This window comes from Hirundo rustica, chromosome 1, assembly GCF_015227805.2.
Source record: "Hirundo rustica isolate bHirRus1 chromosome 1, bHirRus1.pri.v3, whole genome shotgun sequence".
Taxonomy (NCBI): Eukaryota; Metazoa; Chordata; class Aves; order Passeriformes; family Hirundinidae; genus Hirundo; species Hirundo rustica.
The window spans coordinates 93,863,499-94,007,677 of NC_053450.1; positions in this window are offsets into that span (position 1 = coordinate 93,863,499).

The following is a 144,179-nucleotide window of genomic DNA, read 5'->3' on the forward strand; positions in this document are numbered from 1 at the left end:
AGCCGGCGGCACCTCCCGCACTGCCGGCAGCCCCGGGCCCGCTGCCCCGACGTGGGGGTCGCGCTCCGGGCGCACCGCCGCGCTTCCCCTTCCACAGCGCGCGGCCGGCTCTCTGGGATGCTCGGTGGGCACCAAAAAGTTAGGGACAACGGGGGCGGGCGGGGCCGCTCCCCCCCGCTTTTGTTTAGCGCCGGGGAGGGGACCCTAGTCGGGGCTGAGCCGAATGATCGCGCCCCGGTCCCCGGCGTGAGCCTGTCCCACGGCCCCGCCGTCGCTACAGGCCCGGGGGCTGGGAGGGAGGAGGAGGAGGACTGAGGCGGAAGGTGTCCCTTCAGCTTCACTCTCCCTCCAAGGTGAGGTGCAGCGCTGCTCCGCGCTCCTTTTGTCTCGGTGCGAGGCCGCGGCGCGCCCCGGCCCCTCCCCGCCAAACTTTCGGCGGGGACCGGGACGCCCCGACGGCCGCACGCCGGGCCGGGGCCGCGCAGGGCGCGGGGGGCGCGCGGCCCGCGGGGACGCGCCGGGGCTGCCGGCGGCGCCCGTGTCGGGTGTCGCCGTGGGGGCTGCCGGAGGGCAGGTGGAGGGGCAGTGGGGTGCGGGCGGTCCCCTCCTTCCCTTTTGGTTTCTTTGGGACGGATGCGGTCGGCCCCATCTTTGCGCTTTACGCAACAGGTAGGGATGCCAAGAGCTGGCGGCGGCGGCACGGAGCCGCGGCCAGGAGATTTCGGGGGGCTTTTTTTTGTTACGTTCTCTGGAAAAGTGCGAAGGGGAGGGGGAGGAGAACCAACAGTTTTCCGAAATTCCCCTTCAGTTGTTTATTTATGTACTTCCCGTGTCCATGAAAAACGGGTTCGTTTCGCAACTCCGGAGTTTTATATGGTTTTCTATTTACTCCCCCCCCCCCACCCTTCTCTTTCTTTTAAAGTTATTTTTCTTTATGTCCTGCGTCTGCCCGTCTCATTCCGGCAGATCAAACTGTCCGAAGGCAGATCCCCAGAGGCTTGTCCTCACTGACAGTCGGGGAATCCAAACAAAGAGGTGCATCTACCGGAAATAATGATTTGAGAGATGGTTCTCTCCCTTTCCACCCCCCCACTCCACCGCCTTGAATTAAATTGTTTTCTTTTTCTGGGAGGTTCAGTTCGAGGGAAGTTTTGCGCCGGAGCCGGGGTCGGGGCTGAGGAGGGATGGAGCAGACGGAAAGTTGCGGTGGTGGGAGGAGGCGGGGGGCGAGGGCAGTACGGGACCCCGGCGGCGCCCGGACCGCGGGGGGAGCAGGGGCGCGGGGGACCTGCCGCCGCTGCCGGCTCTTTGTCTGCTCGGGCAACTTGAACAAAAGGAGAAACTCGGATGAACTCTCCATCTCTCCCGCGCCTCTCCCGGGTTAACTCATCTTCGGCAACTTTATCCGAAGAGATTTACTCAACTTTCTTCGAGCTCTCCCGCCGCTTAAAAGCAAAGAGCCCCGCCGTAAGCTCCTAAAGAAATCTGGTTTCACAGTTTAGAGAAAGGAGAAGGTACGTTTGGACTTGGGGTTTATTGTTCTTTCCCGGCTCCCTCGTCGCTCCCCCCCTCCGCCCTGCCATCCGCGCCCGGGTCTGGGAGCGCAGCGGAGGCGGCTGCGGGCCAGCCCAGCCTTTCCTTTGTACTTTTGGGAGCACATGCAGGTATTTTTGGGGAGGGTAAGGCAGTCATTTCTCCAACCCCCGTAATACGGGCTGGGGGGCACTACTCGGGGGGGGTGGTGTGGTGGGTGGGTCTTGCCTCCTTCTTGTGCCTGCTTTGTTTTATTTTAGAGGTTTAACTTTTTTTTTTTTTTTTTTTTTTTTTTTTTTTTTTTTTTTTTTTTTTTTTTTTTGTGGTGGGGAGGGAAGTGCCTCGGAGGGTTTTCTGGATAGGGCTGCGTTTCTAAGAGTTGGGACAGAGAAAAGCTGAAGACGGGGAAAAGTTGCTGGGATTGTAGGGAGTCCTGGCGGTCCTGGCCGGGGAGTGGGGGGCTGGTGAAGGCCGTGGGGCTGGGCAGGGCAGCGCGCAGCAGGGGCAAGGTGGAAGCTCCGCTGTATGCCAGCTTTGGTCGCGGGGCCCGAGACACCACAGGGGGAAACGCCTTGTTCCTGTGGAACCATCCCAGGGAAACAAGGTGCGCAGAAGTGCCGAGGGACAATTTTCGGGGAAGAGGGACGGACCAGAGGTAGTATTTTGTTCTTCCGAACGCATTGACCGTAGCGAAGGGGAGAGTGGGAAGGGTCAGTCCAGGCTGGCCCTTCCTCGGCTCGGCTTCAGTGCAATTCCCTTCGTCCCTTTGGAAACGTAATAGTTGCCTTGGGTTTTGTTCCATTCCTTTTGGGTCATGCTTTCTAGAACAAGCATCACAACTCCAGAAAACTTACTTGTGCGCACTTTGTACTTTTCTTAATTATCTTGATCAATTCAGTATCTTATTATTTCCCCATCCTCTTTTTCTGTGCTATGTAATAGCCATCCATTTTTCTCTTTTCATCCTAGACCTCTACTTTCTTGTGTTTTCTTGTCCCAATTTCCTAATTTTCTCCCTCTCTCCTTAGATCTATCCATTTCAGAATTTCTGAAGTCTGCTTTTTATTGTTATACATTCTCCTTCTCCTTAATCTCTTCCCACCTATTCTTCTTCCTTTATGCTTGCTTGCATTTCTCATGAAAAACTCCTTTTGCCAGGATCTTTCCTTTCCTCCATGTGTAGAAATGCTAATTTCTCCTGATGTGAAACAAACATAATGCTTCCTCTTGTTCTCTCCTAAACCTGTTCTTCTGTGGACTGCCCTACATCCATGTTACTCAGACAGAGCTACTAGCAAAAATTCTTTTTCACCAATGTTCACTTTCTCCTTTCTTCTCATCTTTGTTCCCAGGTACATGCATCTTCCAGTCTTTAAAATCTTCTTCTAGTTCCTCTCCATTGTCCTTAGTGTGGAAGTTTGTTCTTTTCCCTTTCCTCCACCCCGTCTTGGCAGACCCGACGCTGTTCTTCATGTCATTGTTCCCTCCTGTGCAGAATACTCAGGCTTTTCTGTCCATTCCTCATAGCCCCCTTCCCAAACTAAGTCAAATTTTCTTTTTGCACCTTTGAAGGAATTGCACAGAGGGACTATCAGAGTAGGCTGATATGGATTTGGCTGCTTTGGCTTTTTCCTGGGCCAAATACCATCAGTGGTGCTCATAATTTAGGTCCCAACTGAAGTGGCACATCTGCTTTGGAGGTGCTGTGGGAAGACACTGCAACAGGGCTAAGGAGGCAGAGAAGATCACATATGTTTCCCTCAAAAGGGTTGATGCATTTTGGTTTTGCTGCTTGGGAGTTTTTTTATTGACTTACTGTTTTCACTAGTTTTAAAATACCAGCCAGGGTAGTTGAAGAGCCTTTATATTATCTTTTTTTCCTGACACTTCAGTGCTTTCTGGAAGGTAAGACTGTGCAATCTGTAGAGATATACGAAAGCCTTTTCCTTAAACCTTCTTCTGCTACACTCCAGCCCTGTAATGTTTTTAAAGCAAAATGCCATCACCAGGCTTTGAGTTTAGGATGTGTCTAAATCTGTGAAGAAATTTGTGTTTGAAATTATTCAGAAGAATGTAACTTTATATTTGTATTTTAGTCCTTGAGTGGTGTGGCAGAGTTACTGTGCTGAACTAACACTTCTTCCTCGTATTTGAACAGGTCACAACATGATTGTTGGGAAAACGGGATGGTTGCCAGAACATCAATCTGTGATGGGTGCCATATTGAATTACTCTTCAAATGGTGGAATACAGCTTGGGATTCCTCAGGGCTGCTCATCATGGTTCAAATTGGACCATACAGCTGCTTAACATCTTTGCTGTTTGGATTCATAGTAATGGTTAATGGTCTCCTGGGGGAAGTGGAAGAGCCCTATCCTGAAACCTGTGGATATTGTGAAACATGCTGCTGAGACCCATTTGGATTGTATCACCATCTGACACCAAGGTTCTGCAGCTGATGAAAGGTATGCTTCTCCCCTTGTGCAAAAATACAGTCTCATACATCAAACTATTAAGCACATTGTCTTTGTTTTAAACAAACTTGCTTTGTAGCCTTTTTTCTTTTTCTTTTTCTTTTTTTTTTTTTGTTTTGTTTTGCCTTGCTGCTGATACCTTCCAAGAGTTTTGAGTGGTGTTAATCAGACAGAAATGTTGTACTAATGGTTTAACAATGTTTATATCTTAAATGGAAAAGGAAAACCCAAATATGAAAGATTTTTTTCCATAATTATATTTTGACAGTAATGTCTTCATAGAGTCTATAAGTGCTTATCAGCTCTAGAAAATGAGACTACCTAACTTTTAAGAAAAATAAGTTTAAAACAATTTAAGCAAAGCACTTTCTGCAGTTCCAATCTTTCAGATGGCCCAGTTTGTTTGAAGACGTATTTTCTATTTTGAACTCAAGATACCAACCTTCTATTATTTAACCTCTCTTCCTCCAAATAGCAACAAAAATCTTAAGGATGGCTTGTGTGGAGGGGAAAGAGCAAACAAAAGTATTTCAATTAAAAATTCAAGGAATTCTTTTGTTTTGTATGTTTTTGAAGTTTGGATATAAGGCTTCTTACAGAGCATATTTGCATCTCGAATATCCTAGTAATGTGGACGTCTGCTGGATGCAGTTCAGCACTCAGTTTTCTTACTAAATGAGGTAATCAATGTACAAAAATGAACTCACAGAGAAAACAAGTGGTTAGAGAGTTATTAATGAATAACAAATTATTCTTGAATATAGATTAAGTGTTAATCCAATAGTGAGGAAATCAGTGAGCTCCTTAGTGAACTGTGCTAATGGCAAAGCAAGTTTTAAAAGTATTTAAATTTTTTTATACCTGTTCTATGCTCTTCTTCATTATAGCTGAAAATGAATGACATGAAAATAGTCGGGTTTGCTGCATGTTTCAGCTCAACTCATTGGTTTCAGCCTAAACCATATGTAGGGCAGACAAGTATTCATAATCTTAAAAGTGCTGAGCTGGCTGGCCTACTTTAGAGCAAAACAGAAATCTGAACGAATAATCACTTGTGATCCTTTCCTATTGTAAACAGACATACAAGAAGCAATACAGTTCTAATTTCCTGGTTCTGACTGTGTTTTAATAAAGACTTACTCTTAATTTTCTCAATTATTGCGGGTAAGCTTTTTGTTGCATACTGGATGCAATTAATGTACATTTAGATTTATGGTCTTAATATTGTTTTGCATTTATACTATTTTTGAACTTTGCATGACTGAAGCTCATCATATGAAAGTCTTTAATTTGAAGTCTCAGAAATGGAAAGTCTTGGGTTCTTTGTGGAAAGAGAAAACAAAGAGTAATAAATGGATTTTGTGGATGAAAACGTTTAGAGCTACTCTCTAGTGTCATCTTGGAAAAGAAGCCCAGTTATTATTTTTCTCTGTTTAAAGAAAAACAAAACTGCAATCCTTTTTTGTTTCTGTGAAGACTTTGTTCTAGTTGAGTTTCTTCTCAGGCACTTGCCACTCTTTAGGAAAACTAAATTGAACATAAATGTACACTTCATTTATCTGCATGAAAGCTACTGATTTTCATCAGTACTGAAAATGGAGGGGAATTTTTCCTTATAATTAAGATATAGAAACTACTCCTTAGCTTAATCTGAGAGTTTGTGTAGATTGAATTTCATCATTGCCATAAGATTCTGGATATAGTACGCAAATTATTAGATGTATTTGCCTTTTTTTGTACTTCTAACATTTCAAACATTAATAACTTGGTAAGAAACTGTTAAGATTTACAATTTATCCATCTCCAAATTTCTTTGGACTATTTCCAGCAAAATGCAAAGGATCATTCTCCTATTTGGAGATGAGATCTTCAGAGAGAGGAAAAGCAGGGTCAGATAGAAAGTGTTTAGAGTGGTAGCTCCCAACTGGGATATGTGCTGTGCTGCTAGGAGATGAGACTCTTTGGGGGCTTCAGAGAGATGGGGGAAAAGCTTTCTGGGGGCCCTGGTTGGAGTGTTCCTGTACCTTTCTCCTGGGAATAGTCCCAGCAAAAGGGCCTAGTGCAGCAGGGGTTGGGTGGAGGCTGAGAACTGTGGGGAAGGAGCAGCACCTGGGCCCTGGGTGGCGTGATGGGGGCCACCTGCCTTACTTGGGGTGGGAAGGAGCCTTGATGCTCTCAGAGGGGGTCGGTTGGGAGGAGCTGCTGCTTGAGAGAAGGTTTTTGGGTATGGGAACCTGAAGTATGGGAAGGAGATTGTTTGTTTCTGTGATTTGTCTTTGGATGCAATCTGGCAGTTGCTTGCTTTGCTTGTGACAGTCCTGGAAGGTGATTGAAATCCGTGCGGTGTCCCGAGGCAGTGTGTTTTTTGTGGGGGAGGGCGGAGTTCTGAGCTCCACCTCACAATCCTACCCTGGGATTGTAATCTGGTAGCAGAATTTGCACCTAAAACAAATTAAACCAAATCCAGACACTTTGAACTGTGATTCCTCTTTTGAACTGTGCTTTCAGTTACGGAGGTGTTTGATGTATATGTTGTTTGAGAAAGTGTTTTGCTCTGTATAATTTAGGTGAAAGTAAGCATGAGGGTCTTTCAGGCCAACCCAGCCTGAGTGTGGAAGAGATTTAACAGGCTGCAAGAAGTGCAAATTTTACAGTGTAGTGTGTGTGGGCAGGTGAGTTGCATTGTTGGAGTTGTGCATTTTGAAGAATGGGCAGAGGAAAACAGGGTAGGTTTTGTTACTGCCAGATTTTTAGGTGGAAGAGGAGATGGCATGTGGAGTAACTTCCAATCCATTAACATCTAGGAAGGTAGAAAGGAAAATATGATAAGGACTTTATTTCTTTGACTGTTCCTTCCCTTTGGCTGAAGTGTTTTTCTGGATGCATGAACCCCATAATTCCCAAGTGAGGTAGAAATTTCTGTAGACCCACGTGTGCCCACCTGGGGGGTGGTTCCTGATACAAAATGGAGATAGGGACACCCCTCCTGTGGGAGACCCCAGTCCTGGCAGTGAAGGACAAAGAAGCCTTATTTGGAGGCTTCACCAGAGTGTCCTCAGGATTTAGAGATACAGTTTGATTCTGGAGTAAAATTTGGAGGGGCAGCTTTTGGACATAGGATTGTTAGTCCCTGAAAGGGCTCCTGAGCAGTCCAAAGTCTGGGGAGGCCAGCATGGTAAACAGTCACTTCATGATCTTCACTGAGAAACAAAGATGGAAGCAGTAGGTCAGGGCATGTTACCAGAATGGAGTTGTCTTTGTATCTTTGATTCCATAGAAAATTATATTGATAATTGTGTCTATTTTTTGTTTGTTTGGTTGGTTGGTTGGTTTTTTTTCCTCTTTATTTTGCTCAAGGCTGGTTGAATGTCATGTGTGAAATCATATAGCTTACTATAGCAGAAATCATAATTGCAAATATGATGTTATCTTTATTTTTCTCTTTTCGCTGGTTTGTCACCTTATTATGCAACTTGAAGTTTAGTATTCTTACAGAAGGAATATAACCATTGGAGTACAGTTTGTTTCTTTTCTAGTCAGAGCAAATTTTTATGAGAGGTACAAGAAAGTCAACCAAGCCTGGAAAAAGAGCTTCCACTCGAAATCTGGGTGCGGGTTTACACAAATCACAATCCCTCACACCTTATATTACAGTTATGATTGAGAAATAATTGCATGAAGACTTATAATGAAAACAAAGCTTCCAACATGCGACCTGCTTTTTCTGTGAAGTGCTTTCAGTAATGTCAGGACAGAGGCATATGGTGTCTGGAATAGTTTTCTGTTTCTTGATTGGATTTATTTTATGTAGCAAGAAGCTTCCTAAGTCACTAATGGATTCTTTTTTTTCCCTTGCATTGTCATAACATGAATTTTATCCCAAACTATTTGTGAAGCTTGAGGTAGGGTCATATCGTGCTTGATATCTTGACCTTTCTTTGATTGAAATGCATAGATGTGTTTGGGTTTGGTAGGGGGAAATGGATAATCTAGGGGGACTTAGAATATTTTAACACAAAATTAGTTCTGGCCTTTGAGGACAGGGACAGTACTTCCCCTGAAAGGTTATGAGACTACTACAAGTATGGCTTCTATATTTAAATCCATGAATGTTGGAGATTAGTGAGAAGAAATTGTGTTTGACTCTGTAGAAGAAAGAAGAGAAAAAGCTGCTACCTAGTCCAGATGTGTCTATTACTGCTAAAAATTGAAAAGTGATTTAATTTGTTTATACTTGTAAACAAAAGCTACAATTCTTCTATTTAAGAACAATGTTGCAACTCTATGAAATAAACTGCATTTTGATACATCTTAAAGGTTTCAAAGGTTCCAGTATAAATTTTTCTGTCACTTTTCTGTGGTTTTGTTTGTTTGTTTGTAAATTGGTTTTGAAGCCTTAAGTCCCACACGGGGCAATGCTCTGGGTCACAGCATTTCTTACCTGTCAAGAGATAAGAGAGAGCGCCGAAGTAGAATCATAAATGTTTTCATGGAATTTCTTGCAGGCATGGGAGCCAGCTGGGTATGAAAGGAGGAGGCATGTGATTGTCATAAAATTAGTAAGTGAGTGGGTATTCTGGGCTGATAAGGATAGAGTCTGGCTTGGTTGTGAGCCAGTGATGATTGGTGAGGAAAGGAAGTGGTGAGATATTTTGAAAACAAGGGCTAGTTGCTAGTGATGGATGGGATTGAGAAGAGAGACATGGATTTTGTGGGAATGGATGAGAAGCTGTTATAATTTACGTGTCAGGACATCTGTGCCATCAGAGCATTTCTAATTGGAAAATGGAGTGAAATCTTTAAATGGCTGTGGCATAAGTTATAAATTTCTCAAGACATCAGTAGTACTGGCTTCTTTTTGGTATGTGCTGAAATTGTGCTGTTTAATGCTGTGGAAGGAAACAAAGTTAACTTTAGCTTTGCACATTTTGCATTAAATTGCTCCCCGAATCAGGGCAACCTTCAATTGAGGATGCAACATACTATCTTTTGTTTCTCTTTGCAACAGTGTTCAAGGCAACAATTAATTTAGGTTAGTGATTCCGGAGTTGCACATGTTATTTGCAGCATATCTCAGAAGTGAAACTTTGCGAGGCTGCTCATTTAGTTATCTTTCAGAATTTAAAAATAGGTTTTTGGTTGGTACCAGTATTGATCCGTGCCTACCCTCTGAAAATAATGAAGCTTGTGGTGGCTCCAGTGTACATAAGGAGGTACCCTAGACAATGCAGCAAACACTGAGGTGTTTTTAAGCAACTTGATGCTTTTGGTGCAGGGTCGCATGCTGCCATGTCAGCTATTAAATTAGGCCTGTAAGCTACTTTGTGTAATTGTGCTACTGTACTTCATCTGTCAATTGTTGCTTCTCTGCTGGGCTTGGGTATGATGTGGTTTCAGCCTTTTCACACAGTTGCCTGTCAGCTTCAGGATTTGTATACATTATTTTTATAGCCTTAAATCTATGCATTGTGTGGCTTTACAGCTTTCCTTTTGCATGCAGTTAAAATCTGTGTCTGAGATCATGGCAGGGTTCAATATATATCCCCTGCAGGAATTCCAGTGCTTGGGCAGTGCAGGAAGGGATATATAGCCTGGTGTGTGTTCCTGACAGCAGTTCACCTAGTAAATGGACTGAAAAGGAAGTTTTAAAGGCAGCAATAAGAGAAGTTGCTCCCTCTTCCCAAAGAAACAAATGAACAATTTGCTTAATGTCCGCTGAGATTGGACGACACTATGCATCTAGATTAATTTGATACTAGTTTATTTTAAATGCCTTATTTAATAAAAGTCATAAGTTAACACCTTCCTTGTATTCATTGTTGTGTGTAGTACCTCAAAATTAATACCTGAAATATTTTAATCAGCCAATTTGGGTTATCCAGAGCACATTTTTTTTCTGTTTAGTCTAAATCCAGTCACCCAGGTCAATTTTTCATAGAGCCAAATAATAGTTCCTGTTGACTTCAGTGGTGATACCGAGGGCTGGAGTTTTTGGAAAAGCAAATCAGACACCAGAGTACCTATGTGTGTATACACATACATTATGTGTTTATATTTTAGTTATAAACATATATAAGTGCATACCATGGAGTCAAAAAACAAGGATGTGCCTGCGGCAGCTTCATGAAGGAGAAAAGTGATTTTTTTCCTCTCTGTTTGGAGCAGTCTTGTTCTTTCCCAGAACTTGCTTCTCCTTGTCTTTTGTTGGTGGTCTTCAATGCTGTCTTCCTTCTTTGGTTTGAATTTTTGGGTACTCAAAATGAAATGTGTCCTATTCCAATTAACAGTTTGTTTCTTAAAATACATCCATGCTGCATAGTCTGATGAGTTAAAAAAGATATAATGGAAAAGTGTCAGTAGAAAGAATTCACTGTAATCAGATGTAAAACACTTTTAGGCATACTGCTCACTCCTCCCAGTCACCCTTCCAAAAGGCACCACTGAAGAGCAACAAGGCATAGCTGAAATGTACCTTTGACAAGCACTTATAAAAATTAATTTCTTCAACTGGTAATCAATACGGCTTAATTTTTTATGTATGTATAACATTTATATAGTTATGTTCCCACTATATATGTTGGGTTTGTGGAATTAATTGCTTTAAATTATGTGCAGTGTAATACTTGAAATGGTTAGCAGTGATTATTTTTATTTATATATATATTTTTAATATCTTCAGTAATAAATGTTTTGAGTGCTATCAAAATTATATGTGAAATGCACCTTGTGGACTTCATGCAGGGTAGATGTATAAGTGAATCTCTGTTTGAGACAAGTGAAAGGATGTTTGCGAAGGAAGACCAGAACCATTCCCAGATTGATTTCTTTGCATTTGCAAACGTAAAGAAATCAATCAACTGCTTTGACCTTGGATTCCGTGTTGCAATTGAAATAGGTTTTTTCCCCTGAACTCTGTTGCAAAAGACAGTATGTTAAGATATGATAGATCAGAGAGCATAAGACAGTAAAGAGACAGAATAAGAATCCATTCTTTTGTTGAGATTGCTGCTCAGGGTTATACATCTTGAGTATTTTCTTACGGTGTTGGTGCAGTCCTGTGAAGCATAGCTGGGTTGACCGATGACTTTGTAGGAGAGCATATTGTAGGTGTTGAAAAATGTCATTATTAAAAATAAGGATTTGCACACATGCTGTAGTCTGGTAGATTGTTTCTGCAGATGAAGTGGAGGGGAGCTCTCTGGTTTGTTGCTTTGCTGTATCAGAAATGATGCATCTGAGTGATGGTTGCTGGATTAAAGCAGTGTATATTTTAGGCCTCTGGTTGCTTAGTGTGAACAGTGCTCTGCAAACACCCCAGGAGCTGCCAGGAGCCATTTCGCATCTAACACATTCCCGTGTGGTTTTCTACCCTGTGCAGTGGTTTATGTCCATGATTTGTGTAAGAGGAAGAGGGTGTCTTTATTCTTAATTTTTTTCTGAATGCTCCCATGCTGAAGAGAGATACAAAGACGACCTGGTTATTTCAGGTCAGTGCCTGGATTAACTTCTTGGCAAAAACTTGTTATGGATCATATACTGCTGTCACTGCAAAACACAGTCAGACAGGGTATCTCTAGTTCTGTTTAGGTAAGACCAATTTCCTCTATGAGAAACAAAAAGAGAATCTCTGTGGAGAGGTGGGGGTTGAATGTAATGTAATAACCACTTGTCAGAGAGATAGTTGGTAGTAGTTAGCTTCTGAGGGAGTTACAGCCACTTAATGTGTCTCTAAAGAGAACCAGGGTGCACTCATTGGAAGAATGTTGGTGTATCTGTTGGACAATATATATATATTTGGTGAATTTTTTGCTTAATATACCTATTGTAAAAATAGGTGTTAAAATATGAGTGACTCTAAAGGATATTGCCATAAACAGTTGATGCCTGCATTTGGGTGTAGGGCCATACTTGCTGTATAGCAGAGCTAGCGAAATCTATAGACATTACTGGCTGAAGGGGAACAAACAATTCATTAGACATAATAGAGTATTTATTGTCTCTTACAGGTTTTGTAAGGTTCTTGTTCTATCTTGGCTCTTCAATTCTTGGATTTAGAATTGCTGCGCTAGCTGCACATGCCTTTTTATTTTATGTTGAAATAAGTACAAATTGTATTAAAAAAATAACAACATAATAATTTTGAACCAGTTAATTTTGAAAGGAAATCTCATACTTCAAGGATCAGCGTCTTTTGTTTGGGGAAAATTATCAGTGTAGAAGCTCTCTGTATCTTCAAGTAAAATGGTTTCTAATTTATGCTTGATTCTTCTGCTAGGTTAATGTTAATTAGTTTAACATATCACTCATAAAAGATGTCATAGTTGAGTCATTGTGTAGGTAACAAATCTTGCACTGGCTAGCAATGAAGAAATATTACCTCTATTAAAACCCACACTTAAACCGTGGAGTCAGTAAGGGCTTGTGACATTTTGCAGTTATCCAGCTTAATGCATTTTAATGCCTTCAGTGGTGTGAGGTTTTTCCTTGGGCGGCTGTGTGGGGGATAAGCAAGTGAGGCACAGCCTTCAAATTATGCAGTCAGTATAAAGTGTAGCCTGTGCCAAGTGAGAAACCCAGCAGAAATGCTGGCTGGGGTTGGGGCCCGGATACTTTTATACCAGTTTAACCTTAAATAAAAACCCCAGAACTGTCCAGTGTCAGGTTACCCAAAGAAAGCATACATAAACAGTGGTAAAAAAGCTCAAATCTGTTTATATTTACAGCCCAAGTAATTAGATATTAACAACACAGCTAAGTATGCACGCTTGTAATTAGCTAAGTAGTTTCATCCGTTTCTGCCCTGAGAGAAGCATTAGAACTATTGGGCCTGTAGTGGAAAGCAAATTTCAGTTGTGATTGTGGAGTGGTTAGTGTGACTCTGTAATACTTTATTTTAAAATAATCCCCCAGCTTCTCAGAGGAGGTGATGCTGTGGTGCTGCCAACACAGCAGGGAGCCTGCGCTGAGTCCTATCATCCTGCTCAGCTGGTACAGGTGTTCCAGGGTATGGGATGGGCAAAGCAAATTAATCTGATCTAACCTCTAGTCGAAAGCTGCTGCCCACATTTCTTTCTTTGTTTAAACCATCAGCATCTGAATGGCAACCAGAAACTGACTAAGTGTTTGAGGATGCTGTAGCTTCCTCTGCCTGAGGAAGCCTTGGTGAGGAGAAAGTGTTGGATCTTGAAGGTTGGTAGAATTTCACTTGAACAGTGCAGGCAGGCATGGTCAAGAGCTCTGCATCCGAAATACTGATGTAAAAAAGTCTAAACCTTCTCCCGTTGCTAAAGGTTGTAAGCACTTCCACGGTGCAGGAGCAAGGCCAGTCACTCCAGTGTGAGGCAGGGAATGCCTTAAACTTTACAGGGCAGCTCCAAATTAGTGAACCAGGTGTCTTTTCTTGCAACCTGCATTTGTTTCCCTGTGCAGCAGATTGCTGTAGCTTTGTGGCCGTGTAGACGGGGACGTTGGTCAGAGAAAAGAGGGTTAATGCTACTTAGGGAAGTAAACAGCCAGCATGTTCTAGCATCTCACAGTCTGAACATCAAAATAAATTAGGTTTTCTCTCTAAGATTCTTAAGTATCCTGCTAGATTCGGTGTTTCAGATCTGAGAAATGGCAGCTTTGCAGCAGGTGGAGCTGGCAGGAGAACAGGAGTGTTCTTCTGCCTCCTCTCAAATTATGTGTTTGAGCTCCTTCGGATTACTTGTACTTTTGTACCCCAGTAGAAGGCCAATCTGGCAATTATTCGTAGTGTGAGGATTCAATGAAATTTTGTTAATAAAAATATAGAGTTCTCTGACATCCTGCTTTACAGCTCATAACACTGGTGTATTTGGTGAGTGTCTCAGCATAGTTAGGTGAAGATATAGGACAAGAGACTACAGTCACCCTGACCTAATGAGTCCATCACTGTTGTGCATGCAGCTGTGAACATTGGGGTTTCTTTTGCTAAGGGAGACGTCTTTCTATGAACAGGTTGTTCTTAAGGTGATGTTTTCCTGAGACAATTTTCTTTTAGCTTCCTTAGCCATTTGTTTGCAATTATAAATTCTGGTTACCATGAGACTTGAAAAATTGCAGCAAACAAGTGAATTCTTTCTGAATTTGCTTCCCACCTTGGACTTGCATTAAGGTTTCAGACTTCCCTTAATTTTAACCACGAAAATGGAATATATTACAGTAATTTTATTAACATCAAAAGGCTTCAAATTGTTCGCATGTAGCTCTTAAAATTTATAAAGCAGCAGTTTAAGACTTTGAAATTCTTAACAGATGCTCAGCTATGTTCTCAGTATTTGAGCTTAAAGCAGAAAGAATTTAACTCAATTATAATAATGTAAACCTTTCCACTTTGCTTTGCATAATTAAATACTTTCATTTACATAGCACAGGAGTTTAACATTCTAAACAGGGTAGATAAGCAGAAAAAAAAGGCAGACAAAGATGCATCTTTAATGCATGCAGAGTAGTAATGCACATGCTGGTAATCTTACTGTGCTTATTAATAATAACTTTAACTAGAAATCCATATGCAAATTCCTGTGAATATGGATTGTATTTAATTTGTGGTGTTTTTTTAATTGTGTGCATCTTTGGAAGTATGCAGTAAAGTATATTAAAGCTGGAGCAGGAATATAGTATCTTTGATATCTTCTACTTCTTGTTTTAAAATATTAATTTGTGGAACAGCTCTGAGGAAAATTAAAGTATCTTTGGCCAATTTTTGTGGATGAAGGAAATGGCTGGACTGTGCCTCTGTGGAAGTCTGTCATCATACTGGTTTAGCAAAAACTACACTAGAGGTGGTAATTACTCCCACTTTGGATAATGGTACGTCTCAGATTCACCAGCCTTCTGTCAGAGAAGCTTCTCTGTGGTATAATAGGAAGCATCACGTGTTTTGGGGGCTATAAAATAGACCCAAGATGTGCAAATAAACACTTGCACTTTCCTAAATTACTGCTGTCTGTCAGATCCAGGTCAGCAAGATGTATCAGGCTGAAAGGAATCTTTGTTGGTTTTGAAGCAATTTAGTGCAACTTCTGTTGGCTAGTTTAATGTCATGCTTGAATCTTCTTGAATGTGGGAGGATCAGTGATGTTCCCCTATAATAAAATAAAATAGTTTTGATTCTTATGTTCCTGAATTCTCAGACTGTATAATATGTGACAGGTTATGTCATGCAACATGTGGGAAAATATAGGTGTGTTAAATAAGAGGAAAAAAAAAAAAAAGCTTAATTTTTTAATTTTTTTTTTTTTTTTGCTTACCCTTAAACTTCACCAGGTGATTGGCTTGTTCTGGTTGGATGTCTTATATTGAAGGAGTTTGGTGGATTGCTTTTGTTTTATGTTTATTACATGCTTCAAGTCTCAAAATTTAGGTGCCAATATATGGGACACATACAATAATTCTGTACATTACAATTAAGAGAAGATGGATTTTTAGAAAAACTTGGATTACATTAAACACTATTTCCCATGCGTTCATTTTAGGGCATATATCAAGACTAAAAGAAAGTGGAAATTCAAGCAAAAGGGAAAAATGTCTATGTTTGTGCATGCATGCATTGCAGTGTAGAGAGTGGGGCAGGGGAACTTAAAAGAAGTTTGTGTGTTTACCTTTGTTATTTTATTTACATTTTCTCTAGGGTTCTTTAGGTAGTGAGCTTTGGAAAATGTTTCAGTGGCACTTACATTTCAGGGGATTTCTGTCAATTGCCTAGGTGTCTTCCATTTGCACATAGCTTTTCTAGTGCACTATAAAACCTTTTGTCATATTTTTTGCTTTGTTTGATGGGAAAGGAGATAAGAGAGAACAATGTAAGGGAAAATGAGAATTTGATTTCCAGTGAAGCAAATTTCATGTCCTATAGCTGCTTCTGACAGCCACTCTTCTAGTATAATGAGTGGCTGTTTGCTAACTGCAAATCCAATGTTGTAGGTTACTTGCTTAGAGAACAAATGAAGCTACAAGAATCATTAGCTTTGATTTCCATGTTATCCCAAAAACATGTAGCAATGTATGTGCTCTTGTTTTCTCTTGCCTCTGAACATTGGGGAGTGCTTAGATGTACTAAAAATTCTTTGGCACCTCTGAGCACCCTAAAAATAATTTTATTGGTAGGATTTTATTGGTAGAAAGGCAACTGGAGGCTGAGTATGGACTTCTTAGTTTTTTGTTATTGCTCATTTGGCTTTAGCTATTGAGTATTTTGTCAGTTTTCTGTTCCACTCTTGCTTCATTAGACTTGTGCTGCATTTCTGAAGGGTTATGAGAAGTTCTCATTATGAAGGAGCTGCTTAGCTCAGGAGATCTCTATTTCTATAGAGATTTCTATCTCTATTAGTATTCTATAGATTTTTGAGTTGTTTTGTTGTCTAGGAGAAAAATGGGATTGTTTTGGTTTATATTGAATACATGTAGAAAATGTATTGGAGGGGTGTCAGTATTGTAGTCAGATTAGTTAAGTTGTTTTTGTATATGAGGAGAACACATGGTTCTGTGTTTTTGGTTTCTCAACTGTATGTCTTAGATGTGTTGTCTTCCAGCTGGCTTTCTGATATCATATTACCTCTAGCTCTGTTTCTGCTCGTTTGCACCTGGATTTCACCGCACTGGGGAATCTCCTGGAAGATACAGAAATATTTCAGTATGTGACATCAGGCACTTACCTAACTTTCTGTGTGTATGAGGTAGGATTTGGATTCTTTTGGTAAAGAATCCTGTGCAGAGAGCTCTGTGTAGAAGGTAGGAAAATATCTTTCTGGTCACTGGTTTTTGTCCACAATTAGCTTATGCTATGTGGCTTAATTACCACAGAAGTAGCATGTTTCTGCTTTACTAAGCCTTTCTCTTAAAGTAATTGTGTGCCCATTTAAAAGGTAGACAAAAAAACCTGTCATTCCAAAAATAATAGTAGAATATTAGGCCTGGGGTTCTCTGGGGTGTAACCATTTATTTGTGTGGTAGGTGCAATTTTCTTGTTTTTATCCAATGGTTTAGGGAGTGTCTGTGCCCTTTGCGCTTCCCAAGTCATTAGTGATTTGTGGCTGATTTAGTCCAAGTTTAACTATTGCCTGTAATCTCTGAAGATTAGAATTCCTAGATGTTTTAGTACCTGTAACTGTCATTAGAAACTGCAGTGAATAAGCAAGTCCTGATTTATGAGCACTCAATTAATCTTAATGCCTGGGATTTGTTCCAGTAAATTCACACATCTGGGTGAGTGCCCAAGGTTTTCAAAGAATTCTTAAAATTTGCATATTGACCTTTGAGGACTGGAGAGTAGGATCAGGGTATCATCCACATAAAATAGCTCTTCTGTGGGACCTATTTTAGTATTTTTTAGGTTTATTGCTCTGTTCTTGATTTTGAGAAGTATGAGGTGGGTGGTGGTGTTTTTTTTTTTTTTTTTTGAATGCAGTTTGAAGAACAGACCCCTCCACAGCACTTTAATCCAATTGAGAGTTGGTCAGTGTATCTCATTTTCCTAAGAACTCTGATGGGATAATCCCAGGTAACCCCATCATAAGCTCTTCTCAGCATCTGGCAATAGCCCTAATGAGTGCTGTGATACTGCAGGTTGCTTGATTAGTTGCTTGAGGTTATCTGGTCCAGGTCTGGATGCATTAAATCTAACCCAATGTGTTTTAATATTTTGGAGTGCAAACTTATTCATCTTAGAAAGTGGATGGTGGTGGGGGAAGCTTTGGCCTGGAGTCTCTCTGTGGTGGGACTTAGGCTGCCTGCTGGAGGAGTGAAGTACAACCACAGCAGAGGTAGGCCATGTTAGGAAATGGTTAAAAGACATACAACTCCAGGGGATCATGATCCTTGTGATGAAGTTGTGATTCATTTGAAACATACTCAGTTGATAGCACCTATCCCTGGCTGGATTCCAATGGTATTTTTTTTCTTCATGGTTGTGAGAAACAGGCATCCTCTCCCTGGGTGTGTTGTGGGAGAGATAAAAACATTTGCTTTGCTTTCAGCATTGCCTAGGACTTTCCTGTATTGCTTCTCTAGTTGGATCCTTTTTCTCCCTGGACCAAGTGATGCTTCTGAAATGCAGGGCACTGAAGTCCCACAAAGGATCCTCCTTCCCCCTGCAGCAGTTGTACCAATTGGAATGCGAATATCATGTGAGGGTCTGACTGTAGAGTATCTGAGTTGAGAATTTTACATCCCTGAGATTTTTCTTTCTTGCCTGTGTGGTGGGAATTTGATTTTTTTTTCCCCCATCAGTTCTGATAATTTTGCTGTAAGAGGTAATCCGCAGGGGAGGACTGTCTATTATTTTTATGTGGAAGCTGTTCAATCATTATACCAGGAGTTATAGTTTCAGTTTGGGTACTCTACTAAGTTTCAACTTGTGTGCTCTATGATTAGGATTTCTAAATGTTGTGTGTGCTATGTTTTTTTGTTTTGGGTTTAGTTGGGGTGTGTGTGTTTGTTTGTTTGTTTGGGCTTTTTTTTTTTCCTGTCGTCACCCTCCACGCCACCCCCCTCCCTCCCCTTCCCATTCCTTTACTTTTGTAATATCACTGTTGAAACTGGAATCTCTTGTTTGGTTTGCTATGAATGAAATCCACAAATTTAGTACTTGGCAGAAGCAAGCTATCAATTTCTTACTACCTTTCCCTGTCCTTTGTATGGGGGAGTTTCAGTGAACATGTGCATTGGCTTGGCATTGCATTGTCTATTTCACAATAATTTTTACCTTGGTATTTTTATCTATGGCTAGTCTGAAGGTGTGAATATGAAAATTATATTTTGCCCACCTATAAAAGGAAAGATTTTACAGTGTTGGTAAGGAGGGGGAAGAAGTCAGGGGCAGGAATAATGATGCTTAGTCAAAGTTTTTTCTCTTGGATGGAAAAAATTACAATAAGTGCATTAGAACTTTTTTTTGTGGTACTTTCAAATGCAAGAGTATGCACAAAATTAAAAAAGGACTATGTAATTGGTAGCTCAGAGGCTTCACTGTAGTGAGTGTAAGTGTTTTGATTCAAGGCTGTTGTGCTTGAGATCCTCACCGAGCTGTTGTGGGCACTTCAGGAGGAGTGTGGGAACAGGAAGAGTTTGTTTTGTGCTTTCACAGTTTCCAGTGATTTATGGCTTGTGAGTCTTGAGCTTTCCTGAGTGAAAGTGTCTTTGTTGTTATTCATCATGTGAGGATTTTTATTCCCATCACTTTTGGAACCAGTCAGGACTGGTAGTATTCACTGCACCCAGTGGTGCTGAATTCCATAATGGACTTCATGTGAAGAAATTTAATTTTGTTTGATTTGAACCTGCTATGAGTTGATTCTTCCAATGTCCCTCTGCTATTGTAATAGCAAAGGTAATTGTTTCCTTCTTGCCCTACCCTGCTGGCAAGGCTCTTGTAGAAGAAGGTTTTATGTAGGGATACAGCTTAAATACTGTAGTTGTTATCATATTCCATATTCATTCCATAATAATATTAATTAATAACATTCTGTGTTTCCTTTTGAACTGCTACAGAGAATTAAAGTATCTATTAAAATAATCTGTTGTTGCCACAAAACTTTGTTCCTTACTGGTAGGACTCATGGCTATCTATGTAAAGGGAATACTAGGTGTGTGCCGTGTGCCTCTTGCTCCACATTTGTGTTTTGTTGTTTTTCACTCAATGCCACCTATAATTAAATGTTGTCGTCCCTGAAGATGCTGATAACATTTTTCAGAGGTTAAAGAAACACTCATCAGAATAAAGCTGAAAAGCCTTAGCCCTTCCAGAACTGTGTCAGCTGACAGTGTGGACCAAAGAGGAGCTGGAAGGGCTCATTCCCCTGGGAGTCAGATAGCGAGTACAAGAACCTGCAGAGTAAAGGTAGTCTGTCCTTATTGTCGGCTAAAAATACAGAAACTGTTTTTTATTTTTGTGTCTGGTATAACTAAATTAAAAAAGGAACATTTTTTGCTACTTAGAGGCATTTGTGGAACAAAGGATTTTAAACAGATCATCTTATTGTTGAGTCATTACTATTTTGACAAGTATTTGTTGCAGAAAATTGGTGTCTGGTTTTTTGCATTTTTTCTGCTACATTTTTATTTTAAAAAAAGTTATTTATCTGACAGCCATATATTTTTGGCTCCTGAGAGTTTCACAGAAAAAAATGTAAAATAATTCTCCTCATGAAATCCACCAATACAAATTTTTCATATAGATAAAACATCCTGAGGATGGAGAAGAAAAGTAACTAGATGCTTCAAGTGCATTTGGAAAGAGCTAGTGGTGCTGTCCTAACACTATGCCAAAGTCAATGAAAATACCTTATTTCTTTGTTAGCTGAGCAAGATGCATAGCTACAGCATACTAAGATGGAGGCTGCTGTCATCATGCCTGGATACAAACTCGACTGACAGGGAAGAGTTCAGGGATTAATGGGAACTGTGATGCAGCAGCTGAGGGGAAAGGCACTAGGAACAGGGAGCATTCCCATGCATATTACAGATATTGGAACTATTTTGTGTCAGCTTTCCGTGTATGGTTTGTAAATTGCATACAGACCCAGGTGATATCTGATAGTTGCAGATGTTTTCTCTATTGATTCCTGGAGGGGGCGGGGTGGGGGCTGAAATGTAAAAGTCAGTCAGATTGTTCTACTCTGTTTAAAATGAAAACTAAAAATTACACTTTTGATTTGGTTATATGCGGACTTCAACCACTAGAGCCGCTTTGGAAAGGTATAAGGCAGACAGTCAGACAGTGTACTCTATCCTTTATTACCAATTTAACTATCTCCACTCCGGACAGTATTTTGATTAAAGACATTTGTATTGATGTTAAACTTTTTGAAGAGGTAGTATGAAAGTCACTTGGGATCAAAAAGGTAACAGGAAGATCAGAGCTCTTCTGAACTGGTTTCAGAGGAATGGTGTGGCTAAAGAAGTCGTTAGTTCTTTTTGCATGACCCAGAACTAAACCACAAACCTTACCAAAGAACCCATTTTGGTTGTATAGGGAAAAACTGAGCCCTGTGAGCAAAGCAGGCATGAGTTAGTTAAATCGTTGTTGCTAGAAGTGTTTTTCCCCTGTAGAGATGGTACAGCGGATTACAATGTGTGCAAATTGTCTTGTAAGTTCAGTGAACTCTTGAGCTTCAGTCACTGTGGATTTAAATTTATAATGTTTAGACTTCAGTAGCTATGTCTAACAGGTTGGTGCATCTATGTAAAAATTAAGAAGTACACTTTAAAAAGAATGTGGAATTAGATTGATCTTGTGTTAGCCATGTTAAATTATTGAACAGCATTGACAGGGCATGGGCCATCACCTGCTGACACTCTGTTCAAGAAATGGCAGAAGAAACTCTGTCTGCACTGATATAAACTGATCTCAGTCACCAGAGGCTTGTAGATGCGTAAAGAGAAATGTAAGGCAAAACTGAAATCCTGTTCTTGTGTATCTCCACTGCATTATGAAAATTATACTTTGCTTGGCTATAAATGGAAAATGTGGTTTCCAAGATGCAGCACAGGGGATCTTTTAAGACTCTTGTTAATTGTGTGTGTCAGTTTAGAAAAATAGGCATCATCTCTCCAAACCCTAAACAGCAGGAAAGAAGGAGCAATCAGTTATTTTGCTCATGGAGGCCTCGGAGAATAGCTGTAACAAATTAGGAAAGAAAAAGAGAGTGCTGGTGGATTTCTGTTGCGCAGTACCAGTGATGGTGATTTCCTGTAGGAGATGCAGGGATCTGTTTATTGCACACTGCACCCCAAAACCAAACATGGATTATGTGGTTATAAGAGTTGGAAGTTTTCTGTCAGTGATGATGGTTGAGTAGTGTGTGTTTGCCTTGAGAAGACTGATGCAGGGAACTATACTGTCTTTGTCACGAACTCCTCAGCATTTGTTATATTTTGCAATGTTGAGATTAGCATGCCTGATATTTACTTTCTGTCAAGCTTGTTTTTGAATGGTAAGCCCTTTGTGCTCTGTAGGGCAGCCTTTATTTTGAGTGAGTTTACAGTGCCCCCACAGACATCAACCCCCGGCACACCTGCTTTGCTAATTCCATGAGCCCAGTTTACTCCGTGTGAGCTACAAAACTCTGCTCATTTGTAAATAAATGTGTTAATGTGTTGAGTTCGGAAATCATTTGCACAGTTATTTAGTGCCCTGTTTATTTTGCTACCTTTTTTTTCCGCCCCCCCCCCCCGATGATTCCGAAATGGAAGAGCAAGTCCCAGGCATGTTGCCCTTTTCCCATAGTGCTTGGCTGCAAGGGTAAATGGTATTCTCCAGGCTGTGTTGAGGGGCCTGCCCAAGAGAAGTGGCTTTTTTCAAAAATTCTTGTTAGGGAAAAGCGATGGATGGCTTTGTTGCAAACTGCCCTCTCCCATTCAGGGTGAGCCTGGGAAGGACAGGGCTTCTGAGAAGTTGTCAGCGCTTGATAGCTGTGTGCTGGATCACTGGAGCAATGCTGAAATGGATGAAATGGGAATAATCCAGAGACCTGCCTGTTCAAACAGTACCTGCTAAGTGTGCTGAAATGAAGGTAGAACCAAGCATGTCCAATGAATCATGTCTTGTCCATGGTATCAAATGGGAGTTGCATATTGCATAGCTATCAGATTTATTAAGAGCTCTTTTCTTGTTCAATGAATATTAAAGAATGATACCTCTTGTGTTGAATAAAGGATAATCTGTTGATAACAGTCTTTTTGAATCCAAAGATATCAGGACTGCATTTTGAAAGGTGGTACTTCCTAAGAAATAGATCAGTTGAAAGAATTTTTTTCTAGTTTCTCTTCAATGAAGAAATGCAGAGATATAGTTGAACGTTTTTTAAAAAGTTATGTTTTTTGAGAGAATTATAATTCATTTCTTCATCCAGTTAAAAATATCCAGTGAATCTTTGTGCGAACATTTAAAAATAATAATAATAAAAAAACACTTTTAAAGGAGTCCAAATCTGAAGTTTATTTTTGATAGTCATACGATAGTGCGTGACTGGTGTGTTTAACACATGCATCAATGTCCTATCCCCATAAATGGTCATACTTTCATCGCCAACCCTGTCTTTTTGTATTCACACGCTACTTTATTTCTCAACTTTACAGTAAATGCTTAAATAATCTAGTGAGGTATTTCTACTTGTCATTCCTTTCCCTTGTCTAAGAAGAACAATATGCTTTGCAAGCAAACCCATTTAAACTGAAATGAAATCTGTCCTCTGTTTCCAGCATTAGTCTGTATCTAGGTGGAACCTTTACATGTTGACATGTGTCTGAGATTAGAAATTGTGACATGGTGTAATTAAGTTTACATCTCCGCAGCTGCATCTGGCACTTAAAACTGAGATCTTTCTTTGATATGTACGAAGGATAAAATAGATCCTCTGGTATATCACGCAGGCAAAAAAAAAATTGTATTTAGAGAATTTAGAAATGTATTAATTTACTTGAGGTAAAAATATGTAATTTTAACTAGAGGTTGTTAGACCTGTTTAGAAGATAGGTCAGACTTCTGGTTCCAAGTTACGTCTAACAGACTTACCTAGCCCAAGCTAAGAAACAGCTTCTAAATGCAAAGGTCTTAATTTATTGTTGCAGTGGAAAAGATCTTGTGTTCTTGTGCAATGGAAAAAAATCCCTCTCTAGAAGGTGACAAAATGTTTTAGCTTGGCATTTAAAGGAGGGATTAATTATTTTCTGAAAAATATCTCTCCTTTTGTATGTTTTCCGCATGCCACAGTAATCATGCTGTCACCTCCTTTTCTGCCATAAAAGGAGGAGGCTTTTTTATTTTTAGAAGGATGGTGTGATGGTTTGAGTCTTGGTACAACTGGAGGATATGCAACCTGCTTTTTAAGCAGTTTAGATTGGCGCTGATGAAGGAGAGGAGGTGCCCAGCTGCTGGGGAGGCTCTGGGGTGCACTTGAGGGCTGTCACCCTGCAGCTCACAGGAGCCCTTAAAGCTGCTGCTGCCCTCCAGGCTGGCCAGCGCCAGGCTCTGCTCTGGGAGTGGGGCTGGCAGGAGTTGTCAGTTTTTGTCTGGTGTCTGCGCTGTCCTTGACAGCTGTTCTGTGTCCAGTGCACGTGAGGAGCTTAGCAAGGGGCTCATCTGGGGGAGATTAAAGATGGGCTACTGCCTGTGTGGACTGGAGAAGAGCAGATCCCAGCTCCACATCCTGTTTCCTTGCTGAAACGTGAGCTGTAGGACCTAGGAAACAAATGTACTTCTCGTTTTGTTGATCTGGTGATTTTCATTTGTGCAGACCTTGAAATGCAAATCCTGCAGAGAGCACATGAAACCTTCCCCCATTCCCTTCCAGCCTGCTAGCCACAGGCCTTTGGGATTTGTTCTGTGATGGAGTTACTGGGAGCCTGGCTTTGCCATGTCTGCAGACAAATAAGGACACTTGCAGACCATATAATTGTCTGTAGGGCAAATGGGCTCAGTGTAGGATTGAGGAGCTGTGAGTGAAGTCAAGATATTAAATGTGTTTGTGCAGTCATGGAGATATGGGTGGTGTGGCTAATCTATTCTGGCTTCACCTTGGGTAGCATGTAAATGCAGCTACTGTGTGTTTTTGTTTCTTACGCTAGCTTTGTGTTTGACTGGGTTTGGTTTGTCAGTACAGACCCAGAGAAATGGCAGTGTTGTTTCAATTTCTGCCACTTTAGGAAAATACTTCCACGTTTGAAAATCAAAATGTCTAAATTGTTATGAGGGTAGGAATAAATGATAAACAGAGAAAGAGGATGAAGAATTGTTGGTTCCAAGATTTGGGTGATTTTTGTACAAAATACTTGGATAGGCTGCATTTCTTCCTGTTTCTTTTAAATACCCAAATGCACTAATAAAATCACAACAGTTGATTGTGCCAACGATAAATGCTGTAAAATCAATACTTACACTTTTATTTAGATATAAAAGCAAAATTTAATATTTGCAAGGGCCTCTTTCTGAAAGACTTGGGTTGAAAATATTTTTATTTTGAATAAGCATGTAACAGTTCAGTATTTTCTTGAAATAACATAGAGCTTAAAACTGACTGGAGAGTGAGGCATGAATTTATTTAGGCTTGAGGAAATTACTGTAAGTTAAAAAATAAATTCAGATTTTCTCTTGAACTTGGAGAGAAAAATCAGCTCTGTGAGTGTGGGAGGCTGCTAGATTTATGCCTGAGGTGTGAGCATTTGACAAAGTCAGCCTGTTCATATAGAGGAAATATTTTCTTTCCATTTACTTCAGTAGAGTAGCTTTCCATTCAAAATTAAGAGAAAATTGGAAGAGAAGGCAGGAGGGCTTGTTTTCCATCTTCTGGCATAAGACAGCCGCGGGTGTAGTATGTGAAGATGTACTAATTCTAAACGTTGCTGTGTATGGTCACCAACAGTCAATCACAGTGATTAAATATAAATAGAATTTATGACAAAGTGCTGGTGCTAATGTAAGGATAATAGTTAATTTCAAATGAAAAGTTCTTGAAGATTACTAACACAGGATTTTTTTTTTTTCCTAAGGAAAATAACTAAACGTAAATAAAAAGCAAGCTTGAATTTATTTAATTTTTTTACATTGATGCAAATGGTGATTTTAACTGTTGTCTTTAAGTTCCTTCATTTAAATAATGTGATGAAGGTAAGAGTCTGTGAAGGGTATTTACTTTTTATTTATTTTTATTAGTAATAGGAAAAAAAAATACATTAGGCCATAGATAAGCACTATTTCTTCCATTGTCTTCAGATTCATTTTATCATCTTCCCCTTGAACTTAGAGACCTGTTTCAGTGGGTCCAGGGATGAACATAGTATATGTGTTTTGAAATTTTTTGTGCAAGCTTGTGAAATTAGTGGCATTAATAATAGGGTAGGAGTAAAGGATCTGTACAAATATTTGATGTTATAAACCTAATTTTTTTTCTCTCTGGCATCCAAGTTTTCATCTGTGGCGTGAATGCTTTCTGTGGGTGTGTTTTTCCCTCAGTTCCACTTTGTCAATCAAAAGCTTTCTTTTTGCTTAGCAGTGTTTTATCTATGATTTTCAAGTAATGATACATTTTCCTTTGAGTGGCTCTTTAATTTTCCATAGCTCAAAAAAGAAACGGTATGCAGAAGGCAACAGTCCATAAGAAAACTTTTAGATTATTTTTGAACAGAGCATTTAAAAACTGGTTTCTCCCAGCAAAACCTTTAGATAGTATTTTTTTTTCTTTCTGCTTTGCTCTCTTTTTCTTTCCTTCAAAATGCAAAAGGTGAAACAAAATCACACACACAGACACACTCTTCCCTTTTCTGATTCCAAACAAAAAGAGAACATATACAGCTTTATTTTGGAATCTGTTGCCTTGGTGCATGCTGGTAAACCTGTCCGTGAAGTTGAGATAACTGTCAAGAACCTACTTCTAACAAAATATTTAAATGTGTGGTTACATTTAGTCCTACTAAGGCAGATACTGAGGTCTAAATTTTGTTCTGAATAGAAAGTACTTTACAAAGTTGTAGTATGGGATGTAAAGTGTCTGGCATTTGTCACGGATGATAGATGCATGTGCACTCTGTCTAGAAGTTGTATTTCTGATGCTCTACTAATTGCAAATGTGATTCTCAGAGTTTGATGTATATTTAGCTATTCTGCACCCTCCAAAGAAGAAAATAGTAGTAACTCAAAAGAGAATGTACTGAAAATAGTATTGTTTTGAATGGACAAGGCAGTAAGTGTGAAGACTTGTAAACATAACTCTTTTAGTAACCAGTCATATTCTTATGTGTGAGTCTAGACATGGTTAAAAAGTTTCAATAATGTAATGATAAAAAATAATTGTTGATGGCAAGTCAAAACAAAAACTTCAAGTTGCTTTTTAGGTATCAAACTGTTCCTCGGTATATATTTTTTCTTTATCACAAAGAAAAAATGAGAAACAGATTAGGTTTAATGAAGCACACGATAATCTACTGAGCAACCCTACTTCTTGCATCTCTATCATATGGGTATGGCCTGTGCTCAGTATGGATTCAAAAGGCAGCGCAGAGCTGTACCCAGAGCCTGTGCTTTCTGTGTGGGAAGAGTTTCCCTCTCTATATTAGCCAGGAAGATGACTATATTTCATAGTTACCAGTTGCTGCTTTGGGCTCTTGGCAAAGTATCAGGGGAGCTTCTGCTGGTATAATGTTTGGAAGTGTCTCTCTTGCAAGAAAATATTTTGGCACCTTATTATGTGTAGTTTGGTCCAGCAGAAGAGTGTGTGGGATGTGTAGTCTTCAAATGGAAGTGCTGTAGGAGTATTTATTTTAATCAATTTTTAAACATGCATCATGGCATGGCTAAAAATACCTGCCTACTTCAGTAGAGTGAAGAACAGCACTGTAAATATAAACGTAGGTGGTGTGAATGGCTGAGAACTGGGTAACGTTTACTGTAGATTCCTTGGGGCTATTTTTTGAGAAAGAATGAAACTCACATGTGAACAGCAGGCCATAGAATTCATTATTTATTTATAAGTTTATAAATAGCTGGATTTGGCATATAAAAAGATAGTGAACCAACAGTGTGTTTTATTTGTTATGTTGGATAAGGTCAGGAGCATGAACTGTTGAGACCTGACTCATTCTGTTTGGCTGTGCTGAATATGAGGAAACTACAAAGGCAGTTTTAAAACATGTGGCTACAAATAGCTTGTCAGTGTTTGGTGATGCAGAGTCCCCATAAATCTCTACATCTGGAATGTGTGAACCCACAAGTATCTCCTGTTAATTATCCTGTTTGACATTTCCAAAGCTAGAGAAGAATGATTGTTGGTTATGAATCATATCTTGCCATGCTGAAATGCCAAGCTTCATTTTATTGCGATAGAGATTAAAGCCAACAGAGTCGTAACCAGTCTCAGCATCACAGTTTTTGCTACTGTCAAACTGCTGATGCAGCATTTGCTTAATATAAATGAACCTTTGCACCTCTAAAAGTGCTTTAAACCTGGGAAAAATTTATGCCTTATCAAAAGGTTAATCCTGACAAATTATTGTAAATTATTTCCTGTCTGTCCGCTGCAAGTACAGTGAAAATAATCTGTGCTGTGCAGGCTGGTGCCTGTTCCAGTGGCTTGGAGAGCATTGCTGTAGGTGCCAGCAGCACTGGGGTTCATTTCACAGCACTCTTGATGCATCAAGTCTTGGAGTTCCGGTTCTGCATGGGCTAACAAGCTTCATTTCTGCTGCTCAGCATTTTGGATGGATTGTGTACCAGTCTTGTTTCAGCGAAGTGTGGAAAAAAAATGCTTAAATAATATCAGAATTCAGTGGTGTGTGCTTCAGTGAATCAGGGAGGGCCCCAGGTTGAATGTGGGTTTTTTGTTTGGTTGGTTGGTTTTCTTTTCTTGTAGGATAGCATCCAATTTCTCTGTGGACTACTGAATCCTTAGTCCCACTATTCATACAGTGTGGGGAAAAAAGTAGCCTCTGAAGTAGTGAATGCTGGATAGTCTTTCATCATTACAAAACCAATCCAGATTCAGGCATTTGAGCACTGTGTGCTTAGCCAACCTCATAGCTCAGATTTAAGGAAGTTCATGAGCTCTAATACCTGTCACTTCCTTTTGTTTCTGTTTTGACTGAGAAGTATCAAGAAGTCTAACTGAAAACTATTTTAATCACGTTTTAAAGTCATGTGAAGGTGCAGGCTTGTGCCTGTAAAAATTGCATCTGCATTAACATTTTGTAATTTCTATTACAACAGGTAGAATAAAGTATTGGTGTAAGTATGTGATGGGATACACTGCATTGGGATAAACTGCTGAAAATGGGAGGGGGATGTGTGTGTGTGTGTGTTTATGGCAGTTGCCTTGTAGCTGAAGGGGTATGCAGTCCTTCAGAGCAGGATGCTGTGCTTGCTCCAAGTCGTGTAAGCAGCTGCCAGACTCTTGGGCAACACAATGGGTTAACAAGTGAAGTAACTTCCACCTCACCACTGTCCTGTGTCTTATACTGATAAGCATTAAATAACCCTGACACAAGGATACCCTCTCAAAAATGATACAACACAGGATTTTTTGGTGATGTTTGTTAATAACACCTTTGGCAAGTGTGAGACCTGCTTGTTATATAGCTTGGAAATGCAGGTATTCATTCGCTGTCTCAAAACGATCTTTTCTTTTTTTCCTTCTTTTCTGAGGCAAGAAAGATACATGTAAGAGGTGTGATATGTTTTGACAAAAGCTTTGTTTTAATGTCATGCAGCCAATAGGACCCAGAGTGTGCCCAGCAGATGTCTTCAAATCTGAACCACATAAACAGAGCTGTGGCCTCAGTTTTCCTCTGAAATAGGTCCTTTTGAAGCAAATGCTGGGTTCACTGCTCTATCACTGCAGAAGCAGTCAAGTCCTCATCCCACCTTCCTGGAGAATGCCTCATCCACCCACTCCCATGGTCTGTTTTTATGGGGGTGTCATTTTCCTGAGAGAGTTTCAGTCTGCAGAAGGGAGAGGGAAAGGGAGGCCCTACCATGGTACAGGCCTGCATTACCAGGGCCAGCTCTTTCTCTCCAGCAATCCCCTCTTTCTCCTGCTCTCTCTATATATCTATGTATATTTCTTTCTTATTGAACAACTGTTTCAGCATTTTAGTCCCTGCTGGTGTGGCTGGTGATGTCTCCCTTCTCTTTTGCAGCTCCTTATGTTCCCCCCTTTCCTTCTGATTGAAGTTCTCTCTTTAACCTCTTATTGTATCTATCCAATTCCATAAATTCTTTTTCTGAATTCCTATTCCTTCCCCACAAAAAGCCCCTTATTGTCAGAGGGGAATGCATTTTTGCCTGACCTCTGGACAGCTGTTCTATTCAAAACCTCTCCCCCGGAGTAAGAGGCATCCCACAATTCATCGCTTTTTTTCTTTGCCATGGTAAAAGCTAAAAGAATGTTTAACAAAAGCCTACAATTGGTGATGGGGGTGGGAAATGGGAGTGTAACTTAATAGTTTCAGAAAACTGATGAATAATATAAGCCTTTAAAGAATCTTTTTGAAAGCATTATCCCTGTTCATAAGCAGCTGGTAAAACAAGAAACTGGCAGGATTTGATACGAATATCTTATTTGGATCCCAGTGGCAAGTCATATATTTTAATTATTTAATATTTCAAAGATTTTTTTTTTTTTTAATGCAGGGTGGCATAACATTAAAGCACATATTGCATATTCCAGGTTGATAATGGCTAGGCAAATGATGGATTATATCGCGTTTTGGAGATTTTGGAGCCAGAAATGTCATGCAAATGCAAATTGAGGGCAACACATTTATAAAAAGGTTGTGTTTTTTTTTTTTTTTTTCTTTCATTGCATTGATCCCCTAAAGCCATTATGTTTTCTTTTAAGGATTTGTAGATGTTTGATTAACACTGTTTCGGTCACATAGGAAGCATTTGTGGTATGTATTTGGATCCTAGTCTGAACATATTTTTTACAGAGCACTGTGCTGAAATTGGTGTTTTAAAGGAATGCAATTAAGTTATAATTTCAATTTTGTGTCGGTTTAAATGTTAAAAACCATTTTGACTTCCTGGCACTTGCAGTGTAGTGTTATCTACAAGGCAGGATGAGGAATAAAATGCTCTGTTCCAAGTCTTTTGCTAGTTGAACGGGCACCTTTGACAGCCTTTCCTGCATGGTGTGTCCTGCTGTGTTCTCACAGGGGTCACTTGCTTTTTTTGTCTGAGGCCTTTTTGTGGGGGTGAGAGCCTGGTGACAAATGCTTCTGGTTTTGGATGCATTTAATTTGAAGTGCCACCTTGCGCTGCTGCCGCTTTGCGTGCCAGGCCGTGCGGGGGATGAGACTGCCATTTTGAAATGCTGTGCTTCTCATCTCGCAGTGGCCGCATCTCCATCCCTGCGCGGTGCCACGGGCACGTACAAACACGCTTTGGTTCTCCTGAGGCTCTTGGAACGTTGCAGCCACCTCACCCCTTGCTCCCTGCCACATGGATCTGAAACCCTTTCTCCCCGTTTTATGAGTTATTTCTCAGCCTTGCACATGCACCCAGCGTGTCTGGGTCTTGCACGGGCGCCTGGCCCAAGCCTTATGGCTGTGTTTTAATGCCACTGATTGCCCCTCCAAGGGAGTCACTGCGCTGCCTTGCTGCAGCCCTTCGCTTCCCAAAGGGTGGGCACTGGTGGAGAAAGGATCCCCTCAGCCAGCCCGGGGATTGCCTGGACCCGGGCATATGCATATGAATGGGGCTGTACATCTGCATTTGCTCCAACCGTTACTCCATTGTCGCCGATTCCTGTAATGAAGAGTCCCTGGGTATTCATTAAAGTGCGTGGCTTCGTAAACATCTCTGATGCAGAGTTCTTAGCCGCAGCTATTTCTGTGGTTTCACCGATACAAGAAGGATAATTTTAATATTTTATTTAATATTAGTTATTATTAAACAATTTGATTTCACAATAAATTTAATTTTAATTATTATTTATTTAATAACTAGGTAACATATAGAAAAGCTGTGAGCCAGAGTGGAGAGAGTCACGCGAAATATTCTTTGTGAAGTGGCGTGTTCTCGGAACGGTCCTCTGGCGGTGTGGCCGTGATGATTTTTTCACCAATGGTGAAGCAAGCATTTCAATGAAAGCCAGGCTTTTCTGGCCACGACTCCTGTTTGTGGCGCTGATCTCTGCTGTATTTGCAGGTACATGGCTCACATCACTTAATTTCCTTGAGAAAGCTTGTTCAGCAATTCTGCAAATCCAGTCCAAGGTGTCTTTTGTGTTTTCCTGTTGCAAGGTAGCTTGAGGAAGCCTATTTATGCCGCTGAGGTTTGAAGCATGTTAGAGTTCCACTCTGCGATGGTTACGTGGAGCCTGCATTGTGTCCCACACCAGCAGCCCCTGCCTGGGGACTGACAAAGAGCTTTGTGAAAGATGACAGTAGGCTCCCAGATGCATTCAAAGCCAGGGCTGCCGAGCATTACCCCATCTGCTTTGAGAAGAGCAGCAGGCGTTTTTAATGCCCACATATTCATTATATAGAGGGAGTGGCTACATGTTTAATACAGATCCTCATTAATTTTGTGTGGCCCACTAGAGTTCTCTAGTGTAAGTATGAAGAAATAAAAGTCATAATGATCTCTTCTGTTCCTTCAGCTTGCATCTGCTCCACAGGACCCTCACCAGGGTTTTCTGTCACTTTTTTTTTTTTTCTTCCTCTTTTAAGCTGTAATAGGAAGCTTTTAGGAACCCTATGAATGTCACCCTACCTATGCAACAATGCTGCCTCTAGTCCGCTGCCTGACACGCAGCAGACTAGAGGCAGCAGGCAATTTGGTGAAATTACACTCTTTCTGTGCTGCTTGAGAGTGCCTGACCAGCTGGTGCCAGGTGGCCTGCTGCTGGAGTAGCAGGGGATGTGAAAAATAAGGCCTGCCTTTCAATGGCAAGTATCTATCCTCCTGGCTTGCAGTCTCGGCAGGGCAGCTGTCTCCTCTCCAGTGAGTGCCAGATTTGCATGGTTTGAGTTCTGAGTAGTCTTAAAGGGATTTGGAAAAATGTGTGACCATCCCCCAGAGACGTGATAGCAGCCTCTGACATTCAAATCTCACCTTCTCATTTTCTGATTAGTGCCAAAGTCTTTCAGGTCCCAGCATGTAGGTACTGGTTGTGCTGTAGTGTGGCATTCACGTGCCTATGGTGTTAGTCACTTCCAGAGTCACTGTAGTGAAACAGCCACAGAGCTGATGCAAGAAGAGATGTTAATTTTCCCTAACATTACAAATAGTAGTAAGATATTGAAACCTAGCAAGAGACACTTTTCCATCTTCCCCGTGTCTTTCAAAGTTGGGTTTTTTATTTTTTTTTTTTTTTTTTTTTTCCCCTGTGATTCAGAATTTCTGGATGTATCTCAAATATTAATTTAAATTCCTAAATAATTTGTGTGATAGCTGGAGATCTTATAGCTCTTTATCACAGATTTCTTTTCATCTGTGCTCACTGCCTGTTGAGATTGTTGTCACTGAGGCAGTAAAATTACCTCTGCCGTGAGAGAGCTGGAGTTTTAAAGCCTTTGGGTAGGACACTAGAACCAGGTTGTGAATTCCTTGTTTAATCTTCAATCCTGCCCTCTAATAGCAGCTGAGGAGGAGGAGGGGTGTGCCAGCTCCCAGGTCCAAGACCCATTCAGTGCTTCCCTGTGGATGCTCATCTGCTCTCAATGCTTGGGTGTATGACAGAGATGCCAGTGTTGTCAACCCCAGGTGTTAGAGTTCTTGACTTCTTTTTATCTCCCGCTTTGGAGAGTAGTACCTGCAGAATGAGAACTATTTTTTTAGCAGGATGCCCGACTGCCATGTATTCATGAGCGTAGATTGTAGGGCAAAAAATTTAGATTGCCAGCTTTTAAAATGTGATATTGAATAAACAAAGTTGGATTCATGTTCTGTTACTTTAAAAATGCTGTGAATTTCCTGTAAGGTGAATAAATATAAAATCCAAGCAGTTATCTTCTGCCCTATCTCATAGTGTTACGGTTTAAATGAATACATTGAGGGAGAACACTGGTGAGGGTGGCAAGGGCATTTGTTCTCTTCTGCTGTCTCAGCTATACAGATGGCAGTCCTTGGGCAGGAATGGGATGGGAGAGGACGGTGTCCTACCCCCTGGCAGAAAACTCCTGCAGCTTCCTTGTCAAAGCCCACATTTATTGCTATAAACCTCTTCCTCTCCCCTCATTTATAGGGAGAGACAAGCTTTCAGGCTTTGTCTGCTGAATGATCCAACTGATTTTCTTAGTAAGACAACTTAAGTGAGTAGTGCTGCTTGTCTGCAGATGGCACAAAATATATGATGAAAGTTAGAGAGAAAAACCCCGAGAAAAAGCACGAATTGAAGTCTGTTTGCACATAAGTAGTGTGTAAAGGTACTAAAGAAAATTGCACTGAAGCAAGTTTAAATTGCTAGGCGGATGATGAAGGCTGTGATCTTTATCAGCCTTTATCAGGGACTAACTTAAAAATTAGGCATGGTATAAGCTTGCCCTAAGGTAAGCATTTTGATTTCTCTGCATATTATGGAACGGGTATTTACATTTTGTTGTTCCCTTGTTATTCCTTATTTACATTTATGTTCCCTTATTTTGTGAATATAGGTCACAACTATAGACTATTTTACACTGCTTTTAATCATGAAAAATTCATGACAAACCTTGAGAAGACTGTCTCCCTGTATAACTAAGGGTTACTGGTAATAAGTAAAAAAATATGTACTTGAATGCCTTTTGTCCCTTTATATTGGGGGGTGTGGGGGGGATAGAACATTAGATGAATTTTATAAGATCTTTATTGTGTCTGATGTCTGTAAATCTATGATGCTGGTTGGCTGGAGTGCAAGTCAGTCCATTAAAGAAATGTCAAGTGTAATTTTGGAAGAGATATGTTTTAAGACAATACATGCATAAAAAATAGCATAAGGAATTTGCCTCTGGGTTGCTGTGAGAGTGACACATTAATTGTCACAGATGAAGAGGTAGACCTCCCTTGGAGCTCATGATTTTGCTGTTCATGATTTATGAGTCTTGCCACTCATTAGAGGGGGACACGTACTGTTCTCATAGCATTCAAAAGATGGTCTGTCTTACCTTAATCTGTTAACAACAAACTTGTAACTTTCTAAGATCTATCAGTGCCTTAATATTACTTTTCCCAAACTGTGCTTTCATTTAGTTTTTAATCGAGCAGCAAGTGCAGCTGGGTTTTTAGTTCTCTTTTTTTTTCTTCTCCTTGTAAGGACCGTTGCTTTTAAAATAAATATTGATTTTTTTTTTCCCCTTTCTGTCAGGATGTACTGAAATGCAAACAGTTAAACCAGTGGTTCTTGCATAATACATAATAAATTATATCTTGTCTATTTTTTTTTCCCCTTTATACTTCCTGTTCAGTTTGTTCAATTCAGCTCAGTGGTGAGATCAGCTAGATGATGCTGTTGTAGCAGAAGCAAGACAGTGATGCTGTGGCAAGTACTCCCCCTCCCCCCTCAGGTAGTTTCTCTGCCAATATTCATCTTGGTCTGCAATTCTTTCAATTTTTTTTTTTTTTTTTTTTTTTTTTTTTTTTTTTTTTTTTTTTTTGGTGTGTGTGTGTGTGTGTGTGTGTGGTGGTGTTTTTGTTTGTTTGGTTGTCCCTGCCAAGCATGCTTTGCTTATTAGCTGATAAATGCTGCTCTTGTCCTGCAGGTGATGGGGGCCCTCACCTGTGAGTTTAACTACAGGAAGAACAAGAAATGATGTACAAGGAAGATAAATTAAAGCCTTGCACATGGCCCTTCTCTCCAAGCCTTGACAAAGACTGCCTGCAGATGTTTCCCTTGCCTCCTGCAGGCATTTCTGTTCGAATTCTACCCTTATGGCAGAATGCATTGAATTTTAGATCTATAGGGCATGAAGATAAAAAACATAATCATGAGAATATAGTGCCCAGGCATGTCTTTGTTTAGTGTGCTGCCTCCAAAACAAAACTTGAAGTTTTTTTTGTTGCTGTAAGATGTTATTGTTTAGTAATGTGCTGAATAGAGTGTCATGTGGTTTTTCACTCATAATGTCAGCTGTGATTGAAATGCTTTTTTATTGATTCTTTACGCATTTTTTCCCCCTACATAGTCAGACTAGAAGTCAAGATTGTAATAGTTTTTCAGAAATTACCAATCACTAAAAGATATCTCATACTAACTTTGTTTCTTCTGAAGGCGCTGAAGTGCATTGGAAGTATCCTTCTGTATCATGAATTGATTTTTGTATATGATGAAAGACAATCAAAATCATCTGCTTCAAAAGTAGAATCTAAATGGTAAAATCTTTAATCCAAAAATAATCCCATGGATTCTACATACCATCATGTGGTTTTTCTAGTGGTCTCATGTCACTACCAAAGTGAGAGCATCTCAGTGCTTGTATGGGTGTGCATATGGGAATTACCTCATGAACATTCTGTCCAATTGAATTGCCCCCTGGAAGGGAGAGGGTGAGGTGCCACAAGTTGAATATTCATCTTGGGGCTCAAACTTACCACAGAAAACTCTGTATTTTGCTGTTTGCTAGTGATTTATTCCATCCCTTCAGTAGCCTTAGTGTTGATGAGTTTGTAGGAGTTGGTGTATATTTATTTAATGTCTCACTTCTCACCTCTTTGCAAGAGTCAGAAAGGTGTGGTGCAACTTCTCATAAGTAATGCCTTCAAATAGTCAACATAAAAGACACAAGACTTCAAGAATATTGCATGACTTTGAGACAGTACCTGGGGATTCAAACTTGCATAGTCTTTGTGTTATTTCCAGGAGAGATTTATTTTTAATTTACATGTCAGTCATCTGAAACAGAATGCCCATAACAATGTTTTTTTGCCTGTATGTGTGGAGAGGAGAAAAAGTTGTAATTATGCATTTTTCTGATGCTGCAGGTTCCTGAAAAGGTGGTGAGTCCAATATGGGCAAATTGCTTGTGACTGACTGATCAGTGATCTTTTGTACCCCTTCACTAATTTTCAAGGATTTTAAAGCATGAGTTTGGGTTTAATTTATTTTTCCCCCTCCAGTTGATTATCATAATTCATATAATGTTATTTTAGTCACTCCTATGTTACTGCAGTGTATTTCTAGAAATTCTGCTGTCCTTCTGGTTTTTTTCAGATACATAAGGTAGCTTTATTTACCCCATGTCTGTAATGTGTTTTCACTTTATTTCTGCTCTTGTGTGGCATCTGGTGGGTGTTTTTTTTTTTTTTTTTTTTAAATTATATATAAATAAAATTCTGATAAAATATAAACCAGTCTGGTTTATAAAACTTGATTTTTGAAATGCTGATGTATGCCAGGAATTTTCAAAACATGCTGTAAGCTGATACTACTACTCTTCATTTCTAAAGCTGAAACTTCTTCCTTTTTTCAGTCAGTGGAATGACTGGTAGACTTGATGGCATGCGTGTCTTGCTATTTGGACTGTAGTTTCCTTTCTGTTGTCTAAGAATTTTTTATATTTTTGTTTTTCTTTTTCAGAATACTTTGAACACTGTTACTGTATTTCTTTCTGTAAATGAATCAGAAATGATTCAGTGTCACAAACACTGTCATAGCATAAGAATAGAAAAACAACTCCAGAAAACACCAAAACCCACTTTAGACGCAGTGAATATGACTGGTTAGCATTCACTTAATGGCTGTAAAATAATTTGTTTTTCCTAAAACTGTTCTAAAATTCACACTAATAATTGGTTGTTGTGTTTTAGGAATGGCATTCCCCAATTTAATGTTTCCACTAAAACCATGCGCTGTTTGCTCCTCCCTCCCCTTCCCCCATCCTCTATGGTAGGTTGGAGAGGAGAACTGGAGGCACAAAAGGTAAAGATCATTGGCTGAAATAAGAACAATTTAGTGGAAACAGCAATGACATAAGGAAAGGAAGAGTAACAGCAACAATATTAATAACAAAAGTGTATGGAAGAGGGAGAGCGATTCGCAGGCAAAATGTTCCCCAAGCCAAACTTGATCCAACAGCAGCCATGCCACCCTGACTGCTCCCTCTGGCTTGGAAGGGCCATCCACATCTCCTTCTGCCAAGGTTACTCCACCAGAAGGAGTCCCTCCTTTCTGGAAGAGACTCCCACCCCCTCTCCCTCCCACCCTTGCACTGATGTGCGGTGGTATAGAATGACATCCAGGTCCTAGACATCTTCCCTCCTGACTACTGCGAACATTTGTTCTGGCTGGAACCAGCCCACCTGTTAAACCAGACTTAATCATGTGGACAATTTGGAGAAGACTTTTTCATTTGGTCTCTCAAAAAAAGCAGAAATATGCTTAAGACTATGAAGAAGGTGCCCTCAGTGTACAGAAAATTGAGATGTGCTTGCCAAATAACCTAAAAACCTCAAACTGAATAAAAACATGAAATAAAATCGAGGCAATTTCAGAAAAAGATTTAATGGCCAGAAAAGCCAAGCTGTTTTCAGAAGTGTATGAAATACAATATGTAAATTACTCTACATCTATCTAATGCTCTTATCACAATTGCATATTGGGATGATACTGATCACTTCAGTTTCCCTTGATTTCTAATACAACATCACAAAATATGGCACCTCATGATATGGAAGTGCTTACACTGTTAATAAGTCTTGCTTAAATTGTCCATTACCAGTTAAATGGACTAAAACTGATTTTCTGTCACAAAGCATTTTCCAGTCTAAATAAAACTCTTTAGCTGATGTCACATGTAGCATAAGCTGTTTCCTGAACTGAATTCTTAAAACACGTCCAAAGTACTTGTTTGTACATGGAGAGTATGTGTAGAGAAGATGTGTTAGTATTATTGCACTCTCCTTTTGACCTTGGTTTAATCACAAGGTAGAGTTTCCAGTATAAGTGAAACTATAGTTTTCACTCTAAAGTGGCAAGAGGTGGTGATCCACAACAATGCAAGAGACTGACCTGAGTTCCAGGTTTTTTTCCCTGTTTTATGCTACCTTAAGGCTGTGATGACTGAACTATTCTGGCCAAGTCAAGCTGGGCCCTGATCTTAATTTATATGCTTAATTTTAGCACTGCATGTATTCAGGTTTACTTCTATGGAAGTGAAGTTACATTTTTTAACTTACATTTCTTAAATTGGTTCAGAAAAACTTTTTTGTGGCCTTGTGTGTTGTTGTTTTTAGTCATTGGGAGTCTTTGCCATGGGCAGAGATGCAGTTTTGCTAGAACTTTGCAAACTTAAGGGTAATTCTTGTCCCACAGAGTTTATAGTGTTGTTGCTGCATTTGTAACTGCTTTGCAGCTTGCCAGAAAGGGGCTACTTTGTGTTTGTGCAGAGGGGCTTCTTGCGGAGTCCAGTCTCTTGCAAATTCTATACTCCGCACTTCTGTGATTCTCTTGTCCCTCTGCACACACCCCCCACCCCCGCAAAAAAACCCCAACAGAACAAAAACAACCAGCACACAATGAATAATGCAAAAACCTAATCAAAATTAGCACTTATTTTAACTTTCTGTTATATGTTTTTTTGCTTGTTCTAGTCTCTTTCTGCTTGTCACAAAGCCCAGGAAATAACTTATCATGAAGCACTGCACTCAAAAATCTGCAACCAAGCATAAAGCTTTGCCACTTCCTAAGCTGTGGGTGCCACAGTTTTCCAGTTCCCAGGGTGGTTGTACTGCCAAGCCAGCTGTATCTGCTGTACATATCAGGATGGATGGACAAGACTTATTTCTTAACCATTCACTTTCTCTGACTTGGAGCAGTCCCCCGTCCTTTTAAGTTTCCAGTACTATGCTCTTTTTCTGCAGTTTCAAGGAGGAGAGTGTCTCAGTTTCAGGAAGTTTGCAGGGTAGCAGCAGCAGCACAGTTTTTATGTCTTACTCACATTCCTGCTGTAAGGCACGTGTGATGGGTATTTATGACACTGTTAAACTTCTGTCTTAAGCTAGAATCAGAGACCAAAATACTAGTTTTCTGTCTAGAAGATGTATCTATTCTGCGCTTGACCATCTGAGTGGATTACTCAGTACAGTACTCAGTCCATTTACAAAACTCTCATTTGGAAATACTATCAGATCATATTTGTTACTGATGGTGATATTCATATGCTATATAACTTCAAAAGGATTTGTGAACTATGTTCTTAAGGAGGTGGGAGAAGTCTTTGTGTCACAGGAACTCAACAGTAGTTCCAGTTCATCACCAGCAGTGATGCTCCTCATAGTGTTAGGGGGTAACAGATAATAGTGTTCTGTTCTTTTGTGATTTTATCTTTAAAAATAGAGTAAGAGAATTTTAGGGGTGGTGGTGGGAAAACAGAGCCCTGTATAAACACAACATAAAGACATTAAGCTTTTAGGGAGTGTCCAGAGGAGGGCCATGAGGGTGGTGAAGGGCCTTGAGGGGAAGCTGCATGAGGAGGGGCCGAGGTCACTTGGTCTGTTCAGCCTGGAGATGAGGAGACTGAGGGGGGATCTCACCTCAGTCTGCGACTTCCTTGTGAGGGGAAGAGCAGGGGCAGGCACTGCTCTGATGACCAGAGGTAGGACTTGGAGGAAAGAAAGAGAATGAAGCTGAGTCAGGGGAGGTTTGGGTTGGTTATCAGGAGAAGGTTCTTCACCCAGAGGGTAGTTGGGCACTGGAACAGGCTCCCCAGGGAAGTGTTCAGACCACCAAACCAAACAGAGCCCAAGAAGCTTTGGGACCATGCTCTAAGGCACGTGTTGTAATTCTTGGGGCGTCCTGTGCAGGGCCAGGAGTGGAACTCAATGACCATGATGAGTCCCTTCCATCTCAGGATATTATATGATTCTATAAGGTAAAATAGACTATACTATTCCAAGAATTAGTATTTGCTTCAGGACACTTGTTACTCAATGTGTATTCTAATTATATGTTGAGAAAGGCCTGCAGAATGAGAAACTGCACAATGGAGATGTTTTAAGCCATGGCTGTTGGTTCAACTGAAAATTCCCTTTCACAAATGTAGGGAATGTATTTTTTTTCATGTGATACAACTAGACCTTTAAACTGATCATCAGCATTAGTAGGTAAATAAAGCTGCAGCACATGGAGAAGAACAAATAACATACAGAATAATGTTAGGTTGATTGTGCCATTACTTTGCTTGCTGCTACTCAGCTTGTTTCTTGATCCATTTTTAAAAGACTCAGCTGCTTGAATGGTTGCTATAAAATGAGAACTTTGTCTTTTTGTTCTAGAAGTATGATAACAAAATTTTCATGTAACATAAAACACTTTTTACCTTCTGTGTATTTATTAGAGACCATGAGCTAAAATGTCAAAGTAATGGGGCAGGAGGATAGGCTATGTGAGCAAGGAGGAGGCAAGATGAGGTGTCAATTTAAGGTGCTGAGTTTCTGAACTAAGAAACCCTTCAGCTTCATGTGAGGGTGTGGATACCTTTGTATAATATAGGTCATAAGTAGGGACACTAAGTCGTCAGTTCTGTTTCATTTCTTTTTCACTTACAACGAGTTCATTAAGACTTCTATCATTTAGGATCATAGATTTTTTTTTTTTTTTTTAATGGACACTAGGCACGTCTTGAAAGAGTTCTAGTGCAGATGCAAAGGTTAGAGCTGAGTTATGAGCAGAGATGAGTCTGCCTGAACATGTTATGTTCCCATAGAGGTTTTGTATCTCTTGCTGCAGATTTGGATCTGAATTTTACTTGGTGGGCAGGACTTGTATGAGTGGCATTTGTTTTATGCTTTGAGACTTGACTGTGCTTTATTCAGCTTGTTTCCTAGTCTTGATTTCTGGACTTAGCACATCACCAGTGTTAGTGAGTCTAAATTCTTACATTTTCCATTTCTCATTATAATTTCTACATTTAAAATCCATTTGCTACCCTTTCAAATTCAATCACTGCAAAACTATATTTATTGAAAAAATAACAGTTATGCTCAACAGATAATGTAGACTCTCATTCCTGTGGTAGATTGGACCTGTGGTAGAAAGGCCTCCACAGTTGACCTTAGGGTTTTTTTTTTCTTCCCCAAACGTGCTTTTGTTTTTCTGTTCTCTTTTGCCAAACTGTTGGCACTCAGTTTGCCAAACTGTTGGTTTCACTGTAGGGTAAGATAGATCTTTGATTTCCAAATATTTTATGGTGTTTCCATATCTTAACTGTGGTGTTTTGTAGCCTTTCATGTTGACAGCTCACTGTTTTATATAAATTAGCAGGGGAAACCTACATACTTTGGCAAGTCAGAGAAAGGTAAATTGTGTTTTGACAGTTGTACAGACTTTGAAAGATGGTTTGGAACATGGTGAATTTTAATGACTGAGATGGTTAAGGCAGCTCATAGCTCAGCTGATTGCTTCAGATTTTATACCTGCAGCCCTGCAAGTGCAACTTTATTAGCATGTTGTTTTAAAGTTGCCTCTGGAACTCTGAGTGCAGTGTGCAAATTGGGATTTTCAGCCTCGGGAAGTAGAAGTAGGGTGATTCCAAATTTGCTTATGTGACACTAAAGTTGAATGAGTAACTTTGACTTCTTATATGATTTTGTGGTCTTTCTGATTGTGAGTCTGAATGCATATTGTCTGTGCATATTGAGTCTGAATGCAGGCACCAGAGTTAGACTCTTCTTTCTCTTCAGGTACACTATTTCTGCGGCAATTTTTTTATTACTGATATATTAAAATAAGTTGCATTCAGGGAAATATAGTTGACTATGGGTGTTATGTATCTCATGAGAACTTAGTGCATGGCTATTCTACTGGTAACACTGTCTGCCACTTCTGTATTTCCCATATCATACTGCTAGAAAAAAGCCCACCTAATTTATTACTATTTTTTTTTTTTCTCACTTCCATAAAGAAACATTTCCATTTTTGGTCTAGTTAATGAAGGAAACAGATTCTTTCCCACTGATATCAGGTCAGTATGCTTAGTTGACTGTGACAATGAGAGTCAGCTTGACAATCCTGTTTGAAAATTTGAGTTTGAGCATTGGCAATCATCTTTGCGGAGGTCTTAAAAGAAGCTGCTCAATTTTTGTTTGCTAAATTTTCCTGTAGTCATGTTGCACAATGAGGGGTGCTAATGCTTGTAAAAATGAAGATATAAGCCCTTAATATGTGATTTGTAATTAATAAAAAAAAAAAATAGTCATATATTCTTCTCAGCCCCAAAGTAAAAAGTATTGCATAGGCTGTAACTCCTAAATGAGGAAAATGCAGCCAGAGTGAAAATTAGACCAACTCCCAATAGTTTGCTCATGCTTTTACCAACTTTTTTTTAGCATCTCTAAATTCTAAGTGTGAACATATTTTATTTAAGAACGTGTGACAGAAGGCATAGGCTTTTCTTTCCGTTTTCTAGCAACCCACACTTTTCATATGGTTGTGGATATTAGTATGAAGTGTAGTTTCCATAGTAGGAAAGTAATTCCCAGGACTGTTTGAGGGAAGGAGTGGAGAAAGGATCTGGATTTATGTATTCCATTTCAGTTGAGTTACTGAGTTTTCCTTCTTTGGCTAAAATAGGTGTCATTTTTCCAGTTCATCAAAGTAGCTTTCATTCATCCCATAATGATCCGAAGGGTGCAATGCTGTGCTGTTGAAGTTACAAGTTGCAGCCATTCATTGCCATGTTAACAATTTGGTTTGGTTCAGGAGCTCAGTTTTGGAGTGAAGTCAGGGCACTGAGAGTTGGCCAGTGTTGTGGGGAAAGCCTGAGAGCCCAACTGGAATTAATTTCAGATAACGCCAGGTCAGAAGACTTGCATCCACAGTACTTTCAGCACTTCACCTCCCAGTCCCTGCTCCATCAAGGGGACATAGCGGAGCTGATCTGAAATAAAACTCCTGAAACATGCTGTGTACCAAATGTTGAGCCCTTAAAATCAACCATGTTGCTCATCCCCTTCCAGTGGGCAGCCTGATGAGATAATGTAGGAGTCGCCTAGAAACAGAGTGAGAGGAGATTTCTTCTCTAGCTTGGATGAATTCTCTGGAAAAGCTTGTTTTTTCTGGACTTTATGGAGATTTTTTTTTGTCAAGTTGTAACACTGCCTCACTTGGAATACTCTTTTGGCTTTGAGTAACAGCATTTAAATTAAACAAGTTGGTGTTGTTTTTTGGTTTTTTTTTAATTACTAGATTGTGAGGTTTCTGGAGGCTCTCAGTGAATTTTGGCAGTTGCCAGCTGGCTTATTTTCTGCGATGGTGGATATAATGTGTTTTACTTCTGACTTTTTAAAGTTCATTACTGAATTGAGTAGTTTAAAATTTAACACCATCACTGCTACAGTAATGCAGATAAAACACCAAATATTAATTTTTAATAACTACTTAAGCATAGTTAGCATTTCTCTTGCTTTGATATTAGGTAGGACTGTCACGCAAAGCCTGCCTTCAATGCATTCTTACATCAGCTGTTTCAAATCCTTCTGGTTATGAGCTTTGCTTTTTGTTGGTTTTGTGAGTCCAGATACCATTGTAAACAAGTGTACTTCTGTTGGGCTCATGACCCCAGTCATAACTGCTGTGACCCTGCTTGGGGGTCATGACCCCTCATCTGGGATTAGCTGCATTTGAGCAATCTCAAAGAGTTGTCCTATGCTAATGCATTGGGGGGAAAATGCAAGTAACTGTCAAGAAAGCAGTGAAACATATTAATCATGCAGAGGGCTGAAAAATAGCAGTAGCTTCTGCCTGTTCAGTGTTTTAGAAATAAATTTTCTTCCACTCCCATGGATTATATGCCTTTTGTTTAAGAATAAAATATGAAGAACCCACATGTTGTAAACACATTTATGAAAGTACATAAAAATCAACCAGCTCTAATTTCGTGCATTTTTTTTTCCTCTTTGGAAAATAAAATGGAGGTTTTAAAATTAACATAATGTACACAAGCCATTTCCTCTCACTCTTGCCCAAAATTCATCAGCCTTTCAAAGATAAGAATTCTGTCTCATGTTGAGAACTTGTATCAAAGTTCAACCTGAAAAGACTTGCTCTATAATCCTTAGGCTAGTGATTTGGGACGAAGATAATGATGGCACTGCCTTTTTAATGTCATGAGTGTAATTTTTCTCTTTTTGAAGGAACAAACTTGGGTCTATTGTTCCAGCATCTAATTTCTACCATCATTTCCATACTACAGTAACGATTCAGTAAGTACATCTTTCTTGATATGTGACTGTAGTTTAGCCCTGTTCTGGATTAATGTATGCCATGCACGATAAGCCTTTTTTAAGTTAATGAAGCTTTGTTACTTGAGAGAGGTGACTGTGTCAGTGTCAGGAAAAACTGGTCTTCTGAAACAGAAGAATTAACTCTGATCCAGGTTGGTGATGCTGCTTGAATTATTTCATATGCCTGTCTGTGTTAGTGGCAGTCCTGGGCAGAGTTTGCCTTGGCTCTTAGAGATGTGGATGAAGGCTTATGCTGCCTTTTCCAGAGGTGCAGGAAGCTCTGTTCAGTCACCCTGCTCTCCACTGTACCATGGGGCTGACAAAGTATTTTGGAGCTAAGGGCAAGGTGTGCACCTCTATCCAGGGCACTCTGCCCTGGCCATCAGCAGCGCTGCTCAACACTGTTGAGAGAAGCTAAGTAACCCATGAAACCCATCCCGTGAAAGCTGAAATGGCTTTGTAAGAGGCAGTTCAGGAGAGTGCTGGGAGACTGTTTTCAAAGACTTTTGGGGCTACTGGCAGGTGAGAGACTGGATATGACCCAGCAATGTGCACTTGCATCAAAATAAGTGTGACCAGCAGGGTGAAGAAGGGGATTCTGCCTTTCTGCTCTGGTGAAACTCCACCTGCAGTGCTGCATTCAGCTCTGGGATCCCCAGCACAGGAAGGACACTGACCTGTCGGAGTTAGTCCAGAGGCATTCACTAAGATGATCAGAGGGATGAAACACTTCTTGTACAAGGAAAGGCTGAGAGGACGGGGATTGTTCAGCCTGGAGAGTAGAAGACTTTGGGATGACCTAATTGCAGCTTTCCAGTACCTGAAGGGAGTCTACAAAAGAGTTGGAAAGGGACTTTACAAGAGTAGGTAGCAACAGGACAAGGAGGAATGGATTCAGACTGTAAGAGAGTAGGTTTAAATGAGATATTAGGAAAAAATTCTATAATGTGAACATGATGAGACACTGAAATATGTTGCCCAGAGAAGCTGCGGATATTCCATTTCTGGAAGTGCTCAAGGCCAGGTTGGGTGAGACTGAGTAACCTGGTCTAATTAAAGGTGCCCCTGCCCATGGTAGCAGTGTTGGAATCAGATGATCTTTAAGATCCCTTCCAAGCCAAACTATTTTATGATTCTCTGGTCTCTGACTGTATGCAGGGATAAGATGGATGCAGGTATCCTAGTATCTTTTAACCCTTTTGAAGATTACTCCTGTCAGTACTATGTTGCATTGCTGTAGTTTCTGTTCAGCTTCTCAAAAGAATCAATGATACTGGCATTCACTGAGGGTTTCCTTTGTGCTTGTCAAAGATACCATGATCAGTTGAGACATCTTGTTTATGCTTTGTAACTTGTTAGTCTTTTCCAAGCCAACTGCCATAGTGTGCATGCCCTTTTGTGTCTGTAGTCTCATCACAGAGATCCACTGACTGGCACTTGAGAATTGAGAGATTTTAACAGGTCCAAAACCATCATGTTTGTCGGACTCTGGAGTAGTTAAAATGTCTCCTTGGAAAAATATTAGCACTTCAGGGCTTCCAGTCTTGAGCATTTGCTAAGTGTCTGTTGTGCAGTGCGTGGGGCTTAGGATGCTATTTACTGAATGTCTTCCTGGGTACTGAATGCTTTGTCTTGTTGCTTGCTTGTTCTATAACTGTCTGATTTCTTAGCATGTTCTAATTTAGATTTGAATTTGTTTGCTAGACTGCCTTTGCAAACCTCTAATCATTTTCAGTGTTACCTGTTAAAATTAGAGGACAGTTATAGCTGGGGGGGGGGGTGTGGGTAAAAAATAGCCTGTGTTACTATGATGTCTATGTTCTGATGTAATCCTGCTAATATAATTACTCTAGTGATACTACAGTAAATACTTTGGCTGACAAATGCAGCTGATCACAGTTAAAGGAGAGGGAACAAGCCTGCTGAGATGCAGCAGTGGCCTTACTGGCTTTGCCTTGAATTTATGAGAAATGTTATACTTGGAAGCATAATTCTTATTTCTCTTCTTTCATCAAGCAGAAAACATTTAGTCAAATCTTCTTGTATGCCTTGGCAAGTGTTTTACTCACATTTCTGTGCTTGGAGCAAAATATCTGTTTGTACTCAAAGCCTCCCTTTTGAGAGAGCCCTGCTGAAGGGGCAAAAACCTTCCTTGTGCAAGTCTCATAGGCACTTTAATGCATAACTGCACTGACTTGTAGGGGTAGGTGTTTTTGCTAGAAGCAAAAGAGGAACAGTGGTAAATCAGTGTATTGAGAACTAATAAGAAGTTAATGACATTAGTTTTTTCCAGTTCTGGAAGACTGTAAATGTTGCATCTTGGCACGCTGAAATGCAATGCCCATGTGTTGACAGGAAACCTTTGCATTCTGATTTTGGGAAGAAACTACATCATTTATTTATTTAATATTATCTATCTATCATGATTTGTAGGCAGTTGTTTCTGAGTAGACTTTTGGGAGTTTAAAGATTGCAGCATTCTTGAAGAGATTGAAGAAACACTTTGCTTAGCCCAAGTTAGTTTGGTCTTCTGATAGGTGTTCGTGGTTTTTAGGTCTGCAAAGCAATTTAAATAGGTAGCCCTCCTCCTAAAAAAATTAAGACCTCTAAGGTTCTTCTGGCGTTCGTATAGGTCTTCTGGAAGGGAAAAATATACAGTTTAAATTTTTTTTTCAGTTTCTGGCAAATGATCTGCATAAGTGGTTATTGAAAGAGGTGATGCTAATAGCCAAATGAAATACTGGGTAACATTTACTCTCATTCACAAGGAGAGTCAGTGTCTTTCAAAACGAATTTTATCTGAGGCTATAATGACAACTTAGACAATTTCAATCAATGGAGCAAGGTGATAGTATGTTTTGATTACACTGCTTGCATGTGAATAGGTAGTTATTATATTTTGTAAAGTAACAGCAGTTGAAAAAAAATGATGTGTGTGGTTTTAAATATGACAGTTAAATATAAAAGTGCCTGTAGAATCTGTTGATATTTCCTCTGTTGGCCTCTGTAAGTCTCTCCTGGCAGAGTTTTAAGAGGATGAAAAAATTACTTTATGGACTTAAGGTTCATATTCTGTCTTCTGAGAGCAATTAGTGTCTGGAGAGTGAGAAAGGAAGCACATGGCCTTTAATTTTGATAAAAAACTTAAAAGGATAAGTAATGCTATTAGCTATTTTAGAGACCTGATGTAACTTGAGATAGAGATAGGCATAAAACTTCTTCCTTCCTACCATCAGTTGTCTTTCTTGACAAAATGAAATGCTGTAGAGACACTAAAATAATAAAAACATGGAGATAGATATTTTTCTTGCATTTCCAAAAAAGCTAGATATTCAAGTAATAAATGTCTTTGAGCACTTTTTTCTCTTCACTTGGAAAGCATTTTAGGTTGCAGGACAACGTCTAGACTATGCCCAGTCACAGCAATTGCATTTGTGTGGTATTATGGGAAAAGGTATTGCCTTCCCAGAATCTTAAAATTACATATAACAGATAAGAGGCTCTGAGGATGGTCCGTTGTGCAGCTTTTGATTTTCAGTCCCATGTCTGTTTCTCTTTGCTGTGTAGCTGTGGGGAGTAGGACCTATTCATTTGTTGACTCTTGTTGCCTTCAGTGGTGATAGCTGCATTTTCCCAGGAATACCTGTGTGGCCCATGAATGTATTTACAGCCAAACCTCTGGAAATCCCTGAAGGCTAAGAGTGGGATTCTTGAGCTAGTCTGGGAGAAAGTGGAGTATATGCTGCACCTACTGACATGCTCTTTCGAGGGCTTCCTCCTTTGTCAGTATTCACACGTACACTGGAGCTTGTGCTGTTTTCACTCTGTCCCACACAATAGCAACCCCAATGGCACCTAATTTCCTGGCGAGCTGGAGACAGGAGAGACTCATGATTGTTGCCAGGACATTGTTAGCGTTGCCAGGAACTGCAATCAAATAAGGTTCAAGGTTTCATACTGATGTGATGGATGCAGTACCTGTGGCTTAGACTGAGGGGAAAGGTTGATTTTTGGGCTTGGTTTTCCAAATGTTTCCTCCATTCTTATCAGTGTGGCTTCTCTTGTGCCAGTTCCTTTCACGTGGACAGAGATTCCTTGCTGTTCTGTTGACATTTTCATGATGGGTTGGGTGTGCTTGCTAACAGGAGAGATAAAACTGGGTGGTGTGTGTTAGTATATTGCTACCAGAGGTGACATGCAGCAGCTGCACAATAGCATCCAGAAATCTGAGGGTGGAGTATAGTATCAAAGGCTCCTCATTCCCTCTGCCCTTCCTCTGCAAAGCAGCAGCTGGCAGTGTTTGGTGGTTTGTGTGCTGATGTGTTTTTCTTGTTGTGTGTTGGTTTTTTTTTGTTTTGTTTTTTTTTTTTTTTTTGTTGTTGTTGTTTTGTTTTGTTTTGTTTTGGCTTGTTTGTTTTTGTTTTGGTTTGTTTTTTTGGTTTGGGGTTTGTTTTTGTTTTTGTTTTAATTTTGCTTGTGCAGGTTTTTTTTACATCATTTCCCCATGTCCTCCACCCTCCCATACATTAATTTTGGAATATAAGATGGTTGACAGCTCTTCTCTGGTTTTATTCTTTTTCCAAATATCTTGTTAGATGCTATGGTGTGTAGGTTACAGTTTGTTTATTTTTTGCCTTCGTTTGAGGTAAGGTGTTGGGATAGGGATAGGTGAGTGCTCAGGGTCACAAGAGTGAAAAATTAATGGAATAAGATGGAAAAGGCTTGGAAATGTGGATGTACCTGCAGCTCCAAGCTGTCATGTACTTTAGAGCACCAGAGGACCTTACTTCTAACTGAACAAGATTTGAAAGTGTCACCCACAGAAATCTGGGCAAATGGCACTTTGTCAGAAACTCTTACAACTTGATAAAAGCTTTGTCACCCTTATAGTAGCAAAGATCCTGAATTTCTTTCCTTAGACTAGAAGAGCATGAAGATGATGTTGCTGATCAAATTTAATCACAGTCCTGGAAACAGCTTATGTGTGTTTATGTTGTTAATGATGTAAATACATAGCAGACAAGTATGACACTGGGGTTTTGTTATTTGAGGCTTTTAGCTTGCAGAAGATAGTAGTCAGTCCATTTCCTTAAATAAGAAATCAATTTTCCATTGATGATCTTGGTTTAGATAAAAATATTGCAGCACTATCAAAGGAATAGCCAAGCTTTTAATATAAAACTATGCAATTAGGTAAGAAAACATTTGCTTTTCTATTACAGCTTATTTGAATGCAGTTGAATAATTATTGTGATTTGTAGAGGGACACACTAGACCTTCTCTAATACAAAAAAATAATGCAAAGTTGCAATGTCCTTATTGCACAACTTGTGCAATGTGTAGAGTGGTTTCAAAGCAAGAATCTTAGCTGTAAGAGTTAATTCCATTGTAATGACAGAAGAATTGATAGACACAGTTCTTCAATTAGCCGTAGGAGTGTCAGTCTCTGTTCAGTGACACGTATTCGCAACTGGTTTGTCCACTTGGGCTTCTGTGTATTAACTCAAATGTAGTGTTTTGTTTTGGAATTTTTACCTAGGATTGTTTTAAGGTAAATGTTAATTGCTAAAATTAACCATACAACCGCTTCCTCTTCACTTTATAGTTTTCCCCACATTATGTTGTACCAACTCAGAAAATTGGGTAGCAAGTCTGTTCTAAGGCGATGTAGACAAGTTTGGGTTTAAAAAAAAACTCACAACACCCCTGAAATCAAAAATGTCTGAACAAGAACTTAATTCTAGTCAGCACTGATATCAGTGACCAGTATATGAAGACTGCATTTCAGTAGTTGTACTACTCAGCTAAGCTTTTTTTCTTAACAAGTAATTGCAAGTATTTATTTGTTGTAGCAGAGTGAATGTTGCTTTGGTGCATTCCTGTGTTAAATTGAAATAGTAACAAGTGATTTTTTTTTTTTTTTTTGGTATACTCTAGACTTTCATAGCCAGTGAAAGAACATTTTTCAGATGTGCTTAACAAGGTAGCAATGTCAACACACACTCTAAAAATGAGAAATGCATTGCAGAATTGAGTGTGGTGTTTTTTTTAATGTACTAGTGGAAGTGACTTCCTAAATGGTTGTTGACTGTATACAGTAAGAGCTGTGAAGAGAATCGACAGTTAAGCATAATATTTTCATACTTTTTGGTGAATTTGTCATCCTGCCCCAAGCTGGCACAGTGGCTTGAGTTGATGGTATCATGCCTGGGAATGCCAACCAAATAATGTTGATTTAGAAGCTCCTAGGTGCTGCTGGTTGTTATGCCTCTCTCCCAGGGTCACTGCAGAGAGACCAGGGCTTGGAAATGCATCTGAGTTGCTTCAGTGTCCAGTATCTTTAGCCTGAAGTGCAGCTGGTGTTGATGGACTCACGCAGCTGCTTTCAGGGCTTGGCTTTCTGGTCTGGCAAGTGGTAACAGGCAAGAAAGGAGGGGGAAGGTGGGAGAGATATTAAAGCCCAGCCCACTGCAGCTGTTTAAGTAAGTGCATGTCAAAAGCTCTTAAAGTTAAAAACACGAGCCACTGCAGTGGGTGGTGTGCCGGTGGTTTTCCCACACCTCTTGCCCTACAGCGACCAGGAGGAATGTCCTCTGTATGTATGGAGTGCTTCCTAGGAGCAAAGCTGAGGCGTGACTTATGTGATATGCCCTGTAGCTCTTCTGTCACTTCTTTGTCACCAAAGACCACAGTCAGAGCTGAATATTTAATGGGTGACCAGAGGGAGCTAAAGCAGATAGAGCAAAACTAATTTAGAATGTGGGGTTATAAATGCTCCTCAGCCTGCTCCTAGATACCTCGTGTGGTCACAAATTGTTAGACAGTTATGCCAGAGGCAGAAAGAACAGTTTTGTGGTCAAGGCACGCTGCTATATACTTCCTGTTTGTCTTGATCTCCTGTTCTGTGTCCCCTTAAGGAGCAGAGGTGATGATGCCCTTCCTCTTCCTAGCTTGTTTTGCCAGCTCTCTGGGGCAGGGGATGTTGTGTGCCCTGTCTGTAGTACAACCAGGCTCTTGTGATCACTCCATGCTGTGCTCCCACCTGACACCGTGGAGCAAAAGCCTACTGTCCAGCCAGATGGTGAGGCTGGTAAGGAGAGTGTTTGTGTGACAAAGGGAAGTGTCACCTGCAGAAACACATGCAGCCTGGGAAGCAAGCATTGCTTGTGTGGTGACAGCTGGGACACTGCTCGTAACAGCAGTGGGATGGGACAGCATGCACGACTATGGTTCCATGGAGAATAGATGCAGCTTCTTGAGGACAGGGAGCAAAGGGAGGATTGAAGGTGTTTCACTACTGCAAGTGAAGGAGCAGCTTGAATGTATGGCGTTCTATGGAACAGATGACAGGCAGGTAGGGAGCTTGTGGGTCATGACCTGTCATAGATGAGGTAAAAGGGATATCAAGCTGGGAGTCTCTTACAAATCACCTGATGGTGAGAAGGAAACAGAACCAAATCTTTAGAAAATTTGAGGAAGTTTCTGTCTCACAACCTGTGGTTCCTTTGAGTGACTTGAAGGTCTTTGACAACTGCTGGAAGAGTGATATGGCTGAAAACAAATTACCCAGGGCTTTTTTTGAGGATATCAGATTTAACTTCTTGATACAGGCCTTGGAGGGGGCAAAGAGATGCGACATCTGATTGCATCTGCTATTCACAAAGTAGGCAGATGTGATTGAGAGAGTGATAATGGCAGTCTTGTCTGTAGCCACCATGAAATAGAGGAATTCAAGGTCATTAGGGGCATGAGAAACACAAGGAAGCAGAGTGACAGACTCTGGGCTTCAGGAAGGCAAGACTCAGCTTATTCAGGCAACTGGTACCAGGAAACACTGAAGCTTTAAAATACATGAGTTCATGAGAGCTAGACAGGTCTTGAAGGACAATCCCTTTGAAGAGAAGGAGCAGTCCTTACTTAGAAAACAAAAAGATGTGTTGGAAGACCAGACTGGCTGGGCAGAAAGCACGTGGTAGAGCTCCAATGCGAAAAGGAGGAGGAAGCAGTAAAAGAGGAACTTAGAAACATTGTCCAAGGGCTGGGGTTACAAGAGCTGAACTGGTGTTGGTGTGTACAAGTGGTAAAAAGGGCTGCAGAAGAGTTTCTGCCACTTACACTCATAGGAAAATGTTGAATGAGGAAAATGTGGATCTGCTGCTGAGTGAGCCAGGTAGCAGTAGGCATAGATGAGGCTGAAGTACTTGTGCCTTGTGCACTTCAGTTTTCATCAGTGAGATCTCACAGGCCTCTGTACTTAGTTAAGGAGTTCAAGGAGGGTGAGAAATCTCTTCTGGGCCAGGAAGTGCCATGAATTTCTTGAGAGCTCATCAAGCCCAGGGAGACTGTGCCATCTCCACCTCTTGAGGTTTTCAAGATCCAGCTAGATAAAGATTGGAACAAACTGATCAAAAGGTTGACTCTGCTTTCAGCAAGAGGCTGGACCTAACCTCTGAAGGCTCCTTCCAGCATGAACAGGTTTGTGGTCCAGAATAATGTGCATTGGAAGGGATGTCCTCAACCATTTAGCTCACTTGAATTTTGAAGCATGAGGCTGTTCTACGTAGCCACCTCAGACTCCAGGACCCAGCAGGATGCTAAGGATGTCTCAGTGTGGAGCCTCTCCACTTGTCAATAAGATTGCATGAAGCTGCCAGCAGCAGTTACCCTGCACAAATCTCATCTGATGGCAACAGTCCCAGTGTGAGGAAGGGAGTGCTGCCCCCTGAACTCTCTTTTGAGTCTCACCTCTGTGGTGCTGTAGTCATCTTCCTTCTTCTGCTGAACTTGTTCCCCTGTATTGCTGAGAAACTTCTGTCTTGATGCAAAGGAGCATGTTTCAATGATGAATGGGGTTGGTACTGATAGTCTGCTTGTAAAATGCTTTGGGAGTCTTCCCAGTGAGAGGCTCTGTATCGGGAAGTGAGAAGCTGAACTGTGAGTCACTGTTATGCCTTCTCTTGCCAGGCTTCCCAGGCTGAGGCCATGGGGTTTAAATTCCAAGTTCTTCTGGTTTTTTTCAATGGGCTCCTGAAGAACTTTTCTCTTACTATTTTTTGTGTAACTATGAAGAAGTTACACGTATCAGGCTAGTTAATGAACTGTCCTAATTACAGGAGTTTCTAGAAGCCACTTTTAAATTGCAGGACCTTTAAAGACCTTTTGTAGAATTATGTATTAATGAGGAACTCTCCCACCCACTGAGGGAAGGATGGAAGAGAGAGAATGGGGTCAGGTCTCCTTTGGGACTGCAGGATTCTTGCCTTCATGCAGTCTGCAATGAAAAACTTAATTTTGAGTGTGTTTTCCTTGTGCCACTCTTTCTTCCCATTCTGAATTGTTGACTTTTCTCTTTTGGAATGTTTTCAGCTGTCTGTGGTGTTAATTCTATCACTGTTTCCTGATAATTTTGAAAGCATTGTATTTGTTACTATATTTTTAAATGTTTCTTTCCTCATGTGTGTAATTAAAGTCTTGGGAATTTTCTTCCAACATTCTGCTAATGTCTTTAATATTTGTTTTATTCTTAAAAAATTCATAACGGATGTATTTCCTGGTTTTGAAGTCTGTAGTAGGAAGAAAGGAATCACGGTTTTCCCATCTCGGTGATAGCCTGAAGCAGGATGTGTGGCATACAACAGACTTTCACCAGGAGGAAGAAGTTAACTGGCTACAAATTAGGGAAAGTTCACAAGAAGTCATTATTCTTCATTTATTTCTAAGTGAAGCTTTGAATCTCTAGGCAAAAGACAAATTATATAGTAAATGGAGTCCCCCTGCATATGAATGTGCAGTGTTTAGATATGTGTTGACTTGTGACCATGGTAAAATTATGCAGCTTTGTATATTAACTGTGTAACCATTGAGCACTGTCTCTTCTTCTTCCCTTTTTCTTAAGGAATGGTGTTTTAATGCTATTAAATTAACTACTGATGAATGTTTCCATGGCCAGATTCTGCTTGTTTCCAGGTGGTGTATGGTGGGAGTGTACATAATTTACCCAGATATGTCCTGTCAGCTTTTTTTTGTCCTTATTCTTTTCAGTGCCTGGAAAAGTGAGATAAAGCAGCTTATCTTCTTTGAGACCTGTGCTGCATTCAAAGCGGCTTCAGAAAGGAAAATGAACCTTCAACAATTTTTCTGAAGTTAATATAGACTAATAACAAAAAAACATAATCCGAAGAGTTACTGCTAATAAGACTTGAAATATGCATTACTCTGAAGAATCTGCAGGCCAGTGGAGGGGAGGGAAAAAGTGAAGCCTCTAGAATGGCCTAGTACTTTGGAGAACAAAGCACTTTCTTTTTAAATAAACTTTGGTTGCAACTTTTCTTTTGCATAGTTTATTAATTCTGTGATGCAAAGCGCCTCTGGGCAATGCATTGAAATCTGCATGGTTAAAAAAAGTCTACTTCAGCTGTTATTTTTCCTCACTGATGACACCTCCCCTCCCCCTTTGAACCACTTTGGAGTTTAGTATAGCACTGAATTCAGTGTAGTGTTTCAGTGGAGTTATGCCTGCCAGAACAGTGCTGTTCTTTTTAAATTTATGCTATTTCATAGTAGTAACACAGAATTTATCCGTGGGATGCTACAGGTAGAGATAATTAGCTTAGCTTGAAGGCATTATTCGCTGCTGCACTACATTTGTTTTGACAGGTGACATATGCAAAAGATCTCTTCAAATGCAGGAGACTCATATTTTAAAAATTGCTTTTGTCCACTTCCTGGCTGCATGTTTTTCCCTACTTCTTATTCAAATTCCATTTAGGGTATATTTTATGACACCTTCATCCTTTCTTGCAGTTTTTTGCCTAATTCCTCACTTGTAAAATTGTACTAAAATTTCCTCTTCCTTCCTTTGTATATTTCCTCCTTTTTACAGTACTGCCTATTTTTGTATTGACAATCCAAAGTTGCTCCCCAGATTAGAATTTGTGTTGCTTATTACCTGGGAACAAAATGGGTGCTGTTCTGATGGGCTCTACTTAATTGGTGGTTGAATATTAATTCCAGTTTTTTTCCAAAAGTGGCAGGATTCCATCAAAGATCCAAGAAGGAGAGGTTTGCAGTGAGAATAGTTTCCTGAGCCATTCAATTTCACAGTAAAGTGATAGTATACAGATATTAATATGTATATGGTTTGCTAAATGTTTGTGCTGCCCTGTTAGTAGTATTAGGAAAAAGGCCATTTTACTGGTGACATATGTAGAAATGTCTATATGCAGAGCAGAAGATTCTATGGAGATCTTACTCGAGGTGAGTGAAAATATTTTTAGCAGTAATACGTCTGTTTGAGGTTCTTGTTTCATTTGCTCTGTGTTTAGCGCACAGAAGCAAGAAGCAGTTAGCTTTTTGAGGTTGTGTTCCTCCTCTGCCATGTATCATCAGGCATAAACTCCTGACATCTCCATGGGGAATCCTGGAGAGCAGTTGAGAATGCCCAGATGAAGCCAGCTGATGCTGCTCTCGATTTGCTTCCCAGTACCTGACTCCTTTAAAAGTGAAGTATGCCCGATAAACGTGAGAAAGAATTCTTTCCTATAGCTGTGTTGTCAGCTGGAAGGAACATTGGAAGAGTAAAATCTCAACAAATCTCTCACTCGCAGAATTTGGCCTGTCAAAGCTTATAAATGAGATGCACTAGGAAAACTGCTGCCAAATTCACATTGCAGGCTCTCAGTCTGAGGGATTGTAATGTACACAATTATCTCAACTGAAGTTATAGGCTGTTTTGGTTTTGATTCTGTGATTTTTTTATTTTTTTTTTTTAATTTTAATTGAGAACAGGATGCTTGTATTCATTGATTTCCAGCCTCTGCTGTCTAACAGGCTACTGGTGGAACAAGTGATACACTGAGTAATGTCACACCAATGCATGCATGCCTTGATTTTTAACTCTTCTAACATCCTGTGGCCCAACTCAATATAAGGATCTCATATGAGGCTTGTTTCCAACCACATGTGGGCTGATTGTCACAGTGCTTGGTTGTGAAGTGAATGCAGAACTTTTGGGGTGCCAGTTTTACATTTAGCCCAGACACGCAGTGAGGTGCCTGTCCCAAGGGCTTTATTTCTTCCCTCACATTAGTTTTATTAATTTATATATTTTGACTTTTAACTATCACAGAATTAAAAGCCATAAGCGGTTTGATAGTGGAAACCATGTTGTTGTCTTCCTAGGGAGTGTCCTGACCTGATAAACCATAGTGTTTTTCCCTGGCCAAGTTAATCCTGGGTGCTATTCTGTAAACGGGCATAATACAAAAAAGTGCTGTTCTGATGTATTTTTTGGGTGTGATGTCCCTCAGGGAGGGGAGGACCATGGGCTTGAGAAGTTGATGTGGCCTCTGTAAGCCACAGGTGGCCCATGGCCCACTTAGCATTTTTCCTTGTCAGTGTGTCAGTGGGACTGGTGTGTGTGGTTTTGGTTTTTTTTTTTTGGGTTTTTTTTTTTGTTTTTTTGTGGTTGTGTTTTTTTTTTGTTGTTTTTTTGTTTTTGTTTTTTGTATTTTGTTGGTTTTGTTTTGTTTTATTGGTTTTCTTTGTTTTTTATTGTTTTTTTTTGTTTTGTTTGATTGATTTTTAATTATTTTAAAAATATATATATTATTTGGTTTTGTTTTGGGATTGTTTTTACTGAAAAATATTCAAGTTGCTTCCATATTTTTCCTAGAGCTCCCAGTATGGCCTGTCAACATGTGTTGAATGGTTTTACATCTTGACACTGGTGAGATTCTGGTTTATCCCTTCTTACTCCTGGCAGCAGGCTCCCACAGCTTCCCTTTGCCTGGAGCTTCTCATGTTCTCTCCTATCCATCTTGTGGTGTGAAATGTGTGAAAAAGCAAGAAAGGAGGTCTTCTTGGTTTGTGGAAGTTAACAGTGAAAGTACACATCCGTGGGCTTCCAGGCACAGTAGGCGTCAGGCACGAGGGACATATCAGGTCTATGAATTCTGCCAAGCTACATTTGAGGTGCACAGGCCCACCCTTTGGGAATTTCCAAAGTGTTTTTCCAGTGCCTTGGCTGAAGGAACTTGTGCAAAGCATTCAAGCAATCCTGTGAGTCAGACAGAGAATTTGGCCATAGCCTTTCCTGGGATCTGGAGGTGAATAATCAACAGCTAAACCCTCTTGAAATGTTTTTCTTTGATAAGAGCATGAGCTCAGCTTGGCAGAGACGTTGAACAGACACATATATGTGGATATTTCTGGTGGGATGGCTGTGAGATGAGGAAGGCAGACTGGAAAGGATGCAAATACCCAAGTGACAGAGGTCAAAACCTGACACATACTGCACTCTGTTTTGTATTCATAGCATGTAGCACTGACTGGCTGTTTCAGGTCACGCTATTTATTTTTTTTTCCTTCCTCTGAGGTAACTCACAACTTCTGGTATTACTGTACACTACAACCATTTGCCAGTGATTTTTGCAGAGCGATGTCATCAGTGCCTGTGTTCTGTGCCAATAGTGCTGTTCCCCAGGGCTCAGTCTTGGGGCCAGTCCTGTTTAATATCTTTATTGATGATCTTGACAAGGAGACTGATGGCACCCTTAGCCAGTTTGCAGATGGCAACAAGCTAGACAGGAATGTTGATCTTGAAGGGTAGGAAAGCTCTTGTTCAGAGGAATCTGGAGGAGCTGGATTGATGGCTCAAGGCCAGTTGTATGAGACTCAGTAAGGTGAAATGCTGAGTCCTGCGCTTGGTTCAGAAGAAGCCCTTGCGTAAAGGCTGAGGGAATGTAGCTGGAGAGGTGCCCAGTAGAAAAGGGCCTGGGGGTACTGGTCAATGGATGCCAGTGTGTGCCCAGGTGGCCAAGCAGGCCAATGGCATCCTGGCCTGTATCAGGAGTAGTAGCGTGGCCAGCGGAAGTACTCCCTACTATGTCCCCCTATAGTTGACACTGGTGAGGCCACACCCTGAATTCTTAATTTTGGGCCACTCACTTCAAGAAAGACATTGAGGTGCTGGAGCTGTTTAGAAAAGTGCAACAGAGCTGGTGAAGGGTCTGAATCACAAATTATATGACAAACAGCTGAAGGAGCTGGGTTTGTTTAACCTGGAGAAGAAGAGGCTCAGGTGGAACCCCTTCACTCTCTACAACTACCTAAAAAAAAGTTGTAGGGACGTGGGGAATGGTCTCTTCACCCAAGATACAAGTGACAGGACAAGAGGAAATGGCTTCAAATAGTGCCAGGGATGGTTTAGATTGGATATTGGGAAAAAATTCTTCATAGAAAGGGTAATCACATTTGGACCAGACTTCCCAAGGTAGTGTTTGAATCACCACCTCTGGAGGTATTTAAAACATATATAGATGTGGTGCCTGGGGACATGGTTTAACAGGGAGCTTGGCAGTGTTAGGTTAACACTTTTATTTGATGATCTTAAATATCCTTTCCAACCTAAAAGATTGTATGATTCTATAAAGACTTAGAGAAGTCAGAATAACAGAAATGTTTCCAATTCAACCAAGAAAATGCTCCTTTTCCTCTATGGCATTAAGGAAAAGTAAAAAAATCTTTCAACCTTCGGGTTTTATTTTATCTGTTACACAAGGACCTGCTTACTCAGTGTTGTTTTTTTTTCATCCCAGGGTTTAGCAGCCCTGTCAGGCTTTCTGGCTCTGTGTCAGTACAGGGGCTTGTAGACACAAATGGTATCAGGCTTTACAGGTGCAGGAGACACAGTAGCATTAATACAACGTGGTTGTAAACACCAACAGGGTTTTATCTGTGTCTCATTTTAATGATTTTTCTTGAATATGGCTTGCTTTAAAAGAGCAGTTCAGGTCCCCTGTGAGTTTTGACACTGGTGCTCAGCTGAAGAAATATATTCTCTTTCAATGGCAAGGGTTTTGAAGAGAGTAAAATGCCAGCAGAATAAATAAGTAAATATTGAAGAAAACAAACAAGCAACCCCTCCTTTCACATGGTGAAAAATGCAACCCAGGAAAAAAAAGCAGGTTTAAAGGCTGGGTAGGAGGGGAAAACCAAGCCAGTTTAAATGCGAAGCTTTGATTTGATGCATTACTTCCTTTCCCTCCTCCCACTATGACTTGTTGTCTTCCAACATTAACCTCCAGTCTCAGTGCAGTGAATGTTGTGCTAAGTCCTGCTCCTGCCCTTGCTCTCCTGCTGATGCCCCTGCTGAGCTCAGTGCTGACAGCTGGGGAAAATTCAGTGTGATTTGGAGTTGGGAAGTGCTGTATCAGCACATGGGAGATTAAGGGTTTTAGTAGAATTTTTTTCTTGCTTGTAGAGGGGAATTAGTTAGCTACCAAATTCACTGGATTTATTGGAAATCTGTGCCTGCTGAATGTGTTTATTCCCCCATGTTGCTGGCCGTACTCTTGACAGGTCCTGAGAGGAGATTTATAGAAACAGCAAATATTTGCTAGAGTGGCTGAAATATCTGAGGATTATTTAGATATGACTCTTTATCATCATCTCAGTTCTAGTTCAATAATTTAAATGCATAGGCTTGAGTCTTTGGAAATTTTTAATCTACTTCTCTGTTGAATTTTATACAGGTTTCATGCTAAATCCTACTACCAATGGACTAGTACAGAGCTGAAACACACACTTTGAGAGTAACTTTTTTTTCCCTGGTTTTTAGTTTTGATGAAATAATATTACAGGGAGAGCGGAACATGTCTATGGAAGGGTGCTGCTCCTCACTGTAGAAAAATGTGGGTTGTGCTTCTCCAACTCAATGGAATCCTGGAAAAACTCCTGAAGAAGATTTTCCATATTAGTTCCTCTGTTCATATTTCTATAGGACTGCTTTTTGCAGAATTTAATTTTTTTGTTAAATATTTGATAGGTAAGATGTACACAAGACGTTTTTAGAAGACTTACAAGGGGATGAGAAAATAAATGGAAAACAGGTAACTCCTTCTAGATGTTCAGGACCAAAATTTTAGAAGGAAACAGTAAAAGCAAATAATTAACCTTCCCTCAGGTTTCCAGTGAAATACATACAAATCAATGTCACCTTTGTAGTTATTTGAGATGCTGACAAATATGTGCTATCGTGCACCAAGCCTAGAAGAAAGGTTCAGAACTGGTGCCCTGTATGGAAAATTCCAGATCTATCGTTATTCTTATCTCTTTATAAGTTCTCTTACCTTCATCACTTTGCCTGACCTTAATTTTGTCGGTGCAGGGAAGTAAGTAATTGCCGAGGTAGCAAGGTCCAGAATTGGTAAAACCATCTTTGCATTTTGTCCATAGTACTTGGCAGAGCACCAAGGCTGTTTGTGGCTCTGTGCCACCTGTCTTTGGTTTTTTTTAGCACAGGAACAGCTGCTTTTGCAGCTGCTTGGTCTATCTAGCACCCCTGGCAGGGGTAGAGTTTTTCAGAACCAAGTAACTGAACTTTGTCTGGTTAAGATGATACCTGCTGGATCACAGGAAATTATTAGGCAGAGAAATTACAAGTTTCTTCTGATTTGTTTAGCATTTTCATCTCCTACCCCGCAAGTTTTCCATCTATAGATGCACTGCTCGGAACATTGTCCTGTGAAGCGCTTCAAAGGCAGAGGGCCTGTTACTGTGTCTTTCTAGCCCTTCCTCGGTGAAGAGGCTGAACTGATTTTGCTTCCTTACAAGCCCTGACACCGTGTCAGCTCCTGCCACTTGATACTGCATTAGCATGCTCCGTCTGGGGCTGCTTGCCATGATTTCCATAGGAGCTGATGCTATTGTAAAATGTGCTGTTTATTTACAAGGTTTTGTTGTTGTTGATAGTTTTTTTTTTTTTTCCCTTAGGCTTGGGGAGACCAGATATTTATTGGCCTTCATGGCCTGTTTCAAAGCCCGCTGCCTGGAGGGAGTGGAATGTGTCTGAGGCTTTGAGTTTCTGGGAGCACCAGTCACATTGTTTCAGCTGATGCATGGATATGTCTTTGCAGTAATTTTTATATGTACACCTTGGTCATGGCAGGTATGATCCTAGGCCCTGAAGGAACAAAGCTCTGTAGATGACTGTCCTTCAAAGTATTTTTGATTGACTCATTGCTAAGTTATTATTCTAGGAAAATCTGAAAATATCAAATCCAATAAGAAATTAATAGAATGAGATACGGTTTAATGAGAAATCACAAACCTGAAAAGTTGACTGACACCCACAGCAACATTGGACTTTAATGTCAGTATTGTATTCATATGAAAGCATTTAAAGGCATTAAAGAAATGAGATGTATTCTTGTTTTCAATTAGGAAATTGCATTTCTCCTGCTTCCGTATATCTTCAAGTTCAGCTACAGTTTCCATTTTAATTCTTGGAAGGTTTGAGTTGCCATACATATTGAATATGCAGATGAATCTCTTTATTTTGGGTCCTGATGACCTGACCAAACTAGCACTGGCAAAAGTACTCTTGCTAAAAATGATATTCCATGTTAACTTTTGCTAGCAGGCAGTCAGATTTGTATTGTGTTCTATGTCATCTATTGTTGGGTAAGGATTACAGAAATGGTTTGGTTAGTAACAAAGAACTGTTCCTAACAATAATTTCAACAATAATTCACATCGCCAACACCATCAGCCCTCACCCCCAGTATATGTATATATATATATGTATGTATTTAGAGAGCTTAGTAAAGCAAAAGTTTTCTATAGAATGTGTTTTTTTGCACATGGGTAGGGGGCTAGGTAGAGGAGGAAATGAATATGGTTCTAAATCTGCTTTTTCTAGCAAACTATTATGTTTTGGGTGTGAAGGGAGTGAAGTGTGAAGAGAAATGCTATGAGTACTTCAATTATAATAAAATAAGAGAGAAAAGTAGAAAAAGCTATTGCTCCAAAGAGGCTACTAGTGCATCTTTATTTCCCTTGTTTCATAGCACGCTGTGAAGAGGAGACATTATAACTCATGTTTATGGAAAAATCTATCTAGAGTAACTTTCTCTGGGCCCCATGGCCTCATGCTTGGCAGGAAGTGCGTGGGAGAAGATGCAGCAGATTGTTTTGCTCAGAGGAGTAGCCAGAGCCCACTGCGAGCATCAGAAATACTCTGGCAGTCACCACACTGAGCCTCTGGAGGCTTTCAGCTCAACTGCCTCGGTCTGTGTTGTGTGATGACAAAAATGGCCAGCCAGTGGTTGTCTTTCACCTTTCCTCTTTGCTCCTGAAACTGTCTGTGTCATTTACAGCTCTTCAGTCTGCTTCATTCAGCTCTGTGGGAGACTTCAGTCCAGTGCACCTGGACTTCCCTTTTTCTTCCCCCGATGAGAGAAAAGGTTCATCTAGAGTAATTGCTCTAGTTGAGTTGGTATGATGTGTAGATGAAAATCTAAATTACACTGGGCTGGAAGCAGCTGAGGAGAGGATCCCTCCCACCCAGTCATGCTGTCCCTGTGCCTGGCTGCCAGGACTCCCAAATCAGTGAGCAGCCACAGTGAAATTCTAGAGGTCGTCCTCATACACATAGCAAACTCATTTTGGGTTGACTGGGCTGAGTTCCCTTTGGCTGAGCTTCTGTCCTCTTTTACAGTTTCAACACTTTGTAGCCTTGAGACATTGTCTTCTTCCTAATTAATATTTTCATTCTTTGTAGAGTCTGGACTTCCTCTCAATATCCTGTTTGACGTGTTTATTCATCCGGGCAAGCTTCCAGTCTTTCCTCACCATTTTTTCCCTTCCTGCTTGGAATGGGAGTGTGAATAACTCCTGCCTTTTTCAAGTGAGGCATTTCTGGGTTTGAGCTGAAGTGTTTGAGGAAAGCCTCAATAAATTCCATGATTTCATAAAACCTACCTGAAGTTATTATTAAATTATTATTAAGATATTTTTATTAATCTTATTCTGAGATCCTGAAGTCCGCATTGCATTTACTTTTGTCTATTTGATCCTTCTCACTAAAATTGCCATACACAGTGACTTTTGACAGTCAGCTTTTCTATCCAGTCTTGGCTTTTCACTAAAGCAGTAGCTACAATAGATTTATCTCATTTTTTCCTTGTTTATGAAAATAGTCTCCTCACTTATAGGGGGGAAACAGCTCTCAAACTTTTTTTTTTTTTTTTTTTTTTTTTTTTTTTTTTTTTTTTTTTTTTATCAAACAAGGTAAAAGAAGCAGCATGTTGTAGTGTGTCTAGGTTTTGAAAGACAGTTGTCTGCCAGGGAAAGCTAGAGCCTCCCTTGGAATGGAGAATGTAAATCCTCTTCCCTCCAAATTATTATAATTTTGCAATTAGGGGCTCTCAGGCAAAGATATGGGAATAGGAATAACAGTTCTTTACTAGGAATATTAAAAAAAATGAAAATACAAATGTAGTAGTAAAAAAAAAAAAAATACAAACACCCCACCCCCCCCAAACCCAAAAAAAAAAAAAAAAAAACCAAACAAAAAAAACCAACACAAAACAAGAAAGGAAGCAAACAAAAATCCTGGAAAAAACCCTGACAGAATCAGGGATACGACCTGGCACATTGTTGGTCCGGGTGTAGGAAGCAGTCCAAGTAACTCCTCCTGGAGTAACAGATGTGGTTCTGTGGAGTAGAGATGGTCCTGTAGAAAGTCCAGTGGCAGTGAGATGGGTCCTGTCTTCCTCTGGGAATCCAGTGGGAAACCAGGATACCTTGTGTCCTTCAGTCCCAGTTTTTATCTAGCTAGGAACAGCTGGCTCCTCCTCCATTGTGTGGAGCATCTCACAATGGGAGGATGGAATGTGTCATGTCCTTGGTGGGCCCTAATGGCCCATTATCAGAAGATGTCCCCCTGGAGGATGGAGGGGTGGTGAAAGAGATAAGAAGCACTGCCCCACCTGGTTTAATGGGTGGGCCATTACCAGAAGGCATCCGCCCCCCTCCTTCCAGGAGTAAGAAGGATAAAACATCTCCCAAAAATCAGCTTTCAACAGATGAAATAGAATACATATTTTAGGTTACATAATCCAAGACATAGTGTCAGAAAGGGAAAAAGGAATTTCTGTTTCTTCCACACAGAAGTTGTCATTGGTGAAATTTTGTTTGTATATATCCACTGACCTTACTAGTTGCAGCAGGTCTGGAGTCACTCAATATTAAAAGACTCTACAGGTTAGCCAAGACCTCTGTGTGCTTGATCTGTATCCTTTCGTGATCTTCCAAACAGTGTCCATCAGGCTTTTGCATTCAAAGCTGGTAGCCTGCCTGAGGAGTAATGAATACCCCCTCGTCGATTTCTAGGCCAAAGAGTCAGAGCAAAAGGAAGAGAGGAACATCGTGATAGAGGTAGGACCTGTGAAATAGTTTTTGTGCTTTTTGGTGAGTACCTCCCTCTTTCTCATGTGTGTGAGGGCTATTTATTGTCTCTTGTCTCTATCGGAGCCGCTGGCTCCGTTTTGCCCAAGCTTTTGCCCAAGACTGCAACCAGACAGGAAAACTCCCCTAGGTCCTAGAAACCAGGGGAGTGGCAAAGGGGAGAGATCACGTCGATGGTGGAGGAAAGGAGTCAGATTTGGTCAGAGGGCAAAGTCCAAGGTCTTTATTTCATCCTGGGTGGACACCTGACTCAGTTGTGCTGCTCTGGCCAAGTCCCACCCGGGCCTCATGGTCCAGGCTTACATACAGGGGAGGGGCTAAGGGAGGGACAAACCAACACCCAGTGAGGGATAAGGTGGGAGTGGAACAGGGTTGGAGGGACATTCAAAGAAACCAATGGAAACATAAAGGGAGGAACCTCCTCGTCTCTTGCCCTATCATTCAATGTCCTTACCCAAACTCTCCAGAAGCTGGGAGGAACAGCCAAATGACAGACAGGGCCCATAGGAGGGGACTGGGAGGAGTGACAGGGAAGAGGGGTAGGGACAAACCTTGGAATAAAACACTTTCCAGGAGAACAGGGGGGTACAGAACAAACCATTATAACATAAAACCCAATATAAAAATAGGTAACATAAAATACAATATGTAAATGAATAACACAAAGCAACAATCTATGTCTTAAATAAGTGTGTTATTTTTTAGGAAAGCAAATACTCAATATTATTTTAACCTAGTAATTTTAGGGCTAAGCTTGATACACTGACACCACTAGGAAATAGGATGGATGTGGCTTGTGTCTGGGACATGGTGGCTTGTAAATAAAACTGTAACCTGAAACTGTGCCAACTTTTCCCCAATGTCTGGTTTTTTTTCACTGTGCATTCATTCCTTCAAACTTGAGTGCACCTCTCCTCAGTGAAGATGTTTGCTCTGTGCCAATCATGCAGATTTATCTAAGCATAGTAAAAGAAAACAATAAAAGTACTGTGTAAAATCAGTAACAGGAATATTATTAAGTGCACAAAGCTGAAAATGCAAAAAGGTTGAAAGTTTAGAAAGTTTAGCAATTTGGTCCACAACAGGCACCGGAAATGTCTTTGTGTGAGTTTTGTCCTCTTGTTTTCCTTGGAGATGTAGTACACCTGCGTGGAAAACCTGCTCTTGTTCCTTGCATTTCATTTCTTTCCATTACTGAAATAAATCCAAGTTCTCATAGTTCACATGAAATGGATGCAGTCCAGGGAGATCGTTGCCCTGTTCTCACTATTAATCTAGAAGGTTTCATGCTTGCAGCATGTCACTGTGCTGTGAAGAATACAGAGAGGGCAGAGGTGTCTGCCTGGGGACTAGGGGAGAGGTGGAATTCCTCCCCCAGTGCCCAGCAGGCTCTTCAGGGGTGATTTCATGAGGATTTGAGCATGAGCTAGCACAGAGCCAGCCCAGCCTGAGCCATTCTCATGGGGAGCCTGTGTGGGAAGGAGAGACTCTGGGCTGGATCTGCTATGGGACATCCTGCTGAGCTCTGCCTCTTCCATCACCAGTCCCTGATCCGGTGGGGAATTCCAGTTGGAGGAGATGGGACCTACCCAAAGCTGAGTCACATTCTTTTTAAATTAAAGTAAATATTTAGTGAGTGCTTTTCTTCAGGACCCTCTTGTGTGAGACTTATTAAATGTGAGTGTTTAACTGGAGTGCAAATACAGCTGTAATTAGAAAGGATGTTTTTGCATAAAGCTGTAGGCCATTCCTGACTGGGGTTTGTAACTCCACTACTAATGGCTGCTCCCAGTGACCTGGTCTGAAGATTCCCAAACCACAATCCCACAGCTCACTTCAGGGCTGCAGGGAGCTGACACGCCATGGCAGCTGCTCTCAGGCTTCTTGCCGGAGATCAAATCATGCAAAAAGGCAGCTAAAACCACTCTGAATGCTTCCCCTGCCACTTTCCCTTCTCTCCTGGCACCCCCATCCCTCACCCAAGTAAGAAAGTTCTGTCTAATTCCTGCTACTTTTTTGTGAGTGGGAGGAGGAACTCCCAAGGATATCAACATTCTGGAGAAGTGGTCTCTGGTAGCTCTTTCTGGAGGAGTCATTGCCGCTTCCTTCCTTATGATTTTTTAAAATAAATAATCCTTTATATGCATTGGTATTGGATTAATACTTACTCCTACCCTCCAAGGATTCATAGCTTGGTGACTTCTGGTGTGGAAATTAACATTTCTGGTGGTCAAAATATATGAAATGTTTTATATACGGAATTCATGCTTTGAGATACAGAAGATGGATGGGATTACCTCATGAAAAAGTTTACTATTTTGTGAATCTCATGTATGACAGTTGTTGTTTTGTTTAGGTGGATTTTTTTTTTTTTTTCTTCCTTTCGAATTCACAACATTAAGTAACCGAAAAGCCAAGTTCTGGCCAACTTCTATTTGAAGAATGTTTGTAGAAATGCCAAAGATTTTTTTTTTTTTTCTTCTTTTGAGCTGCGTGTTTAATTCATATTTATTTTATTGGCATCTTATAAATTTTCTTATTAATGTTCTGGTCTCTTAAGATTGTAGAGTGCTTTTTTTTAAAATAAAAGGTTAATTCTTTTTCCATGAAATTCCATCTCAGGAAAGGAGATTTTTGAATTGCAAAAATATTTATTTTTAACTTATTGACAAGGATGTTGGGATGAAACAAATGCTTCTTTAGAAGACACCAACTGGTTCCAGTGTCCAGGTTTGAAATATTTTCAGTCTCATTTGCTTACAAGCAGCTGGAAGCAAACCTATATGCGTTGCTTATTTAAGAGGTTAATGTATTTTCTCTGGGGAATGCAGAACTGGATCTCACAGAAAGGAATATAATAATGTTTTCAGTGATGAGTTTTCATAAATTGAATTTGCACCAAGGGTCTTTGAAAAAGTGCTTTCCTCTGAAAATCATTTTGATCTTCTGCAAATAAAATTAACAAATGTTTGATCATGGCCAGATTGCAGTTGTAAATGGCAGTTTAGCTATTTCAGATTTGTCAGTTGGTTTAGTTTCTTTAGATGAATCTGAAACAAATATCCCAATTAAAGGAGATTTTCAGGGGAGGAGAGTTATTTTACATTCTGGTTACTGGAAAGGGAAGGAATGCTTGTGCATAGCCAGAATCCCACTGAAGGCCTTTCTTATTCATGGGGTGTATGTGTGTGTGTATATTAGAATTTTCTGTGCAACTGGTATCTAGCACCATATAAGCCTAGCAGGAAAAAAGATTCAGTCTGAGAGATAATCATTCAGTATCTTCATTGGGATGCTGTGGGTTGTTCAGCTGATGTATTGCTTTACAGAGAATATGTAGTGAGTGAGAAGGGATTATTTTCACTTGAACTGTTCGTGTGATGGAGGGAAGATGAGGCAGCAGCAAAGTGGGTCATGCTGAGTCCCTCATTCTTTGTATAGAATTTGAAAAAATGGAAATATGGTGAGAAATCAACAAGTTTATCCTCTTCTTGCTGTGTGCACATCCTGCATTTTCAGATTTTAATAAAACTGGTAATTCTGTAGTGTATCTTTCTTAAATTCTCAGCAGTTAACATGTATTCAAGATGTCTCCTTTAGGAAAGTTTTCCTCTTTCCATATGCTAAGTAGGGAGCTGAGAGCAGCACTGTTTTAAAGGCAGAGAAATGCCTGGTTCCAGAATGGCAGTGGCAGATATTGCAGGGGGAAAAAGAAGACAATAGGGTTTCCCCAGTACTTTATTTCCTCACACAGTGTGGTACTTACTGTATGTTACAATGACCTGCTTAAAAAAAATTGTCAAAAAAATTCCTAAACATCGTGAAATATGGTTCAAGATATGCTTATGTTTCAGATGTTGATAAGGCTTTTTTTTTAAAATTATTTTTCTCACAGTTCTTTGAATATTATTGCTTACTTATTATGTGAATAAGTCCTGTCAGATGATCTGTACACTGAGTGAAGGTAGCTGAAGATACAAAATATTGTATCAATTTGCCTTTTTGCAAACCTAAATGCAGCCCACAGCAAACTTCCTCTTGACGGTATTTTGAGCTTGTAGGTCTGAGTGGTCCCAGATCTATTCTGCAGATGCATTCTTGCCTGCTGTCAGTGGATTCCAGGAGTCTGAGCCTTGCCATTGTTGGCTGCTCCAGTGAGGGCACTGCAGAACATACACCTTTAGACAATTTCCTACCTTTGGCACATTTAACACCCAGAACCTTCTTACATGAGATAACATGTGAGCTGTGGTACATTTACTATATCATAAAGCTCTTCTCACACTTCAAAGGAATAACAAGAGTTGGATCAAATACTCATTGCCCCGATTTGCAAAATATCTTCTTTGACTGCAGTGTTCATTTCTGCGGGGTGATTTCACGTTGCCGCTTTCTCTTGCTTTTGGTGTGACCTATATTGTGTGTGCATATGGCTCTGTTTCACTGCAGAAATGCTGCGTCTAGCAGCCTCTTTGTCCTTCTCTCTTAAAGAGCTTTGCTTTTCTGTACTTTAAGAGACCTTATGGACACTTCTGTTTGTGTATTCCTAGAGTATGGCTTTCTAAAACAAGGAACCCAGCCCTAGGATGCAGGTGCCACAGCAAGTGAGTGGAGATCAAAGGATTTCATATTGTGAAGAGATGCTGTCAAATCAGAAGGCATAGAAAAAGGAGAATGTTTTTGAGAGGCCTCAGTCTGGGGTATTTTTTCCTCAGGATATGGCCTTTAATTTTCTGAAAAGTTTCAGAGCATTTTAACAGTGCAATTTTTTCCTAATCTTTCCTGTGTTATGATGACGGTTTGTGAGCTGGGGGAAAGTGCTGTAGGTGGACCACAGAGCTTCCACATATTGATCTGTGTTTCTATTCTTTTTTTTTTTTTTTTTCTTTTTTTCTTTTTTTCTTTCCCCTTAAGAGTAATGACTGAAATATGGTTTGCAACTTTCATATGAATGTGAAGGAAAAACAAAGCAGCCAATACAAGACAGATATGTGTCCATATGTGTCAGTGCTTATTCCCAATTCTTTTATGAGAATGCTTCACTGTGAGGGTTATTTCAATATCTCTGCCTTTGCAATTAATGATTGGAATGAATAATTAACTGTTACATCATATCATAGCAGAGCATTTCTGAGTGTTCTTTTAATTTTTTTTTTAAATACAGCTGTGGGTTGATGAATAAAAATGCTAATAAATGAGTGTAAGACAGACTACACGGGAGAGTTTGAAATATCTAAAAGTTACAGATTGTTTTTGATAAGAAAAATCCTGAGAGCATGATTTTTTGTGTTTAAAGGATTTCCTAGGGTTGCATAACTTAGTAGTAAAAAGACATGAAACTGGAATTATATCTGGGTTTTCTTTAGAAGTATCCTATACTCCTTAGAAGTAACTTCAGAATCCTTCAGAATGAACACTTCCTTGGAAACTGGAAATTAAAATGCTCTCAGAAATACGAATGGAGGGGAGATAAAAAAAGGCTGTGAAGTTGAAAATTGTGACTGTGTGAAATAAATAGGAGCCAAATACAGTATTGGATCATGATAAGTGGACAGCTCAGTCCATACCTTTCTTGGAGTGAAGATGTTCAAAGATGTGGGGAGGCATAACCTTTCAGAATGTATCCCTCTGGCACTGACTTGTCACATCTGCAACAGCACTTGCAGTTCTTTCCCATTTGCCCCAGGGATGGTGATTGGGGTGAGAGAGCCTTCCCAAAACATGTTTCTGGGATTCCAGAAACTTGAGGCAGCTTCTCCTCAGTGCTTGCTCTGGGGTTTCGACACCATAGTCCTGCACAGCATGTGCTCTTAGTAACACAACTTGATTATTCTTAGGACTCATGTCAGTCACAGGTTGAGGTCTCCAGAGAATGCCTATTTAGAAGAGGTTTAAAAATTTAGGATTATATTTTTTATATATATATATATATATATATATATATAATTTTTATATTATATTTCTACTTATCTGAGAGATGTGTAATTTTTAGAATGCCTGTCTAAAACGTTAAAATTATTTTCTGCTTGTTTTGGTTTCACTCTGCTACATTGAATATAGTCCCTCATTTGAAGCTGATTAATAAAGATCTTGACATACTGTTTAAATTAAAGCAACCTTATATTTCATTAGGAAAATATTATGTAATGATTATATTTGTATCTCATCTTCTTTTTCTTTTCCCCTGCTAGAATTATTCTGTGGTGGCCTTCAAACAAGGGATCCTGCTAGATTCTCACTGGGTGGCCCAAAAGCAGATTACAAAAGTTATAAAGATTCATGTTTGTTTTGGGTGGAGGCTTCAAAGGCTCACAGGCTTCCTTACACAAGGATGTAGTCAGGAAATGTGAAGGCAGGGAAAAAAAGATCCTGAATCTGTTTTGTGTAAAAAGAGTGTCGTAAAGCCACTGTCCTTGTTTAGCCTCAATGGAAAGGCAATGTAGTAATGGATTTCTTTGCACGATAAATCTTTGATGTTTGTGTTAGATGCAGCTAATAAAGCTGCTTTCCTTTCTTTACATGTATGCATTAGTAACGTAAAATGCAGTGACATATTCATAAGGCAAATTGTAAACAGTGTGCTAAAGCTTAGCGACTCAATGCCTATAGTTCTGAGGTGCCGGATGATGGGATGTATTCCAGTCCATATGTTCTGCAGATTGCAATTAGTAAAACCCTCCTGCTGCTATGTGGGATAAAGTGTGAGTTAGGATTTAAAGCTGTATGCTTTTTTTTCTCTTTGATAAGTTACTGAAGGTATTACCTCATCTGTTCCTTCCAGTACTAAAGATAACTCACTCATGTGGCTTGCCCAAGCTGGTCTGTATCTGGAGGCCTTCTGATATTATTGTATATCACCCATGTTAGTAATTTTATTAGGTGATGTTAAGATATGGCTGTTAATCAGAGTTCTAACACGGTATTATGAATGTCTGCGGGAACAAAGGTCTTTATATACCATGTCAGACTCTTAACGCTTAAATGACGGTGCACAGACACATAGGAAGGATGGATGAAAATAAAAGGAAGAAATTATTTCTTGTCCTATTCAATTGGCTCCTTTCATGAAGAAAGGAAAGAAATGCTTAGTATTAGCATGCAGTTGCTTATACATGCTCTCAGAGGTGTTATCTTTGTTTTAAATATCTAGTACCTGTGGTCAAGAAGTGAAGTTTTGTCCTTGTGTTTTCTGGCTGTAAATATTGCCACCCGCCCCCCCCTCCCCCCTCGATTCTCACCCTTCCACCCCCTCACTTTTCTTTTAGGAGGCTTCCACTCAATGAAGCTGCAGACAGGAAGTGATTCAGATTGTAGAATGGACACCGACAATATGCATATGCATGAGAAGGTGCTGTGAGATAGTTGGGGCTTTGAAAGAAAGTCACCGTGGAGCAGTAATCCCACAGAGGAATGACTCAGGATGATTCAATGTACTTGAGCTGCTTCTTTGAAACTGTTGCTCTTTGTCAATATTTGCCTATGTAGGCATTATTGATTGAGTTATTTATGTTCATTAATAGGTTAAACTTTATATCACATTTGTGGTGAGGTACCTCTTTGTTTTAGTGGGGAACTGAAGTTACAGAATACCCAGGCAATGTTTCAGTTTGCCATTGGGGGCATACTGCAGAGATGTTATGGCTATTTTTGAACTCCCTCTGGGTCTGTGTGAACTAAGACGTAGGGAAAAGAGAGTGGTCCTATCCCAACACTAGGACAGGACATAGCTAGGGATTACTCTAGGTGAGGAGATGATGTGCAGCTGGGCTCCGTAATGGGATGCAGCCCAGAACTGGCTTGGCCAAGGCTGCCTGGGCAGCTAGGACAGGGCAGGCAGATGAGAGGCAGACGAGGCAGGCCGCTGCTGCTGGGACAAATGACTAGGTGACAGAAACTAACCAATCTAGGCTATTAAATGTTCATGTTCATTTAAAAGCATAACCTGAAGTCACTCTCCCATTGGTTTAATCATACTGAAACTGAGGAGTGGTAGCAGACAGTGCAGTGTTACAAACTGCTCAGAATCCAAGCTGGTCCTGCACTTTGGCCATAACAACTCCCTGCAGCACTACAGGTTGAGGATGGAGTGGCTGGACAGTGTCCAGGCGGAAAGGGACCTAGGGTGCTGATTGACAACAGCTGAATATGAACCAGCTGTGCTCATGTGGCCAAGTGACATCCTGGCCTGCATCAGTGTGGCCATCAGGAGCAAGGAGGTCATTCTTCCCCTTACTTGGCACTGGTGAGGCCACACCTTGGGTGCTGTGTCCAGTTCTGGGCCCTTCAGTTTAGGAAGGACGTTGAGATGCTGGAGTGTGTCCAAAGAAGAGGACAAAACTTTATCAGAATAAAGCTGGTAAAAGGTCTGGAGCACAAGTCTGATGAGAAGCAGCTGAGGGATCTGGGAGTGTTTAACCTGGAAAAAAGGATGCTCAGGGGGGGACTTTATCACTCTCTACAGCTGCTGAAAGGAGGCTGTAGCCAGGTGGGGGTCGATCTCTTCTCCCAAGTAACAAGGGACAGGATGAGAGGACACAGTGTAAAGACGTGCCAGGGAAGGTTCAGGTTGCACATTAGGGAGAATTTCTTCACAGAAAGGGTGGTTGGGAATTGGAATGGGCTGCCAAGGAAGGTGGGGAACCACTGCCCCTGAAGCTGTTCAAGACGGGATGTGGCACTCACTGATTCTGAGGTTAACTGAATGTTAAACAGCACTACATGGGAAAAATCAAGCAATCTTAATTTTCTTGGCAATAGTTACCCTTGTTTTCCATTTCAGGAAGATCTAGGGCTCTGTGAAATATAACTAGAGATTGTCGTTACAAGTCAGTTTCCCAAGACCTCTTATGCTCAGCACGGACTCTTAAATTAGCTCCAAAAACTCTAAAAATAGATATTACACTGTGATTGCTGCACGATTAATGTTATGGATTCTACAGATGTAAATTATTGTTTAGTTTGGGAAGGTTTGCATGTATAAATCTCTCATAAATACCTTCAAGCAAACTTTAGAAGGGTGGAGGATCTTCTGGTTTGGGTTTCTGTTGGAGTATGTATTCCAAGAACTGACTTCGGTTGGGCTCTAGTGGCAGAAAATGAAACCTGACATAATTTCCACTTAAGGTTGAGAAGATCAAACTGGTTTTGGAATCCAGAATCAAATCTGAGAACTGTCCCAAGTTCATCAGTCTAGAGATGTTCCATTAATTTAATGCATCCTTGCGACAATGAATTCAGAGATGAGCAGCCTTACAAATGGAAGCTGTAAACAACCATTACACCAGCAAAAATCAGTTTTGTCACTGGTATGGCATGTGTTCAGGCAACCTTTCTTTCCTGCTTTCTTTCTTCCTCAGAGCTGCTGCTGTGAACCTGAGGAAACTCTGATTGTTATTTACACTTAAGCATCCTAATGTTGCTCTGGTGGTATCCAGGGGCACTTGTCTGATTGTGTTTGCTGTATTATAGACTATGGTAATATGGTTGTGTTGCTGTTTCTAGTTATTCACAGAAGTAACTGATTGCTATATTAAAAAAAAAAAAAAAAAAAAAAAAATCAGTGATTCTCCCTTCTGAATTAGTTATCAGTTTAATTAAATTAAGTATATATTTTCTTAGATATAATGTGCCTAAAAAATTACTTTCTGAATATGAAGGTATTTTCTTTGTTCTAGAGATACATCCTAAACCTTTTAGAACAGGTGGTTAAAAGTGAGTGACCGTCTAAAGATACACAGACACAAAAATAATTAAAAATACTGTTTGAAATTTTATTTAATATTTCTTGTAGTGCCTTTTTAGAAACTTGAATGCAGTGTTTTCTTACCTATCAATGCTTTTTCATTTGTTTTTGTATCCAGACACTAGATGCCATTTCTACTCTTTTTTTAAAAGAAGTTGAAACTTTTCTGTGTTGTCAGAGTCATAGGAATTTTCCCAGGTCTGGGTTCTTCAATTATATTGTAGTGAATGTTGCAACAGCACTGAGTTGCTACAGGCATTCACATGAACTGTAACCAATAGGAAAAAAATAAATCAATGTTAGCATTGCTGCTGTATTTTTGAAAAAAAAGATTTTTGGCAGTGTAGAACAGGTGTATGTAACAAGCTCTAGCTTTTAAGTATAGTGAGAAGAATATAAAAGGATTTTATATATTTTTATGAGCAGACTCATAAGGGATATGTTTGCTATGGTTAATATCCAGTGGGTTTTGCCCTCCTGTGATACAGTGTCTTATGCATGAAACTTCATTTGGCTGATCTTTGGCCTTGTCTTGTTTTTGGTTGATCTTCACTGCCTTTAGTCAGTCAGCTGTATTTTCCTTGTGCACACCAGGGGTAAATACTGCCCCAATGCAGTCAGGCCAGAATCCCTCCCTGTTTTATGTCTGCACTGCACCATGTCATGGAGAGGGATGCTTCCAAAGCCTGCCTAAACTACAGTTTCTGAAACCAGCAGAAATCTGCCTGCTTTGGTACACTTTTGGCAAGCACATGGAAGCTGTGCTTGCTAATTGCACTGTTACTGATGAAAATCTTGCAATCTCATCCCCCAGAACTTGAGTGTGTGGTCCCAAGGGACAACATGCTTAGATGCTTTCCGGATGCTCAGTCCCAAGGTGTGCTTGTCCATGACATGCAGCACGGGCATGCTTTCTGCTGTCTCAAGCAAGTAGGTGCAACCAAAAGTGGGATCTCAGGAGGAGCACAGCTGGGAAAGTGCAAGAGGGATTTGGTGGGAACAACATGGGAGCTCCCCCTTGCTTTCTTTGAAATGGATGCTAATGTTGTTTAAAGACAAAAAACCCCCAAACAATGCAGTAACAACAAAAACCTACTGGCACACCTTTGGGAAGTCCCATAAGAAAATAAAATGTGACAGATGCTTGCCATCTTACTTAACTTTATTATTTTAGTGGAAGAATGCAGTAGATACATATGTTTCTATCCTGTCTGTGTCTGAGGGGCTGGTGTTGGTACTCGTATTATGTCTGTTCTGTGTAATTCCTGACATTTTCTAATGTGCAAGTATCACTAGTTACTGAAAACTGAAAGTTAAGTATAGAACTAAAGCCATCTGGTAGTTCAGACAGGAAAGTTAGATAATTAGCTGTTCTTGTCAAGGGACTGTGATTAAAATAGGCCATCTTTATAATAGTGACTAGTTTGCAAGGGACTTCCTGGAAGCCACCTGGGATAATGATAATGAAAAGAACAAAATTAAAAAGGAGGGGGAGGTGGTGACATTATAGCTCATGATGACTTTTGTAAGTGAATAAAGTCAGCTTTTACCTTGAAGGCTGCTTGCTATATTGGTACTTACGGAAGAAACAACAATTGAGTTTTCTGACTGTTTGGCAATGTGCTGTCACTAGGTCAGCCAGGTTACTGCTGGAGATCCTTAATATTTCTGTGTCAAGCTCTGGTTTCATTGCTCACATCCTTATTAACTTGTGAGGGCTCATCTTCATGAGTCTCTCTAATCTGTGTAACCCAATGGCTTCTGCTCGGGGATTTTTTCCTTGGGGGAGTCAGTGCTATTAAGAAACACCAGAAGAGGAAAAACATCAGAACAGTATTACTGCATCATTCTTTGTCAGCTGATGATTGCAATATGTGTAGCAATGTTAGTCCAACATGAATTTATATTGATAGATGTCTCTTAAGGACTAAGCTGTTTAGCAAGCAGTGCTTAGAAGGGAACCTCTTTGTATAGTGGGAGGAAGGATCTGTGTAACTTTGGCAGAGCCAGCCCACCCTCCAGCACTGGTGCTCCCTTTGGCCTTTACTGCTGAAATTTTGTCCTCCTCATTCAAGAAGAGAGCAGCAGGGAACCCTCCAAAGGCTGCACAACACTTGCTCTTTCCTGTATGTGGATTCCTTAGTGGATGCCTTGTGTCAATGTGATAATTTTAATCAGTGAAATCTGACCTGAATCATCTAGATGGTGTCTCTTTGAGAACACACTATTGAGGGCAGCTATGTTAAAAGCACTAGTAGGATAAAATAAATGCGTAATGAGAATGCTCCATCATTGGTGTGATTTAATAAATCATGTTTTCACTTCATACTGATAAAAATCCTATATCTAAATCAAATTGAAATTTAACTGTCTTTTTTTTTTCTTTTTATTAGAAGTTGCTACTTATTTAACAAATCTAGTAAAGACCTGTTCATGCTGTTTCAGAGGCTTTTAAGAATTTCAGCGTTATTGTAATATTTTCTCAGAGAGAATGTGCTGGAAATCTATTGTAAATGTAACCAAGTTCAATACTTAAATTAAAATATGGGCAAGAATTAAAAGTACTCTGGGTTTTCTGTGCTTAGATTCTCCTAAAAAAAAAAAAATCTACTTCTAAATTATTTTCATTAAGTGAAGCTTTTATGTCTCTTTTTTCCTTGATTAGGAAAGCAGTAATTTGAAAAATTCAAGATATTGAGGTCTGAAAAGTGTCAGGGATGCTCAGCTTCAGAAAGCAGAAGAAAATATTTCAGTGCAATATGCTCAAAATAAATTGCTGTGAATGCTTGTGGATATACAAATATTCTGATCAGTTTAATGGGTCAAATTTTCATATAATTAGAAAGGTGCTGACTACTCATGCACAATCAAGTTAATAATGTCTTACTGTGTTCTCTTTAAAACACGACTGCGTGTGTGTGTATGCTTATCTGAGGCTTCTTGTAAGAGGTGTTGTATCTGAACACTGCTTTAAGAATTTTCCTTTTCATAATATTGAGAAAAATATTAAAAACTGGTTTTGCACTAGTTTCTTGAATACCATCAAAAGCAGAAAGTCCAAATTTTAGATTTCAAGTACACGTTGTGACTCATGTTTTAAATTCTGCCCACTCATGACATGTTTCTATAGCTACACTTGGTGACCTGATGGCCAAGGTTCTACTTTGTAATATTTTTTTTTTTTGTGACAATCTTGTCCATTATTCCCAGTCAAACAGTCTGACTTTCCAGCATTCTTCACACTTCTATTGTTAGTTATTTACACAGGAGAAAATGGACTGAGAAGTTGACAACCAAGGTAAAGAAAGAATAGGCTTTTCACTTGGTAATATTATAACTGGCTTCAGATAAGTCTTGCAAATTAATAAGTTACTGTCAAAGGTATGAGTTAATAGAAAGCCTGGGTGGCTGGGGTTAAGCACTGTGAAGTCTGAATGACCTCTTGGTGGCAGTTCATTGGAGTAAACTCTGGTTATAAAATTCAGATTTTTATTTTTTTTAAAACCCAAAGATTGTTATGTGGTATGACAAACCATCAGAATATTCCTCCCCCCCAAATTGTATCCCTCTAATGTGCCAGAGGTTTTTTGCATCTGCTCTTTGATGAGATGTCTGATTATAGATTTTTTATGGGTTTGTACAAGTTGGTGAAATTCAGATTTTCCTGTAGATAAGCCTTTGGCTTTTCAGTTGCTTCCGCCTTGCAAAGAAATTAATTCCTTCAAGCCAGTGAGTCTGCAGCTCCAGCTGTGACTGTAGATGAATGTTCTTGCAGGGTCATGTACTGTAGCTCTGAACCTAAATAAAAGGATTAACAAGAGTTCACTTGGAGGAAAAACACTTAATTTCACTATAATAACTATGAGGATCCATAGGGAAAACCAATAAAGCTTTACTATTAAAATTGTTAACAAATGATTATTCCACCCTGACCCTCTCTTGCCGCTGTTATTGTACTTTTGAACAGCAACAAATGATGGGATTGACCTAGTTCATGGTAGTGGTTTAGGCCCTGGCCTACAAATGATCTTTCTCTTGTAAAATAAATCCCAGTCTAGTTCTTTTGAGAAGGATTGATGGTATTTATGAAGGAAACAATGTTTTCTGATGCATTTCACACAGTCTTCTGCCCCAAAACTTAGTTTGGTGTGAAGGAAAAAGGGGCATCATGTAGACGGTGATGCTGGGAGTGAGCCTGGCAGCCAGCAATACCCACAGGATACATCTGATTGCTCCACAAGAGCATGACTGATTTCCACGGCTAGCACAAACAGCTGTTAATGATTCCTGGCCGAAAAGGAGGATTTCTAGGGTGAGCAGCTCTCTTCAGTTGCATATATAGACCTCATTGTCTCATCTCTAAGCAGCATCTCTGCTTAGGAGTAGGGGAGAGCAGAGGGGCGTCTGGCAGGGTCTTCCTCATGCAGTAATATCTCAGTTGGCTGTTGATTGTGGTACAGCTGCTTTTAACTCAAGCAAGTGGTGTAAAAGGCCAAGCCACTGCTCAGGGCAATGGTCTGATTCTTCAGGGCTCTCCTGTCTCTGATGGAGATGTTAGGAGAGGGCAGAAGGATTTTGATGCTCGTGATCTTGACTCTCTCCCCCAGCATTTTAGTACTTCCAGCCTCAGGCAGCATGATTGTCCGAGTAGACAAAGCAATACTTGTATCTATTTCCTTCGGATGGAAGTCAGGTAATTAAAATTGACTAATGTGACTGCCCTGATTGGCTTAAGAAATCAAACAGATGAAAGCTGTCTAATTTTAAAGGTTAAATCTTGATATTAACTTTTTCTTTTGTGTCATTTGGGCTTTGGAGGTGGTGAACAAGTCCTGGTTGGTAGGTTGGTGACCACCATTTAGCCCCCATTTAAAAAATGCCAGTGCCCATCTGAGTTACCTGCTGGGAACTCCTGATGTTGAAGCCAAGGCGTGAAGGCTGATCTCCCCAAAAATGGGCTGAGGTTTTCTTGGGCCTACACTCAGCACCAAGAGCTGGAAAGCATTTTGAGTTCTGTCTTGTGCTGCTGTATTCCTTATTTTTGTTTCAAAGATTTTGCCTCTATGAGGCATGCTTATGCACCTAGGATATGTTTTCAAAGAAATATAACTTGTAAAAGAATTCATCAATCTGTCTTTCATCAGTAGGTAACTTAATACCATTTTCTTTTTTCAAAGAAAAGAAAAATGTATGGATAACATTGTTCTTTGTTTCAACAATGTTTCCCATTTGTGACCAGATGAGTCACACTCAACTTTGATTGGTGACCCACTCTTTTTATTTCTCTCCATTTTTCTTGCTTGCAGGAATGTGGTTTTGGTCTTTTTCCCTCTTCATGATTATTTTGTAGAGCATCTTCTGAAGCTGTAGAGTCTACCAGCAGTCCATATGGATGGCCTAGGAGCCACAGTCTGAATAGAATTCCATGGGAACTCTTGTTCTTCACTCTACCCTTGCTCCAGCACCCTTTGAGCCAAATATTTTTTATGGTCTCTTGTTTAATACTTACCGTGGCTTTAATTAATCACAAGTGGCAATTATCCTCTAAAGTTTGGAACTGCAGTTAAATAAATTACGTATGCTCTTCTATCACCTAATTTTTTTTTTATTTATTTTTTTTTTTAATGACTTATATTCAGGTAAGCATCTTGTGCTTTAGAGATGTTTCTGTTTTTCCTATGTTCTTCAGCGATGTTGGGTCTCCTTGCAGAAATTGCAGAGATTCTGTTGGAAGACACTTTTAACAGCACATTTTGTGGGAAAAGTTGGATGATATTTTGGCTGGATTTTCATGACTTTTAGAGTTACAAGATGAAAATTATAGATCAAAGCCACTGCAGGTAATCGTACAACTGTCAGGTGTCTCTATATATGTTACGTCTTCATTGGCTCATTGTTGAATTCACACTAGCAGGATTTAAACATGAATAGGGAACTGTAATTTAGGGTCTCCTGCTACTAGGTAATAGCTTGAATGTACACCAAGTTCATGAGATGCATTCTGGATAAGGCTAACTTACATCTATCTGATTGATTTACTGATTTAATTTGTAAATAGAACAGATGTCAGAGGAATCACTAATGAAATAGGAATATTACCTGATCCTGCTGCATTTTAAATTATTTCTTAACACAGAGGTACACTGAAACCGCTGCTGTGTAACTGGGGGTGAGGCTCTCTGGGCTTTTAGACAGTGTCTCAGTTTGGAAGACAGGTATCTGCTAGGGAGGGGCAGGTTCTCTCTAGGAATGGGGGAATTCCAGTCCCTTCCCCCCAAGTTATTATCAATTAGAAAATTAAAGGAGCTTTTTTCAGGCAGAGGTATGGGGAAAGGAAAAACAGTTCTTTACTAGTAAATACAACAAGACAAAAAAACCACCAAAACCCAAGCCCAAACCCAACCAAACAACAACTACATCATTAATAATAAGCAGAACCTGGAACCTCGAGGAGGTTTGTCTCACAAAGCCCGAAGCAGTCTGGTCCCTTGGGACCCCGAAAGCATCACGCTGGAACGGTGGAAACTCCCGGGCCGGGGGCTGGAACGGCGAGGGTCTCCAGCAGGCAAACGGGGAATGTCCCGGCAGGAAAAAGGGGGTGTCCCGGCAAAGTGAGCAGTGCTGAAGAAGCCACGACGGCTGGGCAGGGCTGGTCCAGCTCCAGCAGGGCAGGCGAGGGGGATCCGAATTCCTGGGCACATGAGCAGATGATGGATGATGGTAGAATTCCCAGGACCGGACCCTCTGTTAACAGTGGGCTACTCACACAGCAAGCAGCAGCCTGACCGTGCCTCTCCAATGCTGAGAGCAGGAAAAAGAAGCTCAGCTCCCCCCAGCCCTGTCCTTTTCCCTCCCCCAAACTTTGTGTGATCGTCTCCCTCCCGGCCACATCTTTTTGTGTTAGTCAAGTACCCTCTAAGTATCAGCGCTTTGTTTCCTAGTAATTTACGGGGAAAAATTCGTTAAAACAAAAAGGAACAAATCTAATCCCAAACAGACACTTATGTAAAATTGGGGTGATGTAAAAAGACATAAAATAGAAAAGCTAATATTAGATAAAACATTTCATGTTTTGTAGTTGGTGAGATGGGTATCTGCTTGTGGATTCTGTAAGCTTCATCTCTTTGGAAATGGAGTACAGGCAAATACAGTTGCAGCCCTATTCCTGAGTGATGCTTTGCTGAGCCTCACTTACTGGAGTAGGCAGCTGGACTGTCCACGAGAAGCAACTGCACTGAAGCAGCAGTAATCAGAATGCTCTTCCACATGCAGAAGATTGCTGGAAATTGAGTGAGACCTATGTGGGGATTGTATTGTGTACCTTAGATTTGATGAAGATAGTTTTGTAATGTGCAACAGGGAGGAGATGTGTGTTATAGATGTAGTTCACAATAAAATGTGCTGTTCTTTGTAAGAGCAGACCCATCTGTGTGCTGTTATGAAGGACTTTTCCTGTGCCCTAGAAAGCATGTTTTGTCCATGAATTTCTAGTGCTGTGCTTACAGGCATGGGAGTTAACTGCAGTACGTGAAATCCAAAAGGTTAATTTCCCAGCTGCATTGTTACTCTGTTAACCAAGCAGATGCATGTAATACTAGCAGTGCACATTTTTTCTAATCTGGTATTGGATTTATAAAAAGAAGACTTTATAAAGATACCATTTAACTGATGTAAGCAGCAGAGCTCTTTAATGTACTCATGTTGTAGCTCTAAAGTCAAAATGCAGCAACACATAGCTGTGTCCAGAATGTTCCAGTGTTCTTTGTACCTGGACACTTAAGCACACACCTTTCCAACTGAAAAGAAAGGAAAAATATTAAGGAAAGCCGCATTTCACATTTAACATAAGTAATTCTTTCTATAAAATGCAACCATAATCTGGAAATGTTATTTCTTTTTATGTGAGAACTGGAAAACTTCTCTAGAACTACTGTGAATTAATATCAGCAAGTGAATACATAGATGGAGCATAGGTGCCAAATCATCAAACCAAATGTAGATTAATGTATCTCTTTTGCTTCCTCTATTTTTACATGTCATGTTGATTTTTTCATCTATAATTAGTCTTGCTAGTAATTGCATTACTTATGGTTCTGATTCTGTCTCAGCAGAACATATCACAACTTTGATTGCATGGCGAAAGCCTAAATCATTGGAACTAAAAAAGATCCTTGCAAATTCAGTGTCACACTGAATTCTGAAGTATTATTGTTCTGTTTGCAATGGATTTGGTGGCTTTTACATTGTGTAACATGCTATTTATTTTTAAACACTTAGGAGTCTACCAGATCTTTTTATGTGGTTACTGGACCATTGCCCTGGGACAGCAGTAATGATGGATGGATGAACAGAACACACTTCAGGTAAGAAATCAGATATATGCCATTTGGTATAGCTGTTCATTAACTTTCCTCACATTGTTTTGGTTCAGCTTCAATAGTAGCGGTCCTTAATGTTACACCACTAAAATTCACTGAATATAAAATATAAATCTCTTGTCTACATGAATGTTTACATATATCTCTCTGTAAATCAGTGTCAGCAGGTTTTTTGTTTTCCTTCTAGATTTGGTAACCCTGGTAACAGATGCTGCTGCTGCTATTACAGTCTTTACCCTTGCTACTGTATAAATTTCCATAAGAATTTTATTTCACATTGGCGGTCACAACTATAGGTCTGAATATAAGAATAATTTCAGAATTTCTTGAGTGGTTTAGGTGACTTAACTTGTTCTTTAAGGCTGTGCCAATTCATCAGGATATAGTTGTCAAGTTTTTGATATCCTTGGAGGTTAATGCAAGCTTGTTAAAGCCTGCATAAGGCAAGCAAAAGTTGGTATTGATTTAATGCTTGCTGTGCCACAAGCTTCCTGGGAAAACATGGACAAAATCTTTAGTTTCTGTATCAGTGGGAACTAAGTGGCTACATACCCACATGCTTGCATTTCTGGTAGAGAAAATAGTCTATCCAAAGTATTTTTTTTTTACACAACTCTGATATGCCCAGGGCTATGTTGAGCTTCCTGTGCGCCTGAGGATCACCTTGTTGTGCTGGCAGGGTAGAGCTGCCAGGAGCCAGCGCTCCAAAGTGAAGGTGGGTACTGCTGAGTGCATATTTTGACTACAGTGAAAGGCTGGGGCTTATATGCAAGTGCTGTTTTAAGTCACACGTGGACTTTAGTATCTTTGGGTTTCCACTGCCCTCTTCCCTTCTTCCTTTGTGAGAGCATTGTGAAGATAGACGTGGTGGAGGCTGCATTGTGTTCAGGTTGGAGCCAGATGTGTAGGTACAGTGTTAAAGAGTTGTCTTCAGGCAAGGACACAAAATATACGAAGGAATGAACCTGGAGTTTACTTTATTCTCCAACTTTCGGGGTGCAAGAGCATTAAATATAGAAAACACATCAAAATGTCAGTGTCTGTGGACCAGGTTAGGCCTAGAGATTTAGGAAAGGCGTAGCAGCCTCCTGTCCCTTGGAGTGACTGACAGCTGGTGCCAAGAGAGGAGAGTGGAGCATGTGATTGCTTCCCAGATCAACCTCTCATGCTCCACATCTGAGTCAGTAATGGCTTCTTTGTTGAGTAGTCTTGGCTTTCTTTGGATTTGTGAGATGATGTTTTGATCCCAGGTGGTTTTTTAGGCTCTTCCACTTTCTACTGTTCTAGATACCCCAGCTGAATGCTGGGTTGACATTCCAGGAGACTCAGGAGTTGAGCTGAGCTTTTTCTGCTCCAGTGGGGTGGTAGGAAGGGATGATGACTGAAAAGCTTTAAAGAGAGTTTAAAAAGCAGCTAGACTAAAATCTCCTTGAAGTGAAATGAAACTGTGGGTCTTCTGTGGCCCTCCCACTGCTAGTGCCTTCCTAATGAGTAGGTTTGAGGCAGCTGCTCAAACCTGTCTTGCTTTCATCTTTTAGTTTATTCCCAATGATTTTAATAGTAATTTGGGGTTTATGTTCTGTACCTCCTAGAGTTACAGAAAGCAACAGAGAAGATGCTATGTCATCTGTTAAGCAGTCATCCTGCCATTTTTTTTTTTTTCCTGACAGGATTCAAGATTGTGCGGAAGAAAATACCATAAATTTAAAATATCCTGCGGATACATACTCAGAGTGTTGAGCCTCCCAGCAAGACATTAAAATATAGGACCATTAATCAGAACGGAACTATATTTTTTCTTGATGTTTTTCTTTTGCACATTTAAAACATTGCTTTTGGGTTCACAGAAACTTTACATGGACTAAAAGGAAAAAAAAAAAAAGGAATTGCCCAATGATGCCGTTGCAGCAAAATCATTGCACTGAGTACCTGACGTTACATATTGCACCTGATGTGTCGAGGCTATGGAAGGAAGTGTGAATATTGCATAAATCTACCTGACTTGCTTAGATGGAGTCTCAGAAAAACACTATGCAATATATATGATGTTAACTATTTTGGCAGGATTGCTGAACTGGAAAAGGCTGAAGGTGGGCCTCCTCAGTCTGAAAATGTAAAATTTGAGACCCTGAATGTGCTAACTACAGAATTCAGAGTATGACACTTACCAGTGTAAAGGCATTTCAAATACTGTAAAAGTAAGCAGAAACCAAAACAGCTCTTAGCTAAAATCTTAGCGTCAGTTGGAGAAGAATAATTTAATTATATTGATTCTCCTTCTTGGCAGAGAATATTTGGGAGACAGAATTATGCAGCTGGATAGAAGTTTGGTTTATTTTTGCTCTTGATTTTTATTTCTGTTAAAAACAGTGGAGATCTTGGACTTCATAAGTGATTACAGAACCAGATAAACATTGTACACTTTTTTTCTGTCCCAAGTGCTCTTATTTTCTTTTCTGTGTATGTATTTGGGGCTAAATCCTTATGAGATATGGGGCAAATTGGATGTAGCATATCATTCAAGGCTATTTCACTTGAGGATGCCTCCACTGTGTGCATTCCGATGACTCATGGAAAAACATGTAAAAGACTGCAAAGCCAGCTTGCTCACTTAAGAGGAAGCTCTTGGGTACCTTGTTCCTCAAGACCCCAGAAAATGGGCAAAAGTTTTCCCTTGAACCCCTTTTGTGAAGCTGATGGACAGTGAACTTGCTTGTGGTACAAAATGACCAGGTATTTAATGGAGAACAAAAAGAAGGAACCTCAAATGAGACAGCTTTGCAATGCTAGAACTGTGGGTGAATGGTTTGCTCACTGTTTTAAACCTTCAAAAGGGAGATGTGGTGGGGTGAAGGGCAAATCTGCTTTGTTTTCCTGTAGAGGAAGGAGTGGCTGAGAAAAATGTGTTGAGAGAGTTTGGAAATGGCGAAAGAGAATTGGACAATTTGATTAGACTAAGGAGAATAAGGCTTATCCACAGATCCTCTGGATGCATGTGAATATGTGGAAGTGGATTGTTTCTGGCCAGAGATTTGTATAAAATTGTAAAAACAGAACAGGGTTGTGGGGGTTTTTTTGGTGTTTTTTTTGGTGGTTTTTTTTTTTTTTTTTTTGAGTATAACTAGATTGTAAACTTTGGCAGGACTCAATAGCTGAATGGTTCTTGAAACTCTGACAGTGTTTTTGTAAAACTGATTCTGGAACTGGAATAAATGAGAGATTTTTTCTATAGTCTCCCTCCTGTTAATTAGATGAAACAGCAAGTTTTGTATTTGTCCAGAAGGAGGTCAAAACAAACAAGAAATTGAGATTGGAGGAGCCAAACAAGGATAAATAATGAGCCAATTTCTCAAACTGGCATTGACCTACCAAGAGTTTGGAAAATGTATGCTTGCAAGCTCCCTTTATTATTATAACCTCTTGAACAGAATAATCCCGTCCAAACAGCTATAAACGCTTTCCAGTAGAGAAGTTTATGACCTAGTTTCTGACTGAAACACAGTATCACAGTGTTTGGAAGGAACTGAAGATGCTGGTGGCAGTGCCTCTAGCAGATTGCATTAGAAACTCGATGTATTGCCCTTCGCAAACACTTGTTAATTGTAGTCAAGTAGAGTGAGGTGAATTTGAAACATTGTTGGTTTTTTTGTTTTTTTTTTTTTTTTTTTTTTTTTTTTTTTTTTAGTAGGTGTAGATAGTTACATGCAGAATTTTCTTTGATGTCTGAAGTTTTTAGCAGAAAACATTTGGAAAACCAATCATTCCAGGATTATCTCAACAGGAATTCATCAATTATAGGATGCCTTTCTAGATTCTGTGGTTGGAGCAGTGGAGGGAAAAATAAAGGTGCATTTATTCCATTCACAATTATAAATCTGTTCTGGGGAGACAGGGATAATTTTGATTAGGCTTCATTCCATTCATGGCCTTCCTGTGAGGGGCAGGGCAAGGACATGATGGGAATGTGCTCAGAGGAGGTGGGAACTAAACCACTGAATTTGGGATTTGCACATCCAGTTCTCTTCAGCTGGAGAAACATAGCCTTGCAGGAAGCATCAGTACAGGCCACAGTTCAATTAACTGCTCTGGTGAGAGGCTGGCAGAGACACCACTTCTGTTCTGGAGGGGAAGCAATGCAGAAGTAAACTAGATCAGCTGTTACAAGTTTGGGTTTGTTTCCTTTTTGTTCTTTTCCTGTGATTCACTGATGTAAATGAAGCTGATCTTCAGCTGCAGCTGTGACCCATACCAATCATCCCTTTCTTCTGCTTTTCCAAGGAGCTTGGGAGTGATCTTGAAAGCACAGATCAGTCACGTCAAGAAGAGTTTCTGAATGCTGCTGAAATACATTAAATAATACTTGGTTAGCATGGAAAGAGCTATAGTTAAAATTCTTGCAGTGTTTCAATTATAATTCCTTTACTGTTTCAGTTGCTTATAACTTCCTGAAATGCTCGTGTCTCAAGCTGAAATTTTTCCAGACTTGATCTTGGCCTGACAGTGACTTTTCTTTTCTTTTCTTTCCTTTTCTTCTTTGTTTCTCTTTTCCCTGTGGTATTGAATGAATATGACTTGGGCGTTTCATTTCTAATGAGCAGAAAGTAGCAGCAAAATATATTATAGTTATTGCATTAAAACTCTGAACAGCTCAGACATTTCAGCTGTTAGAAAATGGTGAAAATCATCAAAAGTACTTTTTGAATCTTATGAGAATCTGTGAGAGTGGGCACTTAAATATCAACTTTAGGTCTTTAACTTTCTTTTCTCTCCATCATGCACAGTCATTACACTTTGTCACAATTATAACATGCAGTTATTTTTCCTAATCAATGATCAGCTGAATGAAGAAGTAGTCCTTGGTGAAAGAGGAGATCTGTTTCTCACTGTTTGTCATGACCCTGGTGAGACAGGTCTTTGGAAATTCAGGCAAGTGCTGTGTAACTTGCCCTCTGGGGCATTCCTCCTGTCCCATCCTTCAGGTTGAAAATGCTCAAGTTTTCAGAAACTCTTGTCACAAGACAATTGTTTGTTTAACACAAATCTTAAATAAAATTTTTGATCAGCTCTACTCAAGCTGTCAGCTGTAGTTGTTTAAATCAGAACCCAAATGTCTTAGGGGATGGAATTTAAGCCTGGGATGGAAATGGTGGAAATAAATTGTCAAGATATTTCCTTTAAATTAATACTACTATCATGTCTATTTATTAACTTATGCAAAGGCTACTGGTCATGGTGGTGATGTGGGTAAACAGTAAATTATGGGGTTTGACTTCTTGACTCACGATACATGTTTCAAGAAAAATAACGTCATGTGCTTGCCTGTTGGCTTGGTCACAGCTTGCTCTGCCTTAAAGACTGTGGTTTTTGCCAAGGACAATCATTGTGAGTATGTCTAAAAAGAAATATAAGAAACTTTTCACTTCTGAAAAGAGAATTGGCTTCTCACGGTCTCTTGTGTTCCCTGGGAAATATGCACTTCACGTGCATTCATGAATCATCTCTGTCTCTGTTGCTAAATGGTTGTGTGTTCCCAGTGATGTAGACAAGTGCCTCACTCTAAGAGCTGCAGGGCAGTGGCAGAAAGAGGGTGAGAACTGAACTGCCAGAGGACCTGGCAGAGGTTCTCCTGCCCTCTAACTTACATTTTAAGTGAATTCCCTAACTCTGAACCTCTTGTGTGATATCACAACTCCCTGATCTTCTAGAGGACTGTAGAAATTTTGTTCAGCTCTTGTTATAAATTTACACTGGACACCTGCAAGCTGGTCCCTTGCAGGAGCTCAGGAGTGCTGTTCAGCCACTGCTTCAGCAGCACCAGGTAAAGTAAGGTAAAAATAAAGCTTAAAGCTGCTAGGTAAAAGTACGGTGCCCATGGCATAAGCTCAACTTTTCGTGTTGCCAGAGAATACTTAGTCCTTGTTGGTGAATAGTACTATATTTTTTTTAAGATTTGAAGGTCTCAGGATTTAGGGTTTGGTCAATAAGTACAAAAGTTCTATCACAACCACTTTCACCTTTAAAAATTAATCAAAATGTATCTTCACCACAGTGTGAAACAACTGTCTTAAAATTGCATTGATTTGTCATAAAAATCAGAGTCTAATGCCAGATCTTTAAAGAAAACTGCTCTGTGTCTCTAGTTTATATGTTTTCAGAATAGGAGGAATTGCTTTCTTTGAATCAGCCAGCAGATTTTGGTCGAACCTACTGTTTTGTTAATGGCAATCTTGGATTCTGAATTCTTTCAGGCATCCTAACATGTGGCAAATTATTGAAGTGGAATTGCTTGTGAGAGGTACAGTAGTAAATTTCAGATTCAGGAATTAAAATACAGCCTTGTCCTTAAAGCTGGCTTTGATGGTCCTAATGAGGAAGAAAGATGCATCCTTTGGTATTGGCAGCAGGTAGTGAGAACCACTGCAGATGTTGTGGGTACATGACTCTCAAAGTGCAAGAAGCTTTAGGTGAAATGAAGTAATAAAACTTCCTTGGAAATGACAAACTTCCATGTCTTTGGAGAGGATTTTCTTGTCATTTCAGTCTCATTAAAGCTGCTGGTTTAGGTCTGCTCTCTTCTCTGTTGTCTTTGGGCTTATTCTTTCAGTTACATTCTTAAATGACAAATTTTGGGGCAATAAGCATATATTTCTAGCGTAGATATTAAAATGAAAACTCAGTTATTAGCAAATACAAAAAATTGTTGTTTTGACATTTTTGGCCCTTTTCTGGCTAAACAATGCACTTGGATGGATGTGTTCTTTCAGGTGTACAGCTAGGTGTTGCTTCTTTAGCCAGCTGTGGGATATTTAGACGGGATTTCTAATAGGAGCATGTAACTAATTTTATCATGTTGACTTTCTGTTCAGTGGTTTCTGTATTACTTTTTCCCTTGTAATTGACACTTTAATTATAGGTATAAGTATTCAGCCAGCCAGAATGGGCTCTAGTGTTTGAAACTTTAGCCAACAAAAGTCTTTCTGTATTGGGGTATTTAAAAACTGACCTTTAACCTGTTAAATCAATTTAAATGGGGAGTGATAGACTTAACTCACTTTTTTCCCCCTTTCAGCTAATTTATTATTAAATAGTCTATGGTGATGAGTACTTTTGAAAAGTTCAGTTTAACTCTTGAAATGCCAATCTGGAAAGCAACTTTGCTTTGTCATTTTCCCAGTTCCCTTATGCCTTCTCTTATATTTGGGCTGTATAAGTTAATGAAAGACACACCAGACACATAACCCAGTATATGCAGTACAGGCAGAAAAAGCTCCCTGAGAGAGCTGAAACAACTCCCACGCAGTAAATTCATGACTTGCTGAGCACTGCTGCTGTTCTGCTGAAGGAGGGATCAGAATAGCTTTTTTTTTCCTTTGTGCCTGGATAATTGTGTGAATGTGCCCCATGTGCCTGACCTCCCTCCCCCACCTTCCCAGGGCCCTCAAAAGTAACCATAATCCTTACGCCTCCTGCTTCCTCACCAGAAAAACACATCAGCTCTTAGCTTGGAAAACATCCTGCTTTGCAGATGTGTTATGTTCCAGGGAGGATGGTCCTCTCTTGGGCTCTGAGCTCCTCGGATCAGCCCTCTTGGAAATTACTAATTCTGGTTAGACTGCTGCTCTGCAGATAGTCAGGGCGGTCTTTTTTCTTATTTCAGGGGCCTCTGCAGGAGGGCTGTGTTGCACATCGTATATCACTGGTTTTGGTCTTTGGGTGCATGTGCTGACTCATAGGTTTAGTTTGCAGTTGACTGAAAATTCAACTTGAAAGTTTAAACTTGTTTTAGAATGTTTACAATTAGCACAGAGTAGGGATGAGTTAAGCTGAGGTGGAAATTTTCATGTTTTACAAGGAATAAAAGAGTGTAGTGCTTATTGCTCTGTTGGAGGAGAGACAAGGGTGTGTATCCGTTATGTATCATGGTGTGGAGTGGGCTGAATGGAAAAGCTGAGCCTCTTCTGTGTGTCCCAGCACTGATTGGTGCTGCATCTGCCTGAGAAGATGTTCACTGCCTCTGTAAAAAATAGCGATGTGTCTGTGACGGCAAACCGGGAAAGGCAGCGCGGGGTTGTCCGGTCAGGAAACCTTCAGGCACAGAGTCACCAGTGAGGTGGCAGACCCAAGGAAACTGGCAGTCTGGAAACACAGAAGTAGGAATTTAGGCACAGCCAGAGCAGGACTGAGCAGGAATATTGTCTCTGATGGAAGTGGTGCATGCTCAATTCAAGCCAGCACCAATCCTTTCTTTACTTGCCCAGGACAAAAATATCGGCGTGAGAAATTTCCGTATGTGATTGAATCGCTCTGCTTGGACCACCCTTGGGCAGGCAGACTCCAGTCAGTTGAATCTATGTTGGTGGCAGCTCAGAGTCTCTGCCATCTGTAGGTTCAGATATGCCGGAGATTAGGCCTGTTTCAAGCTGTCTCTTTTATGGCCATACTCTTTGTCTGATCCCAAACATTAAGAGATTAGGTTTCTTGAAATATCAGCAATTGTCGGCCCCCCTGGCTGGAGCAAACCATTTAGTCCACAGATGTGGGAAGGCTTGAATAGCTTTTCAGCATGAAAGAAATGTTGAGCTCCCAAGATGTATAATTTATACAGGGGAATAGTTTTTCACCTGCAGAGTGTTGGTAAACGGTATTTTTTTGTACTTTGGTCAAGGGCATACACTGATAAGCTGGGAGAGAGAAATGCAGTGAAGGTAGGTGTTTCTTTTTGGGATGAATACAATAAAAATAGGAATATGCATCACAAATGGAAAGTGCTGACTATTCAGAGCTTTCCAAATGCATGCTAGTTTAAAACTTTCATCCTCTCTTCTTTGGAACTTTGCATTGTAAGTTTTGAGCATTCTATGTTTTAAAACAGAGCCTTTATCATAAGGAAAACTTGAATATTTACTATGCCAAGATCTATTAAAAATCCACAAATGGCAGGCAAAGCAGAGAGGTTTTGATTCACACACTGTACTTCCTGAGAAAGAGTCTGAAAATAAGCAAAAAATGAGGTTTTGACACTTTGGCAGCCTAGAATTTTGTGAAGCTTTAGAAAAGGTGTACAAAACATAGCATGCAGGCTTTTGTTTGTTCAAAGGGGACAACTGCCCAGCTCCACTGCTTTGTAGTGGTAAACACTGAATTTCAGTGCAGGTAAACACTGCCACCATAAATAAAAAGGTCATGCTCCAGGTCCTGTATCTGAAACTGGTTCCAGGACTTGGGTGCATGGGTCCTTCCTATGGTGCAGGTCTCCTGGCACAAGGCTGGGTACTCCCTTGGTTTTATGCTCCAGGCCAGGATCTAGACCTAGATGTGCCTGAATCTCCATAGCAGGGGTATAGAGATTTTCGTGATGAAGCTTAGTGTGGGTCAAATGTGCATGTGACTTGTTCATTAGGAAAATGTTTAATAGTTTCAGACTTGCTTTGAGTAGCTTTCATATTTTGGTTCACTTTCTTATTCCCCTGTTCAGAAGTTCTTATTGAAAAATCCCCCTAACATGGCATAAAATGTTGGGTTGTTTTTTTTGTAGTGGACACTGTTCATAAGGAGAACTGTGATTTTGAAACATCTACTCTGAGAACAGTGATGCATTCTTCTGTTTGTTCATTGAATTGCAGAATGGCTTGCTTCTAGAAGGGACATGTAAACATACCATTTAGTCCAGCTTGCCTGCCATGGGCAGCATCATCTTTCACTGGATCAGATAGCAGAAAACCCCATACAACCTGAATCGGGACACCTTCATAGACAAAGACTAGATTGCATTAGGTCCTCTGCATATTCCCCACATTAAGGAAATTATTTACATTATCACATATAGTTGTTTTAAATTTTACTGAAATGAAGAGAATATTTATTATGTAAATATTGGTAGAAGGGACATGAAGATTTTACATGTATAGTTTGTCTTATTTTTACTAGTCAACATGCAAAGGCATATTTCCTCTTAGAGAAAAAAAAAAAAAAATGGCCAAGTTCTACTTTTTCAAATCCATCTGTTGATGTCTCTGTGATGAGTTAAAATTTTTGCTTATACAACTAAGTGGAGAGTCTGACTCATAACTTTCTAAAAAGTATACATTTTATTCTTTAAAATATCTCAAACTTCCAGAAATTGCTATTCTAAATCCACTTAATTTTTTTATCTGCAAATCCTTCCACATAATTCACTTTAAGACAGCTGTGATTACCTTCTCCTGCTTGCAGCTGTTCCTATTTTCTTGAAATGTCGGCTCTTGGAAGCATTTGGTATAGACATCCTTGGTTTAATTCAGGGGAACTTGCTCACTAATCTGTCAGTGTTAACCATAGACAACGTGTAAGTACACACATACCTATAGTATGTGGTACACACATTTAGAAGTGACTTCATCATGTGGTTTAGTCTACAAAACCAAGGAAGAGAACAAGGCTGTTTTTGCAGGAAGATCTCACCAAATTATCTAAAACTCCAATTCCACTAACAGCTTGTAGCTGGCTGCCTGGGGAGATAACTCAGCAGTTGAGCCAAGCAAAACAAGGAATGGATTGCAGCAGTTTATGGGTTTTTTGCACTTGAAATTCCTCCTGTTTAACTTTGCAAGTGGACTAAAACCTTGAACTTGCACTAGAAGGGGTGATCTCCAAAACTTGTTGTCTGACATAGATTCTTGAACTTTAGGAATAGCTTTTATTAAGACCCTGAAATTCAACCCGTACATTGGGAGGCTGTGATTCCCTGGGGATGCTGGTACAGGACTATGCTGTAGGAACTGAGTTCTTGGCTGGAATGCCTTTTGTGTGTTTGCACAGGAGGGATGGGGATGCAAGGAATCTTAACTCAAAACAAATCAGTCTTCTTTGAGAAGAAAATGTTTGTTGAAGTTGGCTTTAACATAGGTGCCATGGCAGGAGAAGTGCGGTGGCATTTCAGCCTGACGTGGAGCAAGCACGATGCTGAGCAGCTCCTCTTCCATCTGTAAGGGTGCTCTGGGTGTGCTGTGCTGCTGCAGCCAAGGTCAGCTGTGGGTCATGCTGGGGTGTGTCTGTGTACAGATGGTTCTACAGCAGTGTGCAGCAGAAGCATCTGTGAGCTTTGCCGTTATCACATAACAATTTGAAGTACCACTAGGCTTAAAAAAAAGCACATGCTTTCTCATAGCATTGGCTGTTCAAGTGTGTAATGGGTATTTCTAACTGCAACAGGAAATCATATACAGTAATTAAAACACAGAGCAGAAAAATCAGTCAAATTTGGCACAAATGCCTGAGAAAATATCTGTTTTAGCTGTAGATATAAATTAAGCACTAGCCAAAATTACTTTCAAAGGCTTTAATTACATCTGTTTTAATTTAGCATGTAAAATACAGGATATTATTTTTAAATATAAATTTAATTCATGGTTAATCTGCAGGTTGCAATATCCTTTCAGTAGAAATGATGTACTTGGACTATGATAACTGAAAGCTTCCCTTTCAAGATATTTGGTTAGTCTGTCACAGGGCCTGCTCTCCAGAGCCACATGTTCTCTCTGCGTGGGCAGCTGCTGCAGTGGGATCATTTAACAAAAAAACTCAACAGTCTTTTGGTTTTAATATAGCTCTGTTATTATGCAATAAGCTGTTCATAGTGCAGGTATGTAAAATCAGACATCAAAATAGAATATCATGTCCATGGTAGTTTTTCTAAAGTGACCATAGTAGGCATGGAGAGTAGTAATTCCTAAACTATTACAGAGCTCATTGCTTATAAATGAGAAAGGGACCTTGTGTGTGCGTGTGTGTGAATAGTTAGTTCACATATCCTGTACTGTTCAACGGCTATGGGTGTCATGTGCCCACATGATAAAGAGCGAGTTCAAAATGCTTCTGATGAGAGAGTGCAGGTTCCAGGAGAGACTGGCAGTCATGCAAACCTGGCTGCTCATGGAAAGGATTTTAAGAATGCCATTTAAAAAAAAAAAAAAAAAAAAAAATTAGAGCTGCCATGTAAATTAGCAGGTTCAAACCATCTAGATCCAAAGGATTTGGGAGGATTATCTGAATGAATTTCAAACACAACTGGCCATTATACTGAACGAATTGTGAAACAAATAGTGAGTTGAGCAAGAGAAGCAGGAACAAAAGGTCATCTGTTGTCCTCCCTCTCAAACAGGCAGAGAGGGGGCAACCAAACGTAAAACTCGGTGAGCCTCAGTTTCTAGTCTACATGTAAACACATACATCAATTTTTTTTCTAATATCTAACCTAAACCAGCCCTGACACAACTTCAGGCCATTCCTTTGGATCCCGTCACTGGTCACCATAGAGAAGAGATCAGTGCCTGCCCCTCCCTCCTCTTCCCCTCATGAGGAACCTGTAACTGCAGTGAGATCTCCCCTCTCCAAGCTGAACAGCCCAAGTGACCTCTGCAGCTCCTCATACAGCTTCCCCTCAAGGCCCTTCACCATCCCCACAGCCCTCCTTTAGACACTCTCTAACAGTTTAATATCCTTTTTACATTGTGGCACCCAAAATTGCCAGGACTTGAGGTGAGGCTGCACCAGTGCAGAGCAGAGGGGACAATCCCCTCCCTTGCCCGGCTGGTGATGCTGTGCCTGATGCACCCCAAGACACACGCCTGGCCCTCCTGGCTGTTCAGACACTGCTGGCTCAGATTAAACTTGCCCCAGGGCCTTCACAGTGTCACTGCTTTTCAGCATCTCATCAGAATCCATCACTTTCACTTGTTGAAGTTCACCCAGGGGGTTGTTGAGCACTGGAACAGTCTTCTCAGGGAATTGGTCACAGCACCAAGCCTGGCAGGGTTCAAGAAGCGTTTGGGCACCATTCTCAGGCACTTAGTGTGACTCTTGGGATGGTGCTGTGCAGGGTCAGGAGCTGGATTTGGTTATCCTTGTGGGTCCTTCCTACTCAGCATAGTCTGTGATTCTGTGCATATGTGCATAAGAGAAACATGGATGAGAACCTGTTTATGTGGGTAACAGAATCATGGGTCTTAAATAGTTTAGTTATATAAATGAGAAAATTGAGCCAGAAAAACTGGAAAGCCTTATTTGGTCAAATTTATTACATTGATAGGAGGAGGAGACTGAAATTCATGAGCTGTAACTTGATTTTGGGGGAGTAATATATAATATTTGCTTGTGAAATCTTACTTAAAATATCAGTTTGAATTGTTTGTGAAAGTTGTTACACTGAAGTTGAAAACTGGCAAAAATAATAAAAGAATACTCTCAAACCCAGAAACAGATGGCAGTGACAGTGTACAAGGTTACAAATTATATCATAGGCAGTGCCCATCATATTTTAATATAGTTTAATGCAGAGAAGTAGCGTGCAGATGAGTTGTGACAATCTCTGACCTCTCTTGTAATGAAGATTGTATTTTCTCCTGCACACAAAGATAATCAGCTCTTCCCAAACAACATGTCTTGCTGTGAGCAGGATCTGAGGCTATGTGGTTTTAGCAGGGTGTATTGAGTTTTGTCAGAGGAGTGGCTGCACCACTGGTTTCAGGATGCTCTCTCTGAGGAGGTGTCGTCTCGTGTCTGGTGATAAGGCACTTTGAGGAGGCACGACACAACCCCTGGGGTCCCTGGAGTCCTAAGTGGTCGCCGCTGGTCAGTGTAAAAAGGAGTGAAGTGGGCTTCACATGCAGTCAGAGATTCCTTTATTAATGTCACATAACTTGAATACAGTGCAGAGGTGAAGACAGGGAACAAACTTGGACCGTGGGTTTTAAGGGACAGAAGCAGGGTGGAGTTTGTGGGTCAAGGGGCCAATAGGGAGAAGACCAAGGAGGGACACAAGGGGAAGTTTACAAAACATAAACCCAAAGGGAAGGCTACTGTGATGAGATTTATATAAGCAGACCAATGGAGCTTCGAGGAATAGGGGATTCCCCAAGGGGCAGTCCAGACAGGGGCTGGCACCAGGAAGGATTGACAGGGAACATTTGGATATAGGGGTAGGTATCAGAGAAGACAGACAGCCCAGGTTAAACTACCACCCTGGGGTGGGGAAGGAATAAACCATAGGGTATTAAACAAATTATAGACAGCAACAAGGAGAGGTTGGTCCATTTTATGTGTGGGCATGTTAAAAATATTACATTTTATGTGCCTTCTGAAAACTTTTGCTTGGTCAGTGACATGGTACCAGAATTCTTTATTTTAAGAACTCTCTGCAAAAAACAGGCTCGAGAAAGATGTTTCTCATTTAATTATTTCATATGATTGCCAGCTAGGTATTTAAGTATGCAAAAAAATCTCCCAAAATACTGGTGAAGTCCCTGAGTATGTGGCAGTGCTGTCCTTCAATGCATCTTTTATCCCATTATGTACTTGTTAGAGTAGGAACTAAATGAGAAAAATTAATTGTTTTGACTTCCACCTTCTCAGCATTTCAGTAGCCATAGGTAGCCATCACCATGATAGCAGGCATTGTTCTGCCACATCTCTAAAACCATCAGTCAAAATGTAGTCACGTTACCACTAGATACTCTCTTGCACAGTTGCCAAAACTTTTTACTCTTGTCTTTACCTGCGTGTGACAGCAAACTTCTCTCTTGTGGTTCACAATGCCAAGAGTAGGCTCTGCTCTGCAAAACAGAGAGGATTCATTTGGTTTGCTGGTGGTTCTGTCCCGTGTTTTCTGGAGGCGTTTGGTCAAAATAAAGACTACTGATAAACTTTCCATAGTTTGTTTAACTGTGAAACCAAGGAAATGCTGGATGTGTGCTTCCATTTTTGTTTTGTGTCGTGGGAATTTTGAGGTCCCTTAGATGACGGAGATTTAGAGATCTGGAAGTCTGTACTACTTGGGGAGATGTTGTCTATTAAAGATAGACAGTGATGATAGAAAGCATTGCAATGATTCCCTGGCTCAAACACATCTTTAGCTTAAAACTGGTTCCTAGGACTAATAGCAAAACCCACCTGCCTTTTCTTACTCTAGTGCCTACATTCTTAATAGACTACCTTAGGGCAGTCCCTGGAAACTGAAAGCCACTGTAGTACTACAACAGCCTCCAACAGGACCCTCAATAAGGCACAGGTTAGAGAAGAGACTGTATCTACACAGTAATTTTAAAGCCAGTTCTCTCCAAAAGCCAATAAACAAAACTCGTGTTATTTTTGAAACTAACTAGAAAAAAATGTTGCACATAGAGGACTCAAAGGAATCATCAAATATCATTAAAAGCCCTCCCAACAAAACAAACAACGCTCCTTCCAGATAAACATTCTGCAGTTAGTGTCCCCATAAAAAAGGAAGAGACCAGAGATTTTAAAGCAATAGGAGACACAGAAGGAAATAATCTGCTAGCTAGGTGCTTTGATTTCTGCCAATAAAATTGTAAGTGCTGTTTGCAAATGTCCCAAGCCTTGGCTGTCTAGTATGCAGGGAAAACCCATGATTTTGTGGGAAGGGGAGGATGACTCCTTCCCCCTATTTTTTTAGGCCAAAGGATCCTGAATTTTCAGTTGCCAAATATATAATGTGATCTGCTAAACTTTTTTTTTGTAATAGCATACACTGTGAATTTCCTGCAACCTTGCCATTTAGTTGCCTTAGTACTTAAAATGCCAGCACAGAATTAAACAAAATATCATAAGCACTCATCTTTCTTTTCCCTCCTTCCCCTGAAGCCTTGAAAAGGGTGATCTGCCATTGCTGTCAAAGTATAATGAAAATTTTGGGATAAACTACTGAAATATTGAAGTATTTACTATTAAATGCAACTCAAAGATCCTCAGGCTCAACGTTCTCGTTGAGATGTTTTGCCTTTACTTTGCTTTACCTATTATCTGTTACATTATCATCTGTTGTACACATAGCACAACGCCACCCTTAAGATTTTTGAGCAAAAGCAAGTAACTTCACAATGATTATCAGATGTGTCTTATGGTATTATGGTTATACTTAGGGTGAATGTTTGTGTGTTTATTTAAGAATCCCAATCTCTTATCACAGTAATGGTATTATGGAAGAGTGTGTTAGAATAGTTGCCAAGCACCCAAGAGCTGCTGAGGCAATCTTGCCTGAATTTTTCATTTCTCAATTATCAGTATATTCTGTTAGTGAGAAAGAAGTTGCTGCTGCTACCTAAACATAAAATAACTTGGTGATATTAATGATCTCTTAAAGCATAGACTATAAACAGAAAGAAATCTGAAATAGAAATATTCTGACTGCATAATCCAAGAAATAACCAATGTCTGGTTACAATTACTGCTGAGGCTCCTATTTTAGGGCTCTTGTGGCTGTGGTGGTATGTTGTTATTTTGCCTGAGTTCATTATTTCAGAGACGCTTATTTGCAGCTCTGCAGGAGTGGAAGGCTTCTTTATGTAAGCCAACACTGCTTCATTGTCCATTGCTCTTGCTTGAACTCAGTCTTTGAACTTATCTCATTTCCTTTGTGTTTAATACCAGCAAATTCAGAGGTGATAGGGTCGATCTCCAGTGTCAGGTACCTCCGTTGCTAGAGGAGGTAAAAAAACTGAGGACTGCAGGATGTGAAGGAGTGTGGTGGTTCTTTAGAGAGACCCAGACGTCCGTCGATGGCAAAAGGCAGTCTGCTCTCTCCCTGGGGTTGGGGGGATCATGGCTTCATTTTTGGGGGTCCTGCCCCTGCAGAGTCCAGGGCCCTGTAGTTCCTTTAGCTCCTTCCCTGTCCCATGGCGAAAGAGAGTGCCTCGCCTCCATCCCAGGGCTTTTATCCAGGGGGAAGGGGCTAGAGGCAGGGACAAGCCACTATCCAATAAGGGATAAGGTGGGAATGGAACAGAGTTGGGTTACATTCTGGTGAGGGAGGATGGGCGCTGCTGAGCAGTGATACAGTTTCCAAGGGGAACAGGGAATACAATAGAAAAACATTACAAACCCCAATATAAAAATGAAACACAATATAAACCCAATTAATGCACTACAACAAAGGAGCTTCTTCCTCACAAAACTTGCTTATCAGAAATACCTTCATGGAGATATTTAAAAGATGTGTAAATGTGGCACTTCGTGGTTTAGGGGTGGACTTGGCAGTGCCTGGCTAATGGTTGGATTTTACAGTTTTAAAGTTCCTGTCATTTAAACCTACATGATTGATTCTGAATTTCTGGATCCAAATATCCTTAAATTTGCAGGGAGATGCTGGTGGTGTGTAGCAGTGTTCACTGGCAGTAGTCTTTAACTTTTGCCTTCCTGCATTCATCTTGTTGGATAAATAATTAGTTTAGATCGTGGTTGGCATACTTGCTGTTACCTTCTGCATGATGTTATCATTACAGTAAGCTCTGTCTTCTCAGCATGCCTGGTGTCAGCTCAGGATCAGAGCAGAGTTAAACTCAGGTGACCAAAATGATAAAATTCTGATGTTCTTTGCCCTTCCCTTTCCCTGGGGAGACTTTCTTTTCAGCTGGAAAATACCCCTGTGAAACTTCTCCTTCATTTCAGTTGCTCCCAGCTCAGGGCAGTATACCCAAAGAGGTGTTTTTAAGTTGAGAGCGGCATTCTGTTGAGGCTAACCCAGCCTCCTGCTGGGTGGGGCGGGCAGCTGCTGGGAACGAGGATGGGCAGTGCCAAGGGAATGACCACGGTGGTCTCCTGCATTGGTACTGGTTTCAGTTGTGGCTGTCTCCAGCAGTTCATCACAGGAATCTGATACTCTGAAACTTTTCAGCTGTCCTGAGAGAAGAGAACACAAACAAATCACAGCTGCACAGCATGTTTGGAAAACCATGGAAGCGCCAACACTTCAGGACTATAATTTTTTGTTGTTGTTGTTCCATTTTAATTCTTTTTCCCAAAACATCTTAGAAAATATTGGTTTTAGGGGTGAACAAACAGGTTTGACTGAAATAAAAAGTAATCCATGCTTTTCCCATTTTCTGAGCTGACTATGAGATTTATGCTTTTGAGGTTTGTCATCTTTGAATTGTTGGACACGGGACTTGAAATTTTCTTTCTCATTCTTTCTGAAATACTTCAACATTTTCCTTTTATTTCTTATTTCTCAATAGTCTTGAGATTGATAGTTTGTTCCAATTTTCCAGTGTAGTCAGAAGCGCTTCAGGTTATTCTCCTGGTTTTAACTACTTTATAACATTTTGTGAATTATAGATTTCCTTATTTTGCTTTAGAATAAATTATTTTTGGTCAGAGAAGACAATTCAAGAATAGATCATAAACACAAGGCACTGGTACCAGCATTTCCTACTTTGTTTAATTTAGTGCTTTTTATTTGCATTGGCAAAGTGTTAGGAAGCAATTTAGTTTTTAAACTTACAGGAGAACATTAAACTAATTTTTCTTTAGTTTCTTATAGAAAACGGAGCTTATGTTACAGTAATTTGATAGGTTAAATCACTAACCTGAAGTAATGTGAAATACTATTGAGTTAAAAAGTTACTGTTTAAAGGAAAGAGAGGATTTAACTTTCCCTTATTCATTAGGTCAGTTTTGTTTTTTTCTTGTGTTTTGGGAATTTCTTTCCTTCTCTCTCAGTATATATGAAATTTGTTTAATTGGTGGAGTGAAGCATAATTTTTGTAAAATTATCCTCTCTGTCTGTTAAGTTATATTCTGGCTTTGTTCCATTTATGTTTTCTCATCTGTTGAGTCTGCTGAGCACAGACAAATACAGGCGAGACACAGAGCCTTTACTTGCAGAAACTCTGTCAGTGCAGGTCACTTGCTTATTCTGTATTTATCTGTTCATTTCTCTTGGAGCTCATTAATCTGTCAGCATGACACAATCCTTCCAATGAGATTGTGCCAAATGTTACAGTAGCACACCAGCAGAAACCTGCATGCCATTTTCCCCCCCTCAGTGCTTAAATAAGATCATGTAGCATGCCCAGCGCACTCGAGATTCACCAGTGTTTTGGTTTTTTGAGAGGGAACAGTATATTCCATTCCACAGCATTGGCTGAAAACTTAATTCAGGCTTTACATACCGCCTGACCCACTACCCTGCAGCTCTTTGCTCTTAAGCAGAAGGGTAATAATGGTGAGAGCACAGGATAAGCCTGACTATGAGGGAGAGCTCATCACACAGGACTCCTGTGGTATTTAAGACTGAGCTTCAGAGCTGCTCAAGAATTACTGCTGCTTATGACTGTTTGGCCTGGCCAACTGTCAGAGCTATTAAGTTCAGAAAAACATATCCTTAAATAAAATGCAGGGGCTAGGGAGGAGGGGAGGGAAGGGACTTTTTTTCCATTTCTTAAAATAATGCCTCATTTTCTTAACCTATGGAAAGGGAAACGGCTTCTTCTTGAAGTATAGTGCTTCCATAATTCTGGGTGATGTATAAAAATAGCTGTGAATGTGGAGCATCGAGGGGAACCTTGGGATCCACTTTTCACTTCTTAAAGTTTTCAAAGCCTCATAAGGCTGCAAAGGGAACTTGCTTTATGGCGGCCCTTGCAACCATGTCCCTGGTCTGGATTTCTCCATGCTGGTGGTGGTGGGTTTGTTTTTTTTTTTTCTTTCCCCTTCCTTTCCTAATTTCAATGTATGTATTGGTTTTTTGTTCATATGCTGTTTATTAAAAACAAAATTTAAAAATCCCTCTTCCTGTGCTGCATAAAATATTATGCTTACCTGTAAGCATCTGGAGCTTCAGTTTCATATGCTGTATTTTTTGTGAGCATATGTTCAGAAATGACTCCTGCAGAGTGTTTTGATTATTTGTGAATCTCTCCATCTTGCTTTGAAAGCACCCTAGCATCAGTTATATGGTAATTTTGGATGGCATTGACATTTATTAACACAGAATCTGAAATACAAGCAATACAAGCAATATTTTCTTGCAGCTGAGACAGGTAGATCAAAAAAGGCCCTTATTAATGTCAGGATTTACCCCAAAACAAGCAGCTGTTTGACTTCAGCTAAAAGTGCAAAATGTCTTGGTCACCTCTTTCCTGGCATTGACAGAATTTTTGGACTTCTGCCAGAGAAATGGAGTACAATTTGAATGTATGAAGGAAGACACAGAAAAAACCCAATCAACCAACCCAAAAAAACCAGCTCAACAAAACTGAAGTAGGCTTTTATGAGTCTGATTATTTGCTTTTTATGCTGCCTGTCCTCTTCCTTTTATCTAAGCAATGATTTTCTTAGGTTTATGTTAAAAATTTTCCCCTTCTCTTTTCCAGTTCTGTGGTTCTGTCTGCTTGTTCGGCTGTCTCCCAGGAGTGCTCTTGCTACCCTGCGCACTTTTTCCTGTTCTTTCATTAACACAGATTTTCTTTCCCACTTCATTCCTGCTCAGAATTACAATTCATAGCTGTTTTAAATTCCCTTTTTCATTTACTTGTTTCTCCTCACCCGCTATTTCTTACAGTCTTCAAGCTCTATATCCATTCTTCTGTCTGTCCTTTGCTCATATTCCTTGGCTAGGTTTTCCTCTTCACTGTACTTTTCCAAAATATTCAACCTGCTGAAAAAACCAAACCCAAAACAACACCCAAACCTGGGGCATGTCCTACTGATCAGGTACTTCAAGTTCTTGAGAAAGTGGGCTGTGCATATGTAGAGTCTTTGACTTCAAACCTGAGTGAATACAATTACAGAAATCTTTTTTTCTCAGACTTCTAAACACACAAAATCTTAAGCCCCTAGGAATAGCTTAACTGCAAAGAATCAATATATTAGACTCGTGTCACCTGTGCTGTTAGCTATAGCTGTTACTGTGTCAGCATTTCCATTATAAATTTTGGTTTTCAAGGGTTTATAACTTTGCCATTAATATTCATTGCTGACTGAAACTTGGCATGCAAGGACTAAGCCTGGAGCAAACTCCCCCTCCCTCTGCGCAAAAGTAACTTTCAGCCCAAAGGAATGTGGTAAAAACCATTAGTCTAATGATTAGACAGGCAACACTATTGAAATTAAAAAAACACTTTATTTACTTATGTTTCAGCCTTCATTGTGGACATATACGTCAGCTATTTTGGAATAGGAGATGGAATGAACTAATTAAAAAAAATAAGAAAAAAAAAAACCCTGGAAGATGCCATCATGATATCTCTTGGAATGCATTTCAGTAGTTATTTATTTCACAGCTCTATAGCTACATAATAAAAAAAATTATACATTAAGCCAACTGAGTGTGCAACATCATATGCCTTAAGAAAAATGATAGAAAACTGTTGTAGAAATCAGGAGGCTAAATAAATCAGGCTCTTGTGCTCAGAAGGCTAAATGCTTCAAACCTGCTTTAGCTGGATGAAGAGGTGTCCCTGGTGGAGCTGCAGGCAGGGGGATCTCTGCTCTCCCTGAAGAGGTGTTTTCAGCTGGTGACCTGCACCAGACAGGCTGCCTTGCTCATCTGTCATTGCAGGGGAGATGCCTCATTTCTGGGCAGATGAAGTTGAGACAAGCAGGATCCTGTTCTTGATGAGGTAATTTAGGTCACCTGGCAACTACCTGATGTGGGGCAAATTTCTTGTATGGAGTTGCCCGTGGGCAAGTATCTATCCTCACAGACTGATGCCAGAACACTTGGTATTATTTGGCATCTTTTCTTGTTGTCTTTGCAAGGAAGCCTTAATGGGAAGATCCTTTCCTTCTAGAAGTATGATATCAGGATTCACCCTGCTGCTATGTTTGGGAGTTAAACATGCAGCTGTTTGTGAGTAACCTTCTATCTGTAGGGCTTTTCTTGCATATCTTGCCAACTCTGATGCCACTTTTGAAGTGAAAAATGCAAACAGCAATAGCGTTTGGAGGGAAAAATGATTCAGGGGAAAAAAAGGTATTTAGTGACAAAAGCAAGTGCTTTGCTTATAGTAATTTGCCTTTAAAAATGTACCACATATTGTTCCATCTTGGAAGTTTAGAGGGTCAAGTATTTGACACCCAAACTATTTAAAGCTGGTTACGTATAAAAAGTGATTTCAATAGGTATAGAGAGGGAAACTGACCGGCACAATTGCCAGTGTTTCCTCTTCAACACTGAGTTCTAGTAACTATCATACAACAGGAAATATGTATTTTGAGCCAATCTGAAGATGACTGGCTTATGAGAACGAACTGTGTCAGAAGTGATTTTGTCAATGGTTTGTCACTTGACCTTTTGGTAGCTTTTGTTTTCTGGTGGAAGGGGGTTTATACCGTAAAAATCTAGTGCTTGCTCTACAGGAAGCTGTGTGAATGCCAGTCACATAAAACCAGCAGGGCTGGCCACCAAGCCACTTATTCCAGCCCCACCAGGCTGAAGGCAGGGCGAGTGGGATGGCTGGTGAGTCACCTGGGCAGCAGGGGACAGATGCGGAGGTTCACTGCATCTGCTCTTGTGTGTCTGAGCCCAGAGGGAATGGTTGGAGTGTTCCCTCCTCCTCTGGGGTGTCTGCCTACACGAGACTGCTGGTTTTTGGGTGCCTGTGTGGCTGCCGTGCAGTGAGCCAGCTGAGGAGCCACATGAGGAATGTGTGCGTTGCTGCTTTCTGGCAGGGCAATGCCGGAGCACGTGTGTGCTGCTGAACTGGTGGTGAGGTGGAGAGGTTTTGGAGGCTGGCGTGGCTCCAGAGGGGCTTGCCAACACTTGTTCAGTAGCAGTCCTTCAGGGACCAGTTATGGATAAACAGCTGGGTAAATTGCCCCCTTTTTTTTTTGCCCCCCCATCTCGGAATGCTGATACTGTAACACGCACCCTCAGATTGGCCTAGCTAATATTAGAAAATGATTGGGTAAAAGGATGAGATTTACTAATGCTTTTTGAAATGAACTGAGACAGATTTTTTGTAGGACTAGAAATTTCCTTCCTACTTCATATTGTTTTCTATTTTAGAGTGGGTGTCTACAATATAAGCCAGGTCTTGCCCTCCTTTCTTCTCCCACATGGCAAGTGTTTGAAGGGATGCATTGGCCTCTTTGGGGGATATGTACATGTGAGAGCAGGAGAAAGCAGATTTGCCAGCAGAATCTTATTTTATCATGTGATTTAAATCAGAGGCGTTTTCAATAAGAGTTTATAAAGGCTGGTTCAAATCATTATAAATAAAAGAACAGAGATTCTGTTCTGGTAGTATAACTTAAAATAATAATGACCACGATTCTTTATTCTTTCCAGTGTCAGAGCAACTGTACTGCCGCATGGCTAGGCTTCCTGTCTCTTCTGAAGGCTTGTTCAGGAAATGGCAAAATGCACAAAAAGGGTCTTTGTCATTGAAAAAGTTTGTTATTGTGCAGTCGAAGTACAGCTGTTACATATTTCCTTACTTAAATTTGAACCCTTCCTGAAGTTTCAGTCCTTTAATTATTCTGCCCAGGTCACTGGTCTATAGTGTCTATATTTAGCACATTGCAAAAGTTTTCTGCTCATCTGAAGAATGAAAAGCCTTTCTGTGAAACCCTGTTCCATCTACATTAACTATGGATTTTCTGTTGGACTGAATAATATGAAATGTGAGTACTAGTCAGTTTTACAGAGAAGTTTGAATGCATAAGCTACATCACTGTTTTAATATTTTGCAGATTTCTGCAGGTTATGAGGACTATAGCACATGTACTCCCTCTCTCTCTCAAAGAAATCCCAAAACAAATAAACCAACCTCAATACTCCCCCTCCCCCCAAAAAAAACCAAAACCCCTACCAAACAAAAAAACCCCAACAAATACATACACCAGATAAAAGCAACAAAAAACCCCAAACCCATCCAACCACCAACTAAAACCAACAACAACAACAATAACAAAAACAATGAACAAACCTAAAAAAAGAACCCAAAGCCCCAAAAACCCCAGAAAAAAACAGAAACAAAATTTCCCCCTCCCCAGAAGTCAGGAAAACCATGCCCTATTTATCAGGGGTTGTCTTATCAAAAGGCTGTAATGACTGTTTTAGTCAGAAGTCTTGCCCTTCAGCTACTGAAGTTTATTTCATCATTAGAAAATACAAGTCCAAGTGTTCTAGCCTAAATTTACTTAATTTACTAACTTAATTCACAGATATATTTGTGATTTGTGAGTGCTTCAACATTCTGGAAGAAATGTTAGAGGGATGAATGCAGGACTGTGGCCTTTTGGTGGAAGTTGTTCTGATCAGTAAGGCAGGGAAGGGCGTGTTTTTCTCTTTCCTTGTTTTAAGGTCATACCTTTCTGTTTCCCTCTAAGAGTTGTAAGTACAATGTTTTTACTATTGACTTTTCAGATAGCACTGCAGATGACTTTATAAGAAAACTTTTAATTCAGACATAATGATAGATTCTATGTGAAAAACATTGTGAGATTTTTATGTACCAACAGTTATAAGGTAGTATAAAATATGAAGAATTATAAAACATTGACGCATTGGCCTTTGAATTGTTTTTAGCTGTAAGTGCACACTAAGCACAGTTCTGATGACTGAAAATGTTTCTTCCCTTTAAAAAAGATACAGATAGTTACTGTGCTATTGTTAAGTAAACCAGTTTTTGCATTTTCATAGTTAGGTTTTAGAATTTTGGAGAACAAGAATAGAGAAGTGCTGTGGGTGCAGTGAAAAGAGTTTCTCTGGACAACTTTCTCTAACTGATATTATAAATCATCTTGACTGTTCAAGTTTAGAGTTTAGCTCCCCCCGTATGGGTGGGCCTTGTTGGCAGTGCATCTTCCTGGAGATAAGCTGGCAGCTTCTGAGTAAGTAGCTGTATCCTTTGGCAGCAGAGGGTTGGAAGGCAGGCTTTTACTGTATTTCCATGTGCTGTTAGAAACTAATTCCCTTCTTGCAGCAAATTTCCATCTTATCTAAGATCTCCCTCATGGGGTTTAGGCTGTAGTGCTAGGCCCTACCACCTGATATGCAGTCTTCTTCCTCCCCTCTCCCCCCCCAAATCCCTTCTCAGGGGTTTTCTTTTTTTTTAAGCATCTCAATATATTCTGTAATGCTCTGTGTATGGTGCTGAGTGGCTCTCTGAGCTGTGGACACAAATACTGTTCTGGTACCTTTATCCATGAACCGTTCTCACAAAGGATATAAAGAGAGAGCCTGGTAGGAGACTGGAATTTCCTTTCCTGCAGCAATAAAGCTATCTTGATGGGCTGTAGTGTGGGCTCCTGGACTAAAAGAGAATGTCCTGGAGGAAAGAAGGCAATTACGTCTTTGGCGCTAATGTATATTTTAATCATAACATGATGCAGTTCAGTTGTATTTGGTTATAATGCGGTGCTATTTACATGTAATGAATATATGTATTATCGTAGCCAGGGAATAGGCATAGCTGAACAAAAAGTTGTTAAATGGCCGAGCCAGCTCACTAGGCTTTTGCTGTGAGCAATATAGTACGAATAAAATGAGCCAGGTTTGATTAAGTGGCGCAGGAATAAAGGGCTGGCCAATAAAAACTGTGGTTTTTTTGCATTATGTGTTCTGCCTTTTAAGTCAGCTCATTAGCTTTATATTTATATGGCACCCTCTGCTCCTTTGAGCCATGTTAATTATAAGGTGGTGCATAACATAATCAGAATGCTTATACATGCATTTTGCATGAATGGAGAAACAGTATGTTCTGAAGTACCTGTATGAGGTACATTTGAAGTTCGCTTTGACCATTTCTTTTTTCCTTTGTAAATTTGCTAAACCTGTTGGTGAAAATGGGACACCAGTCTGCGAGGTGCCAATTCACCTCAAAGCCAGTGTCCTGAACTCAGGTTCACATTTGCTTCCAGCTACAGCTGCTTCCTCAGAAAGCCCACTCTTGTGGTGAAGGTTTGAAAACTGGAAAAGGAGTCTATTGTTAGGCTCGTGTATGCCCAGAGTGTGCGTGTGCGAGCCGAGGCACATACCTTCACACTCATATGCCTCCAGGCGATCAGTTCATGGGCATGGGTTTATGGGAAAGGAGAGTGGCAGGTTGGTTTTGGTTTGCATGGCACCAAGAGAAGCTTCACAGATTTTTCTTTTTCAAGGAACGCCACCTCCAATCAGGGAAGGAAAACCCCTGCATCACCCATGCTACCTGATGGCTTTGCCAAAGCAGCAAGTTGCCAAGGGTCCAGCCTTCAGCAGCGCCCAACTTGGCAGCACAGTCTCTGGCAATTAGAGACGTGCAGGTTGTTGCCCTTTGCTGTGCCCCCAGGGCCAGCTGTGAAAGCCTGGGCGCTGGAGTGTGTGCAGCCACAGCCTTGAGTGGTCTGCGTGACCTGTTCTTGCTGCACCTGACTGGGAGCGTGCGCCGTGTCAGTGAGAAGTAGGCTGCACTTCTTGCCTTACAAAAGTTTTCCCCTTCTAAAAAAGATGTCAGAGGAGGCAATGATGTTGGAGAAGGAGGAACAGTACTTCAGTTGTTCAGACAGTTTAAAATGCCTTAGTTGGAAATAACAATTGCATTTGTTTTTTTAGTGACAACAAAAGCCTTGACCTAATGTTTGACCCTACCTGCTTTTTTCTCATGTGTTGCCATCTCCCAGCCAAGCTGAAGCACTGGGCTGCCTACAGGTTTTCAGGAAGAGGAAGCGATGACACGTAACTCCAGCTGCTCTCCCCCGCTTTCCACGTATTGTTTCTGGATTTGTCAGGGAACACACTGACACACACTGAGAGACTATTTTTTAATTTCTTTTATTTCCTTTTATCTTTTTTGCTCAGGTTTGATGCTAGATACGAACAGATGCTTTATTTAGAACATGACGGGGAAGAAAAACACAGCTTAGGGTTAACACCCTCCTAGTGTTTATCCATAAACATGGAATAGTGTGAGAACACCAGATACCTATGGAGCACTGTGATTGGCTGCTACTGATGTCATTCTGATGTCACCCAGCAGATGAACAGATCAGCTTTCCTTATTTCTGTGTATAAATTACATTTTATAGTGGCACATTTTTAGGACATTATTGCACTTCTTGAGTTTTGGAGAACAGCTAGGCCTTTTCCTGAGCCTGTCAATATTTTGTCTCGGAATATATAAATGTGCCCTCCTTCTCTGCTTTTTTTCTCTTAACACTGGCATGTAAGCAGTTGACTTTCCTCTGAATTATTTGCTAATAAAATAGGTGGGAGAAGTGTTTATGCCTCACTAGCTATGATTGCAGGCTTAGAGAAGAGGTGTGTGTATTTGGGAGGATGGAGAGATGCAGAGGAGTGCAATAAAAGGTAGATTTGTAAAAATGTTCAAGTTTCCATCCACCTGTTCTTGAATCTAGGTCAGTGTATGAGTACTACACTGTTTTTCTACTGAGTGCTGAACTGTAAGATTATGAATGCATTTCAAGGTTATTTTATTAAGCATGCCAGTATTCCATGACATGCAGGTCAAATCAGTCAGTATTTCTAACACTTCTGAGTGAAAATAGAAATTCTAAGAAGTATAGTCTGCTCTTAATAAAGGATGCAAACAGAGCAAAAGAAAAAAAAAGGAAAACCTCTTGAGTTTTAGGATTAATTGGACCTGCGCACGTTCTGTGCCTCTCACTCATCTGGCAATAGCATTGTTTTTTTCTGAAAGTTTGAAAGTGCTGTTTTCAAACAAAGTCTTCAGGTAGAATTAATTTGATTGTATAAGTAAAAATATATTGGAAATGGGTTATTGTAATACTTTTCCTCCATTTTTAATAAAATCTCCCTTTCTGTAATCTCTCTCCCTCAAGTGACCAGAAGTAACTCTTCAACTGATGCTGTACTTGCATACATGCAGGATTTGTATTTCCAAGGGACTAAAAAAATCATGGCAAATGCAATTCAGGTGACTGCTTAGGAACATTTTGAATGCTGTTATGTTACAGATTATTTTTAGGACTAGCAAAATTTGAACCAAGCAGCCTGATGGATGCCTTAGAAATATTCTTAGTGCCAGATCTCTTCTGCCCATACACTTCTGAATTTCAAATGGCCAGTCACTACAAACTTGCTGATTCACAAGGAGGTGAAAAAGTAATTACAGACTGCAGGAGGGATGTTTCAGAGTTACAGTCTAGATATACGTCTGTCAGGCTGTAGCTCTTGGGTGAGCTGCAACCAACAGTGATCCAAACATAGATACAAGAATTTCATGCACAGATTTTTGCAGGTGGTGCCTTGGACAAGTTTAACAACCTAAATCAATATTACTGCTTATTCTTTCCAGCTGGGAAGGCACTGCTCTGCTCTCCCTTCTGCTGCTTTTTCTTCCTCTTCCTCCTCCTCCTGCTGCTGCTGCTGTTTGATCTGGTGAAAGCTGTTTCAGCCTGAGCTGGCAGGGCTATCACTCACTATCAGGATACTTAATCCCACGCAGGTGCAGTTTGAGGCGCTCCAGAGGGCCTCAAGGTCATGTTGGCTGCAAAGCTGCGCTCTGGTGGGAGGCATGATAGTCATTAACATTTCACATCTGGAGGTTACATGCTCCTCTCTGCCGTTTCTTCTTCTTCCTCCTCCTCCTCCTCCTCTCTTCCCCTACCCCTTTACAGCCTGTCGCAGTGATGCAGCAGCTCTGGGTAGCTGCAGAGGTGAATATTGCTTTGCAGGCAAGGAGTTAACTGAAGGTTGTTTATACATTTTATGTAAAAAGGTAGGCAACTGAAAGGAAACTATAGACAAGTAGACGTCTTTTCTTTCATTGATGTTGGTGGTCTAACCTTTAAGCCAGTTCTTTTATTTGCTTCCTCTCTCTACTGGGTGATTTTAAGCCTACTTAAAAAGAAAAAAAAAAAAAAAAAAAAAAAAAAAAAAAGAGAAGAATAAAAGGCACGATGTTGCCAATGGCTGTATCTCTGCTCCAAATAGAGCCATTCCTCTCATGGTAGGTTGAATTTGCCAGACTCCTCCACCTTGTTCCAGTACTAGTGATCTATTCTTTCCCAATCCTTGTGTTAAAAGCTGCCTTTTTGTTGTTGTTGTTGTTTTTGTTTTTGCTTTGGTTGGTTGGTTGGTTGTTTTTTTCCCTCAGAGAGGTCCTCTCTGTGATGCTGTTAGGGTTCTGTGAACAGTTTCAGCTGCCATGTCTGCTTTACACTGCCCTCCCTTGAAAAACACCGGAAACAGCCTTCACAGGGATATCTTGGGAGAAAAGACCAGAGAGAGAGAGAGAGAATTTAGGAAGCATTGGCAAGGGAAGAAAATGAGCTGTGATTAAAGAGAAGCTGGGCACTGAATAAAGGATCCTTAAAACCCTTTAAGTTTTAACTTAATACAAGTCTTCAAGAAAGTTGGCCAGGCTTTTGGGGGAGGATTTCTAACCTCAGAGTCGTTACTGCTAAGAGCTGCTGCTTCCCCTGTGGCTTCAGACTGGAGCAAGGATTTCCACAATTACGCTGTGAACAGGAGCACGAGCCTATATTTAGGACACCACACTTTGTGGTAAAAAGCTACATATGGCATATGAGCACCCACTTAGGAGCTAAAAATACACATTGCAGCCCAGTTTATTTTTGAATGAAATCATGCTTAGAACTGCAGTGTTTAAGCATAGTTTGATTTCCCACCTCTCTGCCCACCTCTGTTGTTCCCCCTTTCTCCCTCCCAATATTATTATTATGTTTTAAAATACTTTATTCACTGAAAAATGGCCTATTCAGATTTTCAGGATGTGGCTGCCTCTTCTCTAGGACACATGCAACCTATACATCATTCTAGGAAGGTGTTATGTGAATTTCTTTCTGGCAGAGGTTTTTTTGTTTGGTTGGTTGGGGGTTTTTTTGTTTTCAGGCCAAAACCACACACTTTTTCTCCCTAGTCTCCAAACTTTTTGTGTGGTAAAAAAAGAGGAAACAAATGATGTCAAAAACTGCAATATAGTACAGCACTGTCCTTAAACAACTGTATGTGTTTATGGGGGGGGGTCAAGGAGAGTGATTGCTTTCTGCACTTGCCAGTTTTCATTTAGCTTTGAAATATTTCTCTGGTGAAGGAAGGAAAATGAAGTCCTAATAACCTTTCTTTAAAGGGAAGGAATATTGCCACCGATTTGGGTAACCATGCAAAATTTCATGAAAGCTTTTTAAATTTGCCTCTATGCAAGAGGGTATCCGTGCCTCTGCCACCCTCTCTGAGGGGTGTCAATGACAGGGTTTCTTCAGTGGGGATTGAAGGTGGGTAAAGCATAGGGAAAGACTAAGACATAAACTCTCTGGTTGCTGACAAGTGTATTGTACACTGATGTCTTGAAGGTGCTGTGTGGACATATATTGTGCACACTTTGTTTTTACTGTATTAGATATTGTTACCTTATTCTGCCAGCTCCTGTCCTTCAGAGTTTTTTTGGTTTTTTTCATTCAAGAATGCAGAAAGCAATCTCTTATACGCAGAGCACTTGGGATATTAAATAAGTTATCTTAGTTGGTTCTTGCTTCAAAGTATCCTTGTTTAGATTCAGAGGGGGAATAATGGAATCTTAATTCCTTCAATTTGAAAGCTTTAGGATTAAAAAAGAAGATGGATTGTTTGTTGATGTTTTTCGTTCTTTCAGAGCTACCTCCAGCAGCATCTCTCCAGCTTGATCATTCTTCAAGGGAAAGCTGCAAATGAAATATCTGCCAGCTTTCAAAAATGGAGCTATGTTAAAGGAAGGTGCTTCTCTCTCTCTGCCTCTCTCTCTCTTTAGCTGTAAAGTAGAACGTTCTGCCTGTTCTTTGAAACTGTTATTCCAGTGATAAAGATATAATTACATAGCTTCTTAGTGCTTATGTAAATGCATTTAACAACACGTCTTGGAAACTGGACTTCTGTTAGTCTTCATTGCCTCATGCATTTTGCTCAAACTAGAAATGCTTTTGTGTCTCTTCAAAAAGAGCAGGGGAAGAAAGCTGTTTTTCACTAACATTATGACATATTGATCATGTGGATAGATGTAAAAAAAAAAATAAATTGGAGAGGTGGAAAAAAAATTCATCATGGAAATATTGTGGTGGAGGCTACACTTGGAATTGTATAAATGGATTTTTTGAGGCTGAAATGGAAGTTTCCAGGCACACTTGGGGTGTGGATTGTGGATGGTGGAGGCAGTGGTGTTTGTTCTGCTTTTTGCAAAGATAGGGACACAGACCTTATTCATATGCAGGCTGGGGTTGGTTGTATGTAGTTCCGTTCCTAGAGCTGCATGTTGAGACAGTAGATCCCGGCTCTTTTTTGGAGAGCAGAAGTGGAATGAGGTTCTTGCTCTGCACATACATTTGAAGAAACTGGTGTACCTAATTTGGGGAAATTTTTGATTAGAGAGGAAAGAAAACATATAGACTTTCAATTTGAATTCAGTTTTTCAGGAGATCTTGTGCTTTCCCCAGGCATTTGAATACCTTGCAACTTTACAAAAGTTTTCCATTTATCTCTTTCTGCTTTTGAGACCATTCAAGTATGCATTCTGAGGCTTCCGGGATCTCTTGGCATGGCTCTTTCCAGCTCATCATTCACTACAGTGCCAAGTTATCCTCAGGTACCCCACCTTGCTTGATCGTTTTCTGTATTCATACTTGCAGTAAGAAGAAAATTCCCTGCCCCAGTCAACTTTTGGCAGTTCATTGTACTGTTTAAAAGGCTTCCATATTTCTGGAAGAGGTGCCATTTTTCAGATGATAAATTGTGTATATGTAATACCAGAATACTTATTTAGGAGAGGTGCATATCACCATGAAGAAAAATAAACTTACTCCAGTTTTGAATTTCAAGTCTCTGTGTAAGAAAGTTTAACCAACAAAAAAAATCCCATCTTCAAGTGCTGCTATAGGCACTGAGAATCAACTTCCAGAATTATATGATCTGTTATATGAACCTTTTAAAACTGGCAGTACTACCAAGGGGCCTAAAATACCCCTTAAAGTTGAATTTAGATTTGAATTTTTGTAACAACTTGGAAGTAGTAAAAAAAAAAATGGAAAAATCAATGTTCAGCTCATTGGTGAACTGAGTTGACAAAGGAGTTTGAAATCCAATGCCATCTGTTTTACTAGATCCTGCCTTAAAACAACACCAGCAGACTATGTCAGTCTCAAAGCACCACTTGATATATTATTAGTTGTTGCAAAACAATCCATTCTTGAATCCTGCTGTCTGTATTTCTTGGGGGATATGGTCTCACCCAAGACAAAGGAAAATGTTACACATGGATTAAAACTGCATTGGGACGTGACAGATCTTTGGATCTGCAAGCATAATATTTTTAGGGAAGTGATAATATATCAAAGAGAAAATTAATTATGTCGGGGTTTTTCCTAACACCTGGAGCTCATGCTGTTGCTGCTTCTGCTGCTGGCTAGCTGTTGTTTTTCATAAATCACTCTGGAGGGAAAAAATTGAGTCCAATGAAATGACGGAAAAAAGAAGCCATGGCTAGGAAGGAGGAAAGCAACACCTAAATATTTAACTACCACCCAACAAGTTCAGAATCTTCAAGAATTTCCATCTTCCTTGGCGTGTTTCCCTGTCTTACAGGCTGGTAAAAAAATCTGCCTCAATATCTGGGATTGAAAAATAGTAATCTCATCTTATGTTCTGGATATCTTAAAAAGAACTCAAAAAAAAAAAAAAAAAAAAAAAAAGAGTCCTTCCTACTCCTCTAAAAGCAATCAAAAAAAAAACCCCACCCCAAAACAAAACAAAAAAACAACAACAACAAAACCCCAAAAAAACCAAAAAAAACCCCCCCAAAAACCACGCCACCACAAAAAACAAAACCAAACTCAAGCAACCAAAAAACCCACCATGACTAATAAATGAAATAAACCAGGAATGTATCTAATCATGTGCTTTATGATTTCATCTCTGACTTTAATGAAGGCCTTTTATTCTCTCCAGGGACTTTCATTGATGCATGCAAATGAGACAATTCAGTGAGATCAGTGGTGTTTTCTCTCCATTGTATTTTGATCATGCCAGCTTTCATTTGGGCATTTGACTTACACATGCCAGTGTTGCAGAGTTACGGTTTGTAGCACCATTTTTTGAACAGTGGTGAGGGATTTAGAAGGGTGGAAGGGATTTTAATTCTTAAACATGTGCCTCTTTCAGCCAGATTCATGAGATGTGAAGTAAGTGACAGCATTATTTTGAGTATATCTTATTTATTCTTGAGTTGGAGACCATGGAGTTCCCAGCAGGAATGCTGTCCTCTTTTACACCCATAACAATCAGTATTTACAAGTGATTTTTGCATGCTGAAAGTGCTGAAGAGTCAAGGTCTAAGAAAGTAATAAAATAAAACTTCTAATACCATGTATTTCTTTTCTCTGTTTGGGCTATTTAGCAGACAGTTTATTTAGTAGGACAGTTATGGTGTCTTTAACACATTTTTGGGTCAAGTCTGGCTGGGTGATTATTTGTTCAGGTTATCAGATATATTTCAAGGAAAGTAAATGCTAAGATCAAGGACTGAGCTTTTCTAAAGGCCTCCTCTGTTGTCATATTTTCTGTGACATTTTTCACAATTAGATGTATTATTTGACTTTTATCATCACAGAGAATGTAAAGGATGATCTTTGATTTTACCATCTGCATTGTTGGTTCCTGTAAGAATACCACCATAAATGCATTAATTTATTTCAGCCAGTTTAGTGTAGTCTTTGCTTGTATACAGAAGGAAAATGCTCACAAGAGTCTTTTGTAGTAGAATACGTGAGTTTTAAAAAAATTATTATGCCTGAGAGTGAGGAGGGTTATAGTTGTCACTCCTTCCTGCTGCTAGAATAAACACCTGTATTTATGAAAGCATTTGTTCTAATCAGCAGGAGATGTTTATCTAAAAAAAAAAAGTTCTCTAGTTTTCAGTATTGTCGAAGAATTGTGTATCTCTACAATGTGTGTAGGAAACACTCTTCCATTGCCTGAAATGAATGTCCTGTGTCTGTGCCCCCAGATTCCTGTTTAGGGATTATTCTGCACTCGTGTGGAAGATGAGTTAGGAAAAAAACCAAAACCAACTAGTTTATTGGCATTCTTTGTCAACGTTTTGTCTTTATATTATGTGAAATCTGTAATCTTATGTTTAGCTGTGAAATTTATCGCACTGCTATAAAACAGCTTTCTTTCTTCATTATTCCAATCTGTTTCCTACTGATATATGTGGTTTCATAGAGTCAACTTTGTAGAAATGTTGAGATAAAGGAATCCGATTCTTTACCAAGGCCAGTATGAAATGACACAAACCACTGTTTACTATGCTAACGTAATTGTTGTCTTCATAAATCACATATTAAGTGTGATTAGAAAAAATGACTCTAATAAAATCTAATATGTGACATTTCTCTTTACTGTCATTGCAGTTATATTTCTGTTTCTCTAATTGCAACCTTTAATTTTTGATGGGAGCCCCCCTTATACTAAACTCTGCAGCTTTATGCTTTTCTAGTAGGAGGTATCCCCAATGTTACTTGGAATTGTGTCAACCTTCCTGCCTTCCCTCCTTACCTGTCCCACATTGCCACTGGTGTGATGTTGCTGATAAGCTGTCCCAAGCAGTCTTTTCTCCAGACTCAGCAGTCTCAGTTTTCTTGGTCTCCCTCATATAACAAATGTGACTGAAATTTTTCCTGCCCGGCAGTAGGACTTGCCATTTGTCTTTGAACTTTGTAAGATTTCCACCACTTCATTCTTCAGTTTGCTGAAATCCCTTGGAAATGTTTTCCAGGATTACTTGCTTCATCCCTTTCCTATGGATTGAAGTGGGAACTGGCTGATCTCTAATTTCTTGGCTTGTCGTTCTTGCCCTTCTCAAAGTGACATTTGTTTTCTCATGGTCCTTGAGAAACTCTGCCAGTTGCTGTGACCTTTCATAGATTGAGGGCACCCTCAAAATGGCGTTGACAGTCTCTCTCAGCACTTTTTGGGTAGATCCAATTAGGCCCCAAGGCCTTGAGCATAAAGAGTTTAAGTCTGTTCCTAACTAGATCCTTCTCCAACGCAGTTAAGTCTTTTTTCCTCCAGACATTCCCATTGGTCTCAAGGATTTGGGATCTCTGAAGGCAAGTAAAGTACCTCCACTTTATCTGTGTCCTTTGTCACCAGGTCCCTTGGCCTTTTCACATGAAGGACCAACATTTCCCCTGGTTTTCTTTGTGCTGCTGGCACTTTTGTAGAAGGTTTTCTTTTTCCTTTCCCTTCTCTTGCCATATTTAAAGGCTTTAGCTTTTCTAACGCTGATAAGTAAATTATAGACAGGAACAATATGTTGCAGTTTGGCAGTTTCGCAGAATCATTGGTGAATTCTGAAAACTTCTGGGTAATGGGACACAGAAAAATTAGGAGAGGGATGCAGTAAACTGGAAAAGGGTAATTTGAGTGCCAGGTCATTTGCAATAGCCTTAAAATAAGAATGTGTCTGGAGGTTCAAAAGCAAACTTTGGTTCCTCTTTTTAAAATTTTCCCAAATCACATATCCTGATCCAACATTTGGTAAAATCAGAATGTCATCTTTGGTTTATACTGGACTGCAGTGTATACAGGGCTTAGAAGGAAAAGATAGGAATACCACTTGGATCTCATGGCAGGAAGGAGAGGCAGGTAGCAGAATAGCAACCTGTTTCCTGCACCATTATTTCTAAGGGCAGGAAATGCACAGGGAGAATCCAAAGAGGTTCACAGTGCTTTTTGAACAAAGCAAGCAACCTGCCTGACCTTGTAAGCATCTTGGATCCTACCAGGGGAGAAAGATCTTCTCGGACCACAGGTGTGAGAAGGTTCAGAGGAGGGGACCTTCTCTACCAGAGCAGGAGGTGACAGTAGCAAAGCCCCCACTATGCTTTGCAGAGTGCTCCTAGGATGAGCAGGCATGTGAATGACATGCTGATCCAGCAATTTCAACATTTTCTATTATCTTGTTTTTATGTTGGGGAATTTAAGACTTCCCTAGCTTTTGGTGCACTTTGACAAAAATTTGAAGTGCTGCTGGTTGTGGAAAACAGGCTAATGTCCTTCCCTGTACCTGAGCTTGAAACAGCCCTGTATCATTCCTGACTGATGATTGACTTAGAAACTGTTCGTAGAAACTGTAGGTTTCTACGAACAACAATTTGCCAGTCATACTTGGCAAACTTTCAACTCCTCACTATCCTTAACAAAAGAGGGGTTCTTTTTCTAAAGTTCTGTGTAGAAGTGTTTTATTACAGTCTCAGCATGTGAGAATTAGCCTGCTGGTGAGATGTGTGATGCTGTCTTCTAAAACGGTTCCTGGATGGAAGCTTTTCTTTGGTGCACAATCTATATATTCATATGCTTACTTGGGGATTTTTTTTTTCCCCTTTGGTATTTATCTTTCTGCTTTCCTTCAAGTACACAATAAAGTAACATTTGTTGTTCGGGATTTTTTTGAACCCGTTTAATAATGTTACTTAAGTGTTAACTTATGTAGGTGTTGGACTTTTCCAGTTGTTGGAGTATGCCACCTCCTAAAATGATCTGTGGAAATCATGTTAGAATGTGTGTCCATTGTTTTTTGATCTGAACACTTTGGATTTTCTTTCCTTTCAAACCAGGTCAGGCAGATCTAAGGTTTGGGGACCTGGTGTGTTCTTGGAGGTTGACTAGCCAGAGGGTTGGATTGCGGGTGCGGTAGATGTGCAGAACTTGAAAATCAATTTGGTCTCAGTCCCCTAGTTTGGAGATTAACTGAAACAACATGTCCCTCTGAACTCTTATTCCTGTTATTTTGCCATTAGGTGCAGAGGGTTTAGGGGATGGTTGCAAAAATTGGGTTTAAATACCTACAAGCAGTGGGTCCTACTTATTTCAGAAAAAACGAACTGTCATGTATTGAAGTGTGTCTCATAGAGCCTGAATTACCTCTTTGAAGTTGTACCAGCTTGATAAAATGAGACAATGTATTATGCGAGTTGAAAGATTTTCCTGAGTAAACTCGGTCTGAGGGGGTGGAAGAACTTTAAATACCACCATGCCATTTTTTGTTAGGTTTTCTGTGAATGCAGTTCTTGCCAAGATATCCCCCAGCACTTCCCACATACCAGAATGGCTCTGTTGGAACCCAGTAGTCTGTTGTAAAATGGTTCAGAAGTTCAGCTGTTTTAAAAGTCTGCACTGGGCTCCACCTGCAAAGAGAGGAGAGCACCTTATCTGTGCCAGATGTTTAATTGTGAGGTGGTGTACTCTCCTGTATTGGTTATTAAAGTGCAAGGCTTTGAATGCTAGGTACTCCTTATGCAAGAGATTTTGTATGTAGTTATTAGGCTTCATTACTTGGGTTTTGAGTGGATGTGTAGGGCAGTTGGGTCAGTTGTCATCATCTAAGAACAACTCTTAAGAAGAAGGCAAGCAATTTGTGCTTAATGTAGTAGAAAAAGGGGGAGCCAGTAGGAGGACTGGCAGGATGAAATAGAGGTAATGTGCTTGAGGCAGTAATCCAGAAAAAATGATTTTTGCATTTTGAATGGATTTCAGGGGGTAAGATTGCTTCTGTCACAGCCAGAAGGAAAGGGATTATCTTTCATCCCAGCAACAATAACGAGGGACTGGGTGAGTGCTTTGGTTTTATGAATAGAACAGGAAGGGAAGGCACTAAAATGCTAAAGCAGGCAGGATTTTGAGCTAGTCCAAGGTGTCTGGAGGCAGGAGGAAGAGAAAGCCAAAGGTGACACCCTGGCATCATGAGAAAGAAATGATTGAAAGACAAGAAGGTGAAGGGCAGCTGTGTGTTCCCCGCCACATCAGGGTGTGTTTTGATTGACTAACACTGGAATGTCTCTTGAACTTGACATTGTTTGTAGTGTTGTGTTATATTGTTGTCTAAACTCTGCAGTACGTTTGCAAATTGCTGCAGCCCTGTCCCATAGGACCGTAGCTCTCTCTTTCCCTGTAGGTTTGGATGCTGTTCAGAATACACCTGCAGTGAAATGTCTCATGCCCCTGGTGAGGGAAATGGGAAGTATGAAGGTCTAATATAATAGAGAGGGACCTAGATTGTGAAAAAGAATTGGCTAAGACTAAATGCAGACATTTTGGTTTCAGGTTAAGGTACTGTTTCTTAATATACAAAATAGAAAAAATAACATTTACATACAAAACAAATGTATTTTGTGAAAAGCATTGCTTACAAATAAGCCTATTTTTCTCTTAGAGTCAGAAGTCCATTTCTTCTCATCCTATTTTAATCTCTATTTCTTGTTTCTTTTCACCATTTGTACACTGGGAAGGAAGCTACCGTGTTTTACGAATTTTCCACACTACTGTTTCTATTTCTGCTATGAGAAATTAGTCTTTAGAGCAGTGTAGCAAAAGACATTTTTGCAGTGTTTTTGATGCACTGCAAAGAAGTTGGAACCAATAGAGAAAACACAGATAAGGGCAATCATATTTTTTTCATAAAGTTCATGACAAGTAGGAAATGGAATAGAAATCGTGTACTATAGAAGGTGTTTCACTGTGTTGCAATTGTGATAAGCCATGTACAACACATGGTAAAAAGATGATGCCTTTTCACTAAAAGATTGTTCTTGTTTTGGGCAGGAAGCTTACGCTGATAATAGTTTTAGATCTTTAAACATACACATATATATATGTGTGTTTGTGTGTGTATGTATATGTCTATACATTCAGTATTAAAATTCTCTCCTGAAAATTATTTTGGTTTTATTAAGAAGTAATACTTTCAAGCAATGTACTTAATAATTTTACCTGCTGGCTTACCTTTACCCGGTCAGCTTGGATTAAGGAATTCAACTGCTTCTGCTGAATGGCTTTTCTCCTGCCCTTGCAGAAGAGTGCTTTTTTTGTTTGGGCTCTTATCACTTCAGATGAAAAATCTAAAATACCTGAAAACTTGTCTTCTTACTTGCTGAAGCAGTTTGTCAAAATATTACTTTTATTTTTCACTGCAATATTTTATAATTGCAGTAGATTAGCTATGTCCCCACTTTCTCAAAATTTCTTCTGTAGAGGAATACCTTTAGTGATAAATGTGCTGGGGTTTTTTTTGTGGGGTAACAGGTCTTTTATCACCTTTACTCTATGAGGAGCAGCTAGAGCAGCTGCAGCCCAGGGCTGCAGTTTGTACAGAGCAGGCCTGCTGTATTTTTCCTGGTTTTGGGCTTAGCCATGGCCTGTGAAATAGCAGCACATCTGGGTGCCATCTGGACTTGCTCTCTCTGCTCAGGCTAGGTCTGGGAATCATGCATCACTCCTAGAGGGAGTGGTATTTTTTTATTGTTGTTGGTTTTGTTTTGTTTTGGGTTGGTTTTTTTTTTCGGGGGGGGGAGTGTGTTTCTTTCTAATTTCAGGATGGGACAACCCCAAGTTTTTCCCAGGACTGTGAAAACAAAAAGTCTGCCTTTCCCAAATCTTTTGAGGTTACTTTTTTTTTTTTTTTTTTTTTTCCTGAGGAAGGCCATGAAAATCACTGCATAATGCATTTAGTTAAAACATTCATGTCAGGTGTGACTTGAATAAACCCTGGAGCTAACCTCACATGAAGCCTACTTGTTTACTTTAACTGAATGAAGAATTAATAAAATGATAAGTTGGTTTCACTGAGGTTTTGTAATCAGTTGAAAATGTTTGTTTATTTCTGCAAACATAATGAATAATTGCAGAGAATCGTTTTGAACACTGTTGTATTTTCTCCTCCCAAAATGCAAAATCCTAAATGCAAGGACAGCGTGTATAGAAAAGAGGCAGAGTCCAAGTATACAGCTACTGGAGAAAAAAGAGAAATAATTAAATGCTCCAATATTCACCTTTTCCTGAATGTTTACTTTGGATTCAAGACTACATTAGATCCTATTGTGTGTTTGTCAAGTCATTCTATGTTGCAACAGGAATATGCTAAATACTTATCATTGCTTTACCTTGTGCATCTAAGGACTTACTTCCTTGAGAAAGTGGTGGTAGAAGTATGTCTTTTCTGATGAAAGAAATCAGCATTTGTAATTTACATATGGTAGTGGTGTTACTCCAAACACTTTCAACCATATCCATTTTCTGCAGAAGACTGAGTTGCAGAGGTGAAAAGCATTGATTGAGAATGTGTAACAGTGAACAGTGCCTTGTCTGTCTTTCTCCTCCTCTCACCTCCCCCCTCCAAAAGTGCCACAAATTAAAAATCGTGTTGGTTATCTTGTTGCAAAACCAGTGTTGATGCAAAGCACTTAACTTCACCTGTAAAGGAAATTAAGTGTGGATGCGAGCGGGTAAACTGTAAAGTTTGATATTATTACCTTATTACCGTAGCTGCCTTTTGTAACATGGTTTACAGTAGGTTTTTAAATTATGACCCCTCATGATAATCCAAACAATACAAAAGAAAATTGCATTTCTACTGCTGAGGACAAAGACAAAGAATTCCTCACTTGCCCCACTGAATGTGTTTTGTTTGGTTTTCTCCTGAAGCTGGGGCACTGGCAAAATAACAGTCTGGAGCAGTTGCTCTTTTACTCAAATTGAGAATGGGGGGTGCACGTGTAAATTCCCTATTTGATGACAATTCAGCAATAGCAGTTTTTGCAATAAGCATATAGAAATATTTCACTCAGCTTATTTTAGCCTTTTGATACCATGTTATAACTTACGATGGTGAAAGTTTAAAAATTTTGACTCCTAGAGCATCCAAAACATGGTAAATATTTGCCAAATTTCAATGACATGTGAGGTCTGGAAGAAAATTGTTCAAGTATTTACCTCCAGTGTGCTAATGTAGCATGCTTGTTGTGGGATGATAATCTTATCACACTGATGTGTGAAGTGTCAAAATGATGGGTGAAGGTTTTCCTGCAATCTGAATGGTAATGTTTAGGTTTTTAATACCTATTTTTCAGAGGTTCCTCTATCTTTTCAAATGCCCAACACTGTCTTTTAATGGGACAGCGCTGTTGGCTTCCTTCCATTCGAAGCAGGAAATCTTTGAATGTTGCCACCACTACCAAGGTATTCTGCTGAGCAAGGTGATGGGCATTAAGATGTGATCTGCTAATAGTCTCGTGTAGGAGGCTTCTCCAGACACAGAAACCTAATTGTCAAAATGAAAGGCAGTGTTTTTTGCTCCCTGTTTCCTAACACGTGACAGAACCTTTTGTGACTCTGACCAGCGTGATTACACTCAAAGCAGAGATGTTGCAATTTGTCACTGAGGTTTGTCCATTGGGGCTGATGCAGCAGACATGAGGGAAAATCAAACGTGCTCTAGTGTTAAAGTTCATTTGATAAGCTTTAAGTGGTAACTTAGTGATCCACCAGCTTTTTACCAAGACTTGGAATGTTGTAGCTTACATCAGCTTTCCTCTTACAAAGACCTGAGGTGAAAGAGTGATCTATTTGCTAATATCTTGTTTTCTTAGGAGACTCTTGCCTAAAAATGTTTGGTGGTGGTTATTTAGTATTCCAAGCTATTAATTTGGGATTGATGAGACAGTAATAAATTAATATTATTAGCTATCATCTGATGATAAGCTAGAACTACAGCAAAAAGAACAGATCATCCAAGCTTCCTCTGGCTTCTATTTTTAGGACTTGAATTTTCATCTGTTTGAAAAATTTCTGTTGTTGCTGTGACTTTCATTGTTTGATTAGCAAGTTTATGCTGTTGCCTGTTGAGTTTCTATGCCCATGAGTTAATTTATCTTCCTTTGCATTCTCCAGGTGGTTAAAGACAGAGTGAGTCACTGTTCCGCAGGTGAAGGTTTAGACAAGTTCTAGATAAAATAATAATAAAAGCTCTGTCTAGATTTTTATCTCGCAGCAGAGGCAGACAGTTGAGAGATGATGATGAATCTGGGTGGTCTTGATATTGGAGACTGCCATGAGCATGGATGTTCCCAGCTGGGGGACAGAGAGAAAAAAAATCTCCTGAAATTGTGGAATGCATGTATTGAATAACAGTGTTTTGCTGTGCAAGAAACCTGTCTTGTTTGAAAAGCAATCCAACAGCTATTTTAGCATTGCTTCTGTTGAAAGCAGCAGCAGGTAACACTAATGCAGTCAGGAGTACCTTGTTTGCTGTGGGGGTAGAGAAACTGTCCTGCAGGAGTAAAAACCTGGGGAATTAAGTCGCAACACCCCTCCCATACATTTATTTGTCTTTTAGCAAATGGTATTTGAATCAGTTCAGTGACATGGAGAAGTTTATGGAAAAGTACATTACTAGAGCTATAACTGAGGTGATTTCATAGTTTATTTTTAGGCACTTTGGATTGAAAGTTGCTAATTGAGGGTGGGGGTGACAAAGGAAGGTTAGCTTGAAGCTGGGTTAAGCCGAGGTTATCTCTATTTGTCTCAAGCCCGGAAGAGTTGGCAGGAGAATTGACTGAACTTTGTGAACTTGCACAGATGTGACCCTCAACACACTCACACACACACACACACACACACACACACACACTCACACAAACGCGTCCTTGAACACTTTCTCAGCCTTACACTCCAACCAGTTTCTCTAAGAGGCATACCACAAATCCTTTCCAGCCCACACTGGGCGGATATGAAATAATTTTTATTCTAAAATTCCTGCTCCCTCCTCCTCTTTAACTTTCCCATCCACCCTCTGCATGTTCCTATTGTGGGGAAGGATGAGTGCTGTTTTCTCTTATCTCCTTGGCTATGAGGGTAGTTTCACAACTGCTCCATGTTTCAGTTTTTCACCTACCACAGACTTAATGTATAAAAGTGGGCCAAATCTGGCACCACTCCTTATCCCAGACAAATGTTTTGTTTTATTGAAGTCTTTGGGAACTTTGCCTGGAACTCTGAGATTGCAGGCAGTGGTATTTAAAAGAGGTTTTCACAGTCACTTGATTTGACTGAAGTTTTTTGGTGGTGGTAATTCCTTTTTCTTTTTTTTTTTTTTTTTTTTTTTAAGTGGAGATAGCTTAATCAAGTCAGCGCTTTCAAGTCTGAAATCAACTCTTATGAAGTTACCTGGGAAAAGAAGTTTGAAATACCTCACCTAACATTTTCACATCTCTGTGCATCAATTCCCAGTAATTTTTACTTCTTGTCTTCTGTTTGAAGGCAAACCCTAAGAGAGATGTCATTTATTTTACTTTCTTCCTTCAAGGTTAGGCTGGACAGTCTTGGATTCTGAAAGGAGAAGTTATGGCAGCTTGTTATCAGGTACAACTGATTGTCTGCAAGTGACATGATGAAAGAAGCAGTCTAGCTGAGATTCTGACTTTATAACATTAATAAAAATCTTCATGGTAAGAGAGGGGGATTTAAGCCCTCTTTGCATGTGCAGACTTATACCTGCATTCTCTCACTGTGTGACTGATGAAACAGTAGTAGGATAAAAATTACTTCTTTTGGGGAGGGTAAGTTCATACTGGTTTTGACCCACCGCGGGCCAAATAGTGTCAGGGTGAATTGTCAGTGAGGGGCGGGAATTCGTCTCTGGAGTTAGTTCTGATAGCCCCACATGCTTCTGGGCTGGAAACTAGAAAACCATAAGTGGTAGCAAATATATGACCTGTAGGGTTTTTCTATATTTATAGGAAGAAGATGATAGATGTATTTATTTTAAGACTTCAAAGGAAGAAAATGAAAGGGAAGAAGTTAAACTCTCTCAGAACCCTCCAAAATACTGATATGTCACTCCTGAATAGGGTGTGCAGTGTGTTCTGTGCAGGGAGGTGGTGTTGTAATCAAGGGAAATATAGAGAATTTAAGTATAGCAAATATCCTGGATTCCCATTAAGCAGCTAAAAAATATTATTAAAATAAAGCCTTCTCTAAGAGTGAGAGGAATTAGGAAATTGTTCCTTCACTGACTAGACATTTGTTTCTGTTTGAGGCATCATTCTTTATAAGAGTATAGGAAAGGCCATGCTAGTAGCATGTTCTTTCACCCTCTGCTTTTTCACTGATGCGGATGTCCCAAATGTCTTTGTAAGAGCCTCATACTCAGGTCAGAGCTGCAGATCTGGCACCCTGATCTGTTCCAGCTTGTGGATTGCAGCAGGGATATGTACCATCTCCAAAGGAGATAGGAGCTCCTTTTTTTCATCCTCAAACTCAGAAGCAATCTAAAAATCTGGTGCAGTACATCTAGAGAGATGGAAGAGCAAATTACTTCCAGCTGGACTGCAGAGAATTCACAAAGTCCTACATCATTTAGTGAAAGGTTTTTGTGGTGGCAGAAAAGGGAGGCAGGGGCTGAGGATCCAGCCCAGTGAAGAGGCCACAACGTTGCGGTTGCAGCAGGTTGGTCCAATGGCTCCCGTAATCTGCTGCTGTACGCTTTTCCAACTGAGTTTAAAAAAGGTCTGCCTTTAACTACTGGGTCTCCCAAACTGCTTTAATACTTCTTGTTGTTTTTTCCTGAGGTAACCTTGGTGGGCCTCTCTGTCTTTTGCTGACTCCATGAGTTGTCTTGACATTGCTGTCTTGTCCCCAACTACTCGGTGACTTGTTCCCGGTAATGCTTGTCCTCAGAGCTCATGCAATGACTGCACAAGCAGAAGAGTGTTCTTGTCCTGTGTGTTTAACTGAAGTTCATGATGGGCTTAGATTTTTGAAAAAAATCATATATGTTTTCTGGAGTTTAATCTGTTCAGAGATTTCTGTTTGTGGTTTCCTTGCATACTTGCATTGTGCTGTTTCACCTCCAAAGAAGTTTGTTGTTGTTTTGGTTTTTTTCTGTGTTCAACTTTTTCCCAGTTGTGCTATATTTTCCTATTTTTTTCTACTGAAAACAAAACTTCTGGGTTTGACTTTTTTTGTTTTTTTTTTTGTTTTTTTTTTTTTTCATTGATGGAAAAAGCTGAATTTGTTTGACTAGTGGTTGGGTTTCTGCTGCACAGCTCTTTTTAACGGTACTTTTACAGGGTGATTTGTACAGCAATTAACATTCCTCCAGGCTGAGAAGAGCTCTCATGGAAGGCTGTCTCTGAGCTGAGAGAACAGCAGAAGTGGTCTGGGAGTAGAAAGATTAAACAGTAAGGTTAAACAGGTCAAATGAGAAGTAATAGATGAAAAAAATGCATAGTACAGGGGATTAGAAAAAGGGATGAAGTTTAATGGCCAGGTTTTACAATGAGGTTTTTACTTATGTGTAGGTAAATTGTCTTTGTTTTGACATCAGTACACAGAAGTTTGGCTTTGTCCCTGAAGCTCAAAATGTTATTTTGTAGAAATAAAAAAACCTGATTTCTTGTATATTGTCTTTCCCACATACCTCTGACTTAGTGAGCTTCTAGCATTCTCTGTGGAGGTAGTTTCAGACTACCATTCACTGACAAAGTAAATTCCTTCAGTTGGCAAAGGCAGGTAATGGTTTGCAATCTGCCTGTGCATTCTCACAGGTGCATAAAAAAGCAATTTCAATAGTAAGACACCACTAATGTTACTAGCATGTTTTTCCTTTTGCTATGTACAAGCAGAATCCAAGATCAGATAAAGGAAATGTCATGTTGACCTGTGTTTGCCTCTGAAATATTTCTGGCTCTTGCCTTCATGAGTTAGTTGTCTTTATCTACTAAAGCAGATTTCTTGTCTGTGGTGGTGAAACCAAATTTTCCATTATGCATTATTAGAAATGAATGTTATGGAATATCTTGATGACTCTTGACTAAGAATTGTTCCACTGCCCATGACTTGAAAAAATACTAATAAGCTAAATGTTTTTGGTACACTTTGTGGCTGAAATGCATTAGCAGTGGATTCCAGGAAGGAGCAAAGTTGAAATGTGTATTATACTGTTTTCTCTTATTCTTTGTAGATAACTTCCCTGTATAAAAATGTAACAGGGCAGACAGAGAGCATAAATATGTGCTCTGGTGTGACACAAGAGTGAGAACTGGAGGGTGCAGGCTGGATGGGACTTCTTCATTTCCCTCTGAGAGGAGCTCTGTCTGGAGAAAGTTTTGCACAGGATGTTCAGGGGTTTTGCTACAGAACACCTCATGGGATATAGTATTACTACTTTTCCATAGTGAACAGAAGCTAGAATTGGTTACTTTTCTAAAATTCATTGAGCCTCTGTGATTTTTGATTCTATGCTAATGGTTTTCCATTTTTTGCAGAAACATCTTTCCTTGTCTTGTTATGTGTAATGATAAAGAATAATGAGGAAATGGCTTAATGGATGATAAAGGATGTTACAAAAAATCCTGCTGTGAATTAACTGTAAGCTAAATTTTGTTCATATCATCAGCTTTGGGCACAGCTCTCCTACTGTGTTTCATCCTTCCTCCCTTCGTTCTTTCCTTTTGATAGGTTTTGCAGCCTGGTCTTTGCCAAGAAAGCATAGGGCACAGGAAAGAAAGTGGAGTTAGTCGAATTTAATGGTGGGTCAGGAAGGGAGGAGGGGAGATAAGGTTTTAATACCAAGACACGCTTTTAAGTCTGTCTTATTAAAATAATTTTAAAAACAACTCCTTCAGTCATTTTGGTCATCTTGGCAAAGCACCATGATGATTGTTTTTGAAATCTGAACTCTGGATGACCTAACACTGGGCCTGTTAAAAAACCCTTCTCCCCTCCCCTGCCTTCCTTGTATCTTTATCCTCCTTTGCCCCCTAAAACACTGACTGATAACCAAAAGCCTCAGAACAGGCTGTTCCTACCTTGGTGGTTGGAATAGCTTTTCCTTTTTTGCAAGAAAAGGTTTATGGAGAGTTTAGGACTTCTTGTCTCCAGGACCTTCTTGCTTCAGAGCTTCCTGAGCCATCTTGGAACAAATTGGTGCTTTTATGTAGCGTAAGGTAGAAATACCAGCTTGGATTACCAATGTGTGAGTGCACCACAGTTCAGACAGTGTGCAGGGCTCATGCACTTGCTAGCAGTGCTGGAGCCAAGTCGCTGCCCCCTCAAAAATCGAGTCATGTTCAATGCTGACTTCTAACCTGATCCACACAGAGCTGCAAACACTCCTCCACCCCTCCATTTGGGGGCACTGGAGGTTTTGATGGACCGCAGAAATATCGATGCTGCTACCCAGGCCACCTTTGATAAAACAAACTGCTTGGCACATGGTTCACATTTGAAGGACATTGCTTCTTGCAGACTGGTGATGTCTGCCTCTAAACCCCCTCAGTTATGTTCTCCCCAGGCCACACTGCAGCTTGTTTTGGGGAGCCAGAAAAACTGGTGGGAATCAGAGCATTTAGGGTATGTGTTTCCTCATAATCTCTTTGATTCTGTTATGTTTTTACAAAACATTTTTACAGCTGATGACTTTTCTTTTTTCTCTGATGGCTGAGATTCCTGTCAGAAAATACCAGCCAGAGTTGGGAAAGGAGTTTCACAGCAATATATTGTTGTAATTATACCAGAGAAAATTTCCAAGCATGATCTGAATGCAAGGCTTGATTTCTTTTGCTGTGGGTCAGAGGAGCATAAACCGTTCCTTTCATCTGTGTAGTGTTGAATTCTGGGACAGAAATGCTTGGTATTTAGTATTTGGTATTTTATTTTAACTATTTTTCTGCTGAAAATAATAAGGATCAAAATATTGTCCATATTGGTAATAATACAATGTCTGGTCAAGTCTTAGAAGTTACTAAGCTCTTACAAAGATGAAGGCTGTGAGTTTTTATCCCTGACAATTTCCATTCTATCTATAGAACTTATGGCAGAAGGTGACATTCAGGATGACAAAGGTAAGAAGAATTTGATATGTTAAGTATTGCAAGAGGCATTGTAGAGAACTTGTTTCTATTGTCATGATTTTTGATGGGAAGAAAATTAAATTTACTTAATTTTTAGATTTACAGCACATGAGGCTGGAGTCTGAGTATTCTGAGACTTTACTGAATATTTGATATCAAATATTAAATGAGCTACAAAATAAACATTGGATAATAAATTTTGAGTTATGCAGGGCAGCTTCCTTAACAGTGTCAAAAGGTATATTCCTAATTGTGTGTTGTTAAATTCTACCCTGTGTATTAGATTTGCTATGGCAAAAGCTTTTACTCAAACATTTTTTTTTTCTGGAACTGATGGTGTCTTCCTGAGCTCAAGACATTTTTAATGATTTTTATACTTTATCTTTTATAAGAATGATAGTCGAAGATATGCCAGATTTATTCCTCTCCAAATGGGTTGTGATTAAGCTCATCATTTTAGCTTAATTCTGAACAACTTAATTTTTTTGAAGACTGTGTGTAATGGATGAATTGTTGTCAGAATTAATTACATCTATAAAGAAAGTTTATAGATAAATGGAAGCTGTAGAACAGAGGAAGCAGTTTTCTTTTTGAAATCTGACCACTGATAATGTCTGGAAACCTGAAAGCTGATGCACTGTAGTTTTGTTTCTATGCTCATTATATTCCTGGGTGCACATAATTAATATTTTTTAAAATAATGAAAATGGCAAAAATGCAACAGATTATTTTAATTATTAATTTTTTGCTTATGCTTTCTTTAAGGGTTAAAAATGAATGCAAAAGATAAAATCATGTGTGTTATATACAAGGTCCCTTCTCTGTACACTTTGAAGTAGGATACTTTACTGGCCTGTGCTCAGAGTCATGCTTGAGCTACAATTTGACAGAATAAGGCATTTAGGAGTGCACGAAAATTTAACAGACATTGTTGGGTATCTTTTATGATCATCAGCAAAGGTAAAATATTATTTCCTTTATTAAGCCCTTGTCCATTGACAGTTGTTATTCAGATTATACCTAAGATATAAAAAATTTAAATGCAAAGAAAATACCACAACAGATATCTGGCTGGCAAGTTATGGAAGTTGTGCAGCTCTTTACCAGACATGAATGTGCTAGTCTTTAATTTGAAATGAGCAATCTCCCAAGTTCTACTCACAAATTTCTGTTCTGCTGGATTTAGTGACCAAATCTTGGGGGACTTTCATGTGAAGATAAATTTAAAATACTTTTTTTCAGTCTTTTTAAACTTTAAGCAAAATTTCAAATGGCAGACTTGTTTCAGTTAATAACCATCCTTAGAGTTAGTTTTCAAGGAATGTGTGGGTTTCCATGTATATTGTAGATTTATTTAAAAAATAATAAATCTTCCCGACAAGAAGAAAATGAGTGAAAGGAAAATAGATCCCCTTTTTCCATTTTAAGTTGATTCTGATGAAAAGCTACATAATGGAAAGTTTTTGTCAATCCAGCCAAAGAGGTTGGATTGGCAATTCAGGACTGTGACCAGCAATGTAGTGGCAGATAATGCAACTTATGCCCTTATTATAACTGCATAACAGGCCAACTTAAAAAGAGTGAGCAGCTGTTGATGCCTTCCTTTCAGCATTAATCTTCCCATGGAGAAGCCCTGGAGAAACAGAGCTCTTCTTGCAGCAGTGGAGTTGAGTCAGTGGGACAGAGCAATGCTGGCCAGGGGATATAGAGGCCCCTGAGTGGGTGGGAAGAGGACCCCAGTGGGGTGGTCTCAGGGCTGGGTTTCACACACAGGTGCTAGCAGACAGGGCCCTTGGGTACCTGCCTCAGCTCTCTCAGCAGCTGTGGCCCCTGTGCTTTGAAAGGCTAGATTAGGGTACAGCATGTCTTCAGGAATGCATTTCTGGAAGTTATGAGTATTTTCCCCTTTGAAAGTGAAGTGGAGAGAAGGAGGGGGTAATGTTTTTGGGATGCTGTACTGAAAACCTGAGGCTAGCCAGGTGTAATGAAGTTTATGATGTCTGCCTGAAGGTATTTGCAACCTACAATGGCAGCTGTGAGGGGCAGATTACAGCTTTCATCTCGCCCGCATGCAGATGAGTTGAGTGGGAGAGAGGTCCTGCAGCCGTGACTCACTTAAGCCCCCACACTTTATTTTTCTCTCAACCTGGCTCTATCTCTAACCTGAACTTTGCCCTGAACCCTCGATTAGGTCCCCCAGCTGTAGCCCAGGAGAGGAGTTTCTTGCAGCCCTGTTTTCTTGGCACTTTGTCTGGGGCAGCCCCTATGCAGCCATATCCTTGTGGGCCCTTGGGCCATCTCATTCATCCTGAGCCCTGGGTTTATGCTGTACTCTGAGACAAGGGCGTACATAACAGGTCAGGGGAGTGGTCACCGCACCAAGCCTGACAGAGCTCAAGAAGTGGTTGGGCAATGCTCTTGGGCCCATGCTGTAACTCTTTGGGACAGTGCTGTGCAGGGCCAGGAGTTGGACTCTGATCCTTGTGGGTGGGTCCCTTTCAACTCAGCACATTCTGTGTGTGATTCCTTGCTCTTATGGGTGACGGCACAACATGGTTATCTTCATGCTGCTTTTCCTTTGTGATGGGGGATGAAGGGATTCCTGCTGCCACTGTTCCTCCTCCTGTTCCATACCAGTGGGGATGACAGGGGTCACAGTATGAAATAGGGCACTGGGAGTGACAGTCATGGCACATGGCACTTAGTATTGGTGTGACTCAGATTTGTAAGGTTTGCCTTCTATGCTATTTTTTTTTCTTGATGGTGAGCTTAGACAGAAGATTCAGACTACATTCTCTCCTGAGATCTCTGTGGGTCACATTATTTATGGTCTTTATTAAGAAAGCAAGCCTCAAGTTCTCCCTCTCTGCTCCCACAAAACCAAGTCGTTGCTGCATTGGACAGACTTGAAATAGCTATAAGCAAGTGTTCCATATTTTTCTAAGGTTCTGAGGCTCAATTTTCTACTTCTCTGATAATATCCTTGGAAGAAATGCAGCCAAACTCTAGGTCATACTAGTTTTTTGTTGTTGACTAAGGAATATGATTTTACCTGTTAAAAAAACATTCAAAAGATCATTAATGGTAGTGATGGCTGGGAAATTAATCTTTTGGGAAACCTGGTTGTGGGGGCAGGCTTTTGGAGGAAGAAAGAACCTCAAGACAGATTTTTTTTTTAGAATTATATTTATATTTCCAGGAAAACCTCTCAATAAGTTGATCTTTGACTTATTCTAGTTCACAGGTTTTTTTAAAGCAGAAATGGTGCTCTGCACCTCTCCCCCCTCCTCCCCCCCCCCGCATATGTGTGTGTGTGTGTGCATGTGGGTGTTTCTGCAAGTGTTGTGTTAAAAAGCAATTGACGTTTGCTGACTTTCTGCATCTGAAGCTGCTTCTTTTGGGCATATGAACTGATTCTGTGCACCCTGGCATGTGCCTGGCCCTGACTGACCCTTCATGTGCAGCCCTGCGTGCCCAGGGTGTGAAGGCAGATCTCTGTGTGGTGCCAAGGCAGAGCGGCTGCGGTGGAGGTTCCCCTGTGCAGGCACTCCCATCTCCATCGTGTTTGAATCCATTCCACGTAACCCTGACAGAAGGCTGCCTGTCAGTTACAGGCCTGGGGTGGGCAGGATCCTTACTTTCTATGATTTTGCATTAAAAGCAGGGAAAAATGGGAATTTTCACCATCTTGCCTGGCTAATGGTGTGATGGGTAGGTGGCTCTGTTTAGGCAGGGCTGTATTCCATGCCTTCCCAGGTACACACCCATGTGTATGTACACACGGTCTTGGGTGAGCATTTTGTAAGATCCTGTGGGGGAAGATGTATGGACATATGTATTTAAGTGGCCTGATTTCTTCCACTGTGTTTTATTTGATTGGTTTGACTCCTCCTCTCTTCCCTCATGTTTTCCCAAATGCTAGAAAGGCCCTGCATTTTTATTTGCGGTGTATGTTTGGCACATGTGTTTCAGATGACTTTGGCAGCTTTTTGAAAAGAAGGCTTGAGCTTCTGTGAGTATTCTAAAGTTTTTTCCCCTTATAGAAAAACGTATTGAAAGATATATACTATTGGTTGCTTGGATAGTATAACTTACACAGAGAAGGTGATTTACTCTTCAGTGTCTCAGCTATGAATCTTGATTTAATTATTCAGTTACCTCCTCATGAAATACAGGCACATGGTTGCATTAAAAAAAAAAAAAAAGAAGCGAGCATTCTATCTGGCCATCTTCATAAAGATAGTATTGTTTGAAAATGTTAAAAATAATAAAATTCTTTTTCAGAGATTATGATAAAGGGAATGTAACGTGGTTGATTTGTGTGCGCATGTTTGGTTGCACAGAACTGAGGCAAATACCTGAAGCATACTGTTAGAATTAGGAGCCAGTTCAAGAAATCCAGGTGCCCTTTGGTTTTAGTGCACCCAATCTTGAGAATGAACCTCAAAGTCTGCTCATTAAAGAACTCATCTTTGTTTTGAAACTTTTTTTTTTTTTTTTTTTTTTTTTTTTGACTCTTGAGCAACAAAGCATATATTTCAAGTGTTTTTCAGAGCTATCTGAAACTTCTGGCTTTCTTTGTTCACTCCAGCTGTCAGCAGATTTCAAGGTGTGTGTCTCTGTGTTTGAAGAAGTTATCATAGATATTGGTGACAGCTGGGCTCTGAAATGTTCTTTGCAGTCAACATAAAGTACATGAGCAGTGAGTCATGAACACTTACAGACCGTACTTTGCTTCATATGTAAGTCTTCTAATAATGAGCCTGCCTAATTGAGCTGGGGAAGCTCATGATTTCACCATGGTTCTCAAAAAATGATCCAGTTGCTAAATTTAAGGATCTGAGCAATGTTTTTTTGTGATGCTACATTCAATTAGTCAATAAAACTACAATTTTCATCTTTTCTGTCGCTGCCAGAGGGGTCTAAACCAGAGTGATTTCCACCCCTCAGGGGCTCCCAAGGGTATCTTTTGTTTTTGCAGTTTTAGTTATTTAAGTTAGTTAGAAAACATGAGGCTGTGGATTTTGAAGGTAGGACTTTCCAGTTATGAAGTTCAGTGATCTTTTCTCCATTACTAGTTTCATGCACTGTACATTCCTGAGCAAGGCAACCAAATGCAGCAAATTATGTTTAATCACATAGAATTAAAGAAGTTTGTCATTTGTGTCTGCAGATGCTGTGTCTGCTCCAGGTATAAACTGAACCACCAGAAGTCTGCAAAGACAAAGCTCTCTGAGCTCTGTGCACTTATTCTGGACTTGTTTCCATCACGTGTGGAAGAAATACTATTAAAAAAAGTGAAGGTGTACTTAGCAGTCTAGGATATAACAAAAGTTTATCGCTGACAAACTGTCCTTTCTCTTATCCTTCTCAGGATTTTCAGAATGTTTTTCAAAAGTCAGCTTTTGTTTGACTTTCTGAGTGCTGCAAGAATCTCTAATGCCATTCATGTACTTTAAAACTTCCTGACTTCAGACTGGAATGCCTGTTTATGTTGATTTTTTTTCTTTCAAGGCTGTACAAATGCACACACAAATGCATTAACATGATGTAATTGAGAAAACTATATAATATATAATAATGCTGCATAAAAATGAATGATAAATGTAGGACTAAGAAATAAATGGCAGGAGAACATATTTTCATGAGATTGTACTTGCATGAGTGATGTACAAATATGGAAGTTTTTGTGCTTCATTTTAGCTACTATGTTGAATCTTTTATTACTGAGGAGGGTTTAAGTCTTGGTCTTGCCTTTTGGCTGTTGGAACTGCAATCTCCATCCTGCTGTAGCCCATGTTTCCCAGATGGACAGCAGTGTCTGTGTGTGGGGAGTAGCAGAGAGCACAATGTGAAGGTGTGCTGGGAGTGTTTCAAGAACATCACCCCCCTGCTGCTGCCCAGCAACTTTGTTGTATATTTAGACATGGTTTGGGAAAATAAGTAGAAGAATGCAGTAAGCTAGTGAATGAAGGGAACGGGAAGATATACGTCTGAGAGTGGATTTGTCTTCCGCTAACATAGTTCAACTTCCTTTTTGTAGCATGTATGTTCAATAAATTTTATTTCTCAAGGCTATGTTTTAAAAGCACATTTGAGATTATGTTCCTGTTTAAAAAAAAAAAAAATTTAGTGAGGAAGCATCCTGACTGAAATTTTGAACTTCATCCAATGACTGAAGAGCATGTTGTGCCTAAATGTGATTTATTGTAACTGAAGAGGAAAAGCCCTGATATATAAGACTATGTTGTAGTTGTGTAAAAACATTATGTTTTCTGTCATCTTACACTTGTTTTACCTTGAATTAGAGGTAAATGTCTTTGACCTGAGTATCTGTAAGACATAATATGGTATAAATATTTTTTTTAAAGCACCTATTATTATAATTTTTTTTTTTTTTATCAGTACATAACATAAACCTAATAAGTGCTTTTGTCCTGTTTTTCTATATTTCAGGCTTGGGTCACAGAGAAACATGAGGATTTACACTTCTGGAGTAGGTGTGAGTGGGATTGAAGGAATCGCATGGAGGATTCTGAACTCCCCTTCTTCTTGCTCTGAGAAAGATGGGTGAGTGTGTTATGAAATGCTTTATAATTAACTCAGTCCTTACTTCAGGAGGTTTTTAGTAAAAACAGGAAGATACAATTCAGATGGCTGTATGTAAGAATGGAAGAAATTTCAGATACTACAGATACACCTAATTGCAAACATCAGCCTTGAGAATTTGCTGTTCCTGTTTAGTAATAAGAGGGTTTCCTTTAAAAAAATAGTGTGAGTTTTCTGTAAATCTTACCCCTCCCACCCCCGCTCTCTGATGTAAATGTTCTGTATTTGAAAGCCTTTAGCCCAATGTCAAAGAAGCTGAACTGGCAAAATGAATTTTGCCTTTCTGATTCTGAGTGAGGTTGTTACTGGAGAAAAGTGCAAGGTTGACCTTTATTAGACCCCTGCATGTATTTGTTAGTGAAACAGATAGGTGAGAAACAGCAGCAGAAATGTCCATATCACACCTGGGCTGCTCCTGAAGCCTCTTGGAATGCAGCTGATATGTTAGTTCCAGTGGCTGCAAATCCAGCTTCTGTGTCTTCCTGCCTCCCTCCCTTGCTATATCTCTGCCCACAGAGGAGAGGAAAGAAACTCCAAGACCAAACCCTGTGGGAGGATAAATGGAGCTTCACTTCAGGTTGTCTTTCTCTGGCTCTGCCTGTAGATACGTGGGGCAATTATTAGAAAAGGGCTTGTGACTTTTCTATGGAACTTACATCTTCACATTCTAATTGCTTTCAACTTAGTGAGTACCTCGCATACGTCACCTTCACCTGACCAATGGATAGCACCAATAAGATCTCTGCTTCTTAGTACAACCTGTTCAAAGTGGAAAGATACAAGTCCTGTTAGAAATGCACATGGTGTTTAAGCCCTGGCTTTTGGCAGAGGTTTCTCACTTCTGCATCAATACACACAAGACCACGTATGTGGTCCTGTGAATGTACCAGTGTTGAGCAGTGCATAACAGGACAAGTTTTCAATTGCAGGTGTTGCTGACCAGACGGCTCTTTCGCCAAGCTGGTGATGCAAGAAATATTAAGGAACTAGTAAAAATGAACCATAAAACTGGCAGAGTGACAGCAGAATTTTTGTATTAGTTTAAAAATTCCTGTAGTTCTTAAATCTAGATAACACCTAAAAGCAATAGGTGTGTCTGGACAGCGGTCTCAGCGTCAGAGGGCCAGAACCAAGATGATGGAATGCTGCCTACAGCCCTGAAGCCAAAGGACATGCCTTGGGTGGTGTAGGGGGAAAAGGCAATGATAATAATGGGTTGGAGGTGGCAGGGACAACGTCTGAGGCTTTGCCTGAAGTGGAGATAGGCAGCAGGTGCAAATACATGCTGGACAGGAGCAGGCTGCAGTGAGGTTCAGGAGTATCCCAGCACTTGGAGGGGCTAAAAGGGTAGGCAGCAGAGCAAAAAGCATGTCAGTGGTGTATCGAAAGCATCTGGTACTCAGCGGGTGAAGGCGGAAAAAAATGGGAATAGTAACTTGTGTGGCTTCTCCAGAACAGAGAGTAAGATGAAAAGATACAGCGGAGAGTGAAGTAGGTGGGATTTTTTTCTGTTTAACCATCTACACCAAACACTTTTTTCCCTCCAATGAAGTTTCTTGGTGGGCTCTATTTGGAACCAAGTATTAAGGAGTCTCCCCTGCAGCTGATGAGAGAGAGAGGGGAAGAAAAATTCAGGGAACCAGAAATCAGGCCTTTCTAAATGAGGGAAAAAAACAAAGAGGTGAGAATTGTGCAGGCAATAATGAGAAAACAAGTGTTCTGAGGGGAAGTTTTGGAAAGTAATGGGAGAGCAGGGATCTTTATCAGGAAATACACAGTGGGAAGATTTGATTTCCGGCTTTCTTGTTTTTTGTTTGGTGGGTTTTTTTGGTTGTTTTTTTTTTTTAGCAGTATGATGTAAATGGCAACTCCTATTAGAGGGAAGGAAAAATCACTTTTCTCATCAAGGAGGTGAAAAAAAATCTCACTATATTTGCTTGCTTGCACAAAGAATGCTTTAATGTAAGTGTGGGAAAGCAATAGAAACATTTTAGTAGTACTCCTGTATTTTCTATATTTTGAAGACCGGGTTGTGTATGGCAATACAACCTGAGATAGCCATCAGCTTACAAACCCACCCCTATGTGTCTTGAGGTGCTTTCTGAAAAGTTGTGCTTTTTTTTCCACTATCTTTCATATACTGACTTGCTTAGAAAAAGCTAATGTTTTAAAACTTTATTTTGAAGTTTGTCCTAATGAAATTTAGCTATATTCTGGCCTGAATATTCTCTGCTTGATGATAAAATTAAAATGAATGTGAATGTTTTAAAGGTATGGGCTTTGCATAAGTACATTTTGTCCTGTAGTGGGCAGAGTGGCGGTCTCTTGGCAAGACTGGACTCCTGCCTGAAACCAGAGCAAGTCTGAAGCTGACCTAATAGCTCATAAATTGGCTCATTCTCTCAAAAAGATGATCAGTTTGGCAAGGTCTGGGCTGGTCTGTGCTTATGCTTGTATTAACTTCTACCTTGTGTCTGCTTTTTCTTCAACTACAATTGTGCTTGCAAGGTGCTTGTGGTATATTTCCTATATCAGGAGAGGACTGGGGGTGTCAGACATACCTAATAGAAAAGTACCTTCATCTTTCCTCATTCAGTGCCTATGTGGTGTCATATGGAGCTGGGAGTCTCCTATTTTAGCAGTCACTAAAATATGTTGGTAACGCTGGCTTCCAACAGGGCGCTCTTCTCCTGGACATCCTGTTGTCTCCCTCTTTTGACCTCTGTCTGGGTCAGTCTGAGGGCTTTGGGAGCTTGTCCTGGTTTCCCAGGCCCCTGGTACTGGTGAAAGCGGGGTGGTACTGACCGAGCTGTAGTACAGGCAGGCTTGGGATCCCCAGTGCCATGGAAAAGTGGAGGGAAGAGCAGGTCCAGCTGTAGAAATCCTGACCTTTCTGGGAGCATCACTCTTATCCTATATGTGCTATCCTATGGCTGTTCCCACTCTTTGGCAGGGCTGGGGCATGCAAGGCTGACACCAAAACAACATGGCTGAGTGTTTGCAGTTTTCCACTTCTGGAATCAAGTATTGGAGACTTCCATTTCCTTCCATTGCCTGGGAGCTTTTTACTCCTGAGTGTGCTCACTAAGGAGCTTGTCCTTTACATGAATTGCCTGGCCATGTTACTCTGTGTCTGTTTCTAACCCTGTCTATTCATCAATTTTATTTTATTTTTTTAAAACAACTCAAAATATAGGTAAAGGAAACATTTTATTGCATCTGTAAAGTTGCTGACCTAGCACCAAATGGAAGAGTATGATGAAGTGATAAATGTTTCAAGCCTTTTATCTCTGATTTTCTTTTCTTTTCTTTTTTTTTCTTTTTTTTTTTTTTTTTTTTTTTTTTTTTTTTTTAATGTTTCTCAAACTTAAGTGATTGAAAAGTTTTCCAGATCTGATAACTGCAAAGATTTCAAGTGAAACTTTTGGCTTCTATCCCAGTATGAGATCATACAAAGTGATGTTAGCCGAATTTGTACCAGAGTTTGAAAAGAAAATGAAAACACGTTGCTCTTAGTGTCTCTCAGCTATTTTTCAGCTATGCTGGACAAATGTTTTCTCATTGATTAAGTTCTGAGTACCATTTGAAATGTTTTGAAATATATGTGTGTATATATAAATATGCACATTTTTCTTGCTAATATTGTATTTAATTTATACTCTTTGGGTCTTTTATCCTTGCTAGCAGGACTCTTTGGATTCCATTTTACACAGAAGTTTTTTAATCTAGTGTTGCAGAGAAAGCTCACTACAGGAGAGAGGATGTACTGAATTACTGTTCCTATTCCAGAATGACCTTAAAATGAAATCTCTCACCTTTTGTCTTTTTGTCTGGTTTCTGTGACAGAAGACTTTGAAAGCAACGGTTCTTTAGGGCCGTGTGTACCTCTTAAGGGTAAATGTGCGTCAACTACACATGTTTTGTGGGTCTCCTTCTATACAGAAATAAGATAAATAATGCCTTAAGTTGGGCATTTAAATTACTGAACAAGGCTGAACTTCAAGGGCTGAACTTGCAAACCCAAGCAATCGGATGCTAGGAAATTCTAAATTTAAAGCTACTCATTCAACCCCTTGGTAAATATTAATTTTGATTGACTTTAATTAGAGGATTGCGTGCTTCTCCCCTCCCTTCCCCCCCACCCCCACCCCCCAAGGCCTGCATATTGTTCAGCACACAGCATGGCTAATGCTTAATGAGTGGGTAGGTTGTTGATGTTTTGTTTCTCACCATTTCTTGTATGGTTTTATTTACTGCATGGTTGGCAGATGGTGCACTGAGTACAGAACTACTCATTTCCTCATGGAGATTTTCATGGCATTCACAACATAAAGGGTTACTTTACTGCATATTTTTCAACAAAACCTAATCAGGAGTACAAAATAAGACATACATGTATATTTAACCAAATTCTGAGCCTTGACAGTAAATTTTCCGGAGGGAGATGGTTACAGTTTCTTTAGTGGAAGATGTATCAGGTTGTACTGATTCTTTCCCTCACTCCTTTTTTGCAGCAGAAGGCAACAGTGGGTCAAAGGTCCCACAGGGGCCCAAGGTATCTCCGTAACTCAAGCAGTTTGGTGGAAATGTTGCCATCATCTATAATTTCCCTCCTTCTCACCAATGTTTTCTTCTTGCCATTGTTAATTGCACAAGAGAACACAGAAATTCACATGCCAGAAATCTCTTCTGTAATCAAAGGCGTGGATATTTTTTCCAGCAAGCTGGCTCAGCAACCTTCTTCCAGCATTCAGTGCATGTTTGAGACCTGATGGAAATGAACAAAGCTTCAGGATCTACTGTAAGCAGAGGAAGAGAACACCCTTCATCTGGTTTCTGTCTTGGAGGCTGTAAGCTCTTCAGGATGGAGCCTGTGCCTTCCCATATGTCGACAGAGTATTTCAAGCACTATAGCATATAAACAGCAGTGGATGAGGTCATCATATATCAAACAACATAATTAAATCAGTGCTTTATTCACTGTCTGTGTCTCATTATGGTTGCCTCCTAGGTCACTCTGAAGCCTTGGAGATCGCATAAGAACTAGAATGTTGCAACAACCCTTGCAGAAACATTTGCTTTGAAGTTGGTGCTATTCACTTACAGACCAATCTTCATAAAAATGTACTTTCGTAAAATGCAGTGCTATTTTGAAAAAGCCATGTAAAAGGGAAACACTTACTATTGAGTTTTTTTATTTCATAAATTGTCATGCACAAATGTCAGCTGTTGATCACATGATTGTGATGGGTTTTCTTGATTGATTAGAGGTCTGAAAGCAATCAAGTAGACAATGTATTAGAATAAAACAGGTTTCTCAGAGGGGAACATAAGCTTAAAGCGCCTGCAAAGCAACCAGATTTCAGGCATTGGCATGAAACTGGCATTTTTTAAAGTTAAGAGACACTTTGTTTTGGCCTCTACTTTAAAGTGCATTCCCTGTAGAACAATTTAGGAAAATATTTTAAGATTCTCCTTCCCCCCTCACAGTTCTGGTATCCACGCATTAAATCTTCTGTTATATCAACACCTATAAGTGTTTTATAGCAGTAGATCCTTATGTGTGTTTTACAAGGAAGTAGGCTACCAATTTTTTCTGAGCAATAAGGTACTTTGAAGTCTGAAGTCATAATGAGATAGGCACGTAAGCCTCGTGCCTCACCACGTATGATGCCGTGGGCATGTGTTATTGCTTACCTATGCCTTAATTATCATACACATGTAGCTACAGGAATATATCCATATGGTTTTCCTACTGTAAACTTTCAGGTGACTGGTTAATCTAGGCCAGTACTCAAAAACAAGGGCTGGTCTGAAATTTTGGTAATTACAAAGCCGACATACAAGCTTTGGCATTAAGGCTCTCCCAGATCCACTCAAAATCAGGTTACCCTCGTATTCTGTCTCGTTTTTTGAAAGCAGCCCAACAGCATGCAAGGTTGTTATGTTGTTGACCTTCTCTATCCCAGTCTTGCTGCCAAGGGAAAAAGAGGAAAAGATATTCAGGACTTGTGTTCTCTTGGCTTTGCCATGAGTGAAAGAGAATTTATTTTATTTTATTTTATTTTATTTATTTATTTTATTTTATTTTAATCTGGAGGCTTCCTGAATTAACTAATATTATCTGATGAATTTACTGAAGTAATACGTGTTCTTCCTCCCTGAAGTTTATCTATTTTTCTCTGGTTCTTTTCCTCTCTACTAGTAATGAGGAACCATGAGTTCCTCAGAACCATGAGTTGGTACCTTGCATTAAAGGATAACCTTTGCTAAACTTGAATCTGAAAGCAGGAAAGTGAAGAGAGATCAAAGACAGCTCTCTAATGTTCTGCAGTACAGGTGGGGTCCAGAAATCAAATATAAAAGCAAAGTTATGCTGCTCAACCAACTACCCTCATTGAGAGTGGAGGACATCTGCCAGCTGGGCTGCCTCTGGGACTTGTTTGCCCTCCAAAGCACTTCCAGAGACCACCTGCTGCAAAGATAGGAGGTGGGGATGATGATGAGGAAAGACTTGCAGGAATCCTGCTGGAGGTTCGAGTCAGTAGTTCCTGCTAGGTAGCTGCCCTGCTGGGAAGACTAGCCTGGCTGGGTAGGAAAGCTGAGGGAGAGGCAGAGAAGGCTACTTACCCCCAGGCTAGAGCTGGAAATCACCTGGCTCCTGCTCAGCTAGTGAAACAACAGTAGGGAGAAAAGTCTGTCATCCTGCCTTCATGTGGTTCTGGGGTGCTAGGGAGAAGTCAATTCTGCTGAGCCTGCTCTTAATAAGAACCCTGCTATTCCTAAGCTTTTCTTTTTTCCAGTAATATCATCCAAACAGGACTTAAAAGCAGATCAGTGGCAGACAACAGAAGTATAGGCTTCTCAGTACTTAAAATTTCTAGTCTTCAAAAATTAACTTCAATTTTGTTATGTTGTCTTAGTGGTTTGATTGTTGACTGATTAGGTGCTTGGTAAACCTGCTAACAAAATTAATAGATGCTTCTGTTGGTTTTGCTCTGTTTGTTTTTTCTTTGTTCATGTTTTGTTATCCTTCTGTGATTCTTTTTTACAATAGCCAGAGCAAAACAGAAGTGGTAAACCTTAATTTAGAGGTGTTTGCAAGTGGTGGCTCACCCTGATAAGGGTCATCC